The sequence below is a fragment of the Entelurus aequoreus genome, linkage group LG07 (assembly GCF_033978785.1).
Source record: "Entelurus aequoreus isolate RoL-2023_Sb linkage group LG07, RoL_Eaeq_v1.1, whole genome shotgun sequence".
Lineage (NCBI taxonomy): Eukaryota > Metazoa > Chordata > Actinopteri > Syngnathiformes > Syngnathidae > Entelurus > Entelurus aequoreus.
In genome coordinates, this window is record NC_084737.1 from 39,732,215 (window position 1) to 39,841,970 (window position 109,756).

Here is a 109,756-nt window from a genome sequence, read left to right on the forward strand (position 1 = left end):
CTGCTTTGTTGACAAATGGGCCGCGGATCCATTCCTTGGCAGTTCGTGGGTTTTTTGAAGTTGGGAAGTAGCGCTCAAACTCTTTTAAAAGCACAGACAGGTGATCATGCAGCAGCTTGGTGAATGAAGGCGCAGGCTCAGTCTCACGCAAAAAACCCCGCCAATGTTTGAAACATGTCCAGGTTTTTTGGGTTGGTGCACTAATTGTAAGTGTATCTTGTGTTTTTTATGTTGATTTAATTAAAACATTAAAAAAATAAAATAAAATAAAATAAAATAAAAATAAAATTAAAAAATTAATAAAAAATTCTTCTGCGGCCCGGTACCAATCGAGCCGCTCGCGGCCCGGTGGTTGGGGACCACTGCTCTAGGTGACTTTTCAAATGATGCTACATTTTAGCAGTAATGCTACTTTTTGTAGCAATGCTTTTTCCCCACACTTGACAAACTACGGTTGTCTGTTCAACATATTCCCACTTGAAGCCAAACCACCGCCAGACGATAGACCCCCTGCATTTGTTACCAGATTCGCACATTCTTTCTCTCGTATTACCGCTCGCACCACTCAGCTAGCATCACAGCTAACGTTACCCATGCTGCTACCTCTCTGCTCCGCGAGGGCGTATACGTATGTGACGTATGTAAGAAGGTGCGCTTGTGTTGCAGGTCCCAGGTAGCCAGGACAAGCAGTCAGATAATAATGTCCTGTTATACAGGAGGAAAAAGCACACAGAACGTTTCAGTTCTTCACAGACTGGTCGCTCTTATCAGAATTTATTAACAGAAATTACAAATCTTTTGTCACTTTGTATTATCATGTCAATGTCTTTTACTTTATCTTCACCTTTATTTTCATCAAACCATTTAATAAACTATCATTAAACCATTACTGTATCACTGGAGTTATAATTACCATAACAATACTGTATGCCTTTGCCATATATTTTTACATATCCACATCATCACTCCAAAACATACAATATAGTGCCCAATTAGACATTATTTCACTGTCTTGTCTTTCTCAGGAATATTCACCTTTAACTTAATGCACTTTTTTAGCAACATTCATTTAAGCACTTTACTTTTCTTCATATTCTTCGTCTTATAATAGCAGCTTTAAGTTACTGTACTTGAAATGTTCATTGATCATTCCTGAGAGCTTAAAGGCCTACTGAAATGAATTTTTTAAATTTAAACGGGGATAGCAGATCCATTCTATGTGTCATACTTGATCATCTCGCGATATTGCCATATTTTTGCTGAAAGGATTAAGTAGAGAACATCGACGATAAAGTTCGCAACTTTTGGTCGCTGATAAAAAAAAGCCTTGCCTGTACCGGAAGTAGCGTGACGTCGCAGGTTGAAGGGCTCCTCACATTTCCCCATTGTTTACACCAGCAGCGAGAGCGATTCGGACCGAGAAAGCGACGATTACCCTATTAATTTGAGGGAGGATGAAAGATTTGTGGATGAGGAACGTGAGAGTGAAGGACTAGAGTGCAGTGCAGGACGTATCTTTTTTCGCTCTGACCGTAACTTAGGTACAAGGGCTCATTGGATTCCACACTTTCTCCTTTTTTTATTGTGGATCACGGATTTGTATTTTAAACCACCTCGGATACTATATCCTCTTAAAAATGAGAGTCGAGAACGCGAAATGGACATTCACAGTGACTTTTATCTCCACGACAATACCTCGGCGAAGCACTTTAGCTACGGAGCTAGCGTGATAGCATCGGGCTTAACTGCAGATAGAAACAAAAGAAATAAACCCCTGACTGGAAGGATAGACAGAAAATCAACAATACTATTAAACCATGGACCTGTAACTACACAGTTAATGCTATCCAGCCTGGCGAAGCTTAACAATGCTGTTGCTAACGACGCCATTGAAGCTAACTTAGCTACGGGACCTCACAGAGCTATGCTAAAAACATTAGCTATCCACCTATGCCAGCCAGCCCTCATCTGCTCATCAACACCCGTGCTCACCTGCAGGGGCGCCGAAAAGGGGTGGTAAAGGAGACGGATTCTAGGGGCCCATGATGGAGGGGGGCCCAGAGAGGCCCCTAATGATGATGAAATTATAATACAGGGGGCCCTGTAAAGATTCTTTTCATGGGGCCCAAAATCCCTAGAGGCGCCCCTGCTCACCTGCGTTCCAGCGATGGACGGAGCGACGAAGGACTTCACCCGATCATCGATGCGGTCGGCGGCTAGCGTCGGATAGCTCGTCTGCTATCCAAGTCAAAGTCCTCCTGGTTGTGTTGCTGCAGCCATCCGCTAATACACCGCTCCCACCTACAGCTTTCTTCTTTGCAGTCTTCATTGTTCATTAAACAAATTGCAAAAGATTCACCAACACAGATGTCCAGAATACTGTGGAATTTTGCGATGAAAACCGAGCTTTTTGTATTGGATACAATGGTGTCCGAATACTTCCGTTTCAACGATTGACGTCACGCACATACGTCATCCTACATAGACGTTTTCAACCGGAAGTTTCGCAGGAAATTTAAAATTGCACTTTATAAGTTAACCCGGCCGTATTGGCATGTGTTGCAATGTTAAGATTTTATCATTGAAATATAAACTATCAGACTGCGTGGTCGGTAGTAGTGGGTTTCAGTAGGCCTTTAACTTGTAAACCATGTCTAAACAACAACATAGCATGTAAAACCTATTTCGGAACACACACATTATACAAAAATACATTATGAAATCAATAAGAAAACGGGAGCTCTAATTTGGGAGTCTGAATTAGGATCAGAAGTTCCTATATAAACATTGCGCACTCGCGTCGCCATTTTGTATTGATTACTGCAGCTGTGCACTGGATTCATTCACAAATACAAACTACAACTCACAAACACTTTAGAGTTAGGCTCCACCATCAGAATGTGTACTTAAACTTATAAAGATCACAAGGAGTGAGTTGATTCACCAAAACTAACCTGTTATACAGGAGGAAAAAGCACACAGAACGTTTCAGTTGTTCACAGACTGGTCGCTCTCATCAGAATGACAAGACACTTCCAGTCTGCAGGTGATAGCATTCAATTGGGAAGAAACGCCCTACTGCCCCCTACTGACCAATGTGAATACTGATAAATGTGGAATGACGGCTCCAAAAACGAATTCAAACCATAAAATAAAATAAAACAATCAACACAAAAATGTGACACATTATGGGTGGGTCACACTTGCTGTCTGTGAGAAGGACAGACAAGAAAGAGTGGGAAGAGCCTGTAGTGTAATGCCCGCAGCTAAAAGCAACTGCGTGAGAACTTATACTCAAATATCATGATATAGTCATTTTCTATATCGCACAGAGACAAACCTGCGATATATCGAGTATATCGATATATCGCCCAGCCCTACATGATACTACTTACTAAATTGGCTGTTTCTAATGAAGTGAACTTGGTCAGCTGGTTTTAGTAATACAGTCCACTCTCCACTCCACAAAAGCCTTGAGCAGGAAGGAAGATAATAGGTGACAGACCAAAGCAGCTACTGTAAAGTCTTGACACACTCCTGTAAATTCATGACACACATTCTCTCTATTCCATGTGTAATAGGACACATTCCAACTCGGTTTCAGGTCACATTATTAAAGTTGGGCATAATGGGGGGAGCAATTAAATGCCACGACCAGTGTTTTAGCCTTGTGGTAACCAACTCTTTTGGCACCTTTGCACTCTCTCACCACAGTGGATGTGCATAATTAAAGAGATGTAATTGCGAAGTCTTTATCACGCTTTACAACACGTTTGAAATGAAACAACACTAAATTGTTTTTTATGTTGTGGAAACAGTGTGCAAAAAAGTCAAATTTAAGAGCAGACCTTATGAGTTCCATTGTGGTCTGATGACTAAATACATTAACTTAACAATTCACACTGTTCATGATTTCATCCATCTATTTTCTATATTGCTTGGTCAAACCAGGTTCACGGATGAGCTGGAGCCTATCCCAGCTGACATTGGGTGAGAGGCAGCTGGGTACACACTGGACTGGTCATCAGTGAGTCACACGGCACATATGCTGTAGACCAGGGGTCTGCAACGAGTGGTTCTGCAGCCACATCTGGCTCTTCTGCCTCCTTGCTGTGACTCCCTCAGATTTGTATTAACCCCGGGGTGAGAAAAGTTAGCATTTTTAAAAACAGTTCTATAATTTTTCTACTGTCTGTGAGGCTGTGAATGCACACAGGCTGAGTTGTGCGACGGCAAGTAAAAAAGACCGGAAGCCTCTGTGTTTAGTTCAGCTTCTCGAGTGTGCAACCCTTGGATAAGCTAACGATGACTACAGGCCAAAAAAATAAAAGCTAAAAAATAAAAAGGGATTAATTTCACATTGACGGATTAGTTTTCCAGTTAATTCAAAAATAAAAAAGATGAAAACTTTTACATTTTATTAAGCTGTGTTAAGTTTTGCATCTCTGTACTATTTTTCTTCAGTGGAAGAGGCGGCAAAAGGTCTCTTTTGATAGTAAAGGTTGCAGACCTCTTCTGTAGAAAAACAACAATCCACACTCCCATTCACACTAGGGGACAGAACTGGCATTACATCAATCAATCAATCAATCAATCAATCAATCAATCAAAGTTTATTTATATAGCCCTAAATCACAAGTGTCTCAAAGGGCTGCACAAGCCACAACGGCATCGTCGGCTCAGATCCCACATCAGGGCAAGAAAAAACTCAACCCAATGGGATGACAATGAGAAACCTTGGAGGGGACCCCCTGGGCGACCGGTGCAATGGACGTCGAGTGGATCTAGATCATAGTTTGAGAGTCCAGTCCATAGTTTGGGTGGAGACAAGTCAGCAGCGCAGAGACATCGTCAACTAATGCACAGGTGGGTGGTGCACCCCGGGTCCCGACTTTGAACAGCTAGCGATTCATCTGTGATCACCTAATCTGTGACCCCCCCCCCTTCTTCACGAAGGAGAGGGGGGCAGAGCAGAAAAGAGACGGCAGATCAACTGGTCTAAAAAGGGGGTCTATTTAAAGGCTAGAGTATACAAATACAAATATATATGTTCTTGTGTGGTATAATTGTTCAATTTGAAAGATGTTTTTAATGAAATTGCACTGTTTTTGATTGCAACATTGTTAGAATGTGATATAAACTATGACTATCAAGTGATAGATTTTTAAAATCAGATTATTCACATTGTTTAACTGTGATTAATCATGATTAATCACGGGTTATTATTTGCTTGTGTGAATGTGAGTGTGAATGTTGTTTGTCTGTCTATCTGTGTTGGCCTTGCGATGAGGTGGCGACTTGTCCAGGGTGTACACAGCCTTCCGCCTGAATGCAGCTGGGATAGACTCCAGCCCGCCGCAACCCTATAGGGACAAGCGGTAGGAAATGGATGGATGGATGGCATAAGTAACATTTGCTAAAGAAAATACCCCAATACTTGAATAAAAATGCAATTTTGTGATCAGACTGTCATACAGGATAGTTTTTACATAATATTTTACCAAACTGCAAGTCATTGGTTTTCTCAAAACTTGGTGACAGTAATTATAGTAAAAATTAAAGAGGCTGTTTGCAATATTTACACAAATGTCTATAGGGCGCCAACTTTCCAATGTATTTTTCACATTATATCCCACCGTCTCACGGCTTCTCGTACGTATTGATGTATTTAACTTTAACTTTAACTTAACTTTAATTACGTAAGTACGTAACACATGCACGCGCATTAGCTTTAGGTGTTGCACCCATTAATAGCTAAAATTGTTAGCTAATAATAGCAATTTGGATAGCCAGCGTTGGCTGTCATTGAATGTATATCCTACGATAACAACATGACTGCAAACTGTTCGTTGGAAAAAGCAGGCTCAAATGTCCGTGAGGCAAGCAGGAAGTCGGGGGGGCTATAGCGGGACGTAGGAGGTCCGTGTCCAAGTGGAAGGTCGAGATCCAAGAGGCAGTCCGGGAAGCAGGAGGAACAAGCAATGACGAGACACACAGCACGTCAACGCGGGAACGGAGGTGGTACACGAACGGATAGTTATGTTCCGGCCCGGGATAGCCGGTTGTGCAGGCTTTTGAAGGCAGGACCTCTGATCAACTTCAGGTGTGCTGTTTACCAGTGATTGACTGCAGCTGCCGGCTGCAGCAGGACTGACACGCGCAGGTGCGCTCTTGGAGACGTAATCAGCAGAGCGCACAGATGAGTGCGCATTGGAATGCGCCCTGGCCGTGACAATTACTTACTTACTTACTTGTGATTACTTACTTACTTATCAACTGTACGAACCTGCTGTGGAGTCATGGCAAAATTCAACCCTTTTGCCAATACATCTTTTTCTGTTTGGGTAAGAATTCTGCTGGACAAATTCTTCACCCATCTATTGTGTGAGTCATTATCAGTTGAGTTCCCTTTTTTTTTTGCCTCCAAATGAGTGCTCGCAATGTGAAAGTGTTATTACTAAGTTGTAATTTTGGAAACCTTATTGCTTGTTTTACTTTGGTTCTGTTGTGTTGTGTAAATTGGGCTGTAGTTGTAAAATTTGTCACCTTTACACAGACCTCTTTATGCAGGATCTTTTGCAATTTGAGGAGTAATTTGTCAGATTTTACTTTGAAACAGCACTCTTTTGAGAACAAAAATGTACATATTCTGGACAGGGAGGACCAATGGTATGATAGAAGAGTGAGGGATTTAAGCCATTTATGTCAAAGTTGAAAAATCATTCCTGAACAGAGGAGGTTTGTCTGCAACACCAGCTGTCTTCCACATACACCACCGTCCTTTCAACCATTCCTAAAAGACTCTGCAATTCAGCGTCCAACAAATAATAGGAGTTAGAAATATTCTGGTCACAGATGCTACTTAGTGCCATTTGTTTACAACTGAATGGAACGCAAACGTGGATGACTATTTTGGGCGGTTCGTGGTCGATACACAGCGATCGTTCTGCCAAATAATACCTCAATGCTAAAGAGGGGAAATTACACTTCAACGACAATCGTTGGCATTGAGAGTAGGATTGTTTGCATCTCAACAGTTGTTTTTCTCACTATGATAGGGCGAAACCATCCTTTCCCAGGCACACCCTCCATGTATTGGGGTATAAATATTTGGGGTTTTGGCACCAGCCTCTAGACTGGATCTGACCAATCTAAGTCTATGAACATGATCTGATGAAGCCTACTTGGACGAGAGGCGAAACGTCTTCTAAGACAAACCAAACAGTCCATTTGCGATCGATTGAACTGCCTGAGATTACAATAACCTGGATGAATGACAATATCCATAGTTACAAAGCTAACATTAGTGCAAAACAAGACTAAAGGCTCCAACCACCAGCCAAACAGGACCCGGCAGAGACACAACAGAGCAGAAAGTGAGGTCCTGGGAGCCCAGCTGATATCTTCCTGCTGATTAGCCACAATTAAGTGCAGCTGCAGGACCTATGGACGGAGTGAGAGAGAGGCATAGAGGGAGAGAAGGTGGCCTGAATCCACTACCACAAGGTTTCCACAAGGCCTGGGCCGTAACGGGACCTAAAAAGCTACGGAAGAATAATAATAAATAGATTAATTTTGGTGTATAATAACACATGTGTGAATGCCCTGTGACATTCACACAATGGCATAATTCTTAACAGGCTTCCACAGAGAGAAAAGGAGGAGGGAGGAGTGGGCTATTGATTGTGAGCGTAAACAACTTCCAAATAGGCTACGGCTGCTTTCTCGTCCTTCTCACAAGTGCCAAAACAGCAAAACAGATGCCGTGGTTAGAAAATAGAACTAAAGCAACGTTCTGTGCACAAAATTGTTCTTCAGGAAAAGTTTTAAAGGGGAACAGTTTTCTTTTAAGTAATACAAACATTTATCAGAGATGTTTTCTATTTTATGGAGGAAGGGACAAGCGGTAGAAAATGGATGGATGGATGGATGTAGTTAATCATAGAACTTTCACCCACTGTCATTAAAAAAGTATGGATTTTGAATAAAGAATCGCTTCGAATTAAGAATCGATTCTGAATCAAATTGTTATTCCCAAGAATTGAATCAAATCGAATCATGCTGTGCCCAAAGATTTACGGCCCTACTGATTACCAGTCACTGCAGATTTTATGAGAACATACTAAACATAATAAAACATCGCTTACTGTACATTGTCTGCTGTCATTAGGATGCTGACTGCTAGGATGTTCATATATTCCCATTCAGATGATAAATAACTGCTCACAAAGAAAAGGGGGATGGAACCAAGCGTCTTTCCATGCCGTTCTTCCCATTCCCGGGTCTAAATTGGCTGTCAAAGTGTACCAACTTGTCGGAATACGTCCTTGATATTTTACTATCCAGGTAAGCTGCTTTAATTATTATCTACAATAAAGTTTGACGAGCAAGGAAACGAGAAAGCAGCTTCTCAGTCGATCATGTCAACATTGGCATGCAAGCTCGTGATCACGGCGCCGCTAAAATATTATTTGTCTGCGTTAGCGCTTATAATTACAATATTACTAATACTTGGTTAATATATAAGTCACAAAATGTATTTTGAGTATTGTTGGCACGTTTTGGATGTTTTTTTATTGGGTTTTATGGGCGGAATAGAGGGCCTCCTCCATTGGCTCCGCTGTAAGCAGACTTTTATTTACGTTTATTTAAGAGTTAGAATGCATACAAAAAAATACATTCATTCTCATGTCTTTCATAATGATTGTAAAAGATAGGCAAACATTTTAAAATAATGCAGTTCCCCTTAAATGCCCTGCATGAGCGATACAAATTCTCACAGTAAAGCAACATTTACTGTGAGCATAATTTTCTCGTGAGCATGAGAAAAATTTCTCGTGCTCACGAGATACTTTTTCGTGCGCACAAAATTCATATCTAAAAAATGTTTTTCCCCCATGTCCCTTTAGGGGCTCCGTACCAAACACTGTTAATGAAGCAAAACAAAGCATGTGTCGCTGTTGCTTTACATAGGAATCATGTGTAACAATTGGCTTCATTGAGAGAGGGCTTTGAATACTGAACCAAGAAGACAAAATTAGATTAAATAAGATAACAAGGAGGAAAAGTGGGGTACCAAGAGAGGAAAAGGGGAGGAAAATGAGCTAGTTTCCATGGAGAAAGAAGGTGTGACTCCCTTCTCACTCGACTGATTACAGATGGAGAGGACTCCGTGGAGTTCTGCTACAAGTTCATGTTGCCTCAGTGTTGAATGTGCTTAAAGCTCTCTCCTCCCTATTACAGCCCATAGCAATTGTACGAACACACACACACACCCACACACACACACACACACACACACACACACACACACACACACACACACACACACACACACACACACACACACACACACATTCACACACACACACACAGACAGAATAACAACTACTCTTTAATTCTCTCCTGCAGATGTCATACTGCTGCCTCCAAACAATGTGATATTCTGCTGGCTGTGTACTTAAAGTAAAGAAATACTAAGGAAGTGTCTGCTGTCAGGAGAGCCTGTTAATTGTGTCTTACATAGAAGTACCTCACGTTGCAGAAAACAACTCTCTAGCAAAGACATCAGGTTTTATACAGGGAAACATTGTGCTATGCTGCAGGCAACGTTGAGCTAGAGATCACTTAAAGGGGCTGTTTGCAACTTGCTCACGGTTACATTTTTTAAAGCGAACAATATAACAACACCATTAGCTAGTGTAACCGGTGGTCTCTTCCTCTGCGTTGTGTGTATTTAATGAACACCACCGACCCCATGGGTTGCTGCTCAGCTGCACTTTACTGACAATACAGGAAATACAAACGTTGTCAATATATTTCTGCCATCGTCGAGCCCCTACACAACAATAATAGTACAAAACCAGAAATAGTGAGGTTTAAGTTCTTAACGAAACAATAAATGCAGTTTTCTGTCGTCGCATGGACGCCTACCTCTCCCGTTATCGTGGACAAAAGGGAAGTAGAAAGGCGTGTTCAACACATATAAAGAGGCAGGTGTCACAACAATTATTGCAGTAGGAGGGACAACGAGACAATGGTTCTACATTGACAAAACATCGAACAACCTTCAGGTATTTTCATGTAACGTACACATTTTGTGTAATTATAACAATAATGCATAATTATAAAATTCATTATTTACATGACATAATTAACCCCTATGTATGTTACGCTGTCGTGGCATTGTGATGCCGGAGGTCGTCTTTCCAAGATGCAGAGGAACGTCAATGATTTTATTCAAGATGCAGACAAAAGTATGCTGTGCGGTGCCAACAGAAAGGGTTAGCCAAAAGATGCTATTAAAAATACGGACTAGGAGCGTAAACAAGAACGTAACTTTGTTGCATGGGAGAAAACCAAACCAGGCCGAGTGAGACCAGAGGATGGATTAAAAAGCTCACTGATTAGTGCCCGGGAACAGGTGAGCGTCCCGAACACTAACCAGAGGCAGGTGGGAGTAATCTGCCGTCATGGCAACTGAAACACACAAATTCAAAGGGGCTGAAAACACAAGTGAATCGAAAACGCAAACAAACTATGATCCGGGCACCGCATCCTCACAATGTTACCGTTAGTGGTTTAACAGAACATATTGGTTTTAAGACTGTCCATAGTTTTCACAATTACTAAGTTTATGTAAAAAAAAATACGGCCCTAATAAAATGATTGGTTTTTACAGCGGTCACTCACACGATCTCGTCAACACACACGCGCAGGGGATGCATGCACACTCACAAAAGCAGTCCAGGAGAAGCAACAAACAATTTGCAGTCATGTTGTTGTTATGATAGAAAATACCGATTTGGATAGTTAGCATTAGCTATCATAGAATGTATATATAGCAGAGAACACCCAAAGCTAATGCACGTGCATGTGTTATGCACGTACCTAGTTACGTCATTACGTCCTAGAAGCCGTAAAAGGGCAGGCTATAACGTTAGAAAGTTAGCGCCCTCTAGACATGTGTGTAAATATGACCAACAGGCCCATTCACATCATCATTATTGTTTTGAAGTTCCAACCAAGAAACTAGAACTGTATTGTTGTTGACAACCACAACCTAGTCCACCACTATGACTTTCTCTTGCACAATTTACATCTAAATTGCCTTTATAGTTGCAATTTTTGATGGATGCTCCTCACTGCTTAGCCACTTCAGAATCAGAATCAGAATCAGAATAGTTTTATTGCCATTTTTTGAGAACAGGTTCACAAAGTAGGAATTTTTCTTGGTACAATCGTGCAACATAAAACACATATAACACAGAATAGGTCATAAATAATAAAAATGAGCTGTAACTGAGCTATCAGATCTTGTTATTGTTCATGTGTCTGATGGCTGAGGGGAAAAAACTGTTCAGGTGGCGGGAAGTGTGAGTCTGAATGGACCATAGTCTCCTGCCTTAGGGGTTAAGGGAGAATAGTTAGTGTCCAGGGTGAGAAGAGTCAGCTGTGATCCGACCCACACGCCTCCTGGTCCTGGAGGAGAACAGGTCCTGTAGAAATGGGAGCCTGCAGCCAATAATCTTCTCAGCAGCACGTACAGCTGCAGTCGATGCTTGTCCCAGACTGTGGCGCCGGGGGACCACACGGTGATGGAGGAGGTGAGGATGGACTCGATGATGGCCGAGTAGAACTGCACCAGCATCTCGGTCGGCACCTTAAGTTTCCTCAGCTGCCGCAGGAAGTACATCCTCTGCTGGGCTTTCTTGATGAGGGAGCTGATGGTCGGCTCCCACTTGAGGTCCTGGATGATGGTGGTTCCCAGCAAACGGAAGGAGTCCACCTGAGAGACTCATAGAGACTTGTTAAAAAAGTATGGAATCTGGGTGGGAAAAAGAAAAAAAAATGAAAAAAAGAGGGGTGAACAAGAAACAAATGAACCACATAGGGACGGCGTGGCGAAGTTGGTAGAGTGGCCGTGCCAGCAATCGGAGGGTTGCTGGTTACTGGGGTTCAATCCCCACCTTCTACCATCCTAGTTACGTCCGTTGTGTCCTTGGGCAAGACACTTCACCCTTTGCCTCTGATGGCTGTTGGTTAGCGCCTTGCATGGCAGCTCCCGCCATCAGTGTGTGAATGTGTGTGTGAATGGGTGAATGTGGAAATACTGTCAAAGCGCTTTGAGTACCTTGAAGGTAGAAAAGCGCTATACAAGTATAACTCATTTATTTATCATTTATAACTACGTTCCCCTCTCTTCAAAGTATATGTCTTCGTGTTGGTGCAAATAAGAGTGTCTGACAAGGTTTTTTCTCCCTCTGATCAAAACAGACATACGGCGAATGGAACGAGTCTAGGTTATTGGAATCCGTCGCCGAACATCTTCCACATACTCAACAAGGGCCACGGTAACCACTAATGGGATTCCGTCATCCACATGTAGCTTCACACTGAACCAGGGAGCCAGACAGGGATGCCCTCTTTTTTTGTCCTGCTTTGCTTTATTCATTGAACCACTCACAATAACAAAAGGAACGATATTAATCCATCCATCCCTTTTCTACCGCTTGTCTCTTGCGGGGTTGCTGGGGGTGCTGGAGCCTAATATCAAAGGAATTCAAAAATGGGTATAAAAAATATATATATAAAGTTAGCCTATATGCCGTTGATTTATTATTGCACCTACAAAACCCTTACATGTCATTGCAAAAAGCCTTCTTAGTTATTAAGTTGTTCTATTATTTTCAGTTGCACAATAAACTGGTCAAAATCTGCATTAGCCCTTCTAACTTACTGTAAGGCTCATGGGACCCTGCAGCAGAGGTCTCATTTTCCTTTCTATACATGGCATTATAAAATATGTGGGTAGTAACATTCTCTCTAGGCTATCACGGCTCTTTAATTTGAAATACACTCCATTACTCAAAAATAAAATATACTCTCATAGGGTGGAAAAATCTAACACTTAATGGACAAATCACTGCAGTAAAAATGTAAATTCAACTCAAAATGACTTACTTGTTCACCATGATTCCCACCACACCCACTGACCACTGGTTCAAATTCCTCAACTCCATAACCATTCAGTTTTATTGGAAATATACAAAACCCTAAATATCTCTCTAAACATTATAAAATAATACACAATATGGAAACCTAGATACAGCAATCTGTATTCACTACTTTTTGGATACCCAGCTACTAACCCTATTCTTCTGATTGAACAACAAATAGCCCAACAAATCACAAAACTATAACTGAGACAATCCAAGAACACGTCCATTGCAGATCTCCGTTTTTGTTGTTTTACCTCAATCAATTAAAAAGCTAAATCATATCAAATTCATTACCATATCCATGACCCTGACAGCCTGGAGGAAAACTATAAAAAGAATCACATTTTTTAATACCATTTTTTCCAATACAGCACAACGTTGACTTTCGAATGCACATCTCCATTTGTTTTCCACTTTGCCACCAAAAGGCAATCACTCGCCTTCACCGCCTGTTTGAAAACAATACAGTCATAGCTTTTGATACCCAAATATGGAGGTATGAAGTTGAGAGAACAGAATTACTCCTCTACCAACAAATCAAACATAATGCAATCTAAAACTATTTTTATACTACAACCTTCTTCAGTAATAGCAATTTAGAAATCACACACAAGCAATAGAAAAGTAACATCCAAACTTTATAACATCAAAACATCAAGTACCATTACCATCCACCAAAGAGACTTAGATGACTTCTAAAAAAAACTAAGGCTCTCAAACGATTAAAATATTAAATCATTATTAATCGCTTTGTTCATAGTTAACTCAAGATTATATCACGATTATTCGCAGATAGATATCATTTTTCATCATTAATACGTGTACGTTGGACAGATAATTTTTAAATTTTAACACCATGAATGGACAAATAATTAGCTTTAATGAAATGTGTTTTAAACATTATGCTTTTTAAACAGCTCAAAACAAAGAGGACAAACACATTTTAATGAAAAAAAAAAAATACCTGAAGTGCATTGATTGGTGTATTGCCAGATTTTGTATTTTGTTGGAACACAATTTGTATTCCTGCTTTAAGAGCACTTCCATTCAGAGGAAGAGCTACACTTCCATGTTTAGATACCAGTTTCACACATTAATAACACAAAATGTGGATTGTTGGGATCATGCTTTGATTGTCAAGTATGTTTGGTAATATAATCTGAGATATTTCTACCTGAATAAATGCTGATTATTAGTTACCAAAGGGTGCGTAAACTGCCACTTAGCTTATGATGCAACTTCCAGCATTTTTGTGTTCCTACACGTTCATCATGCGAAAACCACAATTCAACATTACATCAACATTGCTCATGGGCTCATACACATATATACATGTTACCACCAGTCTTACAAGCTATAAATATTATTTCGACACACTTCCTTACTTGTAACACACTGGCTGTTACAGAAATAGGGCTGCACATTGTAAACTGAATTATGCAGGACCCCTGTTCCAGGTTAAGAGGACCTCAGAGCTGTCTCAGATTAGCTGTTTTGCAATCATTACCCATTGATATATTGCTGTAATCTTTTTACATAAACAGTACATTTTATTAAAAATTCCACAAATATAAATAATCACGGGTAAAGAGCATTAATGTTTCCTATTAAGTAATGAACCCCATATTGTCCATCAATACTATTACTACGGGTCTCACACATTCCGGAGAAGTCAGAGTTGACAGCAAGCAATATGTATGTCTGTGTACCAAAAGTAATGCTCAACCGTCTCGTTTGTAAAGTCAGGAATAGACAGAACAAATTGAAATAATTCAAACAGCTGCTGCAGCTTTTTAATATTTTTGTGGATAAATGTTTGTCGTTTGGGCATGTGTGTCTGCATGCCTAGGAGGTTGGTTGCGACTTCATGTGATGCGGGCTGACACTACGGCGGGGCTGCTTTGACGGGTAGATCTACCGCTCCTTCTCCTTTGCAGTAACATTTTTAGTTCCGATGATGTGAGGGCAGGATGTCGATATCAAACGCACACATCAGTAGAAATATTACTTCAACCGACGGTAAAAAAGTTTGTAACTGAAGGTATGCTTGCAACATAAAGCATAACAAATGTCATGATCTGGCAGTTCTGCTCCCACCCTTCTGCTTTTTGTTGCAGTGCCTGGTTTTTGGATCACGGGGCGAAGCCACCTTTGTGCACTCCACCATATCTCCAACTGCTCCATTCGCCAGACAGACGGCTCTCGCACCCCCCGCTCTTCAAGCTTCTTATCCTGCAGGGATCAACAAACAACCTTCTACTAATGAATTGTGCGAGTACCCGCAGGCGAAAGAGACTTGAACTTTCAGGGACTTTTTCAGGGAGGTAGGGGGTGGGCAGGAGCAGTGTCAAGATGGTTGCATTTATTGACCCAGGGGCAGACAATTGCTTCATGGACTCGAAATTTGCGGACTTGCATAACATTTGCTAAGATTAAACTTTGCTCCCAGACCGGGTGGGCTAACCAGGAACTGGAGGTAGCTCTTTGCTGTGTATGCTACAGATACCTTTCATCCAGGTCCTCCCACTTCCCTTGGGTGAGAATGCTCACAATTCCCTCACCTCCTCCGTCACAGGTACTGTATGTCTCCTTTTAAAGTCGCCTATGGTTACCAGCCGCCTCTATTTCCTACTCAGGAGTAGGAGATTGCCATACCATCCGTCCACCAGCACATCCACCAAGCTCATCTGGTATGGTCATGATCTGGCAGCTCTGCTGCCGCTTGTCTGCTTTTTGTTGCAGTGCCTGGTGTTTGGGTCACAGGGTGGCTCCACCTTTGCACACACCTGTTACCCATTTCCTCCAGACTACTTAAGCTCTCCAGTTCATTCACTCGATGCCAGTATATTCCTGATGGTTCACCTTTCCAGTCGTGTTCATCTCCTCTGCTTTGGACCCACACAGGCTTCTCTTTCCTGTGGTTCTGCCCCAGCCTTGCCATGTAGTGTTAACTGTTTCCTCTCCACACATTTTGTGTGCGATTTCTGATTCTCCATATCTTTTGTGTGCAACCTTAGTTATTTTTCCTCATTCCTTTTTGAGTGTGTTTTTTTGTTGTTATTATTATTTTTGCTCTACGTTAGGTTCCTAGCCTTGCAAAGCCAATCATAACAGCTGAAAGACTGCTCCTATCTCTGATTATTTGGTACTTGTAAGTTGAGGTACCATTGTACAATGATTTTGGTGAAAGTCAGGGGGAGTACATGTAACAGGTTGGAACTGAATTTTCACTATTAATTATTAACTATATAATTTATTTTTTAGTAAGTAAGTAAATGTTATTTATAAAGCGCTTTTCACAGATAAAATCACAAAGCGCTGTACAAAACATAGGTGCAGTAAAACAACAATTCAATTAAAACAACAGGGGCAACATCATAAAAAGGATACGTTAAAAGGTGCATTAACTAAAGGCTTTACTAAAAAGAGAAGTTTTCAAATGTTTCCTAAAAGTTTCAACACAGTCAAGATCACGGAGGGACTGGTGCAAATTGTTCCAGAGTCTGGGAGCTATAGCCTGGAATGCCAGGTCTCCACGTGTTTTAAAACAAGTTTTTGGGATCTTTAGAAGACCCTGGCCTGAAGACCGGAGGCTGCACCCTGAGGAGTAGGTGCGTAGCAAATCAGTGATGTACTGTGGGGCCCCATCTTGCAACGTACGGAATGTCAGAACTAACATCTTAAACTCAATGCGGAATTTAACTGGAAGCCAATGAAGACTGGATAAAACGGGGGTGGTATGGGCTATTCTAGGTGCACCGGTCCAAAGTCTGGCAGCCGCATTTTGTACAGTCTGAAGTCTCTTTAGCGTTGACTTGTTGAAGAGAGTGAAAAGAGAATTGCAATAGTCAATGCAAGACTAAGTGAACGTGTGAATGATCATTTTGAGATCCAATTTTGACAACATATTTCTCACTTTAGAAATATTTCTGAGATGATAAAAACAGTTTTTGGTCAGTTGACGACATTGACTGATCAAACACAACCCCAAGGTTTCTGAGGCTGCTTTTAACAGATGCACCCAGAGCACCAAGGGAGTTCTTGATCAGGGGGATCTTTTTATCAGGAGCACTTATATCAGAGTTTCCGTTTTTTATTTGCAAATATATTTTTACTCAAACTTTCAACTCTCCCTTCACGCATTTGTTTGCACAGAAATTGCACTGATTAAACTACTTGTACATGTTAGTTCCCCTTCTGGTTTTATCTTCAAATACACTAGTACAGTACCGTTTTTTCTGGGTTATAGAGCGCACAGGTATTCAAGCCGCGCACACCAATTTTTAGAAGAAATACATATTTTTACATTTACTAGCTGCACCAGACCATAAGCCGCAGCAATATACTGGTACAAAAGATTTTGTAAATGTTTATTTACACACCTTGTTTCCAAACGGTGTCTGTCACAAGGCAGACAGGGTTAAAAAACAAAACAAGACAAAAGTCATCGTCATGGACCCACCGGCTGCGGAAGCTAGCTTTCCGATCAGCTTAACAGACCCAATAACTCCACAATGACGTTTTGGTGAATATACGAAATTGAAACAATACAAAAAGAATGCCATTTTAAGTTAATCATACCAAGACAGACAATTGTAAATGTGTTAGCATATTCACTAATGCTAACAACGCTATCTTGATTACATTACGATAGCATGTACAAAAATGCATGAAAACACTCCTACAGACATCACATACGGGACGACCTAGGTTAGTATGAATTGTTTTAGTTATATTGTAAAACTTAGCATTGCTTGGAGTGATGAATGAAGAATAATTTCAAGCAGAAATGCTGTGGACGAATAGCAGACAAAACGGGATATACTTTAGGTTCAAGGCAGCAAACAGGAAGTACTTTTTTCAACCCGCAGCACCTGCAGTGAGCAAACTTGTCCAAAAGATGGCGCCATAGCATAGACAATACCACACCTTTTCAGTGTCTGTTAAAACTAATTGTTAAATACAAAACATTATAGCTGTTAGCGAACAAAAATCTATAAATTAGCCACACTGTTTTTAAGCCGCAGGGTTCAAAGCGTACAAAAAAAGTAGCAGCTTAATAGTCCTAAAAATACAGTAGTTATTTGTTATTTGTAACATCTTTGTATTTTATTAATGATTGTATTGTATCGTAGAGTGCTGTGTAGGCAGAATAAATTAATCCTCATTACCTGCATTGTTAGGCGACTTGTGTTAGCAGTTTTTCACTGTCCATAACGCACAGAAAAGTAAATACATGTTCTAGTCGTACATAAGGATTGTGGATGATGGGTGATATACCCCCCAAAATGCAGTTTTGTTATGTATTTTTAGAGTATCTCTGAAGAATACACTTTAGCCTGGTGAGTCACCCTGGCTGTCACTGAGTTGCATTGGTCTTCTGCGCTGTCACTGTTGGCTGGGGATCGAAGGCTGGGCAAGCAGGTCAGTGATCTGACTGACAGGAGACCAGACAGCATGAGGACGATGACAAAAGTCCTGGAATCCAAACCAGTTTGATATCTGGGATGAATTAAGTATGTGCATATCACAGTGATCAAATGTACAAGCTAAATGTGCAGCTGTGGATGCCACTTACAAAAAGAGCCCAGGACCTCATCTAAACTCTGCACTCCAAAAGTCCATTAGAGTTTTGACTGCTGCGTAAGGATCAATCTCACTGGGTGTGTGCACTAGAGTGTTAGCTTTAGACTGCACGTCTGAACCTAATCACAAAGCTATTATCTGGGAAAGCAAAATTACATCAACGGCAGAGAACCATCTGTGTGTCCTTAGGGCCAAAAGCCCCGTTCACAGAAATAAAAATGATGAAGGAGGCAAAACACTGGCAGAATACTAAACAGACTCTCTCTGAAGGAATCAAGATACATTTTTTGTGTCATATTTGAACTTTGTACACTTGAGAATAACTAAATAAGACTTTCGACTGGATGACCTTGCTTCAGACATGCTTGAAGTCTGATATATACTACGACTCCAAAAGGGACAAGCGGTAGAAAATAGATGGATGGACATCATGTTGTTATCTTTCACATTACAGTACTGATGCGTAGGGATGATGTTTGATAAGAAATTATCGAGTTTGAGCCCATTATCGAATCCTCTTATCGAACCGATTCCTTATCGATTCTCTTATCGAATCCAGATAGGTTGTTGTATATGGAAAAAAAACACAATATTTGGTATAACAAAAGCTCACTTTTATTTTATAAGAATAAAATAAAATAAATAAATAAATATTGACTGTTGTTACCCCCCTAAAAAAAATAAAAAAAATAAAAAAAGATTGACTGTTGTTACCCAAAGTATATTAAGTGGGATTTTTCAGAAAAACAAATATATACAGTAACACAAAAACAACCTGTCTCTGTGATCACTACAGGTGTATAAATAATAATATAGTGTTAAATAAAATCAGTCCCTTGGGCACAAAACTGAAAATAATACAGCTCTCCAAAAAGTGCACTTCTGCTGCTATTGGAACATCCTTCTGGGGTCCATCAGGCCTCCTCCAGGAATGACTGCACGTCCTTGTCCTGGAGGGAAAATGAGGGACAGACACAGCATAGAATTAGGGGGGAAATTAGCTGAATGTGAAGACTAGGGGGTCTGTTATTAAGTCTTTAGCATATCAGTATGTGGAATTAAATGATGGAATGGATTAAGTAATGAAGTTAAACATTGTACTGATATGATCCACTTTAAGAGGTTGTTCAAATTAATAGTGCTTACAAAGTACAAAGAAGAATTATGAGAAATACTTTCAACCTTATTGAAAATAAGATATTCTTCATCTCAGTATATTAATAATGACTGAATTAATTAATTCCATATTACAAAACTGTTGTATATACTAATTCACAGATGTTATTTTATTATAAAAAGGCCAGTAAATGATGTATATATTTGTAAACAAGTGTTGTAAATTAGCTTTGGCTACAAACACTGTGATGCATGCATCGGATAACTGTTTCAGATGTCTATGTTTTTGTATATGTCCCTATTTCAATCAAACCTCTATAATAAAAAAAAAAACGCTCTGAAGTGGGAAAGGGGTAGGATTAAATAAGCTTTACTTCTTCCTACTCCTTTTCGGACATGTAAAGTGAAATGATATGAAACTGTGATGTGTTATGCAGTAAGTGTGTTCATGCACGAAATAAACTAAAGAAAGAAAGAAAACACTAGTTTATTAGACGGACCTGCAAACTCTGGAGTGTTGTAGGCTACAAGATACCGTTAACGTTATCAGACACATACAAAAAGGCTAACGTTAACGTTACCGTTAGCCACTGACTATGCTTAGGTAACGTTAGTCTAGCTAACATTACTGCAGTCCTAGTTGACATAAGAGGTAATGTTATTTTAGCCATAAGGCTACGAGTGAGCAGATAAAGAAATGAACCGGCAACAGTTAACGTTAGTTACTCACCAGTACTATCACTGGAATTGGCGCTGCAGGTTGAAGCAGAGAAAGAGGGGCGCGCTTCGTCATCTCTGTCGCTGCTTCTCCACGACACCTTTCTCTAACCTTCAGGTTATGTACAGCCTGAACATGTTTCATCATGCTTGTTGTACTTTCCCCCTTACAAGAGAGCGAAGCCTGGCAATAATTGCAGATAGCCGTTTCCTCGTCGTATTTTTTTGTAGAATGAAGCCATGCCTTGAGGTGTTTTTTACGGTCCATTGTTGTTGCTGCTTCTGTATCTGCCGCCTAATGACTGAGCTACGTCATTTCCTGGGACGTGTCACAGGGCATTTCCTGTGGGACGGGATTCGTTCCCAGGGATTTGAATAAAGAACCAACTCTTTTTCTTTACTATAGTGGCCTCGATAACGGGTACCGGTTCTCAAAAAGGGATTTGAGTCCATGGAATCGGTTCTTTTCTTATCGAACAACCGGGAGAACCGGTTTCGAACATCATCCCTACTGATATGCCAGCATCAAATATGGATAATTTTTGTTATTCTTCACTTTTTCATGAGCAAACACTTACAACACTGTCAAGACTGGAGCAGACGATCTTTACTTTAAAAAAAAAAGATCAACCTAGCAACCTTGTAATATTGTAAAGTCGGCAGAATAACAATGAGGCAGAATTATTGTGAACACTTCAGCTCTTTATTAGTTTAATGCACAAAGTTTGATGATTGAACCAGGGTCCGCAGATTAAGAGACGAGAGGGCAAGGCAAAATGTCAAAAGCCCGAGCTGTCCAATGCGAGTCATAAAGCGTCAGGGATTGGGGTTGCACCAGCTGTGTCATCCGTTACATTCAAGTCCACAAAACAATGCTGCACTTCTTACTAGGGATGGGTATCAAATACTGTACTTTTATAGGCACCAACTGAAGTCTGTCACTACTACCGGATACCGATTCACGTAAGATAAAATAAAAAGTGCCATATTTCAATACCTTTGTGGCATGTGACGTCACATCCAGTGGTGCAGATGCTTTACCAGCTCTAGCACTTGCAGTCAAGTGCTAGAGCAATCAGAGCAGACTTAGCCAAACTGCTTGAAGGTAATGTTGCAATTATACATGCAAAACAAGGAAAAAGAAGGCGCTCAAAAGTACTGTAAGGCTCCACTTTTCAAAATTCACTAACTTGGTCCTAAATTACATTGGATTTGCCATACATGGCGATTTCAACAGCCCCAAATTTGCTCCTAAAAACTACAACTTAGATACACATTACAATCAAACAGCTGGTCTGTAATAAAAGCAATTCATACAGTTTAAACACTTTGTAGGGCTCAACAAAAGAAAGACTGGCACATTCAACTTAATAGCAAAGACTACAAACTGACTAAGGAAATACGCTATAGTCCATACACTATTGCCATCTAACATCTTGGAATTGAAACTGCATGCAAAGTCTGCTATATATACTATATAATAAGACTCGGAAGTATAAAAAAACAAGAAAACTGACCAGCGCAGCTCAGTTTTAAAACATATATACATATTTAGCTTTGTTTAACCATCCATCCATCCATTTTCTACCGCTTATTGCCCCAATTAACATGTATTTAATAAAACGTTTGAATACATACCAAAAGTACCAAAATGTGTACCATACTCCTAGGTACTGGGAATTGGTACTCTTGTTGCTACAATAGCAAGAGATGTATGATGATTAGAATTGCTCCCCGACAAGCAGGGTATCATTCAATTTCAATGAACCCAGTCTGACGTCATTCAACGTATTTCGAAAGCTCAAGTCTTTTAAAATATTTTAAACATAACAACACAGAGTGATTTACATCTAGCAGTAATCGCCTTAAAATGTCTTTCCTGTAATTTCTCTCATTTAAGTCCTGAATTTTACATGAGTAATGGCTTAAGGTAAGAGAAGTGACAACGAAATCGATGGCCACTCTGGCTAAGCTCCAGAGATCCCAGAATTATGTCCAACACACTGTATGCTGTGCTGTTGTTTCCCATTAAACTAGGTTAAAAAGCAACAAGGCTTTATGCCAAAATACTAATTCTCTTAACAGAAGATGCTGGGAGACATGCAACAGACAGAAGCTCTATTCATTGGTACCATTAGTATTCATTACCGTTACTGTACTACTAGGCCTGGTGTTCGGTTTCAAGAAAAATTAGCTTGCGACAATATAATAATTTAAAACTGCAAAGCAGAGATGTATTTCCGTAAATATATTTCGTTCCTTCATGGCGTGCATCGCTTTTAAATCTTTACACTTCAAACTAATTGGCTCAGTCTAAGGATGGAGGAGTCTGTTTCCTTATCCATCTGACTTTGAGTGCTGTTCGATTCTAAGGAACTTTATATTGGAGCTTCACAAAAGTTTAGTCACTGATTTCAAATACCTTTCTACCTTTTGACCTTCAAGGAATCCTCAAACACTGCAAATTAATTCCCTCTTGTGGAAAATTAGATCGATGGGACGGATGAGCCTGTCAGGGCGGCTCTTTACTGTAAACAACTGTTTCGTCATCCCAGGAGAGCACTGATTCATCGGCTGTTTCCTTGATACAATACTGGCCAAATTCAGATGGAATGTCAATGGATGTTGAGGATAGAAGACAACCTTATTACCAAAGACAATAAGGAGAACAATTGTCATGAAGAAAGAGGCTGTTTGAATTGAGTGTAACTTAATGTAACCAATGCTATTAGCACTGATACAGGTGCATCTCTCTCGGAAGTGGCAGCAATTGAGAAATGCAGAGTGTTGTTTTCTGCCGACAGCTTGGCCTGAACTCACCAAACTGACCCTGCTTCCGTCTCCAGGGAAAAGGTCAATAGACAGGACTACTTCTTACACACACGCACACGCACTCGCACGCTCACGCACACGCACACGCACACACTACAGTGACTAAAGAGGAACTTCACTTTTTTGGGAATTTTACCTATCGTTCACAATCATTATGAGAGACATGACGATGGATGTTTTGGTTTTTTTGCATTCTAAATATTAAATAAATGCGAACAAAAGTTTCCTTACAATGGAGCATATGTGAGCCGCGCAATTCCGCCAATTAAGTCCTTAAAAAAAACATCTAAACACCTCCATTGAGTTTTTTGTTTTGTTTTGTTTTTTGTCCTGTACAGCTACTCAGGCAAATCATATTGTAGATGTAGATGCCCATATTTGCTGTACAGATTTACTTTATAAAAGAGAAGTGTGGGATACTTCCCTTGTTGCCTTTGAGGTTTTATATACATGATACAGATATGTATGTAATGTAGTAGCAGGCACATTTATAATAACATTTAATATTTACCGGTACGTATTTTGCTCCTTTTAAGCATATGCGGCACAATTTAAAAAACGCATCACAATGTTTACTTTTTTATTTTTCTTTATCCCTCATTGCAGACTTCATGAGAGCCAACAAACATAATACAACATCACTTACTGTGCAATGTCTGCTGTCATTAGGATGCCAACTGCTGGGATGTTTATATATTCCCGTAAAGGTGGAGAATGACTCATAATCCTCACAAAGAAAAGGGATGGAAGGTGGGGAATACCAAGCATCTTTTCGTGTTGTCTTCGCCAGTTTCGGGTCCTAATGGCTGTCAAAGTGTACCAACTTGTCGGATTAACTACTCAGACGTCTCATATCCAGGTGAGATGCACGATTTATGAAACACAATAAACTTACAGGGAGCAAGGAAGCGAGAAAGCAGCAGACCACTCGATGATGTAAACATAGGCACACACTGAAGTGATCATGGCGCCACTATAAACAGTACGTCTGCATTAGCGCTTATAACAATATCACTAATAGTTGGTTAATATTCAAATCATGAAATATAAATTAGTATTGTTGGCAGTTTTTGAATGGTTATTTATTGGATTTTATGGGTGAAATAGAGGAGCTACCATTAGCTCCACTGTAAGCGGACTTTTACATACTTTTATTTACAAGGTAGAATGCATTAAAAAAAAAATCCATCCATTGTCATGTTTTTCATAATGATTGTGAACGATAGGCAAAACTCCAAAAGTAGCGAAGTTCCCCTTTAAGGGACAATTAAATGATTGACAGTCCAGGTGGTCATTCCCATCATGAGACAGCAAACAGCTAAATGTGCCTTTTCCTCAAAGCAAAGAGATACTTTAAAAAGTGTCTCACTCTTTTAAAATGCTTGACTCGTGCCTAACTATTCAGTCCCTCCAGGATTTCGTAGGGTTTTTTTTGTGAATGTTGCGGCCTGAAATACCTTAATTCAGGGGCAGCTTTGTCAAAAGTTGCAATGTTTTGTGAGACTTATTTTTTAATATTTAATCAACTTGTGATTTCATGAATTTCCATCAATGCTTTTAATGTTCCTAGTAACCTCAACCTCAAAACTTTAATTTCCATTCTATCCTATCCTATCTTATCTTAAAATTAGAAAACAAATACTGTATTGATGTTTTACTCCTTTTATACTACACAGGCATACAAGTAAACACTAGATGGCAATAAAAGCACATACTCAGAATTCATTGTTAAATTACTGTACTTTATTTGTTATAATTAATATTAGAGCTAATTGATTATAATTGCAGAAAGAAACACCACCAAAGGATTCCTTATTATCCGCTGTCTGCTCTGCCGTCCACAAGTTGCTGACAAACTCCCGGTTTATATTAGGCTTGTAAAGTATTTGTCCATCTTAAACATTAATTTTTGTACCAACACATTTACCCCTGAACGCTAAAAGTGTTTGTAAACTGTTGAGTGCGATCTATAGCCGTAATTTTTGTTGGTAAATAAGAGACGATGAGATATTATCGTCATACATCAACATCTCTAACATGTAAATACTGCCTTTTTGTTCGTACAGCACTGCAAATGAGAATCTGTTCTTAATCTGCTTTGAATTGCACATATAAACGCATGTAAACTGGGAACGAATGGTTTATAAACTAAATTACCTAGATGGCTTAGCACTGTACACTGGAACCGGAAGTAGATCTAAGGTGGCGGGAAGAATTATGAGAAATAAAGCATTGCTATATTGTTACACATTGCTGTTCCTGCGTCGTCAAAGCAAGAAACAAATACGTTTTGATTCCACAATTGCGCGTGTTTAAGCGCCACTCCGACACAAGTTTTTTCCCCTCACTTGTGCATCACAAGCAGGCATGATATTGAAAGATCACAGAAGACAGTGATGTCATGTGTGCAAGCAGACGAGGAAAAAGAGCGCTAAATGAGCTATACAGTGTGGTCATTGCTCTGGTAATCAGGTCTCTAGCTGAAGGGGGCGGGAAGAATTAGGAGAAATAAAGCGTTGATATATTGTTACACATTGCTGTTCCTGCGTTGTCAAAGCAAGAAACAAACATAAGTTTTGATTCCACAATTGTTGTGCGTGTTTAAGCACCACTCCGACAAGTTTGGTTGGAGAAAATTACGCTCTGTGGCCTAAATGTGCAAGGAAGCTGTGGGATTTGGACAAAGTTGTGAGGACACACATAATTTGCGGGGATTGGTCACATTTGCATGAATTGAAGTGATTGCGACATTACGAAATCCTGAAGGGCCTGACTATTCCTTATACTTAAAGAAGTCACTGAGTTTTTCCGTCTGCCTTCAGCTTGAGACAGCCTTGTCCTCAAGTAATTTGGTGACTTTCAAATAGTTCTGTGTAGGTGAGGGGGTGGAACAAGTATGTCTTGTATGCTCATCAAGCCTGTCAATCGAACTGATTCCTCATAGATCTTAGTCATAAATAGTGAGTCCCAGTCTGCTCTAAAAAGACACAATCAAGCAGTCTTTGTGCATGGACCCCTGATGCTCACCCTCAGACTGGAGGCTTAAAAAAGGTACGAAGACACGTTAAAACGGCTGTGAGTGTCTCCTGATGGCTTGCCTCTAAGTGGGAAGAAGATAAATCAATGCACCAAGTAGAAAGTAAACAACTGTACATTTGAAGAGAACTTCAGTGTAACTTAAATATGAAATATGAAATATGAAAATAATAGGAAGCGATATGCGTACATTCTTGTAGAGGTGGGAAAAATGGTTGATTCTGTGATGCTGAATCAGTTGACATATGCCACAATACTGAATATTAATGTTCAATAAAGTAATAAAGACGGTTCTATTATGCAAAACTAGTGCAGACTTTTGACGCTGTAAAAGACACAGACTGAGCCAACAAAGCTATAGAAAAAGACAGAGCGCACGAGCAAAGTCTGTCATCAACATCATCACACAATGTGGATTTCAATAACACTGTCTCTGTTCTTGCCGAGAAGCCATTACCTTCAGAAACACAATTCTACAGAAGCCTTGGAGTGAAAATCCTGCAATAGTGGTGTCTAAACCTGAGGGTGGAGGGCTTTGTTCGAATAGATGAAAAGGCAAAAGGATGCATTTAAAAGCAAACCTCCACAAAGAGGTTTACGTTTTATTCATTATATTTCAAATGAGATTGTGGACTCTTACACAAACAGACCGAATGATTTCAATCCAAACTGGCTCCCGATTAGAAAACCACAGTTAACATTCTTCATTCTTGACATAAATGAGCTATTAAAGTTTGAGAAATGCAAGGTTATGGAGTATAAGTGAATTCATTCACAAAAAAATGAACCAATAAAGATGTGGTAAAATTGCAAATGAGGCTTCAAACTTGTGAAATGACAAAGTTTCAGTAATGTTAAAAACTCAACTATATATTTTTTTAATAAAAAGGTAGTAAAATATCCTAATTTATTTCAAATATTTACAATTTGTCTCAGTCATTACTACTGTTTTAAATGCATTTCTTTTGATATATTGTTACCGGCCTTAACTAACATTTATTGTTTTTGCGTATTTCCATGGGACAATAGTAAGATTTGGAGCAAAATGCAATGTACCTATATTATTACAATGCAAGCTAGGTTTCTTGGAAAGTAGTAATTGTTTATTTGGGCGGTATAGCTCGGTTGGTAGAGCGGCCGTGCCAGCAACTTGAGGGTTGCAGGTTCGATCCCCGCTTCCGCCATCCTAGTCACTGCCGTTGTGTCCTTGGGCAAGACACTTTACCCACCTGCTCCCAGTGCCACCCACACTGGTTTGAATGTAACTTAGATATTGGGTTTCACTATGTAAAGCGCTTTGAGTCACTTGAGAAAAAGCGCTATATAAATGTAATTCACTTCACTTCACTTCACATTTAATGTTTTATTCATAGCTAATTTCATGGCAAAAGATCAAATTCTTAGTGCCTGATTGTCGGCCATGTTTATGGATTACCACTTATTTTTACAATTTCTTACTAAATTTGAGCAGTGTCCGTTTTCCCCCTCACTTGTGCATAACAAGCATGCATGATATTGAAAGATCACAGAGGACTGTGATGGCATGTGTGCAAGCAGACGAGCAGAAAGAGCGATAAGTGAGCTGAACAGTGTGGTCATTGCTCTGGTAATCAGGTCTCTAGCTGAAGGAACGTTCCGCACCTTGCAGATTATTGAGAGATAATAGAATTCTCGGTGCAACAGAACTACAGCTAAAGACAGAGAAGATCTCTGAGGATGCACTTATGCACAATGCACTTACGTGATTACTGTGATGTTTTTTTTCCTGGTGTGCAATACCGATGTTAGTGTTTTTTTGTTGTAATATATCTTCTTGCTATACATATTAGTGAGCAATATGTAGTATTTAATACTATTTTTTTGTTTTTCAGTACGCTTTACTTCTGTTACTGTATGTAAAAACCTGCACTGCAACTATGTAATTTACCAATTGTGGGATAAATAAAAGTATATCCTATCCTAAATAAACCTGATTTTATTTTTACTTAGTGTGGGTGGAAAGACTGACTACAACCAATTTTGAGTAATGAAAAGGAGAGAAATGGAGTAAAAAAAAACAGTGTTTAAAAAAACCAAATGTGATTTCAACCTGTGATTTCAAACAAAGAGTAAAGGTAAATGCGCTCAAAATTCAACTACATTTTTCTTAAGGAATTAGGTTTTGTTTACTTCTGTGTGCAATATGAACAGTGGGCTACAGTTTTCTTTACAAATCTGTTTTGCTGCTGCCCTAAAATTACTGTACTGAATATAAAAAAAGTGTTCATTAATATATTAATTATAGATTATATACAATGTGCATTAGGAGTGTGCCGATTCAATATCAACGAGAAAAAAAACAAGTATTGGATGATATTGGCTTGCATCTAAAATATCCGATTTAGGCTCTCTGACACAAGCAGTCCTGCAGCACGTTTACTTGTAAAAAGCTGGATAACTAGTTAAAAACCTAAATGCCCTCCAATAAAAACTTTAATTTGTTTGTTTCTTGTATTTTATTGAAGTCATTTACAAAAGGTAAACATGGTAGGCTAGAGGCTATTAGGAGCGAGCGTCTACACAACAGTTAAGCACACAATCGCACACTAGCTGGACATATGTCATAAGTGCCCTAATTGAACAATATTGCAGTCTAAAAACACCACCTTTGTTAATACAAACATGTATCAAATAATGATTATACTGTAGTTGAATATCACTTACAGATACGAATTATTCAAGGCAGAAGCGTATTAGAAAGTATCCAGTAACAAACGTGTCTGGATCATTCAATTTACTACATGTTGAGCTCAAAGGGGAACTGCACGTTTTTGGGAATTTCACCTATCATTCACAGTCATTATGAAAGACATAACAATGGATTTTTTGGGGGTTTTTTTGCATTCTAAAGATTAAATAAATGTGATCAAATGTCCGCTTGCTGTGGGAGTTGCTCTATTCCGCCTATAAAGCCCTTAAAAAAACATCCAAACACCTCCATTGAGGTTTATTATACACAGTGTTGGGACTAACGCGTTACAAAGTAACACGTTACTGTAACATCATTAGTTTCGGTGGTAAATAGTAATCTAACGCGTTATTTTTTATATTCACTAACTCAGTTACCGTTACTACATGACTGCGTTATTTTACGTTATTTTTTATGTAGTATCGGCTAGAAACAGAAGATCTGAGTGTGTTTTATTGGAGCGCTGCGGTGTCGTCCTTCTGAATCTCTTGTGTCACAAGGAAGAGGTGCTGTGTGTGTGTCTGGGTGTGGGGAGGGAGGGAGGGGAGGGGTGCGCGCAACAGCATTCGTGAGGGAGGGGCGGAGACAGAGAAAACAAGAGAGTTATGATAAACGCGCATGCGTCGCCAGGCTCTATTTTTTATCGATAGATTTATCAGATTTAATTTTTTATTATCTATAGCAGGGGTGTCAAAAATATGCCCCGGAGGCCATTTGCGGCCCACAGCTAATGTTTTAAAGGCCTACAGCACATTCTAAAAATACTATTAAAATAAACAAAAACATAACAAAAGTGAAATAAAAAAGCTTAAAGGTGAAATGTAATTTAGAAAAAGTTGCAATGTTGACTAATAAAACAAAGCCGTTTTTTTTTCTTTCAAACTGTCATTGCTCAAAACATAATATTGAATCAAAATCAATGTTTTTATGAATTTTTGACTTATCCAAGGTTCGGATTACTTCACATCAAATATTCCACTTTGAAAAATATTTTTGGTGGAAGATTTTGCATATTTTGTGTGTTTGCCATTAAAAACATAGTTTTGTTTGACACAAAAGGCGGAAAACAAACAAACAAAAAAACAACATAAAAAAAAATAAAACATTTTGAAATGAGGGATAGATCTGAAGTTGATGTAGACTCCAGAGATTTAAGCGTTAAATATAAAATGTATGTATGCCCTGGCACACCATTATCATCATTTCATGACCCAAGTAAAACACTTTACACTTTTATACTGAAATAAATACACCTACAACTTATTAAATAAATACATAGAAAAAACTACCAGCAGGGGTAAAGTTTAGATCCATGAAGGAAAGAAGAAAGTGAAAGAATGTTTATAACTGAATACATGTACATATGTATACACATTTGTTTTCTTTTTTTATATATATTTTTTTAATGAATTAAGTAACGTTTATGACAACCTTTTTCCAAAAGACAATATAGAATGTGAGATATAACAGGATAATGCATACATTTGTCATTTGTTTTCAAAACGCTTACAAAAAAGTGGGACCCCAAAAATTTACTGTGGGACCCCATTTTTATGACTTGATGGGGTCCCTGGTACCCCATTTTGAAAATTCCTAGCGCCAACACTGCTGTCAACAGAGGAGAAAAAATGCTGTATTTAAATAAATATATTATTTGTAAAGCAAGTTCAAGTATCATTGGCAAATTTTCACCTAGTCCCGGCCTTGGCGTGCTGCCCGCCTTGGCCCGCATATATGTGTCCTCTTTTTGGGATTTCAGAATATGGCCAGCCTAGATATTATCACTACTTTTTTTTTTCCGAGCAAAAAGAAAAGACAATTTTAGTTAAATGTAAGTTGTGTCTTGGATCAAAGATCCCATCTACTGCCCAAAACAGCAATTCAAATTTTCTGAAACAGCTACAAAAGCAACATGCTTCGACAAAGCTAGTAAAGAGAGACACACTTCACCTCCTAAGCAACAGCGGCTGGATTTTAACGAGGCACTGCTAGCCAGGACAACATTGATAGAGCCATTGCAGCGTATGTGCTAGAAGACATGCAAGCTATTTCTACAGTGGAGTCACCCGCTTTCAGGCAGCTAATTAGCATGATACCGCCATCAAACAGCAAATGGCACGAAAACATTTTCCAAGCTCCTGGACACTGGACAGTGAGTACATAAACATGGAAAGCAAGCTAAAGAAGACACTCTAAACTCTGCCTCTGCTCATCATTCATCACTGAAGGTACACACACTCTGTCAATTCTCTTATATACTATTTCATTCTAGACTTCTAGAGTGTTTGATTATCACATCACTCTAAGTGTATAGACTATAACGTTCACAAACATAAATAGGAATGCTAGTGGGCCAGGCCAATCTTTCCTTATCTCTAAACTAAAACTGGGGAAATGCGTAGAGTGTTTTGGGCTTCAGACATGATTTTATTTCAGAATTCCTAACTGAGTTACTTTTGAAATAAAGTAACTAGTAACTGTAACTAGTTACTGGTTTCAGTAACTAACCCAACACTGGTTACACATGATGTAAGTATATATGTAATGTAGTAACGGGCGCATTTAAAACAATATTTAATATTTACAAATTGTTATCATTTTAAGCATACGCTCATTCCAAAAACACATCAGGACTTTTGCTTTTTTTTTTTTCTTCTTCATCACTGATTATTTCTCATTGCAGACTTCATGATAGCCAACAAACATAATAAAACATCACTTACTGTACAAGGTCTGCTGTCATTAGGATACTGACTGCTAGGATGTTCATATATTCCAATTTAAATGAAAAATGTCTCATAATCCTCGCAACGGGGGTAGGGGTGGGTGGGGCGACCAAGCGTCTCTTCGTGTTATTCTCACCATCCCCGGGTCCTAAAAGGCTGTCAATTGTACCAACTTGTCGGAATACATCTTCAGACTTCTTTTGTCCAGGTGAGATGCATAATTTATGATCTACAATAAACTTACAGAGAGCAAGGAAACACCCCGCCAGTCGATCATGTCAAAATTGGTTTATATTCAAATCGCGAAATGTAAATGGAGTATTGTTGGTGGGTTTTGAATGGTTATTTACTGGATTTTATGGGCGAAATAGAGGAGCTCCCATTGGCGCCGCTGTTTGCGAACTTTTGTTTACAAGTTAAAATGCATACAAAAAAATTCCCCCCGTCTTTCCTAATGATTGTGAACGATAGGCAAAATTCCAAAAAATATGCAGTTCCCCTTTAACTTAATAATTGAGGCACCCTCCCAAAAAAAACATTCCCACAACACTTCAGCTTAATTACAGCATAAATTAATTCCAGATGGTTAATAATAAGTAGGCTAATGTTTTGCCATACCTACCATTGTTCTCTGACTAAATTTACTTGAACAACCTTTTCTAGCATTTCACTAGGCCTGAGCGATATGGCCTAAAAATAAAATCCCTGATTTTTTCACGAAAAATTTGATTTACAATTTTTTCCCGTAAGTGTGTCTTAGACAGTACACATGTGCGTTTGAGCGCCACTGAGAAACCAATTCCATTAGTGAAAATGACACTGGTTGGCCAAAGTGTGCTGTAAAGTTTCGGGCATTGGACAACACTGCGAGGCTGTGCATAATTTGCAGGTGTTAATTGAATTTGCGTGAATTGGCCTGATCTCAACATAGGAAATTCCTGGAGGAACTGATTGTTTGCACCTAGAGGACCGTTGACGCAAGCAAAAGGTAAAATGAGTCATCTACTGTATAACACTGAACAATGCTAGCAAAGCTCCCTGACAAAGTATAATTAGCACAAAAAGAAGCGTATGCATCTTGAGTGAATATGCATTGATTGTGATTGTAAACCAGCGCAGGTTTATCACTTCAAACGTCTTTGAGACAACAACTTTGTGCCCTCTGGCTCTGGACAAAGACGAGCCATGTGTAGCAGTATACTGTGTAAGCTGCCATTCATTCCCTACTTCAGTGATCCTGCCAGGCCAGTGTCACTATGGAAGACATCTGTGTCACTTTGTTGTCTTGTCTGTCTACTTGCTCCCTGTTTGTGTGCTTCTTATAGACTCTACTGACAATGTTGGAGACTTCTACTAATCACCTTGTGTAGCAACTTTAAGATGCTAGAATTGAACTTTTAACGCATCTCTTTTTGCTAAACTTCTTTACCTATCATTCTGACAGAACTATAGTACAGTTTTCTGTCTGTGACCACATCGACTTGGGTAAGTTACTCACAAAGTGGACATAAGCCTATTTTACACAAAAACCTTTATTTCCAACATGTTTCCATACGTAGGGATTATACAGTCACAATATCATTTTAATGGGAAACATCTTTAAAAAAGGCAAGAAGGCAGAACTAAATTTGAAGTTTTAAAAGACAAGTTTATAAATTCATAACTTACGTGTTGTTAGCTAATGATAGCGATTTGAATAGTTATTGTTAGCTGTCATTGAATGTATATTCTATCATAACAACAAGACCGCAACATGTTTGTGTGGTCCCTGCACGTACATGTTGACGAGACAGGGTGAGTGAAAGCTGTAAACAGCAATTATTTTTTCCAGGTCAGGAATTTTTTTTACTACATAAATTTAGATGATGTGAAAAATAGACAGTTTTAAAACAAAAATGTTTTGTTAAACCACTAATGGTAACATAAGCTAGCCTGTGGTGTTCTTGTTAGTTTTTACTTTAAAAAATGTAACAGTGAGCAAGTTCCAAACAGCTCCTTTAATGCATCTTAACGCAAAATGAGTTAGCACGAAAAGCAGTTATTTTGATAGCATCAAGTCTAGCAACCGTGTATCAACTAGTAAGCCAGCTAATAATTTAACTGTACCTCTCCCTTCAAATTTTTAAGGGTAACAATTGTTTTGTTATAGTCATTGTGTAAAGCCTATAAGCCAAATACTGAGAAGCTAAATATTTACGATTTGACATAAAAAACACATAGTCCTCTTTAGGGATGTAAATTGTTAAGATTTTATCGATACGATACCGTTATCAATATCGGTATTTATCGGTACTATATGTAAATTGTGGAAATAAAGATGTGAAAAAATGTTAATTAGCATTTATATTACCACAAGAGGTTGAACACATCCAACATGATGTACTGTAACATCTCAGAGCAGGGAAGTCTTAACACCGTTTTTTTTTAAAGTCTTAAACAAGTCAACAAGTTACTCACAAAGTGGACATAGGCCTATTCTACACATAGAATTGGCCTAAATGATGAAATGAGCACACAGATCCATCACTATGTTTCTATTCATTAAAATTACACTCAGCTGGAAATATTTATGTATGGCATGCATGTGCAGAGCGCATACCTTTTACATAATATATCATATTAAACATATCATAAAAAATGTATACAATCACAAAGCATGTTATGTGGGTGTGCATTTTGTAACAATTGGAATTATTTGTGTTTATGTTGCATACGGACATATTGAGTGATGGACCGGAAGCCACAGTGTTAACAGCTACTGATGCATGTTCATGTAAGGTGTGTATTATATAAATAAAAAGACCCAGTGAGCAAGTGTATTGTTCAGTCGTCCAGTTTGTAGATAAGAGAACGAACAGCAAGATATTTAAGCAAAATGGCTTTTAATGCCACGCAAACGCGCCGCGATGGAGTGACAGACGACAACCAGAGACCTGTCAGCCACAGTGGATACTACCTTGCTTCAAATAAACTTTATGGATCACTATTAGCTCAATTGTTCCCTTTTTTGTGTGGATTAATATTGGCCTGTGGATTAATGGATCGCGGTCATGACTTGTTTTGAGTAAAGTGTGTTAACTCCGTGACATTGAGGAACTTTTGAGGATGGACTATTGTTTGTTATAAACTTTTGTGTGGTGTTGCTTCTTATGTGTCATTATTCCAAGCTGATTTTAATATGTAGCAGTGGCAGCTGAGCTGAATGTGAGTGTGTCATTATTACATTGGTCAGCTGGAACCAAAAATACCAATAACTAATACTAATATTCTGGACTAATGTGATGGACCCGAGTGGTGGTATATTTAAAATCTAAAAAATGTTGCTAAAAACAAATAAAATATTAAGAACCCAATGAAGTGAGAGCAGCTGTCCAAAATAAGGGAAGATGATGTTTCTTGTTCACAATTTATTATAATATAGCTAAAAACAGTCATGTATATAACACTAAAAATACCAATTGGTAAACAATAAAACAGGTGAGGGTACAGCAACGACAGGCGTGGTCAATGTCCTGGTTCCGCTCACTTCCGCAGCGTCCTCCTGCACACAAATTAAAATCGGAGGCAGGCCACGGGGATAAAATAATTTCAAACCACGGAGACGCTCTCAGGGCTGACGTCACACTTGCACGCAAGGCAGGGTTCCCCCTGCCTCTGCTGTAATTCCGCATAGAAGTATTGGGCACGCCCACCCACCTCGCCAGTCTCCGGTCTCTCGCGGGACCAACGTAGCCGTACTTGTCCCGGTTCGCTCCGCCTCTTGGTCTCTCCCGGGAGTCACCGCAGGTCTCCGGGTCCCGACTGCTCCTGCTCACAGAACCACACAGCCAGCGCACGCCGCAAGCCCACAGCCCAAGGCAGTTGAATACCCCCGCAAATCCACAAGGCACGACACTTACTTTGGAGGCAGCGTTTCCTCTGCCCCTGCGTGTTGTGGGATTCTGGGGGTTCGCTCCGGTAGCCTGCGGGTCTGCTGGATAGTCCTGGGGATTCCTTCCCAGCCTGCGCACGTTCGCCCGGTCCTTGCCAAGCCTGTCGAATCTCCCGGTTGCTCCTTTTTAAATGTATGCAGCCCTAATGCTCCTCAGGTGCGTCTGATTTCAGGTGCCGTCCGATTGGCACTTTGGTTGTCAGGGGCAACAAGCTAAAAGGGGCAACGTCTTAAAATGCCAGCAATGTCCTCGAGGAGTAAAAACATGCAATTAAAAATACAATCAAAGTCTGCAAAGTGTAAAAACATGTAGTTAAAAATACAAAGTCCGCAAAAGTGTAAAAACATGGTTAAAAATACAATCAAAGTCTGCAATGTGTAAAAACATGCAATAAAAAGTACAATCAAATTCCACAGCAATAAAACATGCAATTAAAATCCACAATAATAAAACACTAAGACATGCATGGCAATGAAACATAAAAAAATAAAATCCCCTACTTGTGTCCCATCACATCCCCCGATACCTTATCGTTGTCAGTCCCTGCAACGGTGGGAACTCTAATCTGCATAGCGGGCAGGCAACTGGTTGTCCGAGTGGAGCCCCTGGGTTGCTCCACAGAACCCGGTGCCTCCAATGGAGCCTCTGGGTGGGGCAGAAGCCCATAAAACACAGGCAGTTCACAGTTTTGAGTCTGTGGGGGGTGGTTCCCCCAGAGGTAGTGAAGGATCAACAGGGGGCCCGGTACATACTTTCAAAGCGTTCCGGTGGATAGTTTGTTCCCTACCACCCTTCTCAGGGCGCACCCGATAAACCACCCCCAACTCTCCCACAATGTCTAAGATAACGTGGGGTTCAGGGTCCCACCATGTGCCCAGTTTGCCTTTTCCCTGCCGTCGCCTGTTTCTGACCCACACTCGCTCACCAGGGGTCAAAGGCAAGGCATGAGCCCTCTTATCAAATTGCCGCTTTTGTTGGGAGGCTGCGTTTGTTGCTTTTGCTCTAGCAAGGCTGTATGCCAAAGTGAGTCGATTGTGGTGGTCCCCAACCCACCCCTGAACATCAAACCGCGCCTGTCGCGGGTTTATACCTAACCCCACGTCAACCGGGAGCCGCAAGTGCCTGCCAAACATGAGGAAGGATGGGGCATAGCCCGTAGCACTATGTGTAGTATTATTGTAAGCATTGACTAGTTCAGGCAAGTACTCTGGCCAGCGGCTTTGCTTTTCTGCCTCTAATGTTCGGAGCATGTCGAGTAATGTTTGGTTAAAGCGCTCTACCCTACCGTTGCCGGCTGGATGGTAGGGTGTCGTGCGACTTTTTGCTATACCATACATATCGCAAAGTTGCTGCATCAATGCACTCTCAAAGTTAGGGCCGCGATCTGAGTGGAAGCGTGCGGGACAGCCAAACTGCTGTATTATGAATTTCCATACCATTTTTACAGTTGTTTGTGCAGTCTGGTCGTGTGTGGGTATTGCCCAGGTAAACAAATCAGTTGCTACTGAAATGTTTTGCCAAGGGTCAGTGGGGCGACCTAAAGTTAAAAAATCTAGCCCAATTACCTCCAACGGAAATGTTGCTGAGATAGGGTGGAGGGCAGCCCTGGGTTCAACCCGACTCTTCTGTAGGCTACATGCAAGACAGTGCTGATGGAACTGTCGTACCTCCCCCTCCATACCAGGCCAGTAGAACTGCTGCCGGATCCGACCCAGGGTCTTGTCAGGTCCAAAGTGGGCTCCAGACTCATGGATACTCCTCCAGACCTCCTCACGCCTCATACTTGGGCACACAATCTGAGGGCACTCCTCCAGTGTGTCCAGATCAGTAACCACATGGTACAGCACTCCATCCTTCACCTCCAGCTTCCTCCAACGTTGCAGCAGTTTCTGAACAGGCTGAGACAAAGACAAGCGTTCTGCACGTTTAGGGAATCTCGTCCATTCCACGTACCTCTTCACAGTTTGGATGTCTGGGTCCAAAGTCTGAGCTTCTTCCCACTCTCTACCCAGAGTCACTTCGACAGCAATAATGGTAGGTTCATGACTCTCTGGCGTTACCTCTCCCTCTGCAGGGAGAGGAAACCTGGACAGCACATCTGCATTGACGTTAGATTTCCCTGAACGGTACTTTACAATATAATCAAAGGAAGCTAGTTGCGCCACCCAGCGTTCTACCGCGCCCAAGTTTGCAGTCTGCAGGTGGGCCAAAGGATTGTTGTCTGTAAAGATGGTAAATTGAGCACCGATCAAATAGTCTTTAAACTTCTCTGTCACGGCCCATTTAAGTGCCAGAAGTTCGAGCTTAAGGGAACTATAATTAGCGTCATTCTGTTCTGCAGGGTGCAAGCTTCTACTAGCGTAAGCAACGACACGTTTACTTCCATCTTGGATTTGCGACAAAACGGCACAGAGCCCTTGATTACTTGCGTCCGTATAAACTATAAAGGGCTGGTCATAATGCGCATATGCCAGGATGGGTGTAGAGGTCAAAGCCTTTTTTAGCTCTTCAAAGGACATCTGACACTCTGGTGTCCACACTATTTTGTGGGCCTGCGCCTTTTTGTCGGTGGGACGGCCAGTGAGGAGCCTATTTAGGGGACGGGCTATTTTAGCAAACCCCGCCACAAAACGTCGGTAATAGCCTGCCAAGCCAAGAAACGCTCTCACCTCCTTGACAGTGGTCGGAGCGGCCCAGTCCTGTACTGCCTTAATCTTACCCGGGTCTGGTCTCATCCCATCCCAATCCACCACTTGCCCCAAGAATTGCACCTCACGCTGAAAGAGCTTGCACTTAGAGGGCTTGAGTTTAAGTCCATGTCGCTGCAACCTTTCAAACACCTGGTCCAGGTGCTGTAGATGGGCAGGGAAATCAACAGAAAAAATTATTATGTCATCAAGATAAACCAACAATGATTCCGCTATTTGACCATTCAAACAATGTTGCATAAGCCGTTGGAAAGTGGCAGGTGCATTGCATAGACCAAATGGCATGCGTTCAAACTCAAACAGTCCGAGGAGAGTTGTAAATGCAGTCTTTTCACGATCGTCCGGGTGCACCTCCACTTGCCAATACCCACTAGCGAGGTCTAAGGTCGAAAACCATTCAGATTTGCTCAGGCCAGTAAGGGTCTCTTCAATTCGGGGCAACGGAAAGGCGTCTATGTGTGACTGCGTTTAACCTCCGGTAGTCTACACAAAAGCGCCAACTCCCATCCTTTTTGCGAACTAACACTATAGGCGCTGCCCATGGACTGCAGCTTTCCTTTATCACTCTCTGTTCAAGCATACCTGAAAGCAGTGTCTTCACTTCCTTATACAACAGAGGCGGGATTGGTCGGTATCTCTCCCTGGTAGGGGCGGAATCTCCAGTCGGGATCCTGTGCTGCACAACACTGGTTCTTCCAAAGTCCTCATGTTGTGCAAACACCTTCTCCCACTTAGCCAGCAGGGCGCGTAGCTGCACCTGTTGCTGCTCAGACAGATCTGGCCTATCACTCACATCCCTAACAACTGGGGACAGTTCTGGATTAGTTTGGGCTGTGGCATCAATGAGTGACACTTCTACCACACCCTCCTCTACCAGAGACAAACACAGACCCTCAGCTCCATGCACATCACTATCATCAACACAGAACAGCTGCCCTAGCTTCTCGAATCGTTTTAAGGAAATACTGTAGGAATGGGGGTCATAAACACGGAGGGGCAGCATACCTCTGTTCACCACGACCAGTGATTTTGCCACACCAACTGCACCAGGCATAGCCTCCACCAGGGCGCAGTAGTTAGCCCCACGAGGCCCACTCTTGGCACGCCCCCACACCAACATCTTCTTTGGGGGAATTGTAATACTAGTCTTCGAGGCCAGTCTCACATGGCCTAGCAAGCCATCTTCAGCGGCAACAGCTTCTATACGGGAACATGTAGCAAAAGCTTCCCTCCACACCTTCTGCCTTTGAAGATGCCGAAGGGTAGAGGTCTTAGGACATTTAAAAACGGCATCCCAACAACCCACGATTACATTCATGCCTATTATGAAGGGGTGTGTACAGTTTTGATCCGCAACAATTACTACTCCTCTTTCGGGAACTTTAAACACCCTCTACTTCCAAATCAAGAACCGCATAGCCGATATAGGGGATTTCCAAGCCATTAGCTGCTCTTAGACGAAACAGGGTAGGGGTCCCTCCGAGCTTAGCTTCGGTAAAGTGAGCATTAAATAGGCTTTCGGACATTAGCGTCACTTGGGACCCAGTGTCTAAAAGTCCTGGCAGAATAGTGCCTCCAGCGTCTACTTGTATTGTGGGGCATTGACCTACAAATGTTTCTGGGGCCCTGGATGAAGTTGGCGTGGTGGCCAGCCCTGCAACTCGGACCTCAGCAGCAGGGACATCTAGTTTAAAACCGGTGCATGTGTATTTGCAGTGCTACAATACCTGGCTATATGCCCCCCCTTTCTACAGTTACGGCAGATGGGCCTACCTTGCTCCTCGCGTTCATTGTAGGCTACACGCCGCTGCTGGAAGGTCTCCGACGGGATCGGTGTGGTTGGACGAGCTGAAGGAGGCTGTATGACTGGTTTTGGTTCAGCGATAATCTCCTGAGCGAGTCCCTTCATGTATCCCTTAACGTCCTCCATGATCTCCCGCTTCAGCTGCTCTTTCCAATTTTCTTGGGTTCTCGGGGAAGCAAATTGTTTATTGACTGCTGAGCAGGTTACCTCAGATGGCGCGGAGCTGTATTCGGAGTCGAATAGGAGAGCTTCTGTGCGGAGAGCAGCGAAGTCTTGGTCTGGATTGCGTCGTGCATACACCCTCAGAGCTTGGGCTAGTGGTCCGTCTCGGAATCCAAGCAGCAGTTGCTCTCGCAGAGCACTGTCGGAGGGGGAATCATCATTATCACCCTGTTTAAGTCTACAATGAAGTTCGCGGAGCCTCAAAATTAAAGATTGTACATTTTCATCAGGTTTTTGTGCGCAGCTAAAAAACTGTGCCCTCAAGACCGGTGTTGGAGTTTGATCCCCATATAAAGAATTTAAATAAGTAAAAATCTTCCGAGTATTGTCCTTCTCGTCCGTATCTAAAACCGAAATTTGAAGCTTTGCTTCACCCGTAAGCGCTCCCAACAAAATGGCTACTTTTCGTGCCTCTGGTATATCCTGGCTGCCCAGGAGCCCTTTAACCTGCTCCTTCCACTCAGAAAACTTGAGATTGTCACCGTGCCCCTTAAACCTGGGCAGCCAAGGTGCGCCCGGATACACCGGCATCATCATCTTGCCCTTACTGGAAACAGTGCTCTCACAATATGGATCCTGCTGACAACGCCAGAAATGTGATGGACCCGAGTGGTGGTATATTTAAAATCTAAAAAATGCTGCTAAAAACAAATATAAAATATTAAGAACCCAATGAAGTGAGAGCAGCTGTCCAAAATAAGGGAAGACAATTTTTCTTGTTCACAATTTATTATAATATAGCTAAAAACAGTCATGTATATAACACTAAAAATACCAATTGGTAAACAATAAAACAGGTGAGGGTACAGCAACGACAGGCGTTGTCAATGTCCTGGTTCCGCTCACTTCCACAGCGTCCTCCTGCACACAAATTAAATCGGAGGCAGGCCACGGGGATAAAATAATTTAAAACCACGGAGACGCTCTCAGGGCTGACGTCACACTTACGCGCAACCCTGCCTCTGCTGTAATTCGGCGTAGAAGTATTGGGCACGCCCACCCACCTCGCCAGTCTCCGGTCTCTCGCGGGACCTACGTAGCCGTACTTGTCCCGGTTCGCTCCGCCTCTTGGTCTCTCCCGGGAGTCACCGCAGGTCTCCGGGTCCCGACTGCTCCTGCTCACAGAACCACACAGCCAGCGCACGCCGCAAGCCCACAGCCCAAGGCAGTTGAATACCCCCGCAAATCCACAAGGCACGACACTTACTTTGGAGGCAGAGTTTCCTCTGCCCCTGCGTGTTGTGGGATTCTGGGGGTTCGCTCCGGTAGCCTGCGGGTCTGCTGGATAGTCCTGGGGATTCCTTCCCAGCCTGCACACGTTCGCTCGGTCCTTGTCAAGCCTGTCGAATCTCCCGGTTGCTCCTTTTTAAATGTATGCAGCCCTAATGCTCCTCAGGTGCGTCTGATTTCAGGTGCCGTCCGATTGGCACTTTGGTTGTCAGGGGCAACAAGCTAAAAGGGGCAACGTCTTAAAATGCCAGCAATGTCCTCGAGGAGTAAAAACATGCAATTAAAAATACAATCAAAGTCCGCAAAGTGTAAAAACATGTAGTTAAAAATACAAAGTCTGCAAAAGTGTAAAAACATGGTTAAAAATACAATCAAAGTCCGCAATGTGTAAAAACATGCAATAAAAAGTACAATCAAATTCCACAGCAATAAAACATGCAATTAAAATCCACAATAATAAAACACTCTAAGACATGCATGGCAATGAAACATAAAAAAATAAAATCCCCTACTTGTGTCCCATCACACTAAAAATGTCATTAGTCCAGAATCTTCAGTCCTCATGGACCGGCCTAATTAGGAACCAGTACAAAAAAATACTGGTACTCTGTATACATCCCTAGTCCTCTCACTTCAAGTTCAGCCCTTTTACTCGGGAGAACACTGTCGGTGAGCGCTGGTACTAATTTTAATCAATTTCAATACCACAGTTTTAGAGAACTCAACCCCTGGGGGCGAGATATAATGAGTGTGGCACTCAGCCCCTGTGATAAATCAACCAGGTTCTACCGTACTGTATGTCTGGTGAGGAATTACTGTACATGATATATCAGTACTACGGTGAGGTTATCAGTAGGGATTTTAACCGATACGGTACCACTTCCCTGTACCTGGCAGTCGATACCGGTAAGGCTGGGCAGTATACCTGTATTACGAGTTATGCAGGTATATTTTAGAAAGAGGTATAGTATATATTTGGGACAATACCGCCATAGCGATATATATTACCTTTTGATGCAGCCTTTGATAGTTACTCCTGCTGATTGCGCGTGCTTCATTGAATTTCTTCACTTTGCCAGTCAGAGCACTGGGCAGAAATCACATCGCGTCAACACCCGGCCCGGGTCTTCGCGATGCTTTGTATCAATAACGATTTGAAGGGTCCGGAGCACGGGAAGGGTCTGACACGTCCGGAGTCGCTACCGCGCATTGCTGACACCATGACACCAGCGGCTCCTCCTCTTTATTAACCAGCGGTAACCCAATCCAGTGAAAAGATTCAACAGAACAGCCGTCAGAGCTGACAAACTGTCTCCGCTAACTGCTTAAGCTAACAAATATACCTCGCCAGACAACACCTTTTAAAAGGCACACACACGTTGCTCCTTTATGAACCTTCTCTCAACTGCATATGATATACTGTGTATTTGGAGGTTGTTGTTTTTTAAGTAATGCATTATTTACTTATTGCTAGTAATAAAAAACATTTTTTTTAAAGAGCAATTCCATTAGTAATTGAATTACGTTTTTGGTTAAGTAACGCGTAACTATACTTAATTACTTTTTGAAAGTAATTTTCAGAACACTTTTAGTAACAGTAATGTGGTGTTGAGTTTAAACTAAACACTTTGCACATTATGTATAAACTACCGATATATATCGTATATCGCCATTCGGCCTTAAAATACCGGGATATCAGTTTTGGTCTATATCGCCTAGCCCTAGATACTGGTACTCAACTGTACCAATTTTCTGTAGATTTTTTTCGGTTCATGTGGTAATTAGTGTTTGTCAAGTTCTTCAGGTTTTTTCCACAGCTGTGCCCAAACTTGAAAGGGCCAGTTGGACTCAAGAAGGACTCAAAAGGACAACTCGATCCTTTTTCCTTGTGATTTATTGATGTTTGATTTGAAGCAATAAAATAGTGGGTTATCGGTGTAAATGAATGGATGAACAGAATGAATAGTCGAATAGTCAAATAGTAGAATAGTGGTAGTAGAATAGTTGAATAGCTGAATAGTGGGATGGTTGAATAGCGGAATAGGCGAATAGGTGGATAACCTTAACCAAACAGAAAAAAAACAGTTTCATAAACATACAACATAATACATGCTTTTCTTTTCTTTTAAAACAATCCAACCAAATTAATTTCCACTGATAGGGCCTAGGTTTAAGAATACATTTAAACATTTCCAACAATATGAATGAAATTAAATTTAAACAATCCATCCTAATTATAAGAATAAACTTAAACATCACTGATACTTTTTTAAATTTACTTTCAGTCAACTTAAACAATTTTGTAAACATCAGTGAAATTATCTTCTTTAAACATTCTCCCCAGTGAAATTATCTTCTTTAAACATTCTCCTCAGTACAAAACAAGCACTTCTTTCCCTTGGTTTCCTCACCAGTTGCGTCTTCTGAGTCCACACATTAGCTGTCTTCCTTCCTCTTAGCAGCATGTCAAAGGGCTGACTGACTAAAGAGCAAACATTTTGAGCATGTGCTCTGAGCAGGTGAACAGGTGAATTCAATGAAAGCAATCTGTTGGAAGCAGGTGGAGATGTTCAGCCCTCAGCTCTCACTGTTGCCCCTTCAGGCCTGGAGTGTGCTCTACAAATCAGTGGTGTTTGTGCTGCTCTGTACTTTGACTTAACAGTGTTAATTTGTTGATTAATAAAATCTCTTTTTGTCATTTAACCCTGAGATTATTAGGATGCTGTGCTGTCCAGTTGTAATTTATTTTTTTCTTTCACTTCTGAGTCTCATTTGCAAGTATTTATTCATTTCAGTTTGTCCTAGGTGTGTTGCCGTAGTCAAAGAGTAGTCTATCTTGTGTTGTGCCCTACAAAGTGTTTATACTGTAAGTATTGTAGTTGTTACACACCAACTGTTTGATTGCAATGTTATCTTAGTTGTAGTTGTCATTACCAAATTACAAAAAAAATCACTAATGCTAATCAGTAGCATGTATATGGCACGATCTAAATTAGCATCGAGGCAGCGCATTTTAGAAAAGTGGATCTTTACATTTGAGCACTTTTTTTCAGGCATGCTTGCTTTGTTGACAAGGCCACTAGCTATACACTACATTACCTAATTTTACAGAGAGTGTCGTGCCTGCAACCGGAAGGGACATCACATGCAGCAAAAGTATCGAAATATGGTATTGTTTGATTTCATGTGAATCAGTTGATATCTATAAAAGTACCAAAATTAGGTACCTATCCCTCTTCATCAGATATTGTTTTATATAATATAATATTTAAAATAGAGATAATGAAACAAAATGTTTCACATCTGTATTCTATGTTGTTGTTGTTCTTTTGTAAAATGTTTTCAGTCTGAATAGTGTGTACTCGTTATAATTCCTCTTACAATGTTAAGTTAAATAGTATTTTTTCAAATCCATCCATCCATTTCCTACCGCTTGTCCCGTTCGGGGTCGCGGGGGTGCTGGAGCCTATCTCAGCTGCATTCGGGCGGAAGGCGGGGTACACCCTGGACAAGTCGCCACCTCATCGCAGGGCCAACACAGATAGACAGACAACATTCACACTCACATTCACACACTAGGGCCAATTTAGTGTTGCCAATCAACCTATCCCCAGGTGCATGTCTTTGGAGGTGGGAGGAAGCCGGAGTACCCGGAGGGAACCCACGCAGTCACAGGGAGAACATGCAAACTCCACACACTGTTGCAAATATTACATATTAAAGTGCCTATGATTTAATTTCTCAATATTTACATATTATTACAACAGAAACATATTGCTCATCCTCCGACCGCAAAAATTGACCAATCTCATGCGACAGTATTTGAGCCTTTTGAATAAAACGCAATGATAAATCGCTTCCATGTTCAACTCAATTAGAGTCCAAAACATCTTGAAGTATTGGCCGTGACAGCACATTGAAAGCGTGTCATTACAATATTAGACAGCCAGTTCACGCCAGATGTTATGCAATACTTCACTGGTGGTATTTCCACATCCTTTATTTACATAGGTTATTTTCTGACTTTTTTACTCTAGATCGGTGTGTGAAATGTTCTGCAATAACCCAACGATTGAATAGTTAATGTCATCAAAATACACAAGAAAGGAGATTGCATGGTTCATTTGCATATACCATTATGCACAACCATTATAGTAGTAATAGGATCACCACTCATGGGATCACTCAAGTAAATGTGATGCTGACTGTATACAACCTCACCTCTGACCTGTGCCAAGCTGGGAAATAGAACACGCTGTCCTGTCTCAATTTGTGTTCAAGTGTGCACCGTGGGGCCCTCTTCATTCTGTACAGAAACAGACAGCTATAGTCAGTATAAAGGAACAGTGTGAAAGTAATCACTATGGAGAGGGATGCCTCTTATGAGATGTCCAGAATGAAATGATTTTGCTTGTGCGGTTATCAAAAAAGAGATCAACTGAAGGATTATCTAAACTGATAATATTGTGACAATAAGTCCATATATTGTAACATTGCTGGGTGTAAAAATGATCTTTCTCCCTCTTAAAACGTTTCACTGGGATTTTTACAACCATTTGTGGAAAATAAATACTGATAACTGTATAATGAAGCATTTTTACACTATTTCAAGAGGTGCCCATCAATTAATGTGCAACATGCAGTAAAACTGTCAAAATGTTACACAAAAAAACTTGTTGAATGAGTGTCGGTTCATGAAATGACTCATTCATCAGCGCCCACATAGGATGAACGCCATTCAATGACATCAATCAGGACGAGGGATCCTAAAAGAGGACTCCAACGTGAGCAATGACGACAGAGAGGGGCCAGTATAAAAAGACAAGATGCAATGTTGTGTGCACAAAGTTGGCTTTGCGGGTCAGTAAACACCAACGGTAGGGGCTGGCAGCTTAAAACATTATTGTCCACTCAGCATCCGTCCACTGAAATAGGAGCAGCTGGGAACTGAAGAGGTGAGCTTGGCTTTCTTGGCATTTTATATTTTTTCCCCATTCTTTTTAGAAGTAGAACATTAAGCGTATTAAGACTTGCCTCAGTTATCGACGTCTCCCACAGGCTACCATGTGTCACGCAATGAAGTCGACATTTCTTTTCATCCTGCTGGCTTCTGTCTTGGTCTGCAACTTCATGACCGTCTGCAGAGGACAGAGCATCTCTGCTGAGGAGGAGCCCGACCAGAGGACTATGGACGATTTGCTTCACCATAGTGCAGAGAGCCTCCTACTGCGCTCCATACTGAGAAAGATGCAAGGAGAAGACCACAGAAGTGGTGAGCAAATCATAATCCGGGAATATGAATAGTATTTTTTACAGTGACTTTATTGACTGTGCACTGTAAGAAAATTACCAGGATTTCACAGTGAAATACTGTAAACAAAAATAACTGTAACATTACAGCAAATGTAATTATTTCACAGTATTTAAATGTTATTTCACATTGAAATACTGTAAACAAAGAGAACTGTAACATTACAGCAAATTACAATACCCTCACATTTTACAGTAATTAAATGTTATTTCACTTTGAAATACTGTAACTGTGAAGTAATGCAATTAGCTCTACATTTACAATGTATTTTTTGCAATGTAGTATTTGAGGTACAGTTTTTTTTTAAAGCATCTTGGGAAAAGTGCTGCAAATTTGCTGCTTTTCAAATTGTCTTATGTCCCTTTCAAATATCCCTCTACAAATAGTTTCACAAAATACATATTATTTAACGGATCTGCTATCGTGTCATTGTGTGGTATTTTAAAACGTTATCTAAACGTAAACAACTTACAATAATGATAAATGATCGATTGCGCACATTGATGCGTATTTACGCATGGCCATTCTGACTTTTGAGACTAATGCATGTTATTTTTCCTCCTGCAGCGGGACTTATTTCTCAGCCAGAGTGGGTGACAAAGCGGCAACATCCAGGCAAAAGGTACGGCGAGGATTTGGAGAAGGAAGACGACGGGGATGAAGAGTACTGGTTGGGTGTTGACAAGAGACAACACCCGGGCAAACGCGAGGAAGTCACGCACTCGCTCATGGAGCTGCAAAAAAGGCAACACCCAGGAAGGCGCTCCACTACGGGACACCTTTCTGACCACCCCGTCATCGTCGTGGGTGGACTTTCCAAACGACAGCACCCGGGCAAGCGCTACTTGGTGGTGCGCAGCCGGCGGCAGCACCCTGGTAAGCGGCAGGAAGAGGAGGAAGAGGGGGATGAGGAGGAGGAGGAGGAGGACCTCCCCGAGGTGGACAAGCGCCAGCACCCCGGGAAACGCTTTTGGGATCATTCGGATCCAGATTTGTCCGCAGTCAGTCCGTGTGAAGACGTTTTGGACCTCAACAGATGCGCCAGGACGAATCTGCTGCTCGATTTTTTAGACAAGATCCGAGTGAAGCACGCCGAGGAGAAGAGACAACACCCGGGGAAAAGGTTTGCACCTGAGAGGGATTTAGTGGACGCAGAGTAGAGTCGTCACATTCATGCTGCAGATCATGTCAACTCATTAATATGTACCCCAATAATTATCACAATTAAAAATGAGAACTGATTTTTCTTTTGTGATATTGTTTTATTTTTTAATGATGTGTGTTTAATCATGTATTTTTTTTGGAGAACTTAGAAGTGTAAATTAAAGAGTGAGTGCAGGGTGGATGCGCAATAAAGGAATTGTCATCATTATCAACTTTTAGGTATCAAATGTAGTTCACTATAGGCCACGTGTCGACTGGGAGTGTCTCTGTGAGGCATCACTGTTGGAATAGATCAGGGGTGTCAAATGTAGGATGAGTTTGCTAAGTATAAAAATGAGCCAGCCGAAATTTTTTAATGAAAGAAACTGCTGTTCTAAATGTGTCCACTAGATGTCGCAATAGCAATTATGTGTATCTTTGTAGATTATGCTACATATGTTAAAAAAAACAAAAAAAACACATGATGTTAGTGCACCAGTCGAGGAAAATGAGCAAACTACATTAATAACATCCTGTAATTGGATTTTCATATAATTTTTTTATCTTGACAGATTGATAATTAACAACGAGTTGACTGATGAACATTATCACATAATTTATTCAGAACGTATAAATAACGACAAATAAAGATAGAATACTCTTAACCGCAACATGTAAGTGTAAAAAAACAAAAAACAACATTATAATTTGTACATTTTCAGAATGTACTTGTTCTATTTCTAAACAAAGAAAACAATCTGAAGTTGTCTTTATTTTTAAGTTATCGTGCCATGTTTTACCAGTCCGGTAGATTTTTCTCCATGCGGGCCCCGATCTAAAATGAGTTTGACACGCCTGGAATAGATGGATTAAGAAATGGAAGTGATCATATACTGTACAGTATTTACACTAAAGTTATGCCAAGGAAAGTCTTTGCTTTTGATTTATTGTCTATTTGTAATTGTAAATGCTAATAAATACGATGCAAGTTTAATTTAACTTCATTGCCTACTTCATAAACAAGTGTCCTGTAAAACAATAAACACATTAAAATCCATTAAGTGTATGATTTTAACTGTTCTGCATATGAGTCAATTATCTATGCCAGGTGTTTATTCTCTGCATGCTTCATAGAATCATTGAGGCAATTCAATAGACCGAAGTGTCAGCTAAATTGCTTTAATTAGACTCATTCCATCAGAGCCTTGGAAGCTGCTGCACTTGGATCAATATGCAAATCGTCTATTAAACCTGCAGAGACACCAAGAGATGCAACACACACACATGCTGATGCAGTAATGCACCGCGCACAGATCATCACTACTAGAACTTCTCCCCTATGATGTTTTTTATTAAATGCCAGACCACCGCAAAGAGCAGAGAGCATCATTTGAGGGATTACCTGCTATTGGAAAATGATCATCAACAAAAGCAATCAGCAATAGAAAACAAATAAACAAGAGCTAAAGTAGCTTGACTTATTTATTTAATATATTCACTGCTATCCATAAAATGTGAACATTTTTTTGTTTTACCTATAGCTAAGTCCAGTGGTTTTCAAACATTTTTCATCAAGTAACATCTCAGGAAACACTTGGCTCTCCAAGTACCACCATAATGACCAACATTTAAATACAGTAGCAGAGTAGGCCTAAGTATTCATTTAAAACAAGGCAGTGGTTTTATTTAACAAGTATATTTAATATTTTGGTTGCTGTAACATTACACACAGTTTGAACGGTAACACTATGTTTAAATATATTTAATTAAGTGATTCTTTGGCGTACCACTAGATGGAGCCCACGTACTCCTAGTGGTACACGTAGCACAGTTTGAGAATAAATGGTTTATAGTCAAGATACAGCTGTTTGTAACTATACATTTGGCCAGCAGGTGGTTCCTTGTACCTTGGCATGCATGAAGCTTTGAGAAATTCTTGAACCAATTGGCTCAAGTGAATGTTCACTGTGTTGGCCCTACGAAGAGGTGGCGACTTGTTCAGGGTGTACCCTGCCTTCCGCCCGAATGCAGCTGGGATAGGCTCAGCTCCCTGCGATCCAGAGATGGACAAGCGGTAGAAAATGGATGAATGGATGGATGGAATAACTAAACGTTAGCTCTCCAAATCGCTATCATTAGCTATTGAAGGGAACTGTACTTTTTCGTTCACAATCATGGTGAGAGACAATAAGACAAAATGCTGTTTTTTTTTGCAGTCTAACATAAAAATTGGCTCATTCTAGGTAGCTAGCAATGCAGCTAATGGGAGCAATCAATTCTACCTCTAAATCATTTTAAAAAGGCATTCAAAAACCACCACCAATACTTCATTGAAGTTCCGTAACCTGCATAAAAGCCAAGCTGTAGCAACATTGTTATTGTAAGAGCGAACACTGAGGAACTCTTTTTCTGGTGTAGTAACACATCGGCGTGCTTCGGTATTAGCCATAAAAGCTAACTACAGATAAGCTAGCTTCTACGTCAGCACGAAATGCGTTTTGAGTTTGTAATGCAGAACACTGCGATAGGACACCAATCTGTACTAACAGAAAACCATGAGCATTATCTGTAAAGTATTAGCCCATATTTCATGTTTTGTTATACACAGCTAGCCAGACAGCTTAGGCGATCCATGATACACACATGACGTGCTGTGTTTATCATATCAATATAAAGTGTGACTCAGGTTGTCTGTTTGGTTCAGCTGGCCGGGGAGTGGGTTTATTTGGGGTAAGCACGCCATTTATGTCGAAATAGCTTGTATCCAAATTCTACATTTGCAGCTTCGTGTCACGCCAACTTTACTCTATCGGCTTCCGTCTGCTCAAATGTTTCACCCTCTTCTTCGTGCTCGCTTCTAGAAGCAGCAGTTCATTCTGTTCATTCAGCTTGAAAACGATAAGGTTGTGAATCCTCATTAGTGCAAAAATTGTCGTCTTCGTTGTTTGTTAACAAGTCTGCCATGATTAGAACACACACAAGCGTGCAGGAACGCAAATTTGTTGCCAGGAGTCGGACGTGCGCTGCTATGTAAACAGAAATCAATGCACGAAAGAAGCCATTGATTAAAATGATCGAAATTAAATACGGTAAATACTGAACATATTACATATTGTTATGAGTGTGTCTGTTACTACATTTTATATAGACTTGAAGGGTGTATATAAAACTTTGATGGAGGGTTTTGAAGTGGTTTCAGAGGGCTTTGAAGGCTACATCGGTGATTCCCATTAGCCGTGTCTTCCAAGCATTTTTATCATCTTTAAAATACTAATTGAAAAAAAGACGTGTGTTCTTGTCTCTCATAATGACTGTGAACGATGGAAACAATAAAAGAGTGCAGTTCCCTCTAACACACGAAGCTAATGCGCGTGCACGTGTTAGAGACATAGTAGTAGTAGTTTATTTTGAACATGCTGAAAAAATTACATCAAAATCCAAATTATTTACAATTCACAGTTCAACATGTCCTACAGGGAGTAGGAAGAATCCAAGCTTATTTAATCCTTCCCCTTCATAATATCACATACCAGGAATTACTAGATTTGTTCACTTTCTGTGCTCACAATGCACTGCTCTAAAAAAAAAAAACGTACTGGGTGTACTTAATAGAAGCCTTACGTAGGCAAGATATAATGTTTGTTTTTTTGGTCAAAATTTTGCATAGATTAAGTTTTACAGACCATCTTCAAGCCGCTTTCTGACTGTCTCTTCAGGATGTGCCGTTTTGTAGGCGGTCTTATTTACGTTCCTCGTCTTCTCCCCCGTCAGCCATGTCATAGTTTTTAGAGTCTACCCCCACAGATATAAGTTAGAACTATACGCTACTTTGTATTAGAAATGGCAGAAGTGGAGGATGCATGTGCATGTACGAGCCAGTCTGCCCCACAACAAGATTACTGACTACAGCTTTGGACAGCGGCGGACTCATGCACAGATCTTTGGGTAAATCTCTACCATAATTGGAGATATCCGTTGACGTCATCAATAGGAAAAAACTAATTCATATGGCTCGTTTGAGGGAAGTACGAAGGAAGGCAGGATTGTTTTATAATTATCTCCACCATGCCTCCATGGTTGATATACATTTTTTAGGACTTATGCAGATCCCAAATACACAAAAACAGGTGCCAATAGGTAAGAAAAGTATTTGGTAGAGAAACTCTTGTGCAGAGTTCAGACGTCAGACGTTTCTCGTAGTTAATCAACAGTCTTGCACACATGTCAGGCAAAAAACTTTGGTATACTCATCTAAACAAATATCTTTCAAATCATGAGCAGGGGTGCCCAAACGTGTTGCTCCAAGGGTCAAAGGGAAAATGTGCCAATGGGCTGCAATCCAAACGCAGTCAGTTTAAGTGTTAAGCAGCACCCTGAGTTAAGATTTAGCCCCATACCACCATATTTAAAGTAGTAGTAAGATCATTAAGTTCGATCAATGGCATATATCATCAATGATTGTGTGAGCTAGAAAGAGGTTATGTGAATATGTATTACATTTGGGAAGCAGGTGAAACAAAACAAGTTACTTTGGGAACTCCTGGTTTAGAGGCTGTCACTTGGCAACTTTAAGTTTCACGTTCCTCTACAAATATGAGGCCACTCCAAGATCCTAATGTGCTTGAACATCACATTAGTGGCCTTTGCCGTGTATCTATAGGCCTTCCAACATGGCATTGACACTATATCACAACCAATCTTCAATATCATCCAAGGTTCTGGGGTACTGTTTATTAGTCCCTGAGTTGCTGTGAATTTTCATGTCCTAAGAAACAGCCCCAAAGTAAAATGTTTCCACCTCCATGTTGGACCATGTATATACAGCCTTTCTCGTCTAACACGGTTAGTCAAGTTAATGCCATATTAGGACCCCATTTTGGTATCATCTATAATCACATTCTTCCTTCTTCAAAAGCACATACTACATCCAAAATGATACTTTAAATTTCAAAACGTCGATTTAGATATCAACTAAAATATACAACAAAATAATTACTTACTTTCAGCGCCAGTGTCAAGTCAACTCTTCATATAGGTAGCTCATTTCAAATGGTATTTAACTCGGGGGAAAAAAACATGTAGTCTTTATGCGCATGCGTGCGCATGCTCGATAGTGTTAGGTAGCTAATTTCGACAGTTAAACAGTATTAATAGTGGAAGTAGGAAGTTGTTAACTTTACATACAATACATAGAACATGATGATCGTGCACCAAAGTCGCAATACACTAAAGTACGAGGTTATGTCTTATTTTAAAAGCGCTTGTTTTGAATTTGGAGAGTTTAGACCCTCATTGCTTCCCGTACTGCCGCGCAATGTCACATGATCAGACAGGTTCGCTACAACGGATGACGGTGAGCTGTCAAACTGAGTCCAAACAGTGACCAAAGCGGTTATTGTATGGTTAAACTGTAAGTATAAACAGCACGTCATTAATAATAATCCGCTTTTATATGGTTGTGAGAATAAGACTTTGTTTATTAGCCACGGTGACAGCGAAAGATAGCAAGACCTGTTGTTAGCATTTTAAGCTAACCCTGCACCCTTCGAATACCACTGCGAACACTTCAACTACATTTTATTCAAAGAGAACTGGAGCTTTTTGATATGCTTCATATATTCTATCAGAATGGAGTGTGTTAAATACATCTTATACATTGTTTCACAGCGGGGGTTCGAACGGCTAACCGTACATGAGCGTCCACAAGTGCTCCATTCACTACACTACACCTGTTACTCCTAACTGCGTTGTCCTTTTTGCGTTGGTTTGCAGTGTGATGGAGCTATCATGGCATGGGTTGCACTCCCTGTGACACAAGGAGTGGAGAAGGACTGCCTCGTCGGCCTCCTCCTTGCACAACACAAGCTGCCGCCATCATGGCTTCGAGCTACCCAACCCCTTTTGAGGGCACAGGTGAGGTGAAGGAAGGCTTCCTTTGTCCACTGTGTCTGAAGGACCTGCAGTCGTTCTACCAACTCCAAGGCCACTATGAAGAGGAGCATTCTGGGGATGACCGCCACGTTCGAGGGCAACTGAAAAGTAGGTCACATCTTTTGTGCTGGTAGTTCAAGTTTGAATAGGGCTGGTGATGTTATTGCATCGAGGGACAACATATGAAATGCACTGATGATAAATTGTTTTTTGTTTATTGAGGATCCCCATTAGCCTATTAGCCTACGCACAAACGCACAGGCTAGTCTTCCTGGGGTCCTTTTCCCAAAAGTTCAAAGTAAAATAGTAATACACAACTCCAGTTACAAAAAATACACAAATCCAATTACAAATAAAAGAAAGGAAAAGAAAATTCTCAAAATAATAAAATAACAGTAAATGGATTATACTTGTATAGCGCTTTTCTACCTTCAAGGTACTCAAAAAGCTTTGACACTATTTCCACATTCACACACACATTCACACACTGATGGCGGGAGCTGCCATGCAAGGCACTAACCACGACCCATCAGGAGCAAGGGTGAAGTGTCTTGCTCAAGGACACACTGGACGTGACAAGGTTGGTAAAAAGCTGGGGATTGAACCAGGAACCCTCAGGTTGCTGGCACGGGCCACTCTCCCAACCGCGCCACGCCGTCCCAGTACACAGATACAGTTACAGAACATACGCAGATCCAGTTACAATAAAAGAAAGGAAAAAGGAAAAGAAAATTCTCAAAATAATTTAAAAAAAATAACAGTACACAGATACAGAGCATACGCAAATCCAGTTACAACAAAAGAAAGGAAAAAGGGAAAGAGAAAAAAAGAAGAAAAAAAAGTTCTCAAACTGATAACATGATAGATTAACTCTTAAGTCTAAAAAGTGACTTTACATGTTTCTTAAATGCTTTTTTTTTTATTTTTACTGGAAATAGTCCTAATATTTAAATGATGAGTATTCCATAATGAAATCTCTGTATACAACAGTGATTTTCATTGAATTAGTCCTTGGTCGTGGTAATGCAATTAGACCTTGAGTTGAAGCTCTGGTACTGTAGTGGTGAACATCAGCATTATAACCAATCTGCTTAAAAAGAGCTGTAGGGTACTTGTTATGAATAATGTTTTGAATAAATAATAATAAACTGCTGGATAATCTATGAATAACCTTCAGCCATGCAAGACAAGAATGCATATGGTCCACACTCAGTCTATAAGAACAATCTAAATTAAGTCTAGCTGCCCTATTTTGAGCTGTTTGTAATTTTGTAAGATCAATCTTGGGTGCAGAAGCCCAAATAACTGAACAATAATCCAGATGACACAACACCAATGTTTGTACTACCTGTCTGCAAATTGCAAGTGTTATGTACGTAACACATTTCATAAATGATGATTGCAGTAGCTCATTTTGAATACACATTATCTGTGATCACACTTACACATATTCATTAAACTAAGACAAACATGCCTCAGCCACTTAATTACATGTACAGTGGTACCTCACTTTAGAGCAGGGGTCCCCAACCTTTTTTGCACCACGGACCGGTTTTTAATGTAGGCATTATTTTCAGGGACTGGCTTTACACTTGTGCCAAATAAATACAGCAAAAATAAGTGCATGAAAAATGCAGCTCACTATAACGCTGAATTAGTGGGAGCACAGGGCTTGTTTCTTTGCAATGAGATCCCCAGCTGGTTACCATCAACCTGTAGATTGGAAATCAGCCTTTGGCACATTTATATTGTATATGTTCATTAATGTGCATTGTATCATGTCACAAAGTTATAACAAATGGCAACTTCCTATGAGGAGTTATATTGTACATGTATAAACAGGCTTATTGGTGTGTCTAGTGGGATAGAAAGTTAAGTGTTTTGCAGTCGTTTACAAATTATTTAATGTTTCTCTGCAGACTGGTAGCAAATGTGTCACGGACCGGTACCGGTCCCCAGACCGGTGGTTGGGGACCACTGCTTTAGAGTGTTTGGAGCAGGGGTGCCCAGACTTTTTGCCTCCAAGGGCCAAAGGGAAAATATGCAGATGGGCTGCGGTCCAAATTGCACTGATTTTAAGTGTTAAGCAGCACCATGAGTTACGATTTAGCCACATACCACCATATTTAAAGTAGTGGTAGGATCATTAAATTCGATCGATGGCAACTAGTTAAGCTTGCGGCTATACCATCAATGATTGTGTGAGCTTGAAAGAGGTCAATATGAATAAGTATTACATTTGGGAAGTCACGCATTGGTGGGTGAAACATAACAATTAACTTTGGGCACTCTAGCCATTTAACTGCAAATACAGTGGTACGGTACCTCAACTTTAGAGTGTTTAGAGTAGGAGTGCCTTAAATTTTTACCTACAAGAGTCAAAGTGAAAGTGCCAACGTTCCACAGGCCAAACACAGTGTGAAACACTGATAGCCTAAACATAAATGATAACGTCCCTATAATTATCATCGGTGACAATTAGTTAGTCTTGCAGACATGCTATCAATGATTGTGTGAGCTCTAGGGTTTGTTGCGATACAACTTTTTCACTTTCGATACGATACCAATCATGATTCAGTACAATATTAGCAAGAATCATACATACTTTTATTATTTTGTAGAGTGGAATGTTAGAAAATGCTTTGATCAAGTGAAATTCGTCAAACAACAATGGTAGGTATGAAAAACACAAATCTATTTATTATTATCCATCTGGAATGGATTTATGCTGTCTTTAGGTTGAAGTGGGGTAGTAATTGTTTTTTTTGCAGCACCTTGTGGTCACAACAATTTATCAAGCTCAGTAAGCTGAATGATGCAGACACGTTTGTTTCTGGATACTTCAATATGCTTCTGTGTTGGAGACTTCATTATAAAAGTAACATGCAAATATAATTATTTGATACTTGTTTATATTGACAAATGTGGTGTTTTAGACTGAAATATTGTTCAATTAAGGACACATGGTGTGTATATATAGCTTGTGTGTTATTGTGTACTTAGCTGTTGTGTAGCTCCAAGTTTCCAGCCGCCTATAGTCTACCATGTTTACCTTTTTTTAAATGACTTCACTAAAATACAAGAAAATACCTACTTTGTGTGCTTATTGGAGGTCAGACATTTACTGTAGCTGTTAGCTGGCTTTTCTACGTCGCACAAGTAAATGTGTTGCAGGACTGCTTGTATTTGAGCTAAAACCAGGAAGTTTGGATGCAAGCCAATATAATCTGATACTTGTTTTGTTGATATCAGACTAATATTCAATATCAATATTAGTTCAGGATACACCTAGTGAGCTTAAAAGAAGGTCAATATGAATATATATTACATTTGGGAAGCCACCCTTTGGGGCGGGAGGCCAAACCAAACGATTTCAAGGACCAAATTTGGCCCTCGGTCCCAGATTGGACACCCCTGGTTTAGAGTTAAGAACTGTCTTTCGGCTAATTGTTATGCTTTAAGCTGCAAGCAAAAATATGAGTTAGAAGCATCCATGCCATTAGTGGGCGTAGCGAATGTCATAGTGAACCCCTTAAGATCCAACCAAGCATTAACTTATAGCTAAGAATCAACGTTAGTTTGTTTTTCTAACCATTGAAAAGACTAAAGTGAGTGTGAAGGCCAGTGCTGAGAAAAATAAGTGGAATCATTGAATTGAATTAAAGAAAGAAAAAACACGACAGATCGCGTCATAGAGATGTATACCAAGTAGGTTACCCTTATTTGCATCAACGCTGTAAGTGTCTACATGCTTACTGGTCAGAAGGCACAATGAAAGAAATATAATTAAAAATTATTACTTACTTTTAGCACCAGTAACAAAGTCTACACAATGTAGTCGATTTTGATTGTAATTTGTTTTGAGGATAACTTTAGTGTTGATGTGTAACAGAGGCCAGCAGTGTGACTGGGCCATGTGTACGTTGGTAAACCTCACTCCCTAACAACTTCAAAGAGCAATGCTGGGTATCGCGATGTCAGTTTGGGCTTTCCTCTCGGTGGATAGCGCCCAGGTTCAAGTCCCGTGCGGACCGGAAGGCGAAAAGACAGGGACCAATCCTGGTGGGTTACAGATGCGCATGCGTGCGTTCGGTAGCTCTTTTTGACAAAGCCACAACAAAGACAAACGACACAACACATAAAAGCCCCAACACAACTTGAAGTCACAAAAGACACGACCGACACAACAGAAGTGACAGTGGAGCAAGTTACGGCGACACACCGACTTCCAGAACACAACAACTGGCACCCATGGAAAAGTTATTTCGTCAGAAAGAAAGAAATACAAGAGATGAATCAAAGAGGAATGCTTCCGCTCGCCAGGGCAGAGAACAGATAGTGAATGGTTGGGTTAGGCAACTTTATTTAGCAGGTAAACCTACTCTTAAAATTTTGGTTACTGTAGTTTTATTGAAAATTGCTTGAATGTTGAAAATGTGAACCCATTGGTCATTCATTGTTGTTTACATGCTTGTTTGTATCCATAATTCATTTGTACTTAATTCCCTTACAAAATAACAGAAACATAGGAAGCTTCACCTGTCGTGTCCAGTATCCAGTATTTATTTCACAGTCACACTGGTTGAGTTGTTTGCTAAATAGTATCGTCCGTGAATTGCAACCACAAATTGTAAATTGAATCTATCGTTGTTCAAACAAATCGTTACACTCCTAGTATTATATTTGAAAGGTCTGTGAATAAATATTATTTTCCAACTGAATGTAATTGTAATTGATAGAAACACCGGGATGGATCTGTGTGGTCTTTACAAGAAGATGATCTATCAATTGCGTTGCGCCTTGCACTGCAAACATAGTTGACTTGTTCAAGACTTAAAAAGCAGGTGTTGATAAGACTTCCCTGAAGAGCTGTAACATGAAGTGGGTGGTGTTGGACCCCTTGTGCTAATAAAAATGGCAATCAAAAATGCATTTTTTCACATCAATTACATATAGTACCGATAAATACCGGTATCGATTAGGAATAACGATATTGGTATTGGTATCAATAAAATAAATGGTGTAGCAGACTTTAGCACTTGCTATTCTGCACCATACTGATGCAGAAGAGTTGATTTTGCCAGACAAGGAACCACTCTCCAAAGTAAATTATGTACTATATTATTACATTACTTAAAACAAATATTGTACTTGTAGTGTGTTTTTTCATACAATATTTCTTATCTAGACGAGTGTTTTTCTTTTTAAAAGGCACGTTAAAAATGTGCTGTTCGGGGTGTGGGGGAAAAACACCAATTCATTAATTTAAATTAATTTTAATGGGCACCAATAACTTGAGGTTTGAGTGTTTTGAGTTACAAGCTCTGTCACGAATTAAGGTGGTAATACTATAAATTATGAAATATCGTATTGGGCCGAATATAGGACCTTCCTTTAGAAAAAAGGCTGAAAAATACAATCGTCTTATATTCCAGGTCTAGAGATCTTTACATGCAGTCAGAAGTGAAAATAAACTACTTGTCCCAAGAAAGTCAGAGCTTATCTCCCTGTCACTCACATACCTAAGTGACCCACAAAACAGAGGATGGGACAGTTGGCAAACAGTAGAGGAGGATTTATTTATGATTAATGAGTAAGATAACTGTAATCAACAAACAACTGTCAAGCAGCTACGGAGTATGAAGAAATACTTTTTTTTTTGTAATCTACCAGTTATTTCAAAGATATAAACATGATTTTTTTTTAAAATAGGTCTTGAAAAAGAGATACATAGACATACAATCATACATGCCTGCATTTCTATAGGTTTGGTCCAGAAGGCTATTAAAGCCAAAGACAAGCTACTGAAGAGGGATGGAGATGACAGACCAGATGCTGGCAGTTATGAATCTTTCTATTATGGTGGAGTGGACCCATACATGTGGGAGCCTCAGGAGCTTGGTGAGACTGGAATAAATGTGCTATGATTGAGGAAAAAGTCATATACATATTTATAACTCTGCTCTTCTTTTGCAGGAGCGACAAGAAGTCACTTGGAATTTTTTAAGAAACACCGTGCTGCCAGGATCGATCATTATGTCATCGAGGTCAACAAGCTCATCATCAGACTGGAAAAGGTGTGCTTTCGTCATTACAATGCAGGTGTTTTTTCTTTCTAATTAGCTGAAGGTAAAACATGTCCTTTCAGCTAACGTCCTTTGACAGGACCAACTCAGACGCAGCCAAAATCAGAGGCAAGCTCCTTGTGTACTATAGATACATGTTTCAAAGGTAATATTACTGAACACATCATCTTTTACAGCCATTGAGAAGTCGGTCGTGTCCTGGGTGAATGACTCTGATGTCCCTTTCTGTCCGGACTGTGGAAACAAGTTCAACATTCGGAACAGAAGACACCACTGTCGTCTCTGTGGCTCCATCATGTGCAGGAAGTGCATGGAGTTTGTGCCCCTACCTCTTGCTCGTATGTACAGTATGAACGCAACACTCCAAGACCAACAGTTTCTCTCAGAATTATGCAACCACCATTTTTGAAATTACAACCTATTTTCTAAAGTATACACTTTCAATGGACGGCCCATTTAAAAAGACAAAGTGACGGCTGTGTAATGTTAGTTGTGTTGAACTATTTAAACAAAAAGAAGAAAAAGCAGGTCTTTAATTGTCATTGCGCAAGTACAACGAAATGACATTTTCAGCACAAATCCGTCCAAGATTAGACAAACATTGTACAGGGTAACAGAACAGCAACGCTGTTGGGTCGCCACGTTCGGCGCCCAGTAAAAGGTGGTAAAAAAGGTGAAAACGGGGGTGGGGCAACAAAAAAAAGTCAATCTCAGACTGGGGCCGAGAAAAACTATTTGATAGCCGATAAGCACAAATACATGTTGTCACAGAAACTACAAGACTTGTAACAGTAGGGGAGGGGGCGGGCATCCAGCCCAAAGCTGCTAGCCACTAGGGGCGCTGCTCTGTTTTCCGTCATACCACGTGGGGTGAGGCGTCAAAGACATGGGATGGGGGGCGGGGAGCGTGTGTGTGCGGCGTGTGTGTGCGGCGTGTGTGTGCGGCGTGTATTTTACGTGAATGCATATGTGTGTGTAAGCCTGCAGCATGTCTCTGTTCCACAACCTTGGTGCTCTCGCAAACGCGATAGCACAGCCAGTCAGTCCAACACAAATCAACAGACAACAGGTGTATGTCCACGAGAGACAGGAAATTAGTTTGTTGATTTTACACTGCACTGTACTTGAGGAAAATCTCAAAGGAACTACCTTGCCAAGTTGCTTGCAGCCAGGGAAACAATCCAGATTAGAATGTCTGTGTTTGAGCGAGCGAAAACACATTTAAACTATTCACTCTGTCTATTTCTGGTCCTCAATGTCATCATTCTTCGCTTTACAGAGTAGATGGCGTCTCCAAGATGTCAAACTTCCGATTTAGTCCAAAATCACAAAAGTCTGATTGCCCACAGCTTTTCCCATCCTTCAAGCATTTGTGGCAGCTTTGGGGTTCCTCTGGTGATTTTAATGAATCTAAAACCTTTCTTTGTAGTCTGGTATGTTTTGGAAATGCTTTTTTGCTCAACAGTCACATTTATAACCCGTATGGTGGAGGCATTTTCAGATTGCAAATGTCCCCCCCAATATTGGAGAAAGACGCATTTGTCCTTCTCAAAAAATATACCACGAAAGTATATATGCTATTACGGGGCCGGCGTGGCGCAGTTGAGAGTGGCTGTGCTGGCAACCTGAGGGTTCCTGGTTCAATCCCCACCTTCTACCAACCTCGTCATGTCCGTTGTGTCCTTGAGCAAGACACTTCCACCTTGCTCCTGATAGGTCATGGTTAGGGCCTTGCATGGCAGCTCCCGCCATCAGTGTGTAAAATGTGTGTGGGAATGTGGAAATAGTGTCAAAGCACTTTGAGTACCTTGAAGGTAGAAAAGCGCTATACAAGTATAACCCATTTATTATTTTGAAAGCGCAACACAGCGTCATATGACATCCTTCACCAACCAGACTCAAGAAGACGACACTAGCAAGAGCTTTGCCATGAATATTGCTTGTTTATAACGTCTTGCTGTTTGTTTATATTCATATTTAGAAACTATGTATTTTGAGTTAAGTCATTTTAATTCTGGCATGGTCACTTTTCCATGATTTAATTGCTAACTTTGTCAGTGTTCCCAAATAACATTAACACTAGCTGAACTGTTTTGTCATCCCCTTCCATATAGCAAATGGCCACCACTAAAAATGAATGAAGTAGCAGCAGGACTACTTTATTTTAAAAAGAGTAACGTCAGTGTGAGTAACGGTTACATTACAACACAAAGACAACACCAAATTGAACTCAACCATTTATCAACACGTATACAATTACATTAAATATGATGTGCAATTACAATTAGTCTTACAGTAGAATGATAGTACATCGATTAATGAGGCAGGTGAAGTAATGACAGGTGGACTGAGAGAGCTCAGATGAGGTCATGAATGAGTGAAATATATATTAGCCTGTTGTTACTTTTTAAACAAACAATTTTATTTTACCATAAGATTAACTAATAAAGTCAGGGAAAATATTGGAGTGTCAGATGGAGTTTGAGGGTATGAGGAAATATTTTAAAATCCTATTATTGATTATAATAAAGAACAGCAGCTGATGACTAATGTCAAGTAGATTTTTTTAGAATGCTTGTGATTTATTGTGATAATTGTTTAATCATTTCTACAATACTATAGGGTTTGGGTTATGATTTAAATCCGTTAACGCCATGCAGGAACATCACAGGCTTTAGGCAGGGAGTCAAAGTCATGGAGAGACAGGAGCAAACAGACAGTGGATATTTTATGAGTTCACAAAAAAGTACAACATGTTTTTCTTGCCTGTGGTAAGTGCAGTTAAGTGGCATTGTGTGACATTGTGACTTTTGCCACACCCAAAATTCATGGACACTCAAGTTCTGTCAAACAAAACCTGAACAGTGATACAAGGACTTTCCTTGGCTTCATTATGATACAGTACAGAAGGGAATTTTGTGTTTTTTTGTACGGCAATTAACCAGAACAAACTAACACCTCTGTAAAATCAGAGCCCACCTTTATCACTTCTGGATTTAGAAATAGGAAAAAAAGCTATCGAAAAACTTAAAGCGCAAGAAAATAGACATGCTTTCTCCATGACTGCATAAGAATGTCACCCTATAAATGCACAGTTGTCCAGGGCTTTGGCAAATCAACCAGCAGACAACAGGCACTGTCTGTGTATGTGTTTGACCCACAAGGTTGAACCTGTTCCTACACCCCTGCACCACACCCGGTCCAAAAGTATCATAATTTATCTTCTGAAAATGTGCACAGTTTTTGTCAAAAATACATTTTATAAACATTATCAGGGTGTACCCCGCCTTGGATGGATGGATTACAGGTATATAGATTCACCCGGTCACAGCATTAGGTACATCTGCACATATGGATACAGAGCTGCAAAAAATGCATGTCTATGTTATGTACATACCAAGATTAGATTAAAACAATACATTATCCTACCTTTTCTTGTGTTTTCTCAAACTCATCTGGCCTCATACAGAGCTCAATCCCCTCTGGCTGATAGCTTACTTAATGCCCAAATAAGTACATCCACCTCGCTGTGACGTCACACTGTAGCAAGACTGCAAAACCCAATGGGCAGAGGCATCCAAAACCACATTTAAGCTCAGGTCCAAATGCATAAACCTTATAATTTGATGCTTTAGCATTTTTTACCTGAAGTATCCAACATTGTAACATTTATAAGACACAAAGGACAAAATTCATCAGAGGTCCTCCTTAAACGGTTTTTGTGTTGGTTTAAAGCAAACCACTGCAAGTTCATAATCTTTGCAAATACACATAATTTACAATAAAAGGTTTAATAATTTTGAGTGCAACCGTAAATTATGTACATCTATGTAATAAAATAAAAACAATGAGAATCTCCCTTTATTCAGCTCAGACTTGATTGATGCTGACATTTAACAATGTTGGTTATTGTGCAGGAGTTTAGAACTGCAAATACTTTGTCTTTAATATTACTTTATTTAGCTAACGAGGCCTGTAACTGTGATTTACCAACTATGTCAATCTAACTTAAAAGCTATAATCTTTAGGGACTTTTTTTTATTGAATCTCATTAAATGGTGTATGTGTACTGTATGGTGTCAGTGCTTAATTTTTTAACATGGTTTCCTTTTTATTACATGACTTGTACACCCTTTCATTCGCTTTCTTACAGAAAAGCTGATTAATGGGACACGAGAGGCTCTAAGCGTACCCGGGAGACACAGTCAGTCTCAATCCCCCCCTATAGGCAGTGGCAGCAGCATGGGCTCCAGGAGAGGCAGCATCAGCAGCCTGAGCAGCGTCACCTCCATGCTGGAAGAGAAGGATGACGATAAGATCCGCTGCTGCCACCACTGTATGGACAAACTGTTGAAGAGGCAGCAGAAATTGGAAGAGAAAGACTTTGTGCCTGACATAGTCAAACTTTACGAGGTCAGTCTTCATATAACATACCATGAAGAACATTTAGGTCTGAGAAATTTACTCTTTTGTATTCATCTTGACACGGTTGTTCACTGACATGTGACTTCCTGTCAGAGGCTGAGGATGTGCATGGAGAAGGTGGATGAAAAGGCTCCAGAATATATCAGAATGGCTGAATCACTCAGGTAACACCCGTTTGGGCTCATCTCGCTGCAATTTCTGACATGATTTGATGCTCATTGCCTTCTTCCATAGCGCTGGAGAGACCACATACAATCTCGACACAGCAAGTGGACTTAGACTGGAAGTACAGAAATACTACGAACTGATTGATGCGCTAAGGTATCGGTTCTGAACGTCAAAGTTGAACTCGTTTAACATCAACCTTAGCCTTTGCGTTCTTTCCTCAGTAAAAAGATTTTAACTCTGGGAATAAAAGACGAGCCACAGCCGCATCCAAAGGTGCTGCAGCTGCAGAAGATGGTGCGCTACACAGCCACACTATTTGTCCAGGTGAAGCTCTCAGAAAAGAACTGATCAATCATTATTACAAATAATTCAACAACACATTTATTCTTCCTAAAAGGAGAAGCTGTTGGGGCTCATGTCCTTACCAACTAAGGAGAAATATGAGGAGCTGAAAGAAAAGAGAAAACAGGAGCAGGAGAAAATACTCCAACAAGAGAGACTGGTAAGGTGTTGTTTGGTGGACATTTTGCTGGGGACGCCAGTTGTTTATATTTTTTTTGCCTCACAGGCAGTTCAGGACGCATCAAAGAGGAGGCAGGAGTCTGAGAAGAACCGTGTGCCTGCCAGCACCAACGGAGAGCTGCTTCAGGGCCCCAGAGCGCCTCGCATGACCAAAGCTGGAGGCTGGTTGCCCTCTTCGGACTCAGGCCATGCACGCAGTGAGCTGGACGACCCCCTCCTGCAGCAGATCGACAACATTCAGTCCTTTCTTAGGCAGGCTCGCGAAGCCCAGAAAGCAGATGAGGTGGCGATGCTGGAGGAGAACTTGCGTCAGCTGCAGGATGAATATGACCAGCAGCAGACCAGCCTGGCCATTGCGCTCTCTCAGAAGCTGGCTGAAGAAGAGAACTTGCAGCAGGGTGAGTTGCACCGTTTGGAGGCTTGGGAGCGAGAGGAGAGGGAGCACAGGGGCCCCACTGTGGCCTCCATTCCACCTGCCGTCACGTGGGAGAGAACTTTGGATATCAGTCTTCAAGGTAGTTTTCAGGAAGCGGGCAGCAGAGAAAACGATATCTCCCTAGAAGATGAGAGCTCCATTACTGCTTTACCTGTAAACCAGGAAGAATCTCCTCCTCGGCTGAGAAGCTTAAATGAAAAGAAAGAATATGACCCTTTTGACGAAGCGGAGGCAGAGGACGCACAGGCTGACCATGTTCCCATCAACCCTTTTGAGGTAGCAGAGGACGATGCACAGGCTGACCAGGGTCCCGGCAACCCCTTTGAGGTAGCGGAAAAGGACGCACAGAGTGACCATGTCCCCGGCAACCCTTTTGAGGTAGCGGAGGAAGAGGCACAGGGTGACCATGTTCCTGGCAACCCTTTTGAGGAAGACGAAGATACAGACAACGGCAACCCCTTCATGGAGGCCTCGGACCATTCTAAGCCTGCCTCAACCAACCCTTTTGACTATGATGATGAGGCTCCACCCGATGTGGACATGATAGAGGAAGAGCTACTGCTGCAGCAGATCGACAACATCAGGGCCTACATTTTCGATGCCAAACTCAGCGGTCGGCTTGATGAAGTGCAGCTGTTGTCGGAGAACCTAAGAGAGCTACAGCGCACTCTGCAGGAACAGAAGAGAAACAAGCAGTGATGCTGCTCCATTCAAAAGGTCCTCTGTGGATGAGGTTGACATCACTGCACAGGTGAACCACTCCACCGTCCACCTTCTGTGGCTCTCACTTCATTTCCTCCACCGTATTCAAACCACTCTTAATGATGCAATATTGCACAATTGTTAACATATTCCAACAGTTTAAAGGAAAGGGATCATGTGTTTCCTTGTGAATAATGGCCGTTGTCTGCCTCGGCTGTGACACTGGACAGGACAAGCAGTCGAAAAAAGATGAATAGAATCATGTTAGTGAGATATGTGGGGGATTTCAAGACACGTTATACAAAATGATAATGCTCATCACATTACTGTCCTGTACCTTGATAGTATGCTTTAAACATGCATTTAAAGTTGTCTGTTTTAATGATCCAATTTTGACACATTTTAAACAATTACCATGCGATTATCACTATATTTTGGCTATTTTGTCACTTTTGTGTATCTGTCTGCTAGCAAACATTTGGAGTGCAGAGTTTAGGACAATTGGAAAACTACAAGGTCTGTCCGCCACATGTGAGGAAGTATCCACCAGCATGTAACAGCAGTGTAACATGCATCCAACAAAAATGTAAATGTAAAAACATTGTGGAGGTTTATCAGGTGAATGAGAAAATGGTCTCTATGCTAATATTTGTACTGTTTCAAGCACCACTATTGCTTTTTTTTATTTTTACATTCATCCTGAATATGTTAGATGAGCAGTATGCAACATTCAGTGTTCTTGTTCTGTGCTTTTTCAAGAGATCTGTGTGACAAGCGTCTGTCCAGTGGTTACTTCCCTCCAGCTCGCTGTGGCCGCACATTGCACATGCTTGCTGCTTCTCCAATGCATGAACACTGAATGAATGCCAGCCAGTATTATCACTTAACGTTTTATATCTGTCAACTTCTTCTTGGGCTAACACTAGCAGCGCCGGACAAATTTAACGCCTGAGCACAAATAAAGAAGTAAAATCGTTGTTCCTTTTTTTCATGTAAAATTAATTTATTCTGTATTCTATTTCAAATGAACAATGTTTTTCACAGGTAAACAGTGTTTTAATGACGCATAATTTGCCGTATGAAAGCAAGATTTGTCAGGTGTTTACATGTGAAGCCACCGTTTTGGATTCTTTATCACCAACAAACTCCAAAGTGTGATGTCAAATCCTCTACTTGGAGGATCCTATTCTAAAAGGACCAGTCTCTTTATGACAATTCTTTTCTTCTCAGCTCTCTTGTTCCGCTTTCATCTGGGCACGATACTTGCCCGTCATCTCTTTAGGCAGCGGCGTGGTGCCAGGACAGGGCACTTGGCCCTCCACCTCACAGATACACTCTCTCAGACAGTACTTCTTTGGCCCAAAGTTAGCAGGGTTGGATGCCTGCATCTTGGCTTGTGCCTCTGCCTCTAGTACGGTCCTGAGGAAATAAAAGAGTGGAGAATACATGTGATAATGATACTACTGCTCTTGTATTGTGCAGGTGTGCTCGATTTGGGGATTAGTGACGATACACAAGAGGTTTCCCATAAATTAATTTCTTTGTGGCGACACACCACAGATGAATTTTAACCCTACCTGTTAAGAATTGTCAATGTTTAGGCACGTTCATGCAGAGACTCCTATTTTGAAACGTTTTACTTGGTCCACTTTCAATTTTTCTTATGTTATGATCGTTAGCTTTCTATCTGTGCAGTTTTTCGACACTTTAAATAAAAGATATTTGAAGCATTGTCTCAGAGATTACCGATTTTAATATAGTGGAAATGACAGCTTCATTTAGTAAACAGTTACTGACTGCTAATAGAAGTTACTATAATGGCTAACCTGCAAACATTAACGTAAGGGGTCCCTCTAATGCTGACATCAGCACTTATTTCATAGTTTTTATACCAAAAAGTTTTTTCTGGGTTGCACGTGACATAGGGCTGCGAGATTATAAAACAATAACTTAATTGTGTGATAGGCTCCAGCACACCCTGCAACCCCGTAAGGGACAAGCGGTAGAAAATAGATGGATGGATGGATGATTTTAATGCCAAAAATTGCAATAGAGATTCAATTAGCCAATTTTTAGATTTTATACATTTAAATGCATAAAACTGCTAAAATGATGAATGAACAAAGTCATGTTACTTTTTCACTGTCAATCAACATACAGTATTCTTTAGAACACTAACACTAAGTATTTAGGTTTGTGCATACAATACCCATGTATGACCTTTGGCCGCTTGCCAGAGCCTCATCATCGCCCACCAGTTCCAGGCTAAGTTGTCAGGCATTTCACTCTGTCACCAATAAAACTTTTTGCAGATACAGTAATACCACGCAAGTGGTGCTTGTTATTGGCACACTGACTGCATCAACTGCAACACACACAAAGTTGCTTCCTGCAAGCAAGCAGTTTCCTGTAACCACTTCTGATTGGCCACCAGAGGACGCGAGGCTTCTGATTCTTCGGGGAGAAAAAAAAACCTCAACTTTTTGCGGTTAGGTTATTGTAGTAATTAGGCCCAGGCGATATTAAAAAAAAATTATCCGATCTTTTCGCCAAAAATAAGATTTATGATGTTTTTCCCTACTTTTTAAAGAAATTAATGAATACAAATGACAGATAATTCGATACAAGTTTTTTTTTTAATTCCATCGTAATCTTGTAGTTTGAAATGACACTGCAATTTACTTTTGGCAAAATTCTAAATTTGTTTAATGTTTTTTGGCCAGCTATAAATTGTACTTTTTATGGAATAACTTTCAAGAAACTAAATTAGGAGCTTCCTCTGGGAGGCAATACTTCTGTCTTGAACAAATACTTCTATTAACAAAAATGTTGCATTGCACGTTGCATGCAAATAAATAATATCCATCATTGAGATGAATAAAGTGCAAACTTAAAACTTTATCTTGAACAAAATACTTCTGTAAATAAAAATGTAGTATCATACATTGCATGCAAATAAATCATCAAGTAAAACATTGAGAGGACTATAGTATTAGTAAATGGAAAAACGCATGCTTTTTCTTTGAACGTGTGATAATTTAGTTTTTCTGCAATAATTTGTAAGTCAATATATTGTTGAGCAAAATGTTATCGGCTCAGGTCTATATGGATACAGTCCATCACAGTCGTATGTTTTATATCTGTTTTGTGTATTGACCACTAAACCTTTAAAGTACCAGTATAATGGAAAAACAAGTTGACTTTATACGTTGAATTGTGTTTCATTGTATCCGTTCAACCATACCTAAATGTATTTCTAGTCCGTTTGACTACGTTTACACTGCAGGCCAAAGTGGCCCAAATCGGAATTGTTCGAGCAGACTGTTTACACTGCAAGTAAAATGTCATTTTTATCAGACTCCGGCCCCAATGCGCACAGGCCCCAATGTGGCCTCCACGTCACTTGCATGTACACTTCAATAAAGTGAAAACAAAGGAAGTTGACCAGGAGAAAGTCGCTACTATTACAAAATAAAAGTCACAACACTTTAAAAATGAGTTTTTTTAGGTAAAAAATAAAGTAATATAATGTATGAATGGATGTATATAGTGTGATATATTTGGGATATACAGTACAGGCCAAAAGTTTGGACACACCTCCTCATTCAATGGGTTTTCTTTATTTTCATGACTATTTACATTGTAGATTGTCACTGAAGGCATCAAAATAATAATAACAATAATGGATTAGATTTATATAGCACTTTTCTAGACACTCAAAGCACTTCACAGAAGTGAGAACCCATCATTCATTCACACCTGGTGGTGGTAAGCTACTTTCATAGCCACAGCTGCCCTGGGGTAGACTGACGGAAGCGTGGCTGCCAGTTTGCGCCTACGGCCTCTCCGACCACTACCTATCATTCATCATTCATTCACCAGTGTGAGCGGCACTGGGGGCAAGGGTGAAGTGTCCTGCCCAAGGACACAACGGCAGCGATTTGGATGTCAAGAGGCGGGGAGCGAACCCACCACGCCATGCAGCCCCTCAAAACTATGAATGAACACATGTGGAGTTATGTACGTAACAAAAAAAGGTGAAATAACTGAAAACATATTCTATGTTCTAGTTTCTTCAAAATAGCAACCTTTTGCTCTGATTACTGCTTTGCACACTCTTGAAATTCTCTCGATGAGCTTCAAGCACACCTGTGAAGTGAAAACCATTTCAGATGACTACCTCTTGAAGCTCATCAAGAGAATGCCAAGAGTGCGAAAAAGTAATCACAGCAAAGGGTGGCTATTTTGAAGAAACTACAATATAAAACATGTTTACAGTTATTTCACCTTTTTTTGTTAAGTCCATGTGTTCATTCATAGTTTTGATGCCTTCAGTGACAATCTACAATGTAAAAAGTCATGAAAATTAAAAAAACACATTGAATAAGAAGGTGTGTCCAAACTTTTTGCCTGTACTGTATATTTTAATGACTGAAGTAGAAGACACACAGACATCAGCGTGGATGTACATGAGCTTTATTTTTCAACTCACTTGTGAGCAAATGCACCACAGTGTCAATTCTGGTATTTCAACAATCACTATTTCTTCAGAATCAAAGGATATAATATACATAAATACCTATTATATTCATATATTACATATAACCTATTATTTGTGCACTATTGACTAGTGATGCACTGAAAATGTGGTCGTTTTAAATAAACTTTGCTCACTGAAACCGGATGTTGTGATGAAAAATCTGTTGGTGACTGCGTCTTTCTCCGCGCACACGAGTGACGTAGCTCGCACAAAGCTGATGAAAAAGTCACATTCAGGTCACATTGTGTTTAGACTGAATTCACATTTGAAAAGATCAGTTTCCAATCGGATTCAGGACTACCTCCTGGTGAGGCCTGAATCTGATGCCAAAAGATCAGGGGCCGTACTTATCAAGCTTCTTAGAATTACTCCTAAGAAGTCTGCTAAGAGTTGACTTAAGAGTAAATAAATTCTTCGCTGAAAGCTGCACTTAAAAGTTAGTTATCAAGCGTCTTACTCACACTTTCAGCGAAGTATAGGACTGAATCTTAAGTGTCACACTCAGAGCTGAATTACGACATTACTATGTGCCGTAAACGGAATTTTAGGTGACGTCATTTCTGTGTCCATAGAAATGACCAATCACGGAAGGGAATCCGTTGTCTAAGAATAAAGAAATATCTTGGAAATATTTAAGTGGACAATGGGAGTGTATATTTTGACAATAAACTACAAAATAATACAAAACAAACTAGTCCCCGCCGGCACTCACGCTACCACTCCCTCTCTTCTATCGCCCACACACTCACTGACGTCACTCACCTCACGGCCACACACATACGCTACTGTCATAACATTTTCTTTCCAATTCATTAATTAGGCAACTAATTTGAAACTGGTGTGGGTGGCTCTATATATACTAGCCCACTGCAGACACATGCAGAAATCAACAAGGAATCGAAAAGTATTAAATCTGTGACAAAAATAATATCCGCTCTGTCTAAACGATACCGTTTGATCAGCTGCTCGTCATCAAAAAAAAAAAAAACATTGTTCCGTTCCCTGAACGTTCGCGCACGTCTCTCTCGCCTCAGTGCCATCCCCTGCTGGCAACTCCTAACCACTTAAGACACCTCTGAAGGTCTCTTAAATATCGTGGAGAGTAGGAGTGATTCTTAGACCTAAGAACGTTGATAAAAAGCTTTTATTCTTAAGTTTGAGAGTAGGACTAAATTTCGCAAATTCTCAGGACTTAAGTGTAAAATGGCACTCTAAGAAGCTTGATAAGTACGGCCCCAGATTTGAAGCTGTTTGGAGCGTTTAGACTGGCAAAAAAAATCAGATCAGTGTCACTTGAGGGCGAAAAAAAATGTGATTTGGTGTGCAGTGTAAATGGGGCCCATGTGAAAATACCATCGAAACATTGCTTCGGCAATATCGGTAGATTTGGTGTCGGATGACCCCAGATCCCACCTCACTCCTACCCACTTCTCCAAAGTGGGCTGGCTCAGGGTGGAGGACAGAGTAAAACAACTTGCACTGAGCCTAGTCTATAAAATCCACTACACCTCCCTGATACCGAAGTACATGTCAAACTACTTCCATAACGTAAATGACCGCCATAACCACAACACCAGGGGGAGCTCCACTAACCACGTTAAACCCAGATTCCAATGATCTAACAAAGGTCTTAACTCATTCTCCTTCTATGCCACATCAATGTGGAATGCGCTCCTAACAGGTATGAGTCTCTCTCTCTCTCTCTCTCTCTCTCTCTCTCTACCTCTCTCTACCTCTCTCTCTCTACCTCTCTCTCTCTCTCTCTATGTATATATATATATCTGTATCACATACTTACCAACCCTCCCGTCACAAATTTTCTCCCGACACAGCCGGAACTGGAGGCCACGCCCCCCCCTGCTCAATGCGGACCTGAGTGGGGACAGCCTGTTCTCACGTCCGCTTTCCCACAATATAAACAGCTTGCCTGCCCAATGACGTCATAGCATCTACGGCTTTTAGAGAGTAGAGTGCACAACTGCGCACACAACAAGGAGACGAAGCAGAAGAACGGCGACGCCGTCGACGAGCAAGATGAAGAAATACGCTTGCAAGTTCCAAAACGAATGGAAACAAGAATTTCAGTTCATCCAGGACAGTTCGAAGGGGAAGGGGTATGTTGCCTGTACATTTTGTAGAACAGACTTCTCCATTGAACACGGTGGCCGAAATGATATACTCATTCATGAACAGAGAGCGAAGCACATGGCGGCGGCAGCGCAGCACCGTTCACAGCCCAGTATTATGGGCCACCTCGCAAAATGTATTATATATATAATAAAATTTATATATATATATATATATACATATATATATATATATATATATATATATATATATATATATATATATATATATATATATACCGTATTTCCTTGAATTGGCGCCGGGAATATAGTATTCGCCTGCCTAGAATTACAGCCGGGTCAAATTCGTTTCGCAAAATAATTAGCGCATGCTTGGCACTTCCGCCGGGTCAAATATGAGTCATTAAATGACTCCCGCCTCCTGGTGGTAGAGGGCGCTAGTGATCCTTCTTGCGACTACCAGTACTGCAGGAGACAGGTACTGCAGAAGAAGACAACAAGCAGCAAGCATGCAGCAATTGTTTGCTTGCACTTTTACCATGGAGGATTACATATCTAAAATAAAACCGTTTTCTAAACTGGACTTTCAATCGAAGCAGGAGGTAATAATTAAAGGAATATCTCCAGAGACTTTTAAAATTGAAGAAAGATGAGAAAGACTGCCTTTGATCAGAAGCAGCTGCACATGGACCCATTTACAAGTAAAGGTAAGATCATAATAACGTTTTTTTTTATTAAATGTGCTTTTCATGATAAGGTATGCGCCGGAGTGAGAAGAGGTTTTAAAATAATTAGAGCATGCTTGCTCATTCCGCATGGTTTTGGTAACCGCAGGAGTGAGAAGAGGTTTTAAATTAATTAGCGCCCCTGCGGCTATTCAAGGAAATACGGTAGCTAGAATTCACTGAAAGTCAAGTATTTTATACATTATATATACAGGTAAAAGCCAGTAAATTAGAATATTTTGAAAAACTTGATTTATTTCAGTAATTGCATTCAAAAGGTGTAACTTGTACATTATATTTATTCATTGCACACAGACTGATGCATTCAAATGTTTATTTCATTTAATTTTGATGATTTGAAGTGGCAACAAATGAAAATCCAAAATTCCATGTGTCACAAAATTAGAATATTGTGTAAGGGTTACATTTTGAAGACACCTGGTGCCACAAACTAATCAGCTGATTAACTCAAAACACCTGCAAAGGGCTTTAAATGGTCTCTCAGTCCAGTTCTGAAGCCTACACAAACATGGGGAAGACTTCAGATTTGACAGCTGTCCAAAAGGCAACCATCGACACATTGCACAAGGAGGGAAAGACACAAAAGGTTATTGCTGAAGAGGCTGGCTGTTCTCAGAGCTCTGTGTCCAAACACATTAATGGAGAGGCAAAGGGAAGGAAAAACTGTGGTCAGAAAAAGTGTACAAGCGATAGGGATCACCGCGCCCTGGTCAAGATTGTGAAAAAAAAAACATTCAAAAATGTGGGGGAGATTCAGAAGGAGTGGACAGCTGCTGGAGTCAGTGCTTCAAGATCCACCACCAAGAGACGCTTGAAAGACATGGGTTTCAACTGCCGCATACCTCGTGTCAAGCCACTGTTGACCAAGAAACAGCGCGAAAAGAGTCTCACCTGGGCTAAGGAAAAAAAGAGCTGGACTGCTGCTGAGTGGTCCAAAGTCATGTTTTCTGACGAAAGCAAATTTTGCATTTCCTTTGGAAATCGAGGTCCCAGAGTCTGGAGGAAGACAGGAGAGGCACAGGATCCACGTTGCCTGAAGTCTAGTGTAAAGTTTCCACCATCAGTGATGGTTTGGGGTGCCATGTCATCTGCTGGTGTCGGTCCACTCTGTTTCCTGAGATCCAGGGTCAACGCAGCCGTCTACCAGCAAGTTTTAGAGCACTTCATGCTTCCTGCTGCTGACCTGCTCTATGGAGATGGAGATTTCAAGTTCCAACAGGACTTGGCGCCTGCACACAGCGCAAAATCTACCCGTGCCTGGTTTACGGACCATGGTATTTCTGTTCTAAATTGGCCCGCCAACTCCCCTGACCTTAGCCCCATAGAAAATCTGTGGGGTATTGTGAAAAGGAAGATGCAGAATGCCAGACCCAAAAACGCAGAAGAGTTGAAGGCCACTATCAGAGCAACCTGGGCTCTCATAACACCTGAGCAGTGCCAGAAACTCATCGACTCCATGCCACGCCGCATTAACGCAGTAATTGAGGCAAAAGGAGCTCCAACCAAGTATTGAGTATTGTACATGCTCATATTTTTCATTTTCATACTTTTCAGTTGGCCAACATTTCTAAAAATCCCTTTTTTGTATTAGCCTTAAGTAATATTCTAATTTTGTGACACACGGAATTTTGGATTTTCATTTGTTGCCACTTCAAATCATCAAAATTAAATGAAATAAACATTTGAATGCATCAGTCTGTGTGCAATGAATAAATATAATGTACAAGTTACACCTTTTGAATGCAATTACTGAAATAAATCAAGTTTTTCAAAATATTCTAATTTACTGGCTTTTACCTGTATATATATATATATATATATATATATATATATATATATATATATATATATATATATATGAAATACTTGAGTTGGTGAATTCTAGCTGTAAATATACTCCCCTCTTAACCACGCCCCCAACCACGCCTCCTGCCCCGCCCCGCCCCGACCACGCCCCCCACACCTCCCGGTATCGGAGGTCTCAAGGTTGGCAAGTATGCTGTATCATGAATCAATTTAAGTGGACCCTGACTTAAACAAGTTGAAAAACTTATTCGGGTGTTACCATTTAGTGGTCAATTGTACGGAATATGTACTGTACTTCACTGTGCAACCTACTAATAAAAGTCTCAATCAATCAATCAAGTCTGCACTCTGCCCATGTCATCAGATCAGTCATACTGGAAATACGCAAACATTGGAAAGAGATGTTTCTGTTTATCATTCACAATCCTTATGTAAGACATGAACACATGTTTTCCTTTTTTATGCATTCTAAATTGTAAATAAATGTAAAAAAAAAAAGTTGTAACAATTGAGTCAACGGGGGCTCCTCTATTCCACTAACAACGCCCCTTAAAGAAACGTGACCTGAATATTAACCACATATTAGCGATACTGTAATTATAAGCGTTAACACAGACAAACTATATATTAGTGACACATTGATCACAGAGAGGTAACGAGCCACCTGCTACTGCATTGAGTCAGTTGGTCTCCTGCTGCTGCTGTGCAGATCACATCTCAGCTGTTTAAAGTTAACTTTAGATTATAAATCAAGCCTCTCAGCTGGATAATGGAGGATTTAGCGATAAATCAAGAAGTTATTCATCTGTGACATTCAACTTATACATTGAGATGGAAAAAAAAGACACGGCAAGACCGAAGACCAGCGTCTGCATCAACTTTTTTAACCATTTGTGTGGATTACAGGGGTGTAACGGTACACAAAAATTTTGGTTCGGTACGTACCTCGGTTTAGAGGTCACGGTTTGGTTCATTTTCGGTACAGTAAGAAAACATAATATAATATACATTTTTGAGTTATTTATTTACTAAATTTGCAAAATCTTCCACCAAAAATATTTTTCTTAGTTGAATATTTGATGTGAAGTAATCGGAACCTTGGATAGGTCAATAATTCATAATAACATTGATTTTGATTCAATAATGTTTTAAGCAATGACAGTTTGAAAGAAAAAAAAACAGCTTTGTTTTATTAGTCAACATTGCAACTTTTTCTAAATTACATTTAACCTTTAAGCTTTTTTATTTCACTTTTGTTATGTTTTTGTTTATTTTAATAGTATTTTTAGAATGTGCCGTGGGCACATTAGCTGTGGACCGCAAATGGCCTCCGTGGCACACTTTTGACACCCCTGCTATAGATAATAAAAAATGTAATCTGATAAATCTATGGATAAAAAGCAGAGCCTGACGACACATGCGCGTTTATCATAACTCTCTCGCTCTCTCTGTCTCTGCCCCTCCCTCACGAATGCTGCTGCATGCACAATTTGTTTTGTTTTTAACCCCTTCTTAACCCTGAACGTACATTGAAAATACATGCAACCCTAACTCAAAATGCCGGACATTTGAGGCATTTAAGAAACTCAAACCGCAAAAGAGGACATGTCCGGTGAAAAGAGGACGTATGGTCAGTCTATCGTATCCCGTTAGCTGTTAGCATGCCGTGTGTTGTGCCTCGGTGTGCATTGTTTACACAACGTACGTTACGCTACTTAATATGTCCGTGTGGAAACTCGTTCAGTACACCTCCGAACCGAAACGGTTCAATACAAATACGCGTACCGTTACACCCCTAGTGGATTATGATTAATTGTTCATCTAAATGAGAAAAATTAACATTTTATCAGTCATCATTCCAGTGAGAGCAGACATTATACGGTAAGTGATTGTTTTATTATGTTCGTAGTTTGTATTTATTGTTTAGCACTTAGCAATACTGCTACATCATGCTATAGTGTTTCCCTAAAGCTGGATGTGTTTGTCACACAGCTTCTAAAACTTGTAGCTCACCCTCTTTATATTCAGGCTCCAAAATATAATGTTCTGGACCATAATTTTCTCCAAAGTAATCGCTGTTGGTTCTCACAAAATCGGCATGATTTGCATTGTTGTTAGGGAACTGTGGTTCCCACCAATACGTCACGTATTACGGACCGCTCATGCTCATTATCTCTCAAAATGGCTCTGGAATCTCTGTGAGATTTATACTAATTTGATCATATCTATTTACTCGCAAACTTTGAAAGTTGTTTGGTGTTATAAATTAGCAGTGGTGTGCCGTCAGGGCCAGCAAGGCCTTCCCTGCTGGCCTAACATAACCAAGAAATCATGATCATAATTAAAGATAAAAGTAATTTTTAATTTACTTTCCCTAAATATCTAAAAGTATTCATATTCTCTTCATGTCATATTATGCTCCTTCCAGCGCTGTTGTTTTTAGTTTAGAGAGTTTTTATCCAATCAGAATTCAGCTAGCTTATGTTGCCATGCTGTACCAAATCTGCCACAGGCCTTCAGATTCAGCAATGCGGGCGTCTGTGCGCTGTAAGTGAACGGGCACATACAGTGACAGACAGTTGCGATAACCAATCAGATCACCAGTTGTTGTCAGTAAGGCCTTCTAGATGGCCTAAGGCAGATATATATTGTGATGTTATGAGCTAGGTAACATAAGATCTCCATTACCCAGCATGCCACGGTAGTGAAGAACATGCGCAGTAGCCCCGTTTAGGTTGTTAAATGTAGACATGCCGGCAGCGGGATGTTTTTGATGAGCACCTTGTGGAGTAAACTTTAAGAACTCAGCCAACACGCCACGTCTGCATCTTTTATGATTAGACAAGACATATATTTGCGAGTCCATTTTCAAGAAGGATATTTAAAGAGAAACCATCACGGCCAACCCTGGAAGCTCGAATGGGTTCTACAAATTGTGAGTTCAGATATTTTATTTCTTTATTTTTTCACGTTTACAATGTTTTTCGCAATTTTAATTTTGACAGTACCTCATAAGATATGTTTTAATTGCTGATGTGGGTTTATTGATTTTTAAATGCGCCAGTAAATAACCTGTTTTGTACACTATTGGTGGTGAACAAATGCCCAGTAAATGTGTTTCTATATAGTTTCTTCAGCAACGGTCATGTGGTGACATCAATTATGGTATTTTGAGAGGTAATTATTGGACACAGGACATCACTGAAAGCCTAGGTGGGAAACTCACGGCCCGCCACTGCAAATTAGATATACAAGATATCAGTAATAGCTTCAATCTATACGGGCAACTTGTATTTCCATTATACTGGCACTTTAAAATAAGATCACAGCTGTGTGCTATGGGTAAATATAAACAGTAGCCATATTAAGGTTTGCCTTCCATCTGGGAACATGACAGTTGCCATACTTCACTTCTGTGGGAAAACATTTAACAGGCTCCACTTACTCTGATTTACACAGAATTTTCTTTATGTGATGTGCAATATCTTTGTGGTCCTTTCCTTCAGCATCCACCAGAACTTGCTCACCATCATCTAGGGGAAATAAATCCTGTCAGCTCGTCTAGGACGTAGGAAGTCACACTTCCTTCAAAAGACAACAATTACTCATTCAGTCATGAAGCAAAGAAACTGACCCAGGTAAAATTTCAAGAACGGTGACGGCGTCATGTTTTTGAACATCATTATTTGGACCCAGGGGTTTTGGTACTGAATTTGAGGAATATTGAAGAAAACAAATTTCCTGCGGAAAAAAAAAGAGTGGTCTTTTGAAGAGATGAACAATTGTATTGGTTAGTTTGCGTAAGTACTGACCTTGCTCCGTCGCTGAGCATTCCGCTTGTGTTGTAGTTGACGGTCAGGATTTTCACTCGGTTTTTAAAGATAATGTCGCCCTTCCTAAGATACTCCAGCGTCCTTCGGACCGGGAACCTTCCTTTCATCGGCATTTTAGAATATTTACGTAAACAACCAAATTACCATTTGAAGCGTGTGTAGCTTGAGTCGCGTACACTCGACGCGTTCTGATGACGTAAGACATCCGACTACCGACCGGGAGTTGTAGTTTTCTGTCACCCCCTGGCGCTGTTTTGTACTGTTTCTGTACTTGTTTTGGTTATTATTATTTCTTGATTGTTGCATATTATAAATAAAGGTTTATAAAATTTAAAAAAAAAAAAAAAAAAGGGAAGAAAGAATAAAAAGTTGTAGATTTTTGTCTCAGGTTCAAGCTCTGTCCAAAAAGAATGAATCTGTACCAGAAAAGCTGTGCTGCTTACAGTAAAAATTGTCAATTACCATAAAAAAACCATAAAAAGATTCTGAAAATGATCAATAAACACTTTTAATATAATGTATGGGTGGAGTGCCATCTCCGGGTTGCGGAGGAGACCCTGCCCCAAGTGGAGGAGTTCAAGTACCTCGGAGTCTTGTTCACGAGTGAGGGAAGAGTGGATCGTGAGATCGACAGGCGGATCGGTGCGGCGTCTTCAGTACTGCGGACGCTGTATCGATCCGTTGTGGTGAAGAAGGAGCTGAGCCGGAAGGCAAAGCTCTCAATTTACCGATCGATCTACGTTCCCATCCTCACCTATGGTCATGAGCTTTGGGTTATGACCGAAAGGACAAGATCACGGGTACAAGCGGCCGAAATGAGTTTCCTCCGCCGGGTGGCGGGGCTCTCCCTTAGAGATAGGGTGAGACGCTCTGCCATCCGGGGGGAGCTCAAAGTAAAGCCGCTGCTCCTCCACATCGAGAGGAGCCAGATGAGGTGGTTCGGGCATCTGGTCAGGATGCCACCCGAACGCCTCCCTAGGGAGGTGTTTAGGGCACGTCCGACCGGTAGGAGGCCACGGGGAAGACCCAGGACACGTTGGGAAGACTATGTCTCCCGGCTGGCCTGGGAACGCCTCGGGATCCCCCGGGAAGAGCTGGACGAGGTGGCTGGGGAGAGGGAACTCTGGGTTTCCCTGCTTAGGGTGCTGCCCCCGCGACCCGACCTCGGATAAGCGGAAGAAGATGGATGGATGGATGGATCCTACTACATGCTTATTATTGTGCAAACATGCCTGTTAACTACATATTTACCATATCTTACATCTATTACCACCTGTATGTATGCAAACATGTAGCTTTTTCTCTACTTTCATCTATGTTTGACATACTTCCTTAGTGTGGTTGTTTGTTGTTGTTTTTTCTTTTTAATTTATCTTTTTGCTCATGTACCTTGAGCATACTATATTTAAATGTATATCATTAAGTAAAGCTAACATGACTCACAACATCAAAAAAATACATCAAACACACAAAACATATTTAAATTCAAATTGAAATGATGTTACTGGTGGCAAAATCAAAAAGTAAAAAAATGTAGTCATCCATAGGCGCCGATTTCGTGGGCATACTTGCCAACCCTCCCGAATTTTCCAGGAGACTCCCGAATTGCAGCGCCTCTCCCGAAAACCTCCCGGGACAAATATTCTCCCGAAAATCTCCCGATTTCCAGCCGGAGCCGGAGGCCACGCCCTCTCCAGCTCCATGCGGACCTGAGTGACGAGTCAACAGCCTGTTTTCACATCCGCTTTCCCACTATATAAACAGCGTGCCTGCCCAATCACGTTATAACATCTACGGCTTTTAGAGTGCACAACTGCGCACACAACAAGGAGACGAAGCAGAAGAACGAGGAAGACACAGCCATGGCGACGCCGACGACGAGTAAGATGAAGAAATACGCTTGTAAGTTCCAAAACGAATGGAAACAAGAATTTCAGTTTATCCAGGACAGTTCGAAGGGGAAGGGGTATGCTGCCTGTAAATTTTGTAGAACAGACTTCTTCATTGAACACGGTGGCCGCAGCGCAGCACCGGTCACAGCCCAGTATTATGGGCCACCTCGCTAAATGGAGACCAGAGGGTGTAACTTATGCCGAGACAAAGATGGCTATGCTGATAGCTGGAAGCAACATCCCGTTCTCATTTGCGGATGTCTTCAACAAATCCCTGAAGGATATGTTCCCGGATTCAGACATCGTTCGCCAGTACGCAAATGGCAGAACAAAGGCTACTCAAATAGTGAAAGGTAAGTGTTTTTTTTAGTAAGCAGCAAGCTGTGCTTCTGGCTGCAAAGCATTGCACTTTCAAGTACAACAATGAGTAGATGAGTGTTGTGTGTGTATATGTGTAAATAAATGAACACTGAAATTCATGTATTTCTTATATATATATATATATATATATATATATATATATATATATATATATATATATATATATATATATATATATATATATATATATATATATATATATATATATATATATATATATATATAATAAAATAAATATATATATATAGCTAGAATTCACTGAAAGTCAAGTATTTCTTATATATATATACATATATATATATATATATATATATATATATATATGAAATACTTTACTTTTGGTAAATTCTAGCTGTAAATATACTCCTCCCCTCTTAACCACGCCCCCAACCACACCTCCCCCGACACGCCCCACCCCCCCATCGCTTGAATTCGGAGGTCTCAAGGTTGGCAAGTATGCTCGTGGGTGCTTCGGGCCCGAGCATCCACGGAAAATGCAGAGCACCCACGTGGGATTGATGGCAACTTTCAATCTTTAAAATATTTTTTTTTAAATCAATCTTGTAGTTAATTTTGTGGCGAGTTTGGTTGGTTTTCCAAAATAATAAAGCCACAAATCATATGGGATATTAACTTCGCTGAACGTCTTTTTTTTTTTTTTTTTAATATACAGACACCGAGCACCCACTGGCAGAAATGTAGATCGGCACCTATGTAGTCATCCATCCATCCATTTTCTACCACTTGTCCCTCTCGGGGTCGCAGAGGGTGCTGGAGCCTATTCCAGCTGCACTCAGGCGCAAGGCGGGGTACACCTTGAACAAGTGGCCACCTCATCACAGGGCCAACACAGATAGACAACATTCACACTCACATTCACACACTAGGGCCAATTGTTGCCAATCAACCTATCCCCAGGTGCATGTCTTTGGAGGTGGGAAGAAGCCAGAGTACCCAGAGGGAACTCACGCAGTCACGGGGGAAACATGCAAACTCCACACAGAAAGACCCCGAACCCGGGACCTTGTTATCGTGAGACACACACACTAACCCGTTACACCGTGCTAGCCTTGGTGTAATTATGTATGTGAAAATTTACGATGTGACTGCCAAATTTGTTGTATAATGTTTTATTTCTTTCATATGCGTGGCTTTGACAAAGCCAGCCTCAGAGACTGGAATGTTAACAAAGGACTGCAGGTAATCGACTAAATTACGTTTCCATCAGTGAGGTAGAAATGCAAGACTCAAATGTACCATTTTGAACTAATATGTGAGTTAAAGTTGGGAACATTCATTGTAGAAAGTGTTAACCGTGGTCAAACCACGAAGATGAAAAAAATGTTTTCAAATATCTTACAAAGTGTAGGTGTTCATTGTAATATGTTACAGCCACAACATTTACATTAATCCATTTTTCCAAACAGCATTTAATAAAATGCAATAAGCCACTTCTTCATGCATGGCAATGCACTATAAAAACGTTAGTTAATAGGGCAGACCGCAAGAACATTATAAAACAGCTTAAAACAACATGCACTCATATTAATGAAATTACATGTACAAAAGTAAGTTTCAACATAGGACTTTACAAAGTCTTAATGGGTTTTAAACCCAAATGAAAATGAACATGTTCTGCATTTAGAAACGTTTTTAACTTGTCATTCATGGATACATTTTCTAAATCATTATCCAAGCAGGAAACTGCTGCATAAAGTCCTCAGGATACTTTGCTCTTTTTACTTTCCTTTCGAAATCAGGGAAACCTGCCCAATATTGTTTTAAGTACACTTAGTATGCAACAAGCAACATTGTTCAGAACATAGTATAGCTTTTAGAAAACATAAAAAAACACAAAGTTCAGTTTAGTAAAGATTGATGTATAAACGCCACTGAAGTTGACTGATGTGCACATTAATTGAAATTCAAGCACAAACACAGTACCATAGCTATACATAAGTAACATGTTTTCAAACAAATATATGTATGTAATACCTGGTAAATGAAAACAATAAATGCTTTTGATAAATAAATATACAAAGTTGACAGTCAAGAGAGACACTGATGGGCTAAGAAATAAACAAATAATGATTGTCATAAAGGGAAAAGTGATGAGGTGATTGCACAGGATATATTATCCACATTCAAGGTAGGCCACCAATAAAAGGTTTACATGAACATAAAAAAACCAACTAGTATTTATCAATAAAAAATACAAATAGACAATCTAATCTGTTCATTTGGTTGTTTGTGTGTAAGAAAGCTAGAACTTAAATACTGAATAAATACATGGACTAATAATGTAAATGAGCTATTACTAAAGCACCTTACACATTAAAAGACTGAGGTCTGCTGCTGTTACATTGAGTAGATTTTGAGTACCTGATGGATGATCTCTTTCCAGTTGTTAGTTCCATGTATTCCAAATAAGAAAACCCATTAGTAAAGGCATTGCAATGCATATTTCTATTCATTATTACCTTACATTACAGAAAAAAAGCACAGGACCAGGTATTGCATACCAGTTTGTGCCACACCAATGATAAAGTACATTTAAAATGCAGGGACAGGGGACATTTAAATATATTTCATAAAGCTCATTTTGAACGAGCAATGTATATTATCATCCTGAATGTATAAAACAACAAGAGCAATTTGAAAGGTTGGGGTTTGACATGGAATTAGCTTGTATGACTAGAAACACTGAGAGGGATTTGTGAATAATGAGCACAGAAAACAAGAGGTCAATGCAGGATGCTCATAAGGGCTTTGACAAAAAGATACCCTAAAAGGACAAAGAGTACCTGAAGAGGACATTTCTGGTTTTGTTTTTCCCAAAAAAGAGACGTCGGTCACTCTGTGGGGTCAGCATCCTGGCTGTTGTATTCAGCCGTTTCCATCTTGAGGATGTAGGGAATGATGCTGTCAATGGAAACATTACCAATCAAGCCAGTGAAGAAAAGCTCCTCTGTGATGTTTGAGTTCATGAGGCGTAGCGCTGGCAGACGGGTCAGAACACGAGTCAACCTGGAGTTGCACACAGAGAGCAGTTTTTGCATATTGAAATACTAAAAACAAAGCTGACTTTTGTGAACTCTGAAAGTATAAACGTTGTCTGTACCTGTAGGTGTCCTCTGGATATGTCTTCAGCACGTAGTCCTGCAGCTCCATCATGGCTTTCTCTTGAAACTTTTCCACCTGTCCGCCGCAGTCCATACCTGGATGATCTGATGAACCATAAATATTGATTAGGTTTGGGTATTGTGGACATATTAGTTGATGCAAAATTGTTACTTTTTAAAACGATGCACTATATAAATCACGACGGCTCCTTTCAGGTACGTCAACTATTTTTAAATCACATAGCTCTGACAAGTTTTGAACTTGACTGTTCACACTTTCTGAAGTGACATTTAGGATTATGTGTTATGTGCTCAGTTAGCTCACCCTGGTTAATCTTGATATTTTCACTCAACTAGGATTGCTGAGTTTTGATTTAAAGTGGGCATGGTGATAGTGTGTGGAGGCATGAAACAGTATTTGACCAGCAGCGGACAGGAGGAGGATGGCATGCAGTGGGGAAGAAGTACCAATTTTAATCATGGAAAAAACATTTTAAAACCATGGTAACATTTAAAACACCATGACCTTTTTACACATGCAGATAAGTTTTATCTTCACATTTCATCCAAAATATAGAGAAAAATGGTTCACAAAAGGGTACTACTTTCCATGGCAGATGCTGAGACGCCACTTGATGACAACCTGTGAATTGAGTGTTTTTAAACAGCTTGGAGTCTTAAATTTAACTTCAAAAATTAGTTTTAATATATATTATAATTTAGTATGTTTAAAATATCTGAATTAATATTCCAATTGATTCCCTGAAATCAACCCAGATCCAGTGAATCAGTATACCGGTATTTAACCATTTATATAAATCATTATTTTTTTAAAAAATTGGTTGTCTGTCCTTCATCTGGTGCACGGAGAGACCCTTAACGATATAACAAGACACATGCAGGTAGAACTGTTGATTGGACATGACAAACGGCACATTTCCTCTCAAATTTTTTAATGGAAGAGACAATCATTCTTTACAACCTACGACCTATGCCCATAGGTTTTGCAATGCTGATGGGAGTAATTTACAGCTTAAACTTTAGTACCTATGAATTACATGTCTGATTTTTTGCAAAGGGTGCTCAAAGGAATTAAACCTGAAGAGACCTCTGCACAAATACAAGGACTCAGAAATTAACTTCAGTGATACCGCTTGCAACCTTGAAGCTAATGAGGCCAACTAATAAAGTACATAGTTGTTTCTGCTGCCATTTCTTGTTAAGGTTGACTCATTGTTTGCAATGTGGGTTCAGTTAAAAACAGGGAAATAGTTTAATGTTTATTTGTAGATTGCACTTATAAATCTGCTGTAATCTCAACATTTACATCTCTAAAAAGTTGTTGTCACAAGTTTTTCATTTTAGGCCAGAGCTTTGTCTGCAGTGTGTGGCACTACAATTACATCATTCTGTACTTGAAAATAGACAGATGGTTATGCATCAATTGGCAATTACCATCTCTGCGTGGTATTACTGGTATGCATGCTTCAAATTCAGAAATAGAGGAAGTAATTGAATTATTTGATATTGGTAAATTTGCGCAACTAATAAAGATCCTGGAAAAAGTAGTACAACATTTATGGAAGAAAAAAAACATTTCTGTTTGTATCAATGTTTTGCGTGAACTAAGAATAAAAAACGATACAAAAATATTGTAAATGTCTTAGCAGTTAAATGGGAAACATTATAAATCATGTAAATGAGCTGCAAGAGTCCATTGTGATTGGTAAACTTGATAGCATCATTCAAAATGAAACAGACATTCAAATAAAAAACTATTTTACATTTAAATTTTCTCAAGTTGATAGGACAAGTTATGTCAAAAATAGTTGTTTTATTTTGAAACTGAAATTTCTAATGATGTACTAAGTTGGGTAACCTTTCTGTCGGTAACGTAAGATTTTGCTTTATCTTAATTTAGCGTAATGAGATAATCCACAAAGCGATTGAAAGTTGAAATGACTCAATAACTAATCGAGGAATGTTGCGCTAACTACAATACCATTGCATTTCAGTCAACCTTATGAGACACTTATGAGACAGTGTGCCCGTACTTAAATGGTGCCCAAACCCGTACTTAAAAAAAGAAAAACATAACTGTTTTATCAAAACCAGTTTTTAATGTTAAAGTTAAAGTTAAGTTAAAGTACCAATGATTGTCACACACACACAAGGTGTGGCGAAATTTGTCCTCTGCATTTGACCCATCCCCTTGTTCACCCCCTGGGAGGTGAGGGGAGCAGTGGGCAGCAGCGGTGCTGCGCCCGGGATTCATTTTTGGTGATTTAACCCCCAATTCCAACCCTTGATGCTGAGTGCCAAGCAGGGAGGTAATGGGTCCCATTTTTATAGTCTTTGGTATGACTCGGCCAGGGTTTGAACTCACAACCTACCGATCTCAGGGCGGACACTCTAACCACTAGGCCACTGAGTAGGTTCATAGAGTAATATAATTTCACGAAATTATATTAAATATGCAATTTGAACACTTACACAATACTAATTTAAAACACCTCCATAATGGAAATACAATAACTAAGTGATACATTCACTAATATTGAATAAAATCCACAACACATAATTATCACAGTAAAACCAGCAACGATACAGAACACAAAATGTGCAGAACAATGGGCAAGAGTTTACAGTGGTGTAGCACCGGAAGTATTATGTAAGGTTCTGAGCAGTAACGGGGACAGTAATATTTGCATGCTGGGTTGGAGCCAGGAGTGAAGAAGAGTTTTACGAAGCATGTTGGTAGGGTTGAAAGTGTGGAATCCACACACTGTAAGAACTATAGCTATTTTTTGGATGCCAAAAAATGCTGACTTGTGTCCTCCTACTTCCTTGATATTCTGCCCACTTTACAGTACTGTAAGTGCATTTGGGATTGACACTCACTCTCATCTGTGAGCTGAAAAACTAAGGTCAATCGTAACTCATTACCACAGGTGACTCCACCTTAGCTAAACCAATTTAACTAAACCTAGCACCAAAATAAGACACCGGTAGCTACATAGTTTACAATGGTACTAAGTTTCGGTACATGTCCCTAAAATTGATGTTGTTATTTTATTAAATCTGTGACATTTGACTATTGACAGCTGAAATGATAACTATAAAAACTCACCTGGACTGAACAACACAATGGCCTTCAAGTAAGCGTACTCATAGCTGTCTGTCTCCAATCTTGTCATGCTGTTGCAGAACTCCTGGAACTTCCAGATGTGCTCCATCACCTGCTTTACTCTGTCCCCTGACATCTTGTCTGCAAAACAATGTTTGTATGAACTTCTTCCACTTTACTCAGGCTAAACAAGAGAGAGAATATAACATACTCTTGTTTGATAATCAACTTTTAAACTGACATTAGAATGTGATATCTTTGTCCATCATCTATGACACTGCAATGAAATGCATTTATTATAAATGATTGAAGGTTGTTACAACCCATGTTCTTTGTTCCTTAACCAGAGATTTTCTGTATCTTCTTCCATAATCATAGATCTGTGAATTGGGCAGAGCTTGGAAGGAAGCAACTACAAATTAAATGTTTTGTGTGTGTGTCCTACTGTGAGATGAAGAGGTCGGTGGTCCATACCATCCTGGAGGCTGCAATGCAGGTGGTTGACAATGGCAGCCAGGATGGTGGACAGGTTCATCACATGAGCACACTGAGCGAGACCCAGAGTGAAGAGCTCATTCCAGCAGGCTCGCACCAAACTGGTGTTTGCTTCCTGGCTAAGACAGACATGAAAATGGAATACAGCGTGATGATTAATTGTGCACAGAGAACATCCTCACCCAAGAGCTGTGAAGGCTGGGATGGAGCGTGCCCAGTGCATGGAGAGGAAGAGAAGCCTGGAGGCAGATTCACAGATATAGTGTACATTCAGGTATTCAGGCATGGGGCTAGGCATGGCAAGCTAGAGGGAAGATAGGACAAGACAACAGTATCCACATTACACCAAGGAGACATACAAGAGCATTTTCAATCAATCAATCGATCAAAATGGATTTATATAGCCCTTAATCACGAGTATCTCAAAGGGCTTCACACACTCACAACGACATCTCCTAATCTAAACCCACATCCATAGAAATAATGTTGAGATGTACCACCTTGAAGCCGACATGGCCATCTGTAAGCAGCGGCCCTTCAACCTCAATGATTGTGGTCTCCTGGTCTCGGCCAATGAGTTGAAAGGCTGTCCCGCTAAGACACTTGTCAGCCATGACTCCTACATAAGGTGGATTGAGCACTTTGGCCAGGGTGTCAAAGGCACTGTGAACAAGATTATTATTTGATGATTAAAAACGTTTCTAATATTTACATCAGAGAAGACCACACTAAGATCCAAATACAACACGGTAATCAGCGTGACCAATCTATAAAATAGTGTGTACTATTATGGGCGTGTTGCGTGCGATTGACTAAGACTGTGTAAAATTGTAAAGTGGTGCAGACCGCATTTTTTTAAATGAGTATTACTAAGATCCAAATACAACACGGTAATCAGCGTGACCAATCTATAAAATAGTGTGTACTATTATGGGCGTGTTGCGTGCGATTGACTAAGACTGTGTAAAATTGTAAAGTGGTGCAGACCGCATTTTTTAAATGAGTATTACTAAGATCCAAATACAACACGGTAATCAGCGTGACCAATCTATAAAATAGTGTGTACTATTATGGGCGTGTTGCGTGCGATTGACTAAGACTGTGTAAAATTGTAAAGTGGTGCAGACCGCATTTTTTAAATGAGTATTTTGCGTTTACTATACGGGGCCTCACCACAAAGACACTCTCATATACTGCACATTCATGTTATCATGCTCCTACCTGTGGTATTTTGCTATGTTGTTATACATGCAGGAGACAGCTACCACTTTTTTATGGCCATTTTAGCAGCAGTCCTGCAGTGCATGTACATTGGCACCACTTTTTTTTCTTGTTTGTTTTTAACGCTGAAGGTGCATAGGAGGGAGGACGCACTTAAGTATTTTTCATATAATAAATGTTTCATTAATATACACTACAGTTCAAAAGTTTGGGGTCACCCAAACAATTTTGTGGAATAGCCTTCATTTCTGAGAACAAGAATAGACTGTCGAGTTTCAGATGAAAGTTCTCTTTTTCTGGCCATTTTGAGCGTTTAATTGACCCCACAAATGTGATGCTCCAGAAACTCAATCTGCTCAAAAGAAGGTCAGTTTTGTAGCTTCTGTAACGAGCTAAACTGTTTTCAGATGTGGGAACATGATTGCACAAGGGTTTTCTAATCATCAATTAGCCTTCTGAGCCAATGAGCAAACACATTGTACCATTAGAACACTGGAGTGATAGTTGCTGGAAATGGGCCTCTATACACCTATGTAGATATTGCACCAAAAAGCAGACATTTGCAGCTAGAATAGTCATTTACCACATTAGCAATGTATAGAGTGTATTTCTTTAAAGTTAAGACTAGTTTAAAGTTATCTTCATTGAAAAGTACAGTGCTTTTCTTTCAAAAAAAAGGACATTTCAATGTGACCCCAAACTTTTGAACGGTAGTGTATATTCTATATGAAAAAAACAAACATTAAAAAGTACTAAAGGACACCAAAGCGCATCAATTGAATTGAGTTTTAATCAGCCCCTTAACTCCTCTAGCAGCTCTAAAGTTATAAACAATGATGTGCCGAATAGAGGATTTGTCTAATATTTCTTATTTCTACCATCCAAAATGTTTACACACGCGTAGGACAGAGGATCGTCTGTCCTTTGCAGCGAAAGCACTGATCCTGCAGCCGTGTGTGGAACTGTCGGTTTGCACGTCCTGCTGACACGTGCTAAATAAAACGCAAAATAGGGCCTGCAAAACAGTGATGACTGTTGATAAATCACATTGCGTGTGCTAAATAAATATATTTGCATCTTCTCCTCCCATATTGTGGGCGTTTTGATAATCAGCATATATTCTGCATATTAATAAAAACAGACGCAAAGTGGATTGCGCGCCTTATTCTGCTCACTTAAGAGACGCAATACCCTTTGCACACGTTTAGTAGATCAGCTTTGCGTGGGCTATCAAGCTTGTACGTGTTTTAGTACACTCAAACCTTTAGTAAGTCTGGCCCAAGTCACATTCACACATTCACACACATATTTACGAGTTGAAACTGTCTGATTTTGTACTCCATCAAAATAAAATATTGTGTGGGCCCTCTTCAGGAGGTTTCCAATCATAAATCTCCCCGCATCTGTGTGCATTGCTGACAGGACTGACCGTGTTATTTCTGTAGTGCTATTCTCTACATATTGGCAGTCTGATGAATCCCCATTTTTCAAATTCTGCTTCAATGAGTCACTCAGGTTGGCCAGTGATGTCACCACATTTGCAAGCGTCCCCAAATCACCATGGCTGGACTCCATCTGATAACAAACAAAAAACAGGAAGTGCAGTTTCTTTTGTGGCAAATGCAATGCAGACTTGCCTGGTCTGAAGAAGGAAGTACAATTTATGTATGAACTTAAGCTGGCCTGAAGAAGGAAGTACAATTTATGTATGAACTCAAGATCCAGTGTGCTTCCAGTTCAAAGATGGCTCACCAGGTCACCTGACCAACTCTCGCTCGGGACTCAAAACTATGAACTTGAATGCCAAGACAAAACAATGTATCTTGATTTAGTTTACGAATAACCCGCAGAGATGCTTACCTCATTTATATGCCGGAATTTTGTCATGAGGACTCATGCATTATTCTCGTATAAAAAAAAGTGTTAAACTATCTAAATGCCATGACCCACACAACATAGCATTTGCATAAATATTTTAATATCATTAATCCAGCACATTAACAAACTTCCGAATTCAGCTGGGATAGGCTCCAGACTCCGAGAGGGACAAGCGGTAGAAAATGGATGGATGGACTAACAAACAACAAAACCTCCACCTTGATAGAGGAAGAATCTGTAGTACATATTTTAAATCCTAGATTAACAAATTACAAAAAACGAGAGCTGTACCTTTGAGTCAGTCGCCAACAACAGCGTTCCATCAGTGTCCATGACAGGCTGTTGGATATTAACCAGCATCCCGTGGTCCAGCGGGCTTGATCTGCATGACATGTGGCGTTTTTGTAACATCAGAAAATACGGATAAAAATATGGTACCCACTGTGAGGTCATGTTCCAACTAACCAACCTGGAGCCATTTGACCCTGTTTCCGAGATAAATGTTGGTGTGGCAATGAGCGGACTGTTGATATCCTTACGGATGTAGATCTTCTGTGTGGAGGCAGCACAGTTGACATGTTTCTCTCTTGGCACGTCAACTGGTTTTCTTTCACTCTGAACAGCTAAGAACGAAAAATAGTACATGTGTTTTTTGTTTTTTTAACATTTAGTTTTAGAATGTACTTTTTGCATAGTCTTTACATAGCAGACCATGAACTAGAAGTGAAATATCTGCTAAAATGATCTGTTAAACAGATAATTATTTTACCAGAGGTGGGCAGCATCAGACAAAGTGATGTGGCACCGAAAAAATATTTTTTGTCTAAAAATGCTTAAAGCAATTATTTTATAAAGGTGATGTTAAAGGATAACTGCACTTTTTTTAATTTGGCCTATCATTCGGAATCCTTATGTAAGAAAAGCACACATATCTTTTTATTTTTTTATGCATTCTAAATATTAAATAAATGTGAATGTGTCAAAAGTCAGCTTACAATGGAACCTATAGGAGTTGCTCTATTCGACCCATAAAAGCCATTTAAAACATCCAATCACTTCCATAAAGGTTATATATAAATGATGTAAGTATATATGTAATGTAGTAAAAGGGAACTGTACTTTTTCTTTTAATTTTGCCTATCTTTCACAATCCTTATGAGGGACAAAAAGACAAAAGTTTTTCGTTACTTCCAAAAACGCATCATGACGTTCGCGTTTTTTTTTCCAACATCACTGATTACTGCTCACTGCAGACTTCATGAGAGCCAACAAACATAATAAAACATCACTTACTATACAAAGTCTGCAGTCATTAGAATGCAGACTGCTAGGATGTTCATATAATCCCATTGATAGAATCTTGTTATGGTCCCATTTAGATGAGGAATAACTCTTAGGCCAAATCCCAATACACCCACTCACTCACTACCACTTGCCCTCACCCACTACCACTAGTAAAAAGAGGTAGAGCTTTGTAATCTTCCCTAGGGAATGGACACCACTTGCTACGTCACTGCATAGTTTACATTCGGGCACCTAAGTGACTATATAGTTACGTTTGCACATACGTCCCCCCTAAAGTTATACCGACACCGATATTTTGGTACCAAAATGTATATCGTCATGTATTTCAATACTTTTTGATACTTTTCCAAATCAAGGGGACCACAAAAAAATTCATTATTGGCTTCATTTTAACAGAACATTTATGACAAAACTTATGATTAAATATGTTTCTTATTACATTCAAAGAACAATATTAGAATTAAAATTAAAATGTGCATTAAACACATGGGCTTTTCTTATTGCACTCAAATAACAGTTTACAATTATTTTACATATCAGATAAAGCCTGCCATAATATAGAATTAGATTAGAATAGCACACTTTATTGACATTGTATTAAATTATTTATGGTTGCCAATTTTGACCTGTGCTTTAACACAAATACAATAATTAGTAAACACTGAAAACAAGGCTAAAAATACACAGATAAGACAAATAGCATGTAAACCACACATTGTTAAAGATAAATCACAAATGAAAAAGTGGGAATTTGTTACAAAATGCAGTCTGTTCTCTTGCATTATTTTACATTACATGGGCGGTTTGGACTGCTCTAATAGTTTTCAACAAGCCAACCAGCTGTATGTGTGTCTTGTAACTACAGTGTATGTGCACGGGGGAAGCTGTTAACTATATCACCTGCCACGCTTTAAACTCCTTGTACAGGTCTGAATGTTTGTTTTCTAAATGTTTACCTAAATTTAAAGCAACGGTGGTAATGCTGTATTGACACATTTGGTGAGGCATGTTTTAAAGCAGCGTTCGGAGCGCGGCACTTCTGTTTAAAGCGTCATCTTTATTGACAGTTCGGTATGGCGTAGTGGGTAGAGCGGCCGTGCCATAAACCTGAGGGTTGCAGGTTTGCTCCCCGCCTCTTGACATCCAAATCGCTGCCGTTGTGTCCCTGGGCAGGACACTTCACCCTTGCCCCCGGTGCCGCTCACACTGGTGAATGAATGATTCGTGGTGGTCGGAGGGGCCGTAGGCGCAAACTGGCAGCCTCGCTTCCGTCAGTCTACCCCAGGGCAGCTGTGGCTACAAATGTAGCTTACCACCACCAGGTGTGAATGAATGATGGGTTCCCACTTCTCTGTGAGCGCTTTGAGTATCTAATAATAGAAAAGCGCGATATAAAATCTAATCCATTATTATTATTTAGTATTTTAGCCTAACGTTAGCTAGTGTGGCTAGCTGGCTAACATTCCAAACTAACATTCCAAACTAACATGTAATATATTATATAACTTATGCAGAAATTGTGCATTTTTCTCTGGCCCCACATGAGCAAGTCAGCATCTGAAATGCCTCACTCTGAAGGGCTAGATTCATACCCCCTACCCCTCGTTATGCCCACTACCGCTACAAGCAAAGAGTCATTTGGACACCACTACTTTAACGGGAACGCGCAAAATGTAGAGATAGGGCTAGAAGGTTGGGTGAGGGGGTGTATTGGGATTGGGCCTAAATAGTCGCGAACAAAAAGGGAGGGTAGAAAAGCCTCTTTTCATGTCGTTCTTGGCATTTCTGGGTCTACAGTTTGTCTGCGTTAGCAATTATATATATATATATATATTTTATATCATTAATACTTTGTTAATGTTCAAGTCACAAAATGTAAATGGAGTATTTTGGGCGCTTTTTGGATGGTTATTTATTGGGTTTTATGGGCAGAATAGAGGACCTACCATTGGCTTCGTTTTAAGCAGACTTTTATTTAAGTTTATTTAAGAGTTAGAATGCATTAAATAAAACATACATCTATTGTCACGTCTTTCATAATGATTTTGAACAATTGGCAAAATTCCAAAAAAGAGTGGTTTCACTTTAAATTAAAAGTAATATAGTGAAAAATACTGCTGTAACTTAGGAAGTTTGTATGTTTTCTTGGAAACATGAACATTTGGGAGAATATTGCTTCCCTCTTTTAATAATACTGATCTAAACAAACCTGACTTGCATTTTGAGAGTGGCGGACTCACACTCAGTCTTCATTCCCATGTCCAGGCATTTTTTCAACCGGCAGAACTGGCAGCGGTTGCGATGGTGCTTGTTGATGATGCAGTCCTGCTTACTGCGGCAACTGTAGGTAAGGTTTTTCCTCACACTTCGCTTGAAGAAACCTTTACACCCCTCACAACTCATCGCTCCATAGTGACGGCCTAAAGTGTGAGATTCACTTAAGAGTTTGCAACATATGTTTAAACATGGAATTCTGATATCAGAAATGCATATAATAAAATGACATTAGTGCACCTGAAGCCTTGTCTCCACACACCACACAGTATTCCGCTGTCTGTGGCCGACCCAAATCGCCAGACTGCCCAAGTAAGTGCTCCATTGACAATGGATCTGTGACAATCTGAGGGGAAATAAATACTGGTATTAATGTTTTTACATTTACACTTTATCATGATACAATGGCTTAATTAGGGATTGTTTTTTAAAGAAATTTTTTTAATCAATCACTGGAAAATTGACATAATCACAGTGGTTGTTGAATATTTCTTTGCTTTTTGATTGAAGCATTGGTAGTTGGAAAAATGCTAATGACTCAGTAATGCAAATGTTTTTAACATTACACATCAAAATAAGAATCAAATTCTTGACATTGACATCAACATTGAGATTAGGGATGCAACAATTTGTTGACGAATCTGCAAATTTGTCGCCAACAAATCAATTTGTCAATAATAGTCAGTTAATTTATCGCTTCTGTTTTTCCAGATGGAAACATACATGGAAGAGCAAAATGGCTTTAGCCACTGGCAACTGTGATGGAAAACATCAAAAGTATTAGAACATTTTACCCTAACTACATGAAAGCGAACCTTGCTTTACATGGTGGTATATCTGATGCGGAGTCATATCTGACATCTGGAGGATGCTGTCTCCAACTCTCCTCAGTAAGATAGTTAGATCATTACCTGGCTAGCCAGCTAAACTTTGTCTCTATACCTGTGTGCAGCTTTCTAAACACAAAATGATCATCACAGGATGCACTTTTCATTTTGAGGAAGTAAGATAGCTTTGGTGTTGTTTTTTTAGGCTATTTTACTGTCCTTTGTTCTCATAAAAATTGACTGTTTTTATTGGCAATTTGCCTGTCCTTGCTTTAAAACAAACAAAAGTGTATTCATTATTATTTTTTTAACAATGAGCAGCACGGTTACAATATAAAGAAGCAATAATATAATGGGCTGCTTGCTTTGCAGCAGGTCCATAATAAACAATTCTGAAGTAGTCATATTTTGTTTACAGTTAGCACCTGCATAAAAATATATCAAACTGAATTAAAAAGCTGAAGGCTAAATTAGAGTCAATGAAATAGTGTACACATCATAATCCGATTAGTGGACTAATCGCTAAGATAGTCGATGACTCGTCGACTATCGAAATAGACCTAGACTTAGACTTAGACTTCCTTTTTATTGTCATTCAAATTTGAACTTTACAGCACAGATAAGAACGAAATTTCGTTACATAAACTCATGGTAGTGCAGGATAAAAAAGCAATAAGGTGCATATATAAATAAATAAATAAATATAAATAAATAATGTATGAATATATATATAAACTAAATAAATATATATAATCAAATAAATAAATAGATTACTGTACAGATAAATATATTGCACTTTTCCACATGCGTCCACGTTTACGGACGTGCGTTATATTGTCTTTTTTATTCCAGCGATATTATTCTAATGTGAGACCATTTAACGATGGAAACGTCACCTTTATTCTTCCTGACATCAAGCTGTCTGCAGAGGTAAAGATGAGCTGCTTGGTGTTGTGGTTATCTGGAGAGGTCAGAATAACCTTGCCTGCTCCGGAGCTATCAGCTGTGGTAAAAATGAATCGCTGGTTGGCAGCACTAGAAGGATTCATGGCTGTCACAATCTGAATCTTTTGACCTGTTTGATGGTCAGTTACAATCTGAGAAAATAGGGCAAGGCACTGGAGTAAACAATGCTGAAGGAGGATACCGAAAAAATATATTACCGTGTGACATTACTTGACTCTGCTGTGGCGTTGCTGAAGCCTCACTGGAAATAACCTGACAGCACTGAGGTGACTGACTCTGAGTCAGAGTCGGTTGGGCACAATGACACCTATGGTGTGAAAAACACTTAAACACTCTTGATTTTAATCAAGAAGTACAAACACAAATCATTTTATGCATTTTCTAGTAGCAGCCTGTACAACTACATACGTTTGTCTCAATGAAACAGCACTGAAGTTTAAATAAAAAAAAGACAATACAGCTACAATTAAAAATATATACTGTAATAAATAATCCATATTAGAAGCCATGCTCACCTCTGGCTTGTGTTTCAAGTCAGTTTTCTGCTGAGCAAGCAGATCCAGGCTGGCCGTCATAATGATGTAAGGTCATTAGTGAGGACTGTTTAGAACAATGCAAGGTGCATAATTAATCCCCAACATAGGTGCATGGTAACAAAGAGATGAGACAATAATGGCACAGATCATGGAAGTTATTTCTGTATTATTGAAATGGTAAACTGGGTTAACCACAAACCATTTCTCCAAAAGTACATTAAAATCGGATACATGATAAAGAAGTTCAAAGTTTAAAAAAAAGTTCAAAGTTTAAAAAAAATAGAACAATGCCTGTCCAGGACAATAAAAAGATTTATATTCTATAGATTAACTATAAAGTATTTATTTTTCTGAGAATAATGATGATTTGAATTCACAGCAAATTAACATCCAAATTCAGTACTTCATAAAATTGTCAACAAATTCTAAATAACTACTACTGGTTCATGCTCTTATCAGCAAATTAATGGCAAAATGTCCTGAGCTTTTAAATGTTCTCTTAGTTTCAAATGAACTAGTGAAATCAAATAACTTTTGCACATTATTCTAATTTACTGAGATGCACATGTGTAATGGAGGCCAGCCACTGTGTCTGTGCAATTGTATGTTGGTTTTAACCTCATGAGTGAGCTGCCTTATTGGAGCTGTTTGCAACTTGCTCAAAGTTAAATTTTTCAAACCAAAAAATGGAATAAGAACCCCACCGGCTAGTTTATGTTACCCTTAGCAAAGTAAAATACTTTTTTTTTTTTTTTAAATGTCAATATTTCGCAGAATCACTCATTATATTAAATTAAAATTGTTTGTCGGTTTGAGTAAAAAGGCTGGCATTCATGGCTATCACTGACGGCTGTGCTGTTTAATAGACCATACATTCACTGTTAACCAACATTAGCTGAACTTTGCCAAATTGCTATCATTAGCTGACAACAAACGTAACTAATGCTGGAGAGTGTGTTATGTGGGGCGTAGTTTACGTACTCAAAGCCTGCTTACAACACTTTGGAAAGTTAGCGTACACGAGTCAGCCGCTTAAGGTTGCAATCAGCACCTTTAAGAGTTTGCTCTAGATATTGAGTTGACATTAAGGGCTTTTAGTTTGATGCCCAGCATTCTCGCACTCTCATTTGTTTTGAGTCACGGACATAATGAAAGCAGGGGTAGGACCAGATGGGTTACACATGTATAATGCTATACACTGACTACTTATTTATAATGTTGTTTAATTTCTATAATATTGACTTATAAGAAGATAAAATAAAACGGGTGCTGAAATTTGAGGTGTACTGGAGCTGCAACGATTTATCGAATAAATCGATTCATTGATTACGAAAAAGCTTCGATTTATAATTTGTTGCTTGGATTTATCGTTTAATGAGTGTAACTAATACAAATTGATCAAATCATGAACTTTAAAAAAGCAGACATCATCCGGCCGCTGCAATAGCACACATGAGAGCGGTGTTGTGGGTGCTGTGGTCTGTGTTGCAGCGTACAGCAAAGAGTAATTTTTTTAATTTATATTTATATTGCACATATGTTAAAAGTGTAATTTCAATATTGGTAACAAGCATTTATTAGAAAAAATTTGTGAAATATTATGGGAAGCAGAAAATAAAACACGTATTGCGGCTATAAATTGTACTTTAGCCGTACTCGATTAATCAAACAAACTAATCGATAGATTACTGGATTACTAAAATAATAGACAGCTGCTAGTGTCTACTAACTTCTATGATATACTCTAAGTCAGAGCTGCAAGAATTATTCATTTTAAATTGATTAACTCTGTAAGAAAAAAGCTTTGGTTTATATTATGTTGCTTTGATTAATCGTTTACTCAAAAAACAATAATTAAGTAAAATCAATGGTGTTAGGAAATATTGACCTATTCAAGGCTCCAATAACTTAAATAATAAATAACATATATTCCACTTCGAAATATTTTTAGGGAAAGACCATGCATATGTAGTGTTTGTGCCATAAAAACAGGGGTTTTTTTTGACAAAATGGGCATAAAACAGGTTTGTTTGTTTTTTTACTTTAAATCGATAGATCAACTTGAAGTTGATCTAGAGCAGGGGTCACCAACACGGTGCCCGCGGGCACCAGGTAGCCCGTAAGGACCAGATGAGTCGCCCGCTGGCCTGTTCTAAAAATAGCTCAAATAGCAGCACTTACCAGTGAGCTGGCATTTACAGAGAAAAAAAGTGCTGCACTATCCCTCTGTGCAGATGGTGCTGAAAGACAATGCTTCTGCATCTGAGGCTTTTGACAAAGTTGCAGAAAAGTACTCTCAGGTCATAAACAGAGTTGGGCAAGAGTTTGAGAACAGGTTTTGTGACCTGGATCCGCTTGAGCCATGTGTGTCGTTCATTTCTAATCCTTTCATGAACGTGGACATATCATGCAATGCTGAGCAGTTAAGTGCAACATTCAGCCTGGATGCTGAACAGGTGGAGATTGAAATTGTAACACTGCAAAATGACCTCCACCTCAAAGCCCGCCAGGCTGCACCAAACTTTTGGTGCCTTGTTGACACAGAAAAGTACAGTGGTGTATGCGCAGCAGCTATGAAGGTTGCAAGCCTGTTTGGTTCAACTTGGGGCGGTATAGCTCGGTTGGTAGAGTGGCCATGCCAGCAACTTGAGGGTTGCTGGTTCGATCCCCGCTTCCGCCATCCTAGTCACTGCTGTTGTGTCCTTGGGCAAGACACTTTACCCACCTGCTCCCAGTGCCACCGTGTGGTTTAAAAATGTAACTTAGATATTGGGTTTCACAATGTAAAGCACTTTGAGTCACTTGAGAAAAGCGCTACATAAATATAATTCACTTCAACTTATCTTTGTGAATCAGCCATTTCTGACATGAACTTCATCAAGAACAAACACAGAACACGCCTCACTGATGCACATCTGCAAGACTCACTCAGAGTTGCAGTGTCAAGTTACACACCAGAGTACAACACACTAGTTAACAGCATGCAATGCCAGGCTTCCCACTAACTGACAAAGAAACAAATAACAGATTTGGTGTCCAGTTCAAAGTGTGACATGATTTATTTAAAAATTTGAGAGTTGACTTTTGTATTTTACATGAGTTATTGTTTGTACAAACATGGTGCAAAGTAATTCATGATTTGTTAAAAAATGTTAGTAGCTAGCTAGTTAAAATGGGATATTGTGATTTCACAAGACTGTCTTAGAAGTGATCATTTAAAATGTTCAGTTTGAAAAATGTGCACTTAGAGAAAATATAAAAATAAAGTGTTGCATATTGATATTTATCTGTTTCTATATATATTTATTGTAAGAAATCAATAAGATGATCAGTGTTTCCACAAATATAAATATCATTAATTATTAATAATAACATAGAGTTAAAGGTAAATTGAGCAAATTGACTATTTCTGGCAATTTATTTAAGTGTTTCAAACTAGTAGCCCTTCGCATTAATCAGTACCCAAGAAGTTGGGTACTTTTTGAAACTTGGTTTCAAAAAGGTTGGTGACCCCTGATCTAGAGAATTAGGTGTTTAATGAAATAATAATAAAGAATAATAATATATGACTATTTCAGGCATGTGATTTGGACTTAATGAAAAAGACTGAAACTAAGCTAGGGACCACAGGTCCCCAGCCAAGTGGGGGGGACAACGGATGTTTTGGTGTTTAAAGAATTGAAAAATGATCAACAGAGTTTACATAGTTTACATAGCCTATTCATCCAAATGATACACTATGTCTGTTTCAGTCACTATGTTATTTAGTCACTACAGCAGTAATTACAACTTGTGTTCACATCCACAAGAACCATATTGGTTAGTCTACTCTATACAGTATTTACAACCTTACTAGTGTTCACTTCACAGCCACAGATGGTTAATCTAGTTTTTACATTTTACATTATTAACACATTACTTTGGTTCATTCACACATTACTTTGGCATTTTTGCTTTTAAGGCTCTGACATGAGCCTCCCTAGCAAATTTCCGAGCAGCTTGCATTTTCCTTTTTGTTTCTGCTTTAGAAGATTCTGCCTTGGATTTTATAGCCAATTTCTGTCTCTTCGACTCCCTCTTCACTTCTAACTGCTCCAAATGCAAAAATCATAAAGAATACAAACAATGTTTATTCTATTAGCTAACTTCCTTTATCTGAATAGACATTTGTGATTTATAGCATGAAATAACAAATATCTTGCCGTCATGTTGTTTATGTTTCAAAATTATTCAACTATTCAATGTCAAAATATAAACGGTAGAAGTAATGAACAAAATGTCAGCTACTGTTTAAAACACCAATGATAATTAAGTTTAGCATTTAGACAGTCATCACATATATGTACACATATACAGTCGTGGTCAAAAGTTTACATACTTGTAAAGAACAATGTCATGGCTGTCTTTAGTTTCCAATAATTTCTACAACTCTTATTTTTTTGTGATAGTGATTGGAGCACATACTTGTTTGTCACAAAAAACATTCATGAAGTTTGGTTCTTTTATGAATTTATTATGGGTTCCATTGGCAGCAAAACAGGCCCAGAGCATAATACTACCACCACCATGCTTGACGGTAGCGGGGGCGGTATAGCTCGGTTGGTAGAGTGGCCGTGCCAGCAACTTGAGGGTTCCATGTTCGATCCCCACTTCTGCCATCCTAGTCACTTCCGTTGTGTCCTTGGGCAAGACACTTTACCCACCTGCTCCCAGTGCCACCCACACTGGTTTAAAAATGTAACTTAGATATTGGGTTTCACTATGTAAAGCACTTTGAGTCACTAGAGAAAAGTGCTATATAAATATAATTCACTCACACGGTAGTGTAGGCATGGTGTTCCTGGTATTAAAGGCCTCCCATTTTCTCCTCCAAACATATTGCTGGGTATTGTGGCCAAACAGCTCAATTTTTGTTTCATCTGACCACAGAACTTTCCTCCAGGAGGTCTTATCTTTGTCAATGTGATGTCAGATGAAACAAAAATTGAGCTGTTTGGCCACAATACCCAGCAATATGTTTGGAGGAGAAAATGGGAGGCCTTTAATCCCAGGAACACCTTCAAGCATGGTGGTGGAAGTATTAGGCTCTGGGACTGTTTTGCTGCCAATGGGTAGAAAATGGATGGATGGATGGATGGATGGATGGATGGATGGATGGATGGATGGATGGAACTGGTGCTTTACAGAGAGCAAATGGAACTATGGAAAAGGAAGATAACCTCCAAATTCTTCAGGACAACCTAAAATTATCAGCCCGGAGGTTGGGTCTTGGGCGCAGTTGGGTGTTCTAACAGGACAATGACCCCAAACTCGCGTCAAAAGTGGTAAAGGAATGGCTAAATCAGGCTAGAATTAAGGTTTTACAATGGCCTTCCCAAAGTCCTGACTTAAATGTGTGGACAATGCTGAAGAAACAAGCCCATGTCAGAAAACCAACAAATTTAGCTGAACTGCACCAATTTTGTCAAGAGGAGTGGTCAAAAACTCAACCAGAAGCTTGCCAGCAAAAGCGCCTTATTGCAGTGAAACTTGCCAAGGGACATGTAACCAAATATTAACATTGCTGTATGTATACTTTTGACCCAGCAGATTTCAGTTGACCCATTATAAATTCATAAAAGAACCAAAATTCACGAATGTTTTTTTGTGACAAAACAAGTATGTGCTCCAATCACAAAAAAATAAGAGTTGTAGAAATTATGGGAAACTCAAGACAGCCATGACAATGTTCTTTACAAGTGTATGTAAACTTTTGACCACGACTGTACATATGTATATACATATATATGCATACATATACGTATGAATATGTATGTATGTGTGTGTGTGTGTGTGTGTCCGAGTGGAAAAAGTTTAGACACCTCTGATTTAGAGGTTTGGGCAGAAACCCAAAAAGATGAAGAATAAACAATACCGCTTGTGTTTGAATTTAAGGTACTAGCAATATACACAGTATTCAGGTGGCGCAATAAAGTATACAGTACAAAGAAATAGTCGCAGCATCAGACGCCAAGCGAATAGGGGAGGGGCTTCGAGCTGCACACTGCTGAGTGATTGGTCCAGCAGTTGTCCATCAAAACTTTCTTTCCGACCACACTGCGAATCACAACAAAATGGAGAATTTGGCAATCAGCCAATAACACAGGAAGCGAATCTGTGTGATGAGTAGGCTACATGCGTAACGGTTTTTTTCATTCCGACGCGTAAACGATTACTGACATTGTACTGGCGGTATATCGAACCGCCGATTAAATAAATTAAAAAAAACCCAGAGACATTTCCGCAACATACCTGTGCCCGGAGAGGCAAAGGTAAAAAGGTCGAGTTCGTTGGTCTACCGTTAGCAGTGCACGTTAGCATAACACAAGCAGAGCTGCGGACCAGACATTCTAGTGATGACCTGACACTGTGTGACGTGACGTGACGACCTGGCACTGTGTGACGTGATGTGACGACTGACACTGTGTGACGTGATGATACACCACGTTCGCTTAATGCATAAAAGAACTATCTTCCAAGATGATGTGCGAGCTAGCAGAGATGCCAGAAAAAGGAGTCCAGCATCGGCTAGCTAACGATTAGCTTCGCTGTTTTATCATGCACTATATGTTTTTAATGCTTTTCAACTCCGGGCAAACACTTACCTCCAAGAGTGGACGAACAAAGAATTTAAGTTCTCTGCTATTTTATAAAATAAATGTTTTGTTTTCCTGCTGTTAAAGGTCATAGTTCGTGACCCCGCACCATCAGCCCGTTGTTGGTTGGATGCTTGTTTTTTTTTTTTTTTTTTCTTCCTCTGTCGCGTCCTCGCGCACCTCCCACTCACGCGAGCGAGCCAGACAGCCATGACGTCACCATGTCTACTCCTTAATGCAGCAAGTGTTATACATACATCATCTGCAAGTACATTTTCTACAAGACAGGAGAAATAGAACGTCTTGGAAAATTTGTATTTAAAACATATGCGTGCCTGCACGTTACTGTCCGCTATTATTTATTCTTGACATCCTTTGTGCAATATTATTCAATGGGTTATTATTATATACTATGCATTTATTAATGATGCAATGTTTCTCTAAGTATTTATTCTATTGTATGCTATTGCAGTGATTGTCAAACAGGCACTATTGGTACGATGGCTCTGTTTAGTGGTACACCAATGAATCACTTACTCATATATTGTTTTATTTTCCTTTATTCAAACACAGTGTTACTGTTCAAACAGTGCCCAAATATATTACATGTACTTGTTACATACAACTTCTGCCTTGTTTTAATGAATACTTATAGCTTACTACACTACTTCATTTTATTGTTGGTCATTATGGTGGTACTTGGAGAACCAAATGTTTTCCAAGGTGGTACTTGGTGTAAGTACCACTGCTCTACTAATTTACTACACTTGTTGTATTATTTTCTATCCCTTGTAGAACATGTTAAACAAGAGTTATTGTAACTGTGAGCATGTCAAACAGTAAGTGAACAGTAATTGCTGACATAAATATTTTCCTGGCATGTTGTCAAATGTCAAATGTGAGCAAACCATAAATACTATGCAGGTAGCCAGGCAACATATATGTGACTTTTTATTGCTAATATGTAGTAATAATTGTTGACAGTGACTTTAGGAACCATGTATGGTTTAATATTTAATTTTGCAATATATATGTGACTGCTCATTGCAGCGGTGTCAAAGGTACGGCCCGCGAACAGGTTTTATCCGGCCCACGGGATGAGTTTGCTAAGTATAAAAGTGAGACGAAATTGTTGAATGAAAGAAACTGCTGTTCTAAATGTGTCCACTAGATGTCACAATAGCAATCATTTGTACCTTTGTAGATTATGCTATATATTAAAAAAAAAAAAAAAAAAAAAGCAACCACATGTTAGTGCACCAGTTGAGGAAACTGAGCAAACTACATTAATAACATCCTGTAATTGGATTTTCATATTATTTTTTTTATCTTGATAGATTGAAAATTAACACCATCGAGTTGACTGATGAACATTATCACATAATTTATTCAGAAACTATAAATAACAAAAAATAAATATAGAATACTATTAACCGCAACATGTAAGTGTAAAAAAAACTCCAACAACATTATGATTTGCACATTTTCAGAATGTGCTTGTTCTATTTCTAAACAAAGAAAACTATCTGAAGTTGTCTTTACTTTTAAGCTATCGTGCCGTAATTTTACCAGTCCGGCCCACTTGCGAGTAGATTTTTCTCCATGTGGCCCCCGATCTAAAATGAGTTTGACACCCCTGGCTTATTGCTATTATGTAGTAATGATTGTTGACAGAGACTTTAGGAACCATGTATAGTTTAATATTTATTTTTTGCAACATATATGTGACTGCTTATTGCTAATATGTAATCATGATTGTTGACAGTGACTTTAGGAACCATGTATAGTTTAATATTTAATGTTAATCACAGCTCTCATTCCTATATTGTAGCTAAGAAAAGCAACGTCCAAATGGAGCCAATTCCAGCTGCTCCGGGCAGATGGCATGGTACACGCTGGACAAGTCGCCACCTCTTTTTCTTATCATACATATATTCATTAAATCAAATATGACAAAGGTGAGGCAGTGGTTACTGGTCGTGCCTCACAATAAGAAGGTCCTGGGTTCGATTCTAGCCTCTGGGTCTTTCTGTGTAGAGATTGTGCGCGGGTTCCCTCCGGGTACTCCGACTTCCTCCCACCTCCAAAGACATGCACTTGGGGATAGGTTGATTGGCAACACTAAAATGGCCCTAGTGTGTGAATGTGAGTGTGAATGTTGTCTGTCTATCTGTGTTGGCCCTGTGATGAGGTGGCGACTTGTTCAGGGTGTACCCCGCCTTCTGCCCGAGTGCAGCTGGGATAGGCTGTAGAAAAGCGGTAGAAAATGGATGGATGGATGGGTGGATGGATGAAGAAGATGGATAACAAGCATGTAAACTTAATTTTTGGAACTCTGTGACGGGTTTACCCAGAGGTTGTCACGATCGGGGCGCATGATGATGCGGGATTGTTCCTCCAAATGCAACACGGACACTCCGGACGAAAACGTGAAGGTAGGAATATGATTTATTGTCATAAATCTTACACATTACAAAAAAGACAGGAACAAAATAAAAGGAAAGTGTGCCGTTCGCACGAGAAGCTACAGAACCAAAACTTAGCACCTGAATCATTAAGCTAAATAACCAAAACTTACCACATGACTCATTAGCTAGAAAACAGGAATACCAACGTGACTGTTGCATACAGCAAACAAGGAAGCCAGGACGAGTGATCCAAAAGGCAGGCTTAAATAGTGTCTCTTGATTAGACACAGGTGTTCCCAAACAACAGAGGCATGTGAAAAGCATAAGTAACCATAGTGACAAAACAAACAAGGAAGTGCAACCAGGAACTAAAGTCCAAAACTAACAGAACATAACTAAACTAAACATGATCCGGACCACGGATCATGACAGAAGTAGTTTTAAGTAGACTTGATCTTGCGGTAAGCAAACAAGAAGACAGGACTGTATTCTAATTTATCAATGATCTCCTCTTTGTTTTCTGTTTTAAGCAGGCCACATACAGAATATGTATATGTGCATTACTAAAAAGCTGTATGGATAACTTCTTAGCAGTAAATGCATCCACTGGCACTGCCCGGCAGAAGGATAAGTTTGGGGATAGAAAATTAAGGCCCTGACCCCCATTGACCAATAAATGGTCAGAGCCAATAAAATCCCCGCCCACTGACAAATCAGTTATGTCTGAAATGAATGACATTATGGCTCATTAACAATCCTCTGGAGATCAGCAAGACCTTATAAAGTTGTTATTCAGCTTCACAGTAATACCTATTCCACATCTTCAATGTTTGGCCTGGTTAAGCGAGAAAACCCAAGAAGAGATTAACATCAACATCAACTTAAATCAGAGTGCAGTCCTATGTCTTTTTCTAAGTTTGTTTACCTGCAAGTGCAAGTCAGCGTAGAATTACTCTGTGTATCAAAGAGTAATTTGATACACAGACGCTTGTTATTTATCATCTTCAAATTTGATTCATTAAATAAGAAAAAAACATTTTTGTTTTCTTTGTTTGTTATACTTTATATGTACTAAAAAAAACGCGATATAAATAAACAGGCCTTTATCCGTTTCCCATCCGTAGGGAAACTGGAACACCTCTACTTCCACTCAGAAGCCTTTAGTTTAAGTAACAAAGTGATCAATCTTTTATGTCACGATCGTGCGTAGTGGCTGTTGGTGTGACCACAGGATGCAGAGAAAAGTATAGTGACATGCAGGTTAAAGTTATATAGAACAAAGGCAGGCAAACTAAAACATGTAACAGAAAAGCTAACATGTACAAACAACGAACCAGCGGCATGCGTTTGACCAATGACGCTGGACGATAAACCCCCTTGATTAACAATAAGGGACATGTGACCCTCCTAATTTGTATATATTAATATATATATTAGGGCTGTCAAAGTTAGCACATGAGAATAATCACAACAATTAGCACATTAATCATGTATATATACAGATTAATCACGCCATTCATTTTGACAGTATGGACGCTCCTTTACCTAGCCACGGATTATTGTACCTGAAAGGCGGAGCATATTGCTATACGTTCAGTGATCAGATCAGTGCATATAGTGCAAAGATGAGTGAAAAAACTCAAGTAGTGTTCTCACTAGCAAATTTTATTCAAAATACACCAGATGGTACTTTAGATAAAAATGTTACCAAGTTTGAAGGAAACCAATATCATGCATTCAAGTAAAACCTTTTCTTAAAACATGTTCATGTATGACATTCTGACAATAAAATTGCATTTGTGTCAAAATACCGGGGTCTTTTTTTTCAAATTAATTTAAATTGTGCAAGCAAAAATAACCTGTGATTAATCCATATTCAAAAGGGTGATAAATCTGATTTAAGAAATTGATAATTTGACAGCACTAATTTGTATGATTACTGTTTTGGAAGGTTGTCACCTGCACCCAAACCATTTGGATGTCAATGGATTCCACAGTTTAATGACTGATACGTTAGTGTTGTATATACAAATGTATAATTTAATGTACATACTTTGTGCTCCTGAGTGCAATTTTGCATACAATGTCAAAATGAAAAACACAAAACCTCTTTATTCGTGTAGTTATTTAATATACAAGGTGTGTCAATGTTCTATTACTTGTGATGATGATGACATATTTATCGAAAGGGTATCCTTATATCCCCACTTTAGAACTTTCAGTTTTGGTTGATTTTAGCGGCGCCCTGGACCAAAGCGGTAGTGTTTTGCCAGAAGAAGAACACATTTCCCATGAAGACTAGCGCATATTGCGTCATACCGACATGTTGTCCGCTGTCATATTGACACAAATATTACATCTTTAATGGCTATGCTGATGTTAAATATTATGATGTTAACTATCAAGAAATGATCTTGGATTGCGCTACAAACATGACACTACTTCCAAGAATGTATCGGAGCAGATGCAGGCCTGAACCAAAGAAAGACCGTTTTTCAGAGTAGTGTGGCACTATCACGCTGGTGGCTATTTATTGCTACCACGCAAAGTTCTAATAGCTAACATAAGCATTATTATTTTTGAATTGAGTGTCACGGCCCGAGCGCATCTCAGTGCGCATTCATGTGTGCACTGTGCTGAGCGCACCTCCGGGAGCGCGCGGGGCGCGCGTCACTCCGGTTGCAGCAAGCGGCCGCAATTAATCACCAATAATCAACGCACCTGTAGCTGATGAGAAGACCTGCCTTCTTAAACCAGCACAACCTGCTATCCGGGGCCAGAACGTAGCTACCTGTTCAGTACAGTAAGCCTAATCGTTAAGCTCTATGCACACTCGTTGCTCTCTGTGTTTTCTCCCTCGTCATGTTCATTGTCTCGTGTCCTCCTTGTCACCTCTCTGCAGCCTGCCTTCGTTCTCCACGTCACGAGGTGTGCGTCTCGTCTCCCCGTATTCCTTCTGGTTCTCTGGCTGCTTCTTGGATCTCGACCTCCCGCCTGGACACGGACTCTGACGCCTCGCTATCTCCCCCGACTACCTGCCTGTCTCACGGACCTTCGAGCTTGCTTTTCCCCTCCGGGACTTCCGCCTCTCGCTCAACACTCTGGTAACACACAACAGTTATCTCACACACATAGTCGCACACATACACACCCTTTTGGCTTAGTCACACTCGATTCCCTAGTTTATTAATAGTATTATTGGTTATTTATATATATAGTGTATATATACAAATAAATAGAGCTTATACGCCATCCCTCCTGTCTGTGCCGTCCGTCTCCTTCCTCCTGTACACATAACATTGAGCATCAAAAGTC

At 39.8% G+C, this 109,756-nt stretch overlaps 4 protein-coding genes across 12 annotated transcripts; 2 read left to right on the forward strand and 2 right to left on the reverse strand.

Annotated features, from left to right (window-relative positions):
- The first annotated feature begins 46,490 nt into the window (after positions 1 to 46,490).
- Positions 46,491 to 49,108, forward strand: trh (thyrotropin-releasing hormone). Its single transcript, XM_062053586.1, has 3 exons — positions 46,491 to 46,593; positions 46,697 to 46,910; positions 47,517 to 49,108. Exons 2-3 carry the CDS (start codon positions 46,703 to 46,705, stop codon positions 48,107 to 48,109), a joined length of 801 nt encoding a protein of 266 aa, XP_061909570.1. The 5' UTR covers positions 46,491 to 46,593; positions 46,697 to 46,702; the 3' UTR covers positions 48,110 to 49,108.
- A 4,123-nt stretch (positions 49,109 to 53,231) lies between these two features.
- On the forward strand, positions 53,232 to 67,999 carry LOC133653842 (rabenosyn-5). The gene is made up of 12 exons (XM_062053585.1): positions 53,232 to 53,502; positions 53,865 to 54,131; positions 59,790 to 59,924; positions 60,000 to 60,100; positions 60,172 to 60,217; positions 60,286 to 60,447; positions 64,263 to 64,522; positions 64,628 to 64,698; positions 64,769 to 64,855; positions 64,924 to 65,026; positions 65,100 to 65,204; positions 65,271 to 67,999. Exons 2-12 carry the CDS (start codon positions 53,885 to 53,887, stop codon positions 66,357 to 66,359), a joined length of 2,406 nt encoding a protein of 801 aa, XP_061909569.1. The 5' UTR covers positions 53,232 to 53,502; positions 53,865 to 53,884; the 3' UTR covers positions 66,360 to 67,999.
- Positions 67,345 to 79,603, reverse strand: mrps25 (mitochondrial ribosomal protein S25). Its single transcript, XM_062053587.1, has 4 exons — positions 79,354 to 79,603; positions 79,176 to 79,282; positions 78,987 to 79,074; positions 67,345 to 67,781 (listed from the first exon to the last, which is right to left on the reverse strand). The coding sequence occupies exons 1-4, from the start codon at positions 79,485 to 79,487 to the stop codon at positions 67,589 to 67,591; spliced, it is 522 nt and encodes a 173-aa protein (XP_061909571.1). The 5' UTR covers positions 79,488 to 79,603; the 3' UTR covers positions 67,345 to 67,588.
- A 2,545-nt stretch (positions 79,604 to 82,148) lies between these two features.
- Positions 82,149 to 104,221, reverse strand: nr2c2 (nuclear receptor subfamily 2, group C, member 2). Of its 9 annotated transcripts, none has more exons than XM_062053593.1 (15): positions 104,043 to 104,221; positions 97,378 to 97,462; positions 97,060 to 97,169; positions 96,793 to 96,971; positions 95,310 to 95,415; positions 95,036 to 95,215; positions 91,960 to 92,113; positions 91,782 to 91,872; positions 91,042 to 91,187; positions 88,892 to 89,054; positions 88,574 to 88,630; positions 88,371 to 88,506; positions 87,900 to 88,037; positions 84,769 to 84,874; positions 82,149 to 84,674 (listed from the first exon to the last, which is right to left on the reverse strand). In XM_062053593.1, the coding sequence occupies exons 3-15, from the start codon at positions 97,067 to 97,069 to the stop codon at positions 84,500 to 84,502; spliced, it is 1,641 nt and encodes a 546-aa protein (XP_061909577.1). In that variant the 5' UTR covers positions 97,070 to 97,169; positions 97,378 to 97,462; positions 104,043 to 104,221; the 3' UTR covers positions 82,149 to 84,499. The 9 variants fall into 9 exon arrangements, 7 of the variants coding, with proteins under 7 accessions (XP_061909577.1, XP_061909572.1, XP_061909574.1 ...); XM_062053588.1 differs by having other exon boundaries at positions 82,151 to 84,674; positions 88,371 to 88,510; positions 88,574 to 88,695; XM_062053590.1 differs by lacking the exon at positions 104,043 to 104,221 and adding an exon at positions 103,690 to 103,796 and having other exon boundaries at positions 82,151 to 84,674; positions 88,371 to 88,510; positions 88,574 to 88,695.
- Positions 104,222 to 109,756: the final 5,535 nt, after the last annotated feature.

Bases quoted from the DNA above. Each gene is read 5' to 3' on its own strand.
- trh (XM_062053586.1), top strand. From the start codon at position 46,703: ATGTGTCACGCAATGAAGTCGACATTTCTTTTCATCCTGCTGGCTTCT. The intron at 46,911-47,516 runs GTGAGCAAATCA...TTCCTCCTGCAG, and splicing joins AGGAGAAGACCACAGAAGTG to CGGGACTTATTTCTCAGCCA.
- LOC133653842 (XM_062053585.1), top strand. From the start codon at position 53,885: ATGGGTTGCACTCCCTGTGACACAAGGAGTGGAGAAGGACTGCCTCGT. The intron at 60,218-60,285 runs GCAAGCTCCTTG...CATCTTTTACAG, and splicing joins AGACGCAGCCAAAATCAGAG to CCATTGAGAAGTCGGTCGTG. The intron at 65,205-65,270 runs GTAAGGTGTTGT...TTTGCCTCACAG, and splicing joins TACTCCAACAAGAGAGACTG to GCAGTTCAGGACGCATCAAA.
- mrps25 (XM_062053587.1), bottom strand. From the start codon at position 79,487: ATGCCGATGAAAGGAAGGTTCCCGGTCCGAAGGACGCTGGAGTATCTT. The intron at 79,075-79,175 runs GTCAGTTTCTTT...TATTTCCCCTAG, and splicing joins GTTCTTGAAATTTTACCTGG to ATGATGGTGAGCAAGTTCTG. The intron at 67,782-78,986 runs GTAAGTGGAGCC...TTATTTCCTCAG, and splicing joins AAAATTCTGTGTAAATCAGA to GACCGTACTAGAGGCAGAGG.
- nr2c2 (XM_062053588.1), bottom strand. The intron at 89,055-91,041 runs GTCAGTCCTGTC...TCTTGTTCACAG, and splicing joins AGCACTACAGAAATAACACG to TGCCTTTGACACCCTGGCCA. The intron at 88,696-88,891 runs GTGGTACATCTC...TCTTCCCTCTAG, and splicing joins ATGGCCATGTCGGCTTCAAG to CTTGCCATGCCTAGCCCCAT.